Raw genomic sequence first — 128,929 nt, forward strand, 5'->3', positions numbered from 1 at the left:
GAAAAAGATGAAAGAGAGAAGAGATTAATATATTCTAGAGAGCAGAGAGAATCTAACTGAGCAAGGTCACAAAGAAGATCATCAGGAAGATTCATAATAGAATGAAAGGACTAGGTTAGTAGATGACCCTGAAAAAGAAGGGGCCTCTTTGCCACTGAGATGAGATGAAATAATAGATATATGTTAACTTGTAAATGGGAGGTAAAGTGGTGTAAATGAAAGCTGAGAATGATCCTATTTAATAATCTGTCTTTTCTCTCTGAAGTAAGAAGTAATACCATCCATGGCAAATAATATTAGGATGCAAAGCACAATAGAAGCTTCTAGATGTCTGCTCCATTATGGAGACCGCTCTAACTAAACCAGTTTCGGCATAGGGCTGTGCAAGTCATTTGTGATCAGGCATTGCTTTGTAACATTATGTCAGTTCATCACTTTCTAAATCACTAACACAGCTGTCACTGTCCTGCTTAAAAATCTCAGAGTTGGTGAGTCACTTTCATCATGTGGTGACAATTTGAACACTCTCTATTGTATGCTTTTACTGCTTTATTGACTGTATGTAAGCACTGGCTGGCAGGGGTGGAGTATACTTCTGTATAACTGGTGTTAAGCTTGACTCTCTAAACACCTCCTCAATAAGATACCTTGTGAAAAATTGAATTGTTTTAATAAAATTGACTAATTCCACATCTGCAGACATATCTTCCTTACTGTGCTTCACTTTATCATGCTTTGCAAGTTTTGCAATTTTTACAGATTGAAGGTTTGTGGCAAACCTGTGTTGAACAACTCTATCAGTGCCATTTTTCCAACAACATAAGTTCCCTTTGTGTCTCTGTGTCACATTTTGGTAATTCTCACAATATTTCAAAATTCTTCATTATTATCTGTTCTGGTAATCTGTCGTCAGTGCTCTTTGACATGACTGTTAAAATTTCTTCTGCAGTTTCCTCACCTCTCTTAGCCTTCAAAAAATTAAAGAGAGTTTGAGCCTTGCCCTGGGTTAGGCTTTGGCTTAAGGGAATGTTGTGGCTGGTTCCATCTTCTAGCTAGAACACTCAAACTGTCTCTGTATCATTAATAAGGCTGTTTTGCTTTCTTATCATTTGTGTGTTCACTGTAGTAGCACTTTTAATTTCTTTCAAAAGCTAATTCTTTTTGCATTGACAACTTGGCTGTTTGGTGCGGGAGGCTTAGCTTTCAGCCTATCTTCACTTTTTGACATGCCTTCTTCACTAAGCTCAAACATTTCTAGCTCTTGATTTAAAGTGAGAGATGTGTGACTCTTCTTTTCACTTGAACACATAGAGGCCATTGTAGGGTTATTAATTGGCCTATTTTCAATATTATTGTGTCTCAGGGAATAGAGAGACCCGAGGACAGGGAGATAGATGGGGGAACGCCCTGTCATGGAGCAGTCAGAACACACACAGTATTTGTTTATTGTTTGCCATCTTAGAGTTGTATGTTTCACATAAGGCAAAACAGCCTTATTAATGATATGGAGAAAGTTTGAGTGTGAAGGCTAAGAGAGGTGAGGAAACTGCAAAAGAAATGTTTGAAGGTCTTTGCCTAAACCAATGTCTAGAAGGTAACAGATATTGGTTATTGAGGTTTAAAGAAATAAGCCATCTTCCTACATAGAAGTGCAATACGAAGCAGCAAGTGCATAGAAGCTGCAGCAGGCTACTCAGAAGATCTAGCTTAGATCATTGATGAAGGTGCCTAAACTAAACAACAGATTTTCTTTTCTTTTTTTAACATCTAATAATTCATTTTTTTTATTTCAATAGGTTTTTTGGAATCAGGTGGTGTTTGGTTACATGAATAAGTTCCTTAGTAGTGATTTTGGAGATTTGGGTACATCCATCACCTGAGCAAACTACACTGTACCCAATGTGTAGTCTTTCATCCCTCACCCCTCTCCCACCCTTTCCCCCAGGTCTGCAAAGTCCATTGTATCATTCTTATGCCTTTGCGTCCTTATAGCTTAGTTCCCACCTATGAGTAAGAACATATAGTGTTTGGTTTTTCCATTCCTGAGTTACTTCACTTAGAACAATTGTCTCCAATTCCATTCAGGTTGCTGCAAATGCCATTATTTTGTTCCTTGTTATGGCTAAGTAGTATTCCATGGTATGTATATACCACAATTTCCTTATCCACTCATTGATTGATGGGCATTTGGGCTGGTTTCACAATTTTGCAACTGAGAACTGTGCTGCTATAAACATGCATGTACAACTATCTTTTTTGTACTATGACTTCTTTTCCTCTGGATAGATATCCAGTAATGGGATTGCTGGATCAAATAGTAGTTCTAATTTTGTTCTTTAATAAATATCTACACAGTTTTCCATAGTGATTGTACTAGTTTACCTTCCCACCAGCAGTGTAAAAGTGATCCCTTTTCACAATATCTATGCCAACATCTATTTTTTTTTATTTTTTGATTATGGCAATTCTCACCAGAGTAAGGTGAGTGTTATTTGCATTTCCCTGATTATGAATGATGTTGAGCATTTTTTCATATGCTTATTGGCCATTTGTATATCTTCTTTTGAGAATTGTCTATTCATGTCCTTAGCCTACTTTTTAATGTATTGTTTGTTTTTTCTTGCTGATTTGTTTGAGTTATTTGCAGCTTCTGGATATTATTCATTTGTCAAATGTATAGATGGCAAAAATTTTTCCCACTCTCTGGGTTGTCTGTTTCCTCTGCTGATTGTTTCTTTTGGTGTGCAGAAGCTTTTTAGTTTACTTAAATCCCATTTATTTATCTTTGTTATTGTTGCATTTGCTTTTGGGTTCTTGGCCATAAGGTCTTTGCCTAAGCCAATGTCTAGAAGGGTTTTTCCAATGTTATCTTCCAGAATTTTTATAGTTTCAGGTCTTAGATTTGAGTCCCTGATCCATTTGAGTTGATTTTTTTAGAGAGATGAGGATCCAGTTTCAGTCTTCTACATGTGGCTTGCCAATTATCTCAACACCATTTGTTGGATAGGTTGTTCTTTCCCCACTTTATGTTCCTGTTTGCTTTGTTGAAGATCAGTTGGCTGTAAGTATTTGGCTTTATGGGTTCTCTATTTTGTTTCATTGGTCTATGTGTCTATTTTTATATCAGTACCATGTTGTTTTGGTGACTATGGCCTTACAGTATAATTTGAAATCAGGTAATGGGATTCCTCCAGATTTGTTATTTTTGCTTAGTCTTGTTTTGGCTATGCAGGCTCTTTTTTGGTTCCATATGAATTTTAGGATTGTGTTTTCTAGTTATGTGAAGAATAATGGTGGTATTTTAATGGAAATTGCATTGGATTTGTAGATTGCTTTTGGCACTATGGTCATTTTCACAATATTGATTCTACCCATCCACGAGCACAGGATGTGTCTCCATTTGTTAGTGTCATACAGGACTTCTTTCAGCAGTGTTTTGTAGTTTTCCTTGGAGAGGTCTTTCACCTCCTTTGTTAGGTACACTCCTAAGTATTTTGGAGTTTTTTTTTTTTTTTACAGCTATTGCAAAAGGGGTTGAGTTCTTAATTTGATTCTCAGCTTGATTGCTATTGATATATAGCTGAGCTACTGATTTGTGAATATTTATTTTGTATCCTGAAAATTTGCTGTATTAATTTATCAGTTCTAGGAGCTTTATGGAGTAGTCTTTAGGATTTTCTATGCATACAATTGTGTCATCAGCAAACAATAATAGTTTGACTTCCTCTTTACCAATTTTTATGCCCTTTATTTCTTTCTCTTGCCTGATTGCTCTGGCTAGGATTTTCAGTACTATATTGAATAGAAGTGGTGAGAGTGGGCATCCTCATCGTGTTCCAGTTCTCAGGCGGAATGCTTTCAACTTTTCCCTATTCAATGTAATGTTGGCTGTGGGTCATAGCTGGCTTTTATTACATTAAGATAAACAACAGATTTTCAATGTAGACAAAACAGCCTTCTATTGAAAAAGATGTCATCTAATACTGTACTAGCTATAAAGAAGTCAATGCCTACCTTCAAAATTTCAAAGGGAAGGCTGACTCTCTTGTTAGAGGTAGCCAGCATCTTTAAATTGAAGCCAATGCTCATTTACCTTTCTGATTTTTCATAAAGAATTTCATAATTTCATGAATTTCATAATTCTTTAGGGTCCTAAAGAAGTATGCTACATCTACTCTGCTTGTGCTCTACAAATGGCACAACAAAGCCTGGATGACAACACATAAACAGAAAAAGCTCTTGGTTTACTGAATATTTTAAGTCCATTGTTGAGACCTACTGTTCAGATAGTTTCCTTTCAAAATGTTACTGCTCATTGACAATGCACCGAGTCACCCAAGGGCTCTAATGGAGTCACCCTCATGAATGATTTTGAGACATTCAAGATTTCAGTGAAGGAAGTAACTATAGATGTGGTAGAAACAGCAAAATAATTAGAATTAGAAATGGAGCCTGAAGATGTGACTGAATTTCTATAATCTCATGATTAAACTTGAAGGAATAGGAGCTGCTTCTTATGCACAAGCAAAGAAAGTGATTTCTTGAGATGGGTCTACTCCTGGTGAAGATGCTTTCAACATTGTTGAGATAACAAAGGATTTAGAATATTTCATAAATGTAGTTGGTAAAATAGCAGCAGCAGGGAGTCAGAGGATTGACTCTAATTTTGAAAGTAGTTCTACCATATGTCAAATGCTTATCAAACAGCATCACATGCTGCAGAGAAATCTTTCCTGAAACAGTCAATCATTGTAGCAAACTTGATTGTTGTCTTGTTTTATGAAACTGTCACAGCAACCCCCGCCTTCAGCAACCAACCACCACCTTAATTATTCAGCAGCCATCAACACTGAGGCAAGAACCTTGACTATCAAAAAGATTACAACTCCCTGAGGGCTCAGATGATTCTTAATATTATTTTAACAATAAACTATTTTTAATTAAGTTTACCCACTTTTAGAAATAATACTGCATATTTAGTAGACTACAGTGTAGTGTAAACATTAACTTTTATAGGCACTGGGAAACCAGAAACACTTGTGTGTCTTACTTTATCACAATATTTGCTTTGTTGCAGTGATCTGGAACCAGACCCACAGTATCTCTGAGGTATGCCTGTATTTACAGAAACCCATGGGCCTCTGAGAATAAATATTGACAGAGTACCTCTCTTTTTCTATCTCCCATTGCTCAATCATTTTTGGAGCTCACAATAGTTCTTTGCATTAAGTAAAGGGTCAATAAATGTTTCTGGAAGATGACTGTATTGTCTTTGACTTTTTGTTTAAATCTTGTATTGCTTTACTTTTAAACTTTTCATATATTTATGCTTTATTTCACCAGTTAGATTTTAAGTTCTTGAGGAGAGTAACTCTAGTTACAACATTGCATATTAAAGCCTGAATTGACTTTAAAAAAAACTTTGGAAGAGGCATTTTGCAAGAAAATCACATTACGTAATTCATCCCATGGCTAGCCAAAAATGGTTTGAGAATTATAAGCACAACTGAAATATTTTTAATCGAAATTATATAAAAAGTATGAGAACATATCAATTTTTTCAGATTTGATTTTTAAATTTTATTTTGAAGCAGTCTTACTGATATTCATGGGAGGAGATGCTAGTACTAATAGTAGAACATGTTAATATTTTTAGTATATACAGAATTCATGCTCATCAGTGAGAAGACAATCTTGTAAAAATTTTGAAGTTTTTTATTTTTTAGTACATTTTTCCAAATTCTTTTTATGGATGACAATATAAATAGCTATTCGGTATCTTAAAATAAACTATAGAATAGTACAAAAATTTGCTTTTGGTCAATATCTACAGTGAAACTTGTGAAATGAGAAACATGTGCTATTCTATTTCCAACCTAGAAAGGAAGTGAAAATAGTAAAAACTGCATCCACAAAGTAATTCTCATTCGTTACTAGTTTTTCTTTTAACTGGAAATCTTTTCCAATGATCTGCAATGAGAAAAGAATTCTTGCAAAATTAGTAGGAGTATGGGAACAAAGAAAATGAACAAATGTAAATGCAAATGCAATTTTTACTCCATCAAGGACAGAAAAAAGTTCAGCAAACAAAGCACCTTATTGTCTTAGTATTATAAAAGCAACACCACCACCTTCTGGTAAAAATAGAAATTGCAATCCCAGAAAAACAAAGGACATTTGACACATTTTTTTCTTTTTTTCTTTTTTCTTTTTTTATTTGTTGATGGTCCAAAACTTAGTGAACATTTTCTTTTCTTGAGAATATCACATTTTTATGTCTAGGGCCTCAAATTTGTTCAATTTCTTTATTAAATATGATTTTTAGGATTAAAAGAGATACTGTATAATACCCATGACTAAAAGTTGTGGGTTGTGTTCCTTTTAATCTATAAAGTGAACTTCAGCCTATACTAGTGAAAAGCGAAAGCCTGAACTTTGGAGCCACAGATACCTGGATTCAAATTCTATCTCTGATTCTACCTTTGTGGCCTTGACAAATTAATTTTCCTGGGTTTCAGTTGTTTCACTTGCAAAACAATAGTGGTGTCATGAGCATAAAATGCGTGATACATCTAGTACATTTTGTCACACCGAGTAGATAAGCAATAACTGATAACTATCTTATTTTCATTAGAATTACCTGATTTCTGCTATACTTTTTTTGAAAGTGTTTTCATGGATAATGTTATTCAACATGGTTTTACTCCTTTTAATTAATTTTCAGACCTTCAAATCACCTGTCAAAGATACCTGGTAGCTGGGCGTGGTGGAGCATACCTGTAGTCCTAGCTATTGGTGAGGCAGAGGCAGGTGGATTGCTTGAGCCCAGGAGTTCTAGTCTGCAGTGAACGATGAGGGTGCCACTGCACTCCAGACTGCTGTCAAAGTGAGACCATTTCTCAATAAATAAATAAAGACACATGGTAATTATCAATACATTATTTACTTATACAAAAGGAAAGCCAATAATAGATTTATTTGATCTTACCAGGCCCCAAACAGGATGTATATAGGACAAGGAAAAGAGAGGGAAGAAGGAAAAAATTTGAACATATCTGATATTGTGATTTATGTTCCCTTTCCTTGGGTAAGCTTTGCTGACAACAGTCAGAGACCAGTCAAAATATTGTGTCATTGTGCAGCCAGATGGATCAGTTGTTTCCGTATTACTAGCAAAGTATGTCCTAGGATGTCTTTTTTATGTCTGAGTAGAGTGTCTTTAGCACCTGTACCTAGTTATGCCAAATCTGCCCCATTTTCCTTATCATAATTTCTCATATTACTACCACCGTATGTTGCCTGTACTCTGCCAAACTACTTCTGGATCTATTCATGAAATATCCAGTAGTGTCATGTTCATACTATTACTGAAGTAGCTCACCAATGCAGAGAAAGAAGGAATTTACCAAGCGGTGTTCTCTAATTTGTTGTGGTTATTTCTGAAAAGAAGAGCCCTGGGCAAAATTTAAAAACAAAGAAATTTCTCTTTACTGTTTCCCAATTTTCGGACACCCTTTCGTCCCCAATTAACCTCATCCATCCCAGAGAGCACATGCTTCCATATTTTCAGATGAAGCCCGAGTAATGTCTTAACCTCAAAATTACCCCATTATTTTTCATGTCTCTTTTATTTTCAAAACTAAATGTTTATTCTCTGAGACTAAAGTTAGAAATAAGAAATCATCATTAAATCACTGACAACAAAAAGTGAGTCATGTCTGCCTCCTGCACTGCATCTTCTTCAATGCGATAGTTTATATTCAGCAGTTTGCAATCCTAACTTAACTTTAGAATCACCTGGGAAACTTTTAACAAGTTAATTTCATTTGTCCTGGATGGAGCTTGAGCATTGTTAATTTTAAATATTCCACGAGTGACTTCAATTGTAGCCATTGTTGCCAATCCTCAACCCAAACCCTAGTTAATAAATTTCACGAGGTAAGGAATAAGTTTTTTCATAGGTTTGGAAGGGAGAATTGTACTAAAATTATGTTTATTTTCTCTGTATAAGTAAAGCAAGAATACAAAGATAGTAAAGTAACTGGAAGAGGTGGGGCTGATAGGATTCAATCTATAAAGGGCCTTATTTTTATCCCATTGCTATCTTCAGGTATATTTTGTAGGATCTACCTTCCCCACTCCCTTGACAACAATCTAAAATTTCATAGCTATATGGCAATTTTAGGCATTAGAAAAGTCTCATTTCTCTTATAACCCCAAATTAGAACTCACTCATGAAAAAGGTACCAATAAGGGAAGAGAGGGTAGTTCTTCATTAGTCTGTTTTGTTTTCTGTGCTCTTAGCATCAGGAAAAGGATGAAAGAAATACAGGAAGAGGGACAAAATCCTTACCTGACCAAGGCCTACACCGTCTTCTCTTGGCAGACACTGGCTGACTTCCATGCGCTCCGTTATGGCATGGCTTCAAAGACTGCTTCATTTATGAGGTGCAATATTAGGTCCATGTTTACCTCTGACCTGATCAATTCCCAGAAAGATTGACGCTCTTACAGAACTATCCTCCTTTGTTCCTTAATTTAGTAGGAAGGACCTCACAGCAAGGAGCACCTGAGGCAGAGTTCCATCAAGTATAGTAATGCCTCATGGCATTATATTGTATGGGAAATTCTCATCCTCAGATGTTAGGAATGCAGCTATTCCTGTAAGACTCCCTCTCTTTGCAGTGGGGGCCCTAGGCTTAAGACGGTAACCCATTTCAAAGTTCCTTTACACTTCAACATATTGGGAATGAGATGCAGTCCATTCTGATTGGACTGCAATTCAACAAGCATCCAACTAGAAATATCTTATCAGCCTCCTCTCTTACACCTTCATCACTAGGGCTTTCTCATTCAACTTGGTGGAACCCATCAACAGCTGTTTTTTTGTTGTTGTTGTTGTTTGTTTTTTCTTAAAATAGCTTATTTTTAAAAATATCATTGTTTCTAATATTACGTTCTAAAATTTTCAAATCGGTGTTATTAGGAAAAAAATACATTATCACAAAATGCACCATTTTTAAGTACACAGTTCAATGATTTAAAAAAAGACACTAACATTGCCATCACTGTTGTGCCCTTCTCCAATAAAGCATTAGCCATATCGCCAGAGAGTGCTAGTTTTGTTTTTGTTTGTTTTTTTTTTTAATAAAGAATAGTTTTTGTTTGGAAAGCAACATCTGTCTGCTTACATGTGCTCACTACTGTTGGATTACCAGTATCTCTAACCTCTTCAACAAACAGAATCTATTCCATCTTATCATGCGTTTATTTGCCATATGTGTATCTTTTTTGGAGAAATGTCAATTCGGATGCTTTGCCTGTGTATTCATTGGCCCATTTATCTTTTTATTGTTGAGTTGTAACAGTTCTTTATATATTCTGGATGCAAATGAGTCCCTTATCACATATATAATTTGAAAATATTTTCTCCTGCTTTTGGGTTACCTTTTTATTTTTTATGGTATTGTTTACGGCATAAAGTGTTTAATGTTAAGTCAAATGTTTCCATTTTTTAATGTTGTCATTGTGCTTCTGGTGTCATATCTGAGAAACCATTGTCTAACCCAAGATCATCAAGATTTATCTTTTTTTTCCTTCTAAATGTTTTAGAAGAAATATTTACAAACTTTAGCCCTTACATTTAAACTTATGGTCTATTTCGAATTTAGTTTTATATAGACGTGAGGTAGGGGTCTAACTTCGTTTTTTTGCATATGGATAAATTATCATTTAAATCAGTTAAGATAAATATGAGAAAATATATGTTTATATAGTCTTTCATATTCACCCATGTACTTACCTTTTCTAGTGCTCTTTATTTGTTCATGTGAATTATTTACAATCTAGCGTCATTTCTTTTCAGCCTTTTCAGTACGTTATTTCATTTCTTTCAGAACTTACTTGAGTGTTTCTTGTAAGGCAGGTTTGATAGGAGGAAATTCTTTCAGTCTTAGTTTATCTAGGAATGTCATTTCACCATCACTTTTGAAGCATATAGTTGCTAAATATATATTTTATATTCGTTTTTTTCTTTCAATACTTTGATTCTGTCATTTCCCCCTACCTTGTAGCCTCGATTATTTTTGGAAAAAAGTCAGCCATTAGTTGCATTGTTTTCCTCCTGTGCATGTTGACCAGGTTTCCATTTGCTGTTTTCAAAATGTTCTCTTTCAATAGTTTCAATAAGATGTGTGTAGCTATGAATCTCTTTGTGTTCACCCTTCTTTGGACTTTGATGATGTTCTTGGCTATGCAATTTAAATTGTTCAGCAAATTGGGAAGTTTTTAGCCATTACTTCTTAAAATATTTTTTGTCCCTTTATTTCCTTCTATGATTCCTATTACCTTATATATTGGTATGTGTGATGGTTTCCCATGGTTGCTGAGGCTCTTATTTTTACTTATTCTTCTTATTTTCTAGTCCTCAGATAGAATAATTGGGAGATCTTCAAGGTTGCTGATTATTTCATCTGACATTTCTAATCTGATGTTGTTTCCCCAGTGAATTTCTCATTCATTACAGTTATCATACTTTTCAATTCCAAAACTCCCCTTTCTTTTCTATAATTACTCCTTATTAATATTCTCTGTGAGGTATTTTTATCATAATTTCATATAACTCTTTAAACATGGTTTCTTCAGTTATTTGGGCATATTTGTAATAGTTGTGTTGAAGTCATTGCATGCTAAGGCTAATATCTGCTCCCCTTCAAGACAGGTTTCATTGACTATTTTCCCTGGGTATGGGTGATGATTTCCTGCTTTAGACGCTTTGCAATTTGTTGTTGAACTCCAGATACTGAAGAAAATATACTATAGCAATCTTTGAATTCATTTTCCCTGCTGGGTGTGTCCAAAGATCCCTTCTTGCTAGTCTGCTACCACTGCATGTTTCAACCAGCATCTCAACCTCACACTAGCTGCAACACTGGCCACTGAGATTGCCAGTGACCGAGAAAATGCCCATGGGCCTTGAGTTTCACAGTATTCCACTCCAAATCAAGTCAGGCTCCTCTACCTGCAAAACTGCTGGTTTTCACAGGCTGACACCCTTATGGTACTACCACGATGATGAAGCTGGTGAAGGAACAAGAGCATCCCCAGGCTAAAATACATCAGAGACTCCTATCTTTTTTCTTTTTTTTTTTTTTGCCTCAAGACAGGGTCTCACTCTGTCATCCAGGCTAGAGTGCAGTGGTGATCACAGCTCACTGCAGCCTGGACTACCCAGGCTCAAGTGATCCTTCTACCTCAGCCTCCCAAGTAGCTGGGACTACAGACGTGGGCGATATCCCCGGCTAATTTTTCATATTATTTGTAGAGACAAGGTCTCCCTATGTTGCCTAGGCTGGTCTCAGACTCTTAGGCTCAAGTGATCCTCCCGTCTCGGCCACCCAAGCTAGTGGGATTACAGACATGAGCCACCATACAAGGTCCGCTTTTCTTATACAAGATTTAGTAGGGTTTTTTTGGTGAATAAATATTTCCCAGCCTGTCATATGCCTGTGTTTGATTCCCAGGGACCTGAAGTGATCGTTTTTGATAATTTTGTGTAGTTTTGTTGTATTGCTGCATTTTTGGAGAGGATTTGATGAACCCCTCATTCCATCATTCCAGTAGATCAGGTTTTTACAGTGTATGTGCAGAAATACTGAAACTAATTTATGTGTTTATAAGGTGTATTAGACAGAATTCTCAAGATGCTTCTTCCCCAATATTCCACACCCTGGGCTACTCAAAGAAGCTCTTAACTGGATACTGTGGTCAAGAGACTTTGTAGATGTAATTAAGATGATGGATCTTAAAGTAGAGAGTTTATCCTGAATTGTCCAGGTCGGCCCAATGTAATTACTTGAGCTCTTAAAAGCAGGTAATTTTATCCAGTTAGAGTCATAAAGAGGCAGCAAAAGAGGGAGCAGGAAAGATGAGACAGAGGGGAAGTCAGAGAGATTCAAATCTTGAGAAGGAGTCCACATGTCATTGCTGGTTTTGAAGATGGAGGAAGTGGGGAGAGGTGCATAAACCAGGAAATGTGGATGTTCTCTAGGGCCCAAGAACAACCTCCAGACATTGTTGTAAAAAAAACAAGGACCTTAGTCCTACATTGCTATGTGTATTAGTCTGTTTTCACACTGCTATAAAGCACTACCTGAGACTGAGTAACTTATGAAGAAAAAAGCTTTAATTGACACACAGTTCAACAGGCTTAACAGAAACCGTGACTGGGAAGTCTCAGAAAACTTACAGTCATGGCAGAAGGTGAAGGGAAAGCAAGCATGTTTTACCGTGGTGGAGCAGAAGGGTGGAAGGAAGTGTTAACACTTTTAAACTACCAGATCTCATGAGAATTCACTTATAAGACAGCACTAGGGGGATGATGCTAAACCATTAGAAACTGTCTCCATGAGCCAGTCACCTCCCATCAAGCCCCTCCTTCAACATGTGGGGATTACAATTTGACATGAGATTTCAGTGGGGACACAGCCAAACCATATCATCATGCAACTGAATTTGCCCAACAACCTGAATGAGCTTGGGAGTTAATTCATCCCCAGAGCCTCCAGAAATGAATACAGCCTTGGACAACAACTTGATTTCAACTTGTGAAACCTGGAACAGAGAACTACCTGAACCACACTATTCCTGGGCTTCTCAACTACAAAACTGAGAGATAAATGGATATTATTTTATGACATAAAATTTCTAGTAATCTTTCATGTCAGCAATAGAAACTAATACTCTATCTAGTATTGGACAAATAATGTGTTGTGCATAACAAAAGCCAGTTTTCTCACTCTTTAAGAAAGTATTTACAAATGAGGAAAAGGAAGATTAACATGAACTCTATGGTGTTGGATTGCAATTGGAGGTATCCATATTCATACACACATAAATTAACATAGAAATAGATGTTATGTATGTTAACATGCACATCTTGGTTTTCAATTGTTTGATCCTTAAATAATGGAAAGTATAAGAAGAGCCTGGAGTATCTTGTGGTGCTAAAAAGTAAGGATGTCGTCAAATAATGATGTAAAGATGTCCAAAAAACACAGAAGCCAACATAATGTGGCTCCAATGTCTACATAAAAACCATTTGACAAAAAAACACTAGTGGATAATAACCTAGTCAATTAATGTATATTTGTTCAAATAATAGAGTAACTTTAAATAAACAGAGAGAAAGAGACAGTTCTTTCTTAGATTACAATACCAATTAATACATGTTACAGAAGTGATGAATACAGAAAATCACTATTAGCAAAAACCATATTAAGCATGCAAGAATAAAAAATGGATGCTAAAATTAGTGGATGAAAGTTTGCTGAGAAACAGGATATTTGGATGGTCTCAAAGTATCCCTTCAAGAGCTAGTTATTAATAATACAGGAGAAAATAAAATTAGAGTGGTCATTGCTGGCAGATACATACCTTAACCAAGTGATCAAAGTTCTGTCATATTTAGACAACATGTACTCGCTAATATGTGCGCTGAGAAGAGTATATCATTTTTGCCAAAAAATATATGTTAATATAATCATGAGAAAACATCAGACTAATCCAAACTGATAGATATTCCACAAAGTAATTGGCCAATCCTTTTCAAAATTGTCAAGGTAATATATGGTAGACAGCCCCCAATATCATCCCAATGATAGTCACAATATGCATGCCTCTTGGTACTACCTTTTGTCTTTTCTTCCCACTCTATGCCAGGCATGGTAGGCAGATTTGTAAAGATGTCTTCTCCTCCCTGGTATATTCAACCAAATATGAATCAAGGTGTTCTAGTTTACTGCAAAGTTCTTTTAAATCCTTTTAAGGACTTTGCAGCTGGAATTAAGATTACTAAGGTCATCTGTATGACCAGTAGACTGTGGTAGAAAAGATGGTATGTCACTTCTAACATCAAATCATATAAGACACTGTGATTTCAGTTTTGGTTGCTCTCACTCTTTTGTGTCATTCACCCTGGGAGCAGTCAGCTGCCATGTCACAAGACCTATGAAGAGGCTCACATGTTGAGGAATGAAGTTCTTTTTCAAACAAACATGTGAGCACACTTTCTTACAAGCAGATTACTCAATCCCAGAGAACCCTTCAGATGATTACAGCCCCAGCCAATATCTTTACTGAGACCTCTTGAGAAACTTCAAACCAGAGCCACCCAGCACAGCTGCTCCTGAAATCCTGACACACAAAAATGGTAGGATAATAAATGTTTCCTGTTTTAAGCCACTGAAGTTTAGAGTTATTTGACACATAGACATAGAGAGGAAATATATCATGAAGAAAAAAGACTGGGTAACCATTCCAGATTGGAAAAGATTAAGAAGCAGTAATAAATAAATTTAACATGGGATCCTTGACTGGGTTCAGATCAGATAAAGACCACTGAAGCAGGAAATTACCCTGATCCCTTTGCAGGGGGGAACTGGAGTGTGGACACTGGAGCTAGCTGGTTGCTTTGGTGCCAGCAGGGGTAAACTCCACTCACTAGAACCTGTTATGCTCAACCCCTTGTGGAAGAGAGCACATAAGTGAGTGGATGCAGGAGCCAGGGTGAGTGCTTTGGGGCACCAACAGGAAACGCCGTGCAGGCCCCATGGAAGCATCTAATGGGGAGTACCCATGACTCCCGAAGCCCCAGGGGCATGCTTTACAGCGTTCTTTTAGCTTTGCTGTCTGCTGACGGCTTAAGTGTGAAACAGCTCAGTAGGCGCTCTGCCTTTTGACGTGAGGCAGTTGCTCTCCACCAGTGAGGGCAGAGGGTCAGAGTGATAGCCTTTAGCATTCGCACCCGTGGCACCTGAGCTGTTGTTCAACATCCAGGAAAAATCAGGTTGCATGAAAAAATTGAAGGGTAGTGAATGTGAAGGACTTGATTGCCTATGAAAGTGGCTCTCAGCCGCAAGGGGAGCTGGAAAAGGGATAGAGCAGGAAGATGATCTTTTCCTGAAGTCCAGTGGCCTGGAGAGCAGGAAGATGATCTTTTCCTGAAGTCCAGTGGCCTGGACTTCTTCTCTCCAGCCCCAAACCAGTTTCCAATGTCCAGCTGCTTTTCATCTTCTCCTCGCCTGCTCTGCTGGCAAAGCCTGGGATGGCACAGGATGGGGGGCAGAGTGGGCCATGGGTGGTTTTGGAAAAGGCAACATTTGAGCAGGAAAACAGGAATGCATGTTCTCACTTTGGGCTGTAGTTCCAGGCTTGAGGGTGGGGCCTTTACCAGGACTCGCTCTCTTCTGCCCAGAATTTCCCAGCCTCCTGTCCTTGTCACCACTAGTGTTATGATTGGCAAAATTATAATAAAATCTGTAGATTAGTTAATAGTATCATGCCAATGCTAGTTTCTTCGTAATTGTTTCTAGTTTTAGGTAATTGTTCTATGGATTTTTAAAATATTAACACTAGAGAAAGCTTATAGAGGAATTTTATGTGTACTATTTTACAAAGTCTAAAAGCACTACAAAATAAAATTTTAAATGGAAAGTCAGATGCACTAAATTTGAAAAGAAAAAAATGATCAATTCTTGATAATTTTTATAAGCTAAATTAATTTTAGCTGAAGCACTAAAATGTTATAATCCAACTTACCCATTGAGTTTTTCAAAGTGGATTATCTTTCATCTATTTTTGATTACTCATATGTGCTGTAAAAGTTAGTGTTTATTGGACTTTACTGAAAAAAAAAGCTGAAGGAGCCTGGGGGAAAAGAACATTACATTTCATATTAACATCTAATATTATTTCCTTAAAATATTTTACTATTACAATAAACTGAGATAAATTAAACACATCCCACACTTTTTTATCAGATATTTTACAAATAAACCATCTGTAAAATGTATCCTACTTATATAAATCTTATATATTAATCTGTCATATATAGAAACTTGTGTAAGAGAATTTCCCTAATATATATTTCATAATACATGTGGTTTGTATTGAATTAAAAACATCTGTTGAGATACGAGAAATCACTGGATTAAATTATTAATACATTCACCAAGTTCAAAAGCATACTAATTTCCCTTTCCCATCCATAAAATATGCTTATGTTCACAGAGATAAGGCAAGTTTCAAACCTGTGTCATTTAATAAGCTCAAACATGACAATTTTGTATAAACATTCTGATTTAATAAATGGTATGAATATATATTTTGCATACTTTACAATAAAGAAAATTTTGAAAGAAAATTGATCTAAAACTTTGTTTCCCTCCAATTTACATAGTAAAGTCAACTGCATACAGTTCTTTCCATGTGTAAGTTTTACATTTGTATTTTCTACAATTAAGTAAATCTAAATGTTAAATTTTAACACATATATCCAATTATGTACAAAATTACAATGTCAATTTATAAGTCAAGCTTACTTAACAATCATAAATTACAAAAAACGCACTATGAATAATTTTGTTCTAGAAGTATCACATCAACTCATATGATCTAGGTGAACCCAAAAGTAAGAAATAATGATTATAAATTATGGTAGTGTCTGTAAAACCCTGTTATAAAGGAGGTATTCTTTTAAAATATGTACCTTATATATAAAAGCTCCTGACTCCTTTTAAGGACCAAAATTATTTTCAGTCTAACCATTTTCATTAAAGCGCTTATTTAAAAAGTATCACCTTATAAAACTGAGTATATAAAATACAATGCAGCCCTTGATAACTAAGAATCTTTATAAATGCCAATGATTTAGTGACCTGTTTATCAAACTATTTCTATGGATGGGTTGATTTTTTTTCTTCCTCTAAATTAAGTGGCCCTAGACTAATATATTTGTTCAGTTATTCTGTTTTCTTCCTTACTGCCATTTCACATCTCCATCAGTGAGTTCCTCAGGATTTGCCTTTATGTTACAACTATGAAAGTCTTCAATCCAATTCCCTGCTTCCACACAAAGGACACAGAAAGCCTAAACTTTGCTTTTTTCTGGGCTCCAATAGGAAGCAGCATTTACAACGTGTCTGGCTTGGTGGGAGGAAGATTGTCAATTGAGGTATCATGTGTGTTCACCTGCCTCTCTTGCCCTATTTCTTTGGTTGCTATAAATTTCCTGCTTCTCAAATATCTGGATTTTTGGCTACCTATTTGGCTTCCGTCTTTGGTGTTTATATCTGTCTGGTTTTAGCAGGTCTCTCTGATTCCTGACCCGCAGCTCCTCTCCTTCTCTAATATTCAAGTGTGCTGCTTCCCTAACTCCTCATTCCTTCTCCTTGAATTTCACTTTACAATTGCGCTAGGTTCTATCATCGTTGGCCATAGATTACCACAAAACATAATTTCTTAAATTCTGCAAATTTCTAATGTTTCTAATCTTGGTTTCCTACAAGATCTAACACTAAGCTTGTGTTATCCTGATTACAGTGTATATAAAACAATGCTTGTGGAAAATTAACCTAGGAGAAAGCTTATAGGGGAAACCTGATGATGAATTTTATTAAATTAATAACCCTTATAACAATTTCAAATGTAATACTATCTGGATTTGAACTTCAATACTTTTCCTAAGTAAAATTCTTAACCATGGTAGAAGTTATGTTTGTTGATGTTCACTCATCTATACCCTCCATATTCTCAGCAAAGTTGGCATAAATCTGACCTGAATAAATAGGGTTATAACATTATCAGGCTTGTAAAATACTTTATCAAATCAATGCATCAGTTAAAGCAGGGGTCCCCAGCCCTGGGCTGTGTGTGGCCTGTTAGGAATCGGGCCACACAGTTGGTGAGCTGAGAGGCAGGTGAGTGAGCATTACTGCCTGAGCTCCACCTCTTGTTAGATCAGTAGTGGCATTAGATTCTCATAGGAGTGCACACTCCATTGGGAACTGCACATGCAAGGGATCTAGGTTGCACTCTCCTTACGAGAATCTAACTAATGCCTGATGGTCTGAGGTGGAGCAGTTTCATCTCAAAACCATACCTTCTTCCCCCATGGAAAAATTGTCTTCCACAAAAATGGTCCCTGATGCAAAAAAGGTTGGAGACTGCTGAGTTAAAGGGTAGGGTTTAATATTTTAATTAAACAATAATAATAGATGACTACACTATGCAAGGCACTGTCTTAGGTGCTATGAGTAATGTGTTAAGTGGTTGGCTTTTCAAATAAGAAAAATTAAAGGTATATAAGTATTGATCAATAGTTTCATGTTTAGTTGGCATTTTTCTTTACTGACTGGTACTTTCCTCTGAAATATATGTAATTGAATAATATTATCACAGAATCATAAATGTGTTAAAAATTGTAATATCAACAAATTACCTCCTGGAATTCTTGAGTTAAAGTGAAAATATGTGTATACAATGCTGATGTTTCTGTATTCACTATATACTAAGACACAAGGATGATAACTAACATATTCTAATAGTTCAATAATTTGCTTGGAGAAAGGCCAGGCTAGTATACATAAATTTAAAAACAAATTACACGGTAAACCTGGTTTTAAATTCATAGGCTTTCAATAATAATTCCCGGAAATCACCACACAACTTTGATTAGTTTAAATTTTTATACCATAAATGTTCTAAGCTCAAAATATTGGCAATGAAAATTAAAATTAAACAAGTTGTAATGGGGATAGAAACAACATTTTTTTAAAATGTAAATTTTTCTAATTGTGGGCCTTTTTTCTTGTTATTGCTTGAGGATTTCATACCTAGACAATAGGAATAGGAAATAAGTGTGTATGTGTGCGTGTGTGTGTGTGTTCGTGTGTGTGTGTGTGTTCGGGTGTGTGTGTGTGTGTGCTCGTGTGTGTGTGTGCTGTGTTTTGAGGCTTTACGTGGGCTTTGAAGGCACAGGTCTGTTTCTTGCATAAAACAAAAACTACATAAGTAAAAAAATACATTTGATTATAAAAACATCAATTTTGTAAATATGATTGTCCATATTGGATAGATAATGCTGCCATGGCAATGTGTGTTCTTAAAAATCGAGGTAAATTTTCCAGGTGTAAAACAGTCTTCTCTTTTCCCATTTCACCCTTCTTTTACTATTTTGTTGAGATCCTGTTCTGCTAAAACATTAGTCACAACTGCATTCTCTTTATGAAATGACACATCTGTGGCTGATGGAGGTGGTTTATACAAAAAGATTGCAAATCCATTGAAGAACATGGTGATAACTTTACAAGTAACACCTAAGTGAAAAAAAAAATTAATCATGTGTTTTTGTTTTTAATTATGATAAAAATTATCACTGAGAAAAATCTTCATGAATAGAACATTTTTAAAGAGAATAATTACATAACCATTATAGTTCTATGTTTAAAATTTTTGAAACATTAAGGGGAAAGAAAAAACATTTGTATACAATTCAAGTCACTAGTACTTATTTTCTTTCTAAGCTGTAATAGAGTACAATAATTAACTTATTCTTCGTTATGCTTGTGCATTCTTGTAAAATAAGTGTTGTATAGAACTAAATAGGAATTGGGCCACCATCTAGATTTGTTAACACAAGCCCATAATCCCAGTACTTTGGGAAGCTGAGAGAGGTGGATGTCTTGAGTCCAAGAGTTCGAGATCAGGCTGGGCACCATAGGAAACCCTGTCTCTACCAAAAAAAAAGTGCAAAATATATTCAGGTATGATGGATGGTACAGCCTGCAGTCCCAGCTACTTGGGAGGCTGACGTGAGAGGATTGCTTGACCCCTAGAGGTGGAGGTTGCAGTGAGCTGAGATCACTCCACTGCACTCCAGCCTGGGTGACAGACAGAAACACTGTCTCAAAAATAAATAAATAAATTTGTTAACACAATATCATATCTATAAAAAATTGCAAGCAACCAAAAGTCAATAATAAGGGAAAGTAGTTTGTAACATTCTTGAACATGAATAAATTGAAGAACATTCCCTTCCAGGACAGAAAATAATTCTAAAAATTAAAAAGGTTTTGGAGTTCTTAAAGCCTCTGTGGGAGGATATCATACTCAATACTTAACCAAATCTACTCTTCTTATCAGCTAAAAATATGAAACATTAAGATTCACTTCACAAACTTTGATTTATTTCCAAGTAAATCTGATTTTAAGTTCAGTTATATGAAGAGAAACTAGTTCCAACCACAGTATAAGCATTTAATAATTGCCAGCCTAATAAATTCAACGTGGTCTCACAGTACAGTTCTTGCAGTAGCTGGTTTCTTTTTGTTGATTATTAATATTTTATTTGAAAACATGTATTTGAAAAACAGGAATGCTCATTCATCTAGGCATTACTAGATTATAGAATGATTAGTTACATAGGTACAACTTTCAACTTTTTTTATTTGTTTCATTCTGAAAATTTTAAGGTTTTATATATTTTGTGGGGGGATTCCCATTCATCATTGACTAGGAAAATGAATGATTTGTTATCTATCTATATCTTTGACCAAAAAGTACAAACAAAATGAATTAAATAAATTTTAAACATAAAAACATTGTAGGTAGGCATGATTGTGGTAAAAATATATAATTTTAAAAATTGAATAAAAAATGGTTCTTAACAACAGGTAAAGTAATGGGATGATTAATTTTGCCTATACTTGTCAATACTTACTCCCCAAGTGCTATAAGAATTTATACATTATTTCTTCAGCAAATATTCTATTACTCTATCTCTATCAACTCAGAAAGTATACTCTGGATTTACATGCATGTAAGAGTAATAATAAGCCTATCTTGATCAACCTGTGTCAAAATAATCACAATGAAAATCACACATTATATTAGATACATATGTATACATACATTCAGGATTTCTCTAAGCTATTTTAGTTTCTTAGGTTATTTTTCAAATTTTAAATTTTTAAATTTCAACTTTTATTTTACTAGTGTAAACTAGATACATTGTTTTACTTAATCTTAATCTTGCCTTAAATTTCATTCATTGCTTAACCAAGACATTACAAACTGCAAAAGGCAAAAAGAATTAAACATCACAGCTAACCTTCTAAACTATAAAAATGTTCTTTACAATGTGCCTTGGAGACAAAGGATACTTCCCTGCCTGAGCCATATGTGTTTGCAACACCTAGATACCTAGACGACAATCATTCCAGGGAGTTTCTCAGAATTCTCTTTTAGCTTTCGAGTAGACTTTCCAAAAATGTTTGAGATAAGTTATTAAAAGAAAAGTATATACTGTATGATGTAATGAAAGCTAGAATTTTATTTTCTTGTATTTAGTACTGAGCCTTGCAAACTCCATCTGTTCAAAGCCTTTCATAACATGCTGTGATAAATGTTCTCTGCTTCAGGAAGACTACTGGATGGTTCAACAATGTGGACTGAACATTTCAAAATACCTGTGACCCTAAGTAACCTACAATGAGATTTTTTTTTTACATCCTTAGTTTACTCTAAAATTATCAAGAAGTCACCACTTACTTATGGCTACTAGCATATGGGCCATCTTGATATTATCATAAATCCAGCAAGCTCCTTTAATTCCACAATCATTTATATCCCAAAGAATACATGTGCTGTCTATCGTGAAACCAAATATAATTGGTCCAGGTATTGTTCCTAAAAGAATTATGGGTGAAATATACAACAGTAAAGATTACAGTTTAGAATTACAGATCTTTTTATACATGATCATACATATATTTTATAGAAATAAAAATAAGTATTCATCTGTCCACATGCAAATTAATTCATGTACAAGTCAAAGGAATATAAAGCACAGATACAATATTCTAAAATAATTATATGTAATTACTATGTATTTCTAATCAATTCAAAAAAGTATTTTAATAGAAATATCCAATATATATTGGGCTAAAAGTTAATATTTTAATTCACCACTTTTCTAATATAATGAATAAATATGCCTTTGAAATTAGCTATTATACTTGTTAAAAATCAAAATAAATTATTCATGATGCACAAATAAATCTGCTGAACTATAGTATATGTTGTATCTATGTGGGTGTGCATGTGTATATAAACTAACATGGGCCTCTGTATGTATTAGTGTATGTATATACAAATATATAGTCTTATAATACCATATCTAGGAATATCACTATCTTATATACCCGCCACCATTTCCAAGAGGCCATGAGGTACTCAACTTCCATATAGTTAAGGAACTTCCAATTATTTGAGGTTGTAATTTTTAGACAAAGATTTCAGCTACATCCAGTCTGTTCTTTCATGACCTGTAGCATGATACAAGTCAGAGTACTAGACTCAGAATTAGGAATCATTTTCCTAGTTTCATTTCTATCACTAGTTGTGTAACTATGGGCAAAACCCTGCACTTCTCAGGGACTTAATTTACTCATCTGAAAAAATTGGCAAGTTGGACGAGGTGATCTCTAATGTCCCAACTTTTTGTTTTTGCTTTAATAAATAATCTTAATATTATGTTTACTATGTCTGTCTTTCTTGTAATTTGTCCTGTATCTGGAACTTTATAAAATTCTCTGGTACAAATTCTTTATTCCAATAATTCTTAACCAGTCACAATATCCATACCACAGTTGCTGTTGAAACATTTTAACATCATTTTTAATTGCTAGTGTAACACAATAGTGTCACAAATAGAGACAAAAGCAGAGAGAAAAGAAATTGTGTTGATGATCATATTTTATATTTGAAATAGACATGATACACCTTTTAAGGTTTTATTAGCAACAGAGTTGGAAGAGGTAACCAGTCAGGTGGGTTAAAAGTATGCAATATGTAAATAATCCTATATCTGAAACATTGGAAAATGGCTTCCTTCAACAAGAATGATGTAGCCTTCCACTATAATTTTTTTTTGCCACAGGCCATAAATTAAAAAATAAATAACACTAATGAACCAAAATAGCCAAGAGTTAGCAATGAATAAAGAAAAATGGCATACCTAATAATCGAAGGACCATAAATTGTATTCCCAAGGCTAGGGACCGTTGTCTGTGATTAACACACCTGGAAATATTAAATATATATGAGACCAAAAAAGGTGGTATAGTATATTCACTCTTTGAGCAAGTTCACATTTATAAGAGTTTAGCATTCCTATATTAAAGTAAATGTTGTAAACGCAAAATAAACAATGTATTTGTAAGAGCTTATAAATGGTTTAATCTTCCTGGAATTATACAAGAAGAAAAATGTTATCTGACCTAAAATATTGCAAATAACACCAAAGAGTCACTAGTCTTTATTCATTGTAATAAATGTAAAGAGAAAGGGTATTCATTAACAAGACATATTTTCCATAAAAGTCATCAACAAATTATGTATAGAAGGAGTGTACCTCAATATAATAGAGCCCAAATATAACAAATCCACAGCTAACATCATACTCAATGGTGAATACCTGAAAGCCTTTCCTCTAAGATGAAGAACAGGACAAGGATGCCCACTCTCATGAATTCTATTTGGCATAGTACTAAAAGTCCTATCCAGAGTAAGTAGGCAAGAAAAATAAAAGGTATCCAAATGGAAAGTAAAAGGTAAGATTATCTCTGTGAAGATGACATGGTCATATATGTAGAAAACACTAAAGATCCTGCCAAAAAAGCACTACAACTAGCAGATGAATTTAGTAAAGTTTTAGCATACAAAATCATAATACAAAAATCAGCTGCACTTCTATACACCAACAATGAACAAAAGAAATCAAGTAAACAACAAAATTTACAATAGCATTGAAAAATAAAATACTTGGGAATAAAGTTAACCAAAGAGGTAAAATACTTGTACACTGAAAGCTATAAAACACTGATGAAAGAAATTGAAGAAGCCACAAATAAATGGAAAGATATCCCTTGTTTATGAATTGGAGGAATAAATATTTTAAAATAGTTATCCTACATCAAGTGATCTACAGAATTCAGTGTAATTTCCATCAAAATTCCAAGAGCATCTTTCACAGAAATTGAAAAAACAATCCTAAAATTCATATGGAATGACAAAAAATCCAGAATAGCTAAAACAGCCAGAGGGTGGAACAAGATGATAGACTGAAAAGCTCCAAGTTAATAATTATCTACACAGAAAAAAAACAACACTTTAACAAGAATCAAAAGTCAGGTGAGCACTTATAGTACCTGGTTTGAACTTTATATTCCTGAAAGAGGCACTGAAGAGATTAAAAAAAAACAGTCCTGAATCTCAGACACCACACCTCCCCAACCCAGGCAGTGGCAGTGTAATACAGAGAGAATCTCTGGGGGGTGGGGAGGGAGAATATAGCAATTGTGAGGCAATAAAATCACTGCTGTCCTGTTAGAGCAGAAAGGAAAACCAGACCAACTCACCTGACACCTGCCCACAGAGGGAGTATTTAAACCAGCCCTAGCCAGAGGTTAATCTCCTATGCAGCAGTCCAAACTTGAGTGCTTACAAAACAACTCACCACCAAGGGCTACAGCACTGTGTCTCCAAGTTAACTTGAAAGGCAGTCTAGGCCATAGGGACTGCAACTCTTGGGCAAGTCTTAGTGCTGAATTAGGCTCAAAGACAGTGGACTGGAGGCACACGTGACATACTGAGACAACAGCTGGGACAGACAATGGAGTCCTGGTATTACTCCTCCACTAATCCCCAGGCTGCACAGCTCCAGGTTCCAAAAGAACCCCTTCCTGCCACTTGAGGAGAAGAGAGGGAAGAGTGGGGAGGATTTTGTCTTGCATCTAGGATACCAACTCAGCTACAGGAGGACAGAGCACCAGTCAGAGTTGTGAGGCCCTCCCATTTCAGGCCTTAGGTCCCAGAAAACATTTCTAGACACATTTTGGGCCAGAAGGGAGCTTGCTGCCTTGAAGGAAATACACCAGTCCTGACAGCGTTCATATCCTTTTAAGTGAAGAGCCTTTGGGCCTGAATAACCAGCACCAATACCCAGATACTACATTGAGGGCATTGGGTAAGAACTCTGAGACTTGCTGGCTTCTGATAAGACTCAGCACATTACCAGCTTGGTGGCTACGGGGCAAAACTCGTTCTGCTTCAGAAAAGCAGAGGGAAAAGTAAAGGGGACTTTGTCTTACACTTTAGGTACCATCACTGCCACAGGGGGGTAGAGCACCAAGCAGGTTATTGGAGTCCCCAATTCCAGAACTTGACTCTTTGACATTTCTGGACCTGTCCTGGGCCAGCAGGGAGCTCTCTGCCCTGAAGGGTGAGTCCCAGCCCAGCCAGCATTCACGACAAGCTGACTTAAAGAGGCAGTGGGCCATAAAGGAACATTGGTGGTAGTCTGGCAGTACTCCTCGTGGCCTGGGTTGGAGGTGCCTATGGGGTGAAGCTTCTCTGCCTTTGCAAAGGGGAAAGAAGAGTGGAAAGGACTACACTGTGTGGTTTCCATGCCAGCTTAGCTGCAATACAATAGACCAGGTAGACTTCTAAGGTTTTTGACTCTAGTCCCTGACTTCTGGGTGGCACTTCTAGACCCACCAGTGCCTGTAGGACCTCCCCACCCAAGCGAAGGACACAAGCGTGGCTGGCTTTCCCACTTGCTGATTGTAGGGCCCCAGGTCCTTAAGCAAACAGAACTAGTAACCAGGGAGTAGTTACAAAAGGCCTTGGAAAAGACCCAAAACTGTGCTGGCTTCAGGTACGACCCAGTGCAATCACAGTGGTGGTGGCCACAGAGGTGTTTGCATCACTCCACCTTCAGCTTTAGGTGGCTCAGAACAGAGGGAGAGAGACTCTGCAAAAACCACAGGATTACTGGCCTTCGGGTGCCCCTTAAAGCAGATACAACTAAAATTAGAACACCCAAGTCCTTTCAAATATGTGGAAAGCCATCCCAAGAAGGATGGCTACAAATAAACCCAGACAATGAAGACTATAATAAATACTTAACTCTTAAATACCTAGATGCTGAAGATCATCTACTAGTATCAACACCATCTAGGAAAACATGAACTCACCAAATGAGCTCATGGCACCAGAGACCAATCTGAGAAACAGAAATATGTGATGTTTCAGACAGAGAATTTAAAATAGCTGTGCTGAGGAAACTCAAATAAATTCAAAAAACACAGAGAAGGAATTCAGAATTCTATCAGATATATTTTACAAAAAGACTGAAATAATATTGGCCAGGCATGGTGGTTCACACCTGCAATTCCCAGCACTTTGAGAGGCTGAGGCAGATGTATCACTTGAGGTCAGGAGTTTGAGACTCAGCCTGGCCAACATAGTGAAACCCTGTCTCTACCAAAAATACAAAAATTAGCTGGGCATGGTGGTGCACGTCTGTCATCCCAGCTACTCGGGAGGCTGAGGCAGGAGAATCACTTGAACTTGGGAGGCAGAGGTTGCAGTGAGCCAAGATCATGGCCACTGCTCTCCAGCCTGGGCAACAGAGCGAGACTCCATCTCAAACAAAAAAAGAATCAAGTGGAAATTCTGGAGCTGAAAAATGCAATTGGCATATTGAATAATGCATCAGAGTCCTTTAGTAGCAGAACTGATAAAACAGAATAAAGAATTAGTGAGACTGAAAACAAGCTTTTTGAAAATATACAGTCATAGGAGACAAAAGAAAAAAGAATAAAAAACAATGAAGCATGCCTACAGCGTCTAGAAAATAGCCTCAAAACGGAAAATCTAAGAGTTATTGGTCATAAAGAAGAGGTAGAGAAAAAGATGGGTAAGAAAGTCTATTCAAAAAGATAATAACAGAGAACTTCCCAAACCTAGAGAAAGATATCAATATCCAAGTACGAGAAGGTTATAGAAGACTAAGCAGATTTAACCCAAAGAAGACTACCTCAAGGCATTTAATAATCAAACTCTCAAACATCAAGGATAAAGAAAAGATCATAAAACTAGCAAGAGAAAAGAAACACATAACATACAGTGGAGCCTCAATACATCTGGCAGCAGACTTTTCAGTGGAAACCTCATAGGCCAGGAGAGAGTGGCAAGTCATATTTAAAATGCTGAAGGAACAAAACTCTTACCTTAGAATAGTATATCTGGTTAAAATATCCTTCAAACATGAAGGAGAAGTAAAGACTTTCCCAAACAAAAGCTGAGGGATTTCATCAATGCCAGGCCTGTCCTATAAGAAATGCTAAAGGGTGTACTTCAATCAGAAAAAGAAGATTAATGAGCAGTAAGTAATCACCTGAAGGTACAAAACTCACTGGTAATGGTAAGTACAAAGAAAAACACAGACTATTCTAACACTGGAACTGTGGTGTGTAAACTACCCTTATCCTAAGTAGAAAGGTTAAATGATGAACCAATAAAAAATAGTAACTACAACAACTTTTCAAGACATAGTACAATATGATATACATAGAAACAACAAAAGGATAAAAAGCCAGGGGACAAAGTTAAGGTGTAGAGTTTTTATTAGTTTTCTTTTTACTTGTTTGTTTTATCAATAACACTGAATCTAAAAGAACTAAACTCTCTAATCAGAAAACACAGCCTGGTTGAATGGATGATAAAACAAGATCCATTGACCTGTTGCCAACAAGCAAGACACTTCACCTATAAAGACACACATAGACTGAAAATAAAGAAATGGAAAAACACATTCCATGCCAATGGAAACTGAAAGAGAATAGGAGTCACTATACCTAGAAAAAATAGATTTCAAGACAAAAGCTATAAGAAGAGACAAAGAAAGTCACTATATAATGATAAAGGGGTGAATTCAGCAAGAGGATATAACAATTTTAAATATATATGTAGCCAACACTGAATCACCCAGATATACAAAGCAAATATTAGTAGAGCTAAAGAGAGAGACAGGCCTTGATACAATAATAGCTGGAGACTTCAACACCCCATGCTTTGCATTGGACAGATCTTCCAGATAGAATATCAAGAAAGAAACATCAGACTTAATCTGTACTACAGACCAAATGGATTTAATAGATATTTACAGAACATTGCATCCAATAGCTGCAGAATACACACTCTTTTTGTCAGCACATGGATCATTCTCAATGACTGACCATATGTTAGGTTACAAAACAAGTTTTAAAACATTCAAAGTAACTGAAATAAAACAGTCATCTTCCCTGACCACAATGGACTAAAACAAGAAATTAATAACAAGAGGAATTTTGGAAACTATACAAATATATAGAAATTAAACAATATACTCCTGAATGACTAGTGGGTCAATAAAGAAATTAAGAAGAAAATTGAAAAATTTATTGAAACAAATGATAAAACAACATGCCAAAATCTATGGGATATAGCAAAAGAAGTACTAATAGGGAAGTTTATAGCTACACATCAAAAAAAAGGAAAAATTTCAAATAAATAATCTAATGATACATCTTAAAGAATTAGAAAAACAAGAAGAAACCAAACCTAAAATTAGTAGAAGAAAGGAAATAATGATCTGAGGAGAAATAAATGAAACTGAAATGAAGAAAACAATACCAATGATCAATGAAAAATTAAACAAAATTGACAAACCTTTAGCCTGACTAAGAAAAAAAGGAGAAGATGCAAAGTAATAAAATCAGAAATAAAAAAAGACACATTACAAGTGATACTGTAGAAATTCAAAGGATCATGAGTGGCTACTATGAGCAACAATATGCCAATAATTGGAAAATCTAGAAGAAATGGACAAATTCCTAGATACATACAACCTACCAAGATGGAATCAAGAAAAATCCAAAGCCTGAACAGACCAATAACAAGTAGCAAGATTGAAGCTGTAAGGAAATGTCTCCCAGTAAAGAAAAGCCCAGGACCTAATGGCTTCAGTGCAGAAAAGCCAAAGCTACTCTAAGCAAAAAGAACAAAACTGCACACGTACCCCTGAGCTTAAAATAAAAATTAAATAAACAGTAAAAAAAGCAAATGTAGTGAGTAAATATTAAGGAACAAAAAAAGAAAAAAGCTAGAATTCATTAGGAAAGATATACAAAGACTGATGACTCTATGGAAGGACAGGTATGAAATGTACAGGTATGAAATGTGTTTGTGCAGTGGGATACAAGGAGGAAGAGCAACTGGAAACATAAAACACAGGTGAACAACACAGGTAATAGCCAGTTTCTTATTGATTAGCACTGCTTAAGGAAGATTTAATGTCACAGTGCCTAATGCATAAGGTAGAATGCATGCCATTCTGATTCTGGCATATTGGAATGCATTTTATTTCTATGATACTCAAAACTGAACATTTCTCCAGCTCACAGCTGAAGCTTCATGAAAGAAGCAGAGAAAACACCAAGCACAAGCCAGGCAGGCAATGTGAAGACACTTTCACCTGCATATCATTTAAATCTCCTACATCTGGGGTTCTACAGAGGAGCTTATCCAGTGCCACAGAACTAATGATCTTGTAAGGGCTGATTGGTATTGAACCAATGGTCAATATGAACCCCAAATGAACCCCGAGTCCATTTGCTTTCCATCAACATGTTGCCTTAGGGAATGAAAATTTCTCAACGTGCTACGTACCTTAGGATAGACACAGTTATAGGAGTACCAGCCATAAAGGTAAAAATAATTACAATAAAGAAAATGCAAAGGAATATGGGCAGTTTCGCACAATGAGTTTCACATTTTCCAGCTTTAGCTTCAAAACCAAAAGTTTCTGCAGCGGATGTTATTTCTGTTTTCCTTTCAATACAGGAACAGTTGTAATATACCTAAAAATATTAGACATAAAAACAATGAAAGTGATCATTTAGAAAATAAATTATTGTAAATTAGGTATTCTCTAGACATGGAGAATACTGTCTCCATGTAAGACAGTATCATACTGTCTTAATCCATATACAACAAATTATGCTGAGAGAATATTTAACCCTTAAGAAATTAAGCAAGTGGAAACAAACCATATTTATGATGTGGAATTATCTGTATTTGACTTTTGTGGCCATTACTTCAGTTTGTAACCTGCTACAGTAATTATTGACTTACAAAACAATTTAATGGGAATATAAGTTACGTGACCTTGCACATTCTACACTTCTTTCAACAGTAATTATTTCTTAAAGTCATTTTACATCTCAACTCCATCCTTCCATATCCTTTATCCTTACTATAAATCTTTTTTAGACATTAAGGCCTCAACGAATCAGAGCAGAGCCAGAGAAATCAAAGAGAAGCAGTGCTTTCATTGTTCCAAAGGCCAGAAACTTTTTTTTTTTTTTTTTTTGGTGCTAAAGCCATTCTAAGACCACTGGTACCAATTCAGGAAAACCAAATATGCAGATGACACCTCCAAAATTGACTATTACATATTCAGCAATCAGATATATCAAATAATGAGGTAATTCAGCCTTTAAAAATTTTAAGGAGAGAAACTGAGAACAGTATTTTCTATCCTAATGAAACTTTACCACTCTAATTTGCCTGCAATATAGCAGTTAGTCAAGGTCAGATTTTGTAGTTTGGGCCACTGGTGTGAAATATAAGATTAAAACTGTATTGCTGTGAACAAATGTATATGGGTGCTTATTAAAAGTATTATAAATGTATATTGCCTATCTGAAATATTTCGTAAGAAAAATATTGTGGATCAATTGATTATTTCATGGACTGATCGGACATAAAAAAGTCAGGACAAATAGAAAATTTGCAAGTCAAAATCATTTGCTCTTCCTAAAAAATTCTAGAAGACAACTTGCTGTGTAAGATAGTAATTATCTTAGCATTTGGTGAAAAATATAAATATTAAATTAACCATATCGAAATAACAAGAACTATTTTAATTATGCTCTGGGTATTAGATTTTCTGTGTTGTTCCCTTGTGCAGGATGGTATTTGTGTCTATATATATTTAGTTATGTGACTAAAACCCTTCCTAATAACTCCTTGTCATAATCTGCTTCTAATCAAAGTTAGTCAATAGCATTTATTGGTCATATATACAGAAAAAAATTCAAATATTCAAAATTGTCATATAACTCTTACACATCTTATTCATTGTTTTCTTTTATACCACAGTATATATTTCCCTTAGATCCTTTTAAAGTTATCACATTATCTACCAATGAATAATATACTGCGTACTACTCATAATCTGAATATTATTTATTTCCAAGGCTCTTAAGTTTAGCTAAGATGAAATATTTAGTTTCTAAGATATAGTACAGTAAAACTGCACTGAGTTCTTTTAAACTATTTAACTGTACAGAAAAGAAATAACATCTAGGCACACTGATTAGTATTCAGATCCAGAATTAAATATGAATTTGTATTTAAAAATAAATTGATTTGAATATTTTAAATGTATTCATGGTACATCAAATAAAACAAATACTAAGTTTCTATTATATAAACTGTACCTAGTGAAAATAGGAAAACTCTCTTGCCTTCAAAGATCTTAAATAGTTAAGGAAAAATAAAATTGACCCTTGAACAACACAGGTTTGAACTGCACTGCTCCACTTACATGCGGATTTTTTTTTTCAGCTAAACATGGATCAAAAATACAGTATTCACAGGATGCAAAACCCATATATACTGAGGTGCTGACTTAAAGCGAGTTCTTCAAGGCCATCGGCGGGACTTAAGTATGGCATATTTGGGTATATGCAGGGGTCCTGGAACCCATCCCCCATGTATTGTGAGGGATGACTATAAAACAATTTGAAAAGGTAAAAGATATTTCATAGCTGCAACAAAGTGATGTTACTAAAATGTTTGTAACTTCCAAATTGATTTTTCAACAATAACTGCAAGAGGCATGAAGGAAAAAGAATCTATTTCAGCTGGAGACATCATGGGCTGCTTAATGGAGGCAGTGGAGCAGGAAGGCAAGAATAGGCATTGCATAACCCCATTAGAGAAGTCAAGATAATCCACAAACATATTGCCTCATTAAGGGAAAAGTAGGAGACATAAGCTACCTTTGGCTTCCTGTGTGCAACTGGGTTTGAACAGCCTGCAAAGCAGGGAGAAAAATATTGGACTCCATCTCCACAGACAGGATAATAATATGATCGCGAACAGTTACAATTGGCATTACAAGGGGCTATCAAGTTTCCCAATTCTCCAGTCCTGTAAATAAGAAATGAAAGAAGGGTAAATGATCTGTCATAACTTTTAACTAACAATTTCGAAGGACTGTTATATCTTACCATTAGGTCATTTATTCACTCACTCAACACATAATTACTAAACAAATAAAACGTCTTCCTTTGCACATAAAGTTTTAACTTCTTGTTGGAGAGAGGCAATAAAAACAATAGTCATATAGTATAGTATCTGTCAGTAATTTAAAATAAAAGGCAGAATAAGTGAAGAAGACAAGAGTTTCCCATCTGGCACCAGGTAATTCTCTTGTGGGGTTGGTTCTATGGACTGTAGAATGTTTAGCAGCTTCTCTGACCTCCACCAGATACCACTAGCACTCTCCTTCATTACAGCAACCAAAATATCTCCATACAGTGCCAAATATGTCCAGGATGCAGACAATATTTTAAACTTGGAAGGATGAACAAAATCATGCTGTTGAACATAATCATCTCATCAATGGGAAAACTGAGGTCCAGGGAAATTAAGTTACTTTTCTTTCCTTACCAAATATAATTTTCCCAGTCCCCAGGCTCAGTGTCATTTCAAGCTGCCTCTTAGAGAAAACATCTTCCCTAATATAAAGGGTTACACTAATCAAAAATGCATCCCTTATACCTCATTTATTTATTCATTCAAACAACATATATTGAGCAACTGCTAGACCCTATGCTGGGTAACGGGAATACAAAGCCGAATAAGACAGTCTCTGCCCTCAAGGATTTCACAGTTTAGAAGTAGAGAAGGACTTAGATAATTATTCAGTAATATGCTAAGTGTGGTTACAGATATCAGCAAAGTGCCTTTTAGAAGCACCAAGGAAGGACACCTAACACAAGCCAAAGTTTAGAGAAAAGGGGCTGGAGGAGCTACTGCCTGAGATGCGATTTAAAAAATGAGTAAGAGGCTGGTGCGGTGGCTCACACCTGTAATCCCAGCACTTTGGGATGCCAAAGCGGGTGGATCACTTGAGGTCAGGAATTCGAGACCAGCCTGGCCAACATGATGAAACTCATCTCTACTAAAAATACAAAAATTAGCTGGGCATGGTGGCAGGCACCTGTAGTCCCAGTTCTCGGGAGGCTGAGGCAGGAGAATCTCTTGAACCCACGAGGCAGACGTTTCAGTGAGCCAAGATTGCGCCACTGCACTCCAGCCTGGGCAACAGAGTGAGACTCCATAAAAAAAATAATTGTAAAAAATATATAAAGAATGAGTACAAGTAAGCCAGTCAAATGGGGAAGGGGAAACGTACTTCAGAAAAAGCTGGTACAAAGGCATAGAGTAGAGAAACAGCATCCTCTGTGGAGAAATATGAATGATGTCTGAGGCACAGAGTGATGGGAAATGTAGCTGGAGAGGAGTAAAGGACCAGTTTAATTGAGAGCCACATGGGCCTGACAAAAGGTAATCGTTAAGGTATTTTTAGACTGGAAAGTGACACTGTCAAAAGTTCATTTTAAAGAAGTAATTCTAGGAGTTGTACAGAGTATGAATTTGAAGAAAGGGGACCAGTTACAATACCCTAGACAGTAGGTGATGACAATATAAAGGAGAGCTAAGATAGAACATATGATGATAGGAAGCAGATTAGAGAAAACTTTTGGATGTAGAATCAGTAAGATTTGGTGATGGATTGGTTGAAGATGACTCTTCCTGTTAAAAATGGAAGAGGCTACTCAAGAGGCTTAGGCAGAAAACTCACTTGAGCCCAGGAGTTTGAGGCTGCAGTGAGTTATGATTGTGCCACTGCACTCTAGCCTGGGCAACAGAGTGAGATCCCATTTCCAAAACAAAAAGAATGGAAGAGTCAAAGGTGACTCCTAATATCTAACCTGGTGTTTAGGTACAGGAGAACAATGATGAGTATGGTATTGTACATAATAAGATTAAGAGTATCTCCAATTTGGTGGAGAAGAAATCTTGAATGGAGCTAGATTTCTTAATAACCATTTGGACATAGATGTAGCTGAAACCACGAACATTTATAAGATCAGTCATATAGTGTACGGAATGAGAAGAGTACTGAAGTCTTGGGAGTCCACTTATTTAATAAAGACACAATGAACACCAATTATGTGCTAGACTACTCAAGGTGGTAGAATTATATTTAAAAGAAAGAAGGAGCTAGAGTTAGAACTAGAAATGACAGATTGAGGGAGAGAGAGAAATGGATAGAAGGAAGGGAATGAGGGAGTGAAGGAGAAAAGGAGAAAGAGGGAGGGAGAGGGAAGAAGGAAGGGAGAAAAGCGAGAAGGAAGGGAAACGGGGAAAGAAGGAAGGGAAGAAGGGAGGAAGGGAAGGGAAAGAGATAAGGAAAGGGAAAGAAGGAAAAGGAAGGGAAGAAGGGAGGGAGGAAGAGAAGCAAACCTCTGCCACCATGAAGCTAACTTCCTTGCATCAGGGGTCAAACACAGTAAATGAGTGATTTCTGTAAGTATTAGAAGATAATCGACACTGTGTTGGAAAATCATGACATACAAAGTAGGCGGAGAACAAGAAAGTCATGAAGAAAACAAATTAAAGAGAAAAAAACGACTAAATCAGTAGGGAGTCTGAAGGAAAGAGTGATCAAGATAGTAATCTGCCACTCTGCCTGCAGTCTCATCTTATTCAAATCTATTCCACAGATGCTGCCAGATTTATCTTTATCAAGTATGATGATATATCAAGGGTTGATCACATTCACAAAAGCCATCACCAGAGTGTCCGCTCACAGAGCTCATAACATAGATGCAGAAATAAGACAACCAGAGAAAAACCATCCCTGCAACTCTAGAAATAGCCTTTACACAGCAATTTTTAAAGTTCCCAATATATAATTCTCATGTTATTGATAAATAATTACTGAGATCATACAAAGTATAAGATAGCATGATGCAAATTATAGTAGAAACAAAGAAATATAGCTTATATTCCTTAATATCAAGGGGTGGTCACATTAGTCTACATATTTTACAAAGGTTTACTTCTTGAGGTAACTAGAAAATGATTAGTAGAAAAACAGCAGATGCTTGTGAAGTTTATTAAATTTTCTTAGTGTATACATAATATTTAAAAATATTAAAATATCCTATTTTGAAATGTTTAATAGATTTAAAATATAATAAAATAAATGTGCATATATAAACATCTTTATGTTTGCCACAAGTAGAATTCAAACATTAATTTCTTAAATACAAAGTATTATTCTATAATTATACCTCTATAACAGGCTAAAATTTCCCTAAAACTATTGCAAAATATTGATATGCCTCTTTAAGATGCTATTTCATATAATCAATAAAATTCTAGCTAAAGGTCAGATACAGAAAAAAATACTGTGTGTATACACTATGGTATTTCTATATTCTATGAGGTTTTAAGTATTAAGTAAAACATGAATCATCATTACCACCACTGATCACCAAAATAAGACTCAAAGTTCCTATAGATTGTCAAGGCAACAAAAGAGCAGTGGGGAACAGTGGGAAAATAAACAGTATTCATGCAATCGAATTTAGTATTGTGCCCAATTAAAGATTTAATAATAAATTACTTTAAAATATTATTGAAAAATATCCTGACCATTATCTCAAGCAAATTAACACAGGCACAGAAAACCAAATACCACATGCTCTCACTTAAAAGTGGGAGCTAATCACTGAGTACTTATGGAATAAAGATGGCAACAATAGACACTGCAGATACAAGAGGGAGAAGAGAAGAAGTGGGGCAAGGGTTGAAAAACTATTAGCCAGGCACAGTGGCTCGCACCTGTAATCCCAGCACTTTGGGAGGCCGAGGCGGGTGGATCACCTGAGGTCAGGAGTTCAAGATCAGCCTGGTCAACATGGTGAAACCCTGTCTCTACCAAAAATACAAAATTTTGCTGGGTGTGATGGCACGCCTATAATCCCAGCTACTCGGGAGGCTGAGGCAGGAGAATCGTTTGAACCCAGGAGGCAGAGGTTGCAGTGAGCTGAGATCGTGCCACTACACTCCAGCCTGGGCGACCAAAGGAGACTCTGTCTCAAAAAAAAAAAAAAAGAAAAGAAAAACTATTCAGTACTGTGCTTGGTACCTGAGTAACAGAATCAATCGTACCCCCAAACCTCAGCATCATATAATATACCCAGGTAACAAATCTGCACATGTACCCCCTGAATCTAAAAGTTGAAATTATTTATATATATATATCCCCTGATCTTACATTTTTTGGAAATGCTGTTATATTAAATAGGGACTTTCAAAGAACATATCAATGAACCTAATTCATTAATTCATGGATGCAAAATCTCTTTTTACCCATCTGTGCTTACCATGGCAAAAGTCAAAGATTCTTTGCACCCCTCTACTAGAAACCCTACATCCTCAGAACCTCTTCTGTCTCTCACTCCCTGAAAGGGTATTTCTTGAGCTTCTTAGTCTGTTCTTTCCATAGACAGGCTTACCTAGCTTTACTTTACTTTGTTTTATTGTACTTTGCAAATCTTGTGTTTTTTACAAACTGAAGGTTAGTGGCAACCTAGTGATAGTGATAGTATTCAGTAAGTCTATCAAGTGCCATTTTTCCCAGAGTACATGATCAGTTTATGTCTATTTCATATTTTGGTAACCTTGCAAAATTTCAAACTTTTTCATTATCATTTCTGTTATGGTGATCAGTGATTTTTGATGTACTATAATAATTGTTTCAGGACACCATGAACCATGCCCCTTTAAGAAGTAAAATTTAATCAATGAATGATGTGTGTGTTCTGACTGCTCATTATTGTCTTATTTTAAGAAGCTGCCACAACTACCCCAACCTTTGGCAACCACCACCCTGGTCAGTCAGCAGCCATCAACACTGAGGCAAGACTCTCTACCAGCAAAAAAATTACAACTTGCTGAAGGCTCAGATGATTGTCAGCATGTTTCAGCAATAAATAATTTTTAAATTAAGGTATATACATTTTACATTGCTTTTCTAGAAATAAGGTTATTGTATATGTAATAGACTACAGTATAGGGTAAATATAACCTTTATATGCACTGGAAAACCAAAATATCCACTTGTGTTGCTTATTGCAACATATGCTTTATTTTGGTGGTCTGGAAGCAAACCCACAATATCCTCAACATATGCCTGTACCTTTTCTTTTATACATGTTTCTTAGATGAGACTAGTTTGACTGACCTGTTTGTAATATACACATTTTAATACTCAGTGTATAGAAGCTAAAACTAAGAATTTGGGGCCATGAGAAAAAAATGATCTGAAAATGTCACACCTACTTTGTGACATTAAATTCTGTCCCTATTTCTATTTATATCTATATACACACACATACATAAATGAGTAAAAACATATATGTTTAGTGATATTTATGTGTATTCACTTTCAGTTTTTCTCATCACTAAGAAACATGTATGTGTATTAAACACTATATCCCAGATCTTAATATATCTTAATGGCCAACCCCTACGTGAACCTCAGAATTACCCCATCACACATGCCTTCCTTTCTGATTACACACCTGGACAGCACACCTGGTAGTAACTATTATTTAAGGTAGACAATATTAAATGGATTCACATGTACTTTGTTACTCAAGGTGATAAACTATGTGTTAAACTATCCAGAACTTCCTTTTTTTTCTAAAAGGAACATACAAAAAATGTTTACTGGGATAAGTTTGGGTGAAGTTTATAGGGGTGAAAGTCAGGTCTACACAACTTAACCTCTACCTACCTTTCAACATTCCAAAATATATTTCTACTATTTCTAGACACATAATCTAAGTTCCATTCAACCTGGTCTCTGAAACTAGCCTTCACATTTTATAGCATTTATAACCTTGGTTTAGCATATTCCCTCTCCCTTTCTCTCTTCTCAAATCTTTATTTCTCAAAACTCTTTGTATCCTTGAAGGATTTTTAAACCCCATTTCACTATTATGCTATGAAGCCCTTCTGGATTCTAATCAAATAAAATTGAAAAGCTCACCTTCTTTTCAATTCCATAGCAATTTTTTTTATCTCCCATTACCTAATTGACTATTTGTTCACTGTTTTCTTTTGCAATCTCTCCTTTAGAACAGGTATTTTGCCAAGAAGATCTGCCAGAGGAAGCATTCAACAAATGTTGAACAAATGTAATGGAGCTTGGCCGGGCGCGGTGGCTCACACCTGTAATCCCAGCACTTTGGGTGGCCGAGCCAGGCAGATCACTTGAGGTCAGAAGTTTGAGACCAACCTGGCCAACAGGGCGAAACCCCACGTCTACTAAAAATACAAAAATTAGCTGGTCATGGTGGCATGCGCCTGTAGTCCCAGCTACTCCAGAGGCTGAGACAAGAATCATTTGAATTCAGGAGGCAGATGTTGCCGTGAGCCAAGATTGTGCCACTGCACTCCAGCCTGGGTGACAGAGCAAGACTCTCTGTCTAAAAAAAAAAAAAGAAAAGAAAAAAATGTGATGGAGCTTAACTAAACACTGCTTTAGAACACTCAGCATTAATATAAAAGAATCACAGATATATTAGCAGCAACTACAAATCACGATGATTGTCATTGGCAAACTTTTCTGAACAAAGTAGATTATATTTATACCATCTATATGTCATATTATACAAAATTATGGAGTCCTTGACCTAACGTACCACCTTCCTTGACAGCCTCAAACACATGTAATGAAACAATTAAAGCAGCACTGTGAAGTATAAAATGCACTGCTGTGCAACACCCTCCTGCCTGACCACCTACTTATGGCTTAAAATTTCAAAGCAAAACAAAAAAGGAAAACAAAGAAATATAAATGGTCAAATCAGTTATAGCTAGAAACATGTCTACAGGTGAGAACAAGTTATTTATTTATTTACAATAAACATAAACTTCTAAGTAGATACAATAATGATAAGTATTAGCAAGGACTAGCTTTATTCTAATTTCTCTTCTTGTCTGTTTGCAACCAACCTAATAAGATAATTTTTATCATAATTATGGAGTTATTTCCATTTTTAAAAATTTAAATCAATAAAAGCATATAATGTGAAATTCTACCTAGGATGTGAATCGCTTAGAGGCAAAAATCCTACAGTATTAATCTTTGTATCACTGAGGAAGTATAGTGCCCAGTATATGAAAGTTGCTCCTTAAATGTTCTTTGTATAAATATCCCCAACTTTTAAGAAGACATCAATTATCTAAACTAATAACAAAACCACATGTTCTTACATAGGAAAAAAGGTCTTCCAAATTTTTAAAAAGCCAATTTCTCACCATTTAAGAAAACATATGCTTGGAAATGCTTAGTCTATTATTCTGGTATTAATATCAAAAAGCACTGAAATGTATTTACCCATTATATGATTCAGATACACCAGCAAACGGCTCATTTTCACATTTGGCATAAATAAATACAAAACTCAGCGTAAGTGCAACTCCAGATGTGAACAGTGCAAACTTCATTGTGTTTTTACATGTCATTTTGAATTTTGAAACAAGGAAGCCACCTAAAATTTGACCGAGAGCAGCTCCAGGAATTAAAACAGCCCCTAATAAGAAAAAAGAATGTAGATTGTGAGAAACCATACACATATACTCACTCATACTGACAACTGGAAAACATCAAAAACAAGTGTCAATATGGTTTTAACTTATATTTATTCACCTGATATAGAAATACATGTACAAATGACTTAAAGGTCCATCAAGTAGGAAATTAGTCAAATTAATGTATTGAACATTAAGATTAATACATATTCTCTTTAGGAATTTTAGCCTTTGTCTTTCTCTAGTTCATACAAAAGATTGCCTAATGTCAGAAAATCATAAATTTTTACCAAAATTAAGTTTAAATGTCTTTTTTTTTTTTTTTTTTAAAGACAAGATCTCATTCTGTCACCCAGGCTGGAGTACAATGGCGCAATCTCGGCTCGCTGCAGTCTCCACCTCCCAGGTTCAAGTGATTCTCCCACCTCAGCCTCTGAAGGACCTGGGACTACAGGTGCGTGCCACTATGCTCGGCTAATTTTTATGTTTTTTGGTAGAGACAGGGTTTCACCATGTTGGCCGGGCTGGTTTTAGTTTAAATTTCAAGGAGGGCTACCTCAAATTATACACTATCCTCATAAAAATTTAATATAGTAAAGTAAAATTTTTAGATTAAGTTAAGATAAAGAAAATGTTTTACCTCCAAGAGTAGCTGCGAAGCTGGATGTCAATCCGAATTGATTTTCTATAAATTTAGGTAAAAATGTAGCAAATCCAGTAGTAATTAAGGCTTCTGAAGAAGTTGATAGAACTAAACACATAAAGACAGCATTCTTCATCAAATTCTAAAGAAAAAAATACAGTTCCTCAAATGAATAGCTATGATTGTATTGCAAAGTACAGAATTAGAAGGTTAGCATGATGAAATAACAAAATTTTACAATCATCTGTAAAATTTCAGCATTTCCTCCAAAACAAAAATATAACTATGGATAATTAATAGAATTACACATACATGATGAGAAAATTTATATGTGGAAAACCTAGAAAATTGATAGATAATTCCTCAACATGGTGGTTATGCATTTATTGCATTCCAAGGGCTACGGAAAGAAGGTAAAAGCCTTCTTGGAAAAGTTCCCTTCCCCAGTGTTACTGTAAATCTCCACACTATAAATCTACCACCTATTTGATATTTTATTGTGTTCTGAATTCCTATGTACAGTAACGAAAGAGTTTGAGACTATGAGCACAGATGAGAATGGTCTCTAAGTATCAAATTCATAGTATGGTTCCATGATTACACTCAGCAATTAAGAACTTTAGAAACACAGTTAAGCAACTTTAAACAGGTGTCTATATGGCTAGACCTCTCATAATCTTATTTATTGACAGAGGGGAGTATGGAGGTTAATTGTGTTAATACATTTAACCACAAAATGAAAACCAAATTATAGTTCTCAAATATTAAATGCCAAAAAAATTTTCATAAAGCCAAGCAAAACACAAACACACACACACACACACACACACACAGAGTCACAAAGGAGCAAGATGGGAGCTTTAGAAGTCAGAGCCACATAGACTGACAAAAGGAGGAAAAAGTACCTAAAAACATGCAATAATTTAAAATAATTAATAATAATAAAAATAACAATATTTTTAAAAATTGTCTTCAGATTGAAAATAATCAAATCTTGAGAAGAATTAATGAAAAAAGACATATACTTCAGCATAACTGAGTAAATTTCCTGTAATCAAAGATAAATGAAAAAACTTACCAACATAAAGATGAAAAGAATAAGTCAGAATCACACTAACATAAAACTTCTCAAATACAACACAATTAAGTAGAAAAGAGCAAACAATATCCACAGACTACTGGGATTAAAGAGGAATGATCCAAAAGTATTCACCTAGTAAAATATATTATTCAGACATTCAAGGATATCTAGGTGGTATCCTATCTCAGGAAAACCAACAAGAAAATGTTGAATTCACAGAGATTGAAATCAGAATAGAGAGATCTCTAAGCAGGAGGACACAAGGACAAAAAAAAAGTAATGGTCAGTAATGACTCTATATGGTAATGTAAATTAAAATTTATAAGATAAACTAAACAGGAATAATGAAATAGAACAGAACTACTGTAAGAGAAAATAACAGTAGTTGCAATTAAAGCATGAACAATATCAGCAAAACACAAGAATGTGCATGTATGGTGTGGAGAGTTGAAAGATGGGCTGAGTGGAGAAGTAAAAACATTTTAAGGCTTTTATTTGACAAGAAACCAAAAACAATGAAAAGGAAACAATCTCACATCTTGAAAAGGTAAAATTATAAAGTCCTTTATGAATAAAACTTTTATAACACTAAATAGAAAGAATACTTTTCTGCTGAGTACAACTTAATGGACCATAACACTTTTGTTCTTTAGCCTCAAATTCAAAAGAAGTTACACTAACCACCTCTTTCACAAAAGAAAAATATTGTTTCAGAACTCTCAAATATATTTACAATTCAGTGATAATTGACTAATCAATTTCATAAGGAAAATGTCATGGAATAATGGGCTATTAGTGTTAACAAGGAACCACTGAATATGATATTGCCAATAAGACAACTCATGCTCTTTCAACCATTCCACCCTGCAATAGTTTTCATTTACTCAAAAGACAATAAAACTGAATCCAAAGAGTTGTTTATAAGAGCTCAAATTGTAGTAAACAAGCAAACAAAATGGTACTATGAAAAGATGGCGTGTGTGTGTGCACGTGTGGGTATGTGTTGGTGTGTGTGGGTTTATGTGGGTGTTTATATGTATGTATACATGTGTGGTTGTATTTGTATATATATGTGTGTATATATAACATATAAACACATCTACACATATGTACATGTGAGATGTGTGTGTGTATATGTGTGTGTGTATGAGACTGAGAGAGAGAGACAGAGAAGAATTTTATTTTACCTTTAAAGCAGCTGGAAAATCTTTAATACTTTTTCCAAATTTCACATCTGCATTACTATTACTCTGATGAGCCTGGGAAGTTTTTCCAGCTTGAATTTCTGCTGTACCTAAAAAAAAAAAAAAAAAAAAAAATATATATATATATATATATAGTAAGTAAATGTGCTCTATCATTTTATTCTTCATGTAAAAAAAGTGCTTACTTTTTAACTGACACATACTTCCACTAGTATATAAATTCTATAAGAGGCTAGTTCTTCTGTTAATAAAATTGTTCAAATATGTAAATATCTATGTCTGTAATCAGGATGCCCCCAAGAACTAGTATTCATTACTACTAGCTAAGGAAGTTCCAACCAGTCTAAACATTAAAATGAGACAATTTTGCTCCAATCACATATCTATGCTTTTCATTTAAAATCTCTTAACATTTTTTTCTTCCTTTCAAATGGTTCTCTTTTTGATCTTTTATATTAAAGTACTTTTGTGGCTTTTTTCCTCTGCTCTCTTAACCTTAACATGCTTGACAAATGAAATATTTGCCATCTTATTACCATGTCCCTTTGATTTTTAATAATGGTACTGCCAACAAATTTGAGAAAACAGTTAACATATGGAACTATAAATGAATGGCTCGGGGTAGAAAGAAATTAACGCGTCTACCTACTCACAGTCTGTCAGATTTTCTCTTGCCCATTTCCAAAAGTTAATAATCTATCCTGCTGCAAATAACAATGTAAACAACTAAATACCTTCAACCTAAAGAAAAATACTTCTACAGATATGTATTTTAACTACATGATTATACAGAAGCAAGAGCTCATAGAGAAAAATGAATATTCTTTCTTATTAACCTTTTCTTTTTATATAGAATGTTTAGTATTCAAGCCGGATGTGGTGGCTCATGCCTGTAATCACAGCACTTTGAGAGGCTGAGGCAGACAGATCACCTGAGGTCAGGAGTTCGAGACCAGCCTGGCCAACATGGCAAAACCCCATCTCTAATAAAAATACAAAAATTAGCCAAGAGTGGTGGCACATGCCTGTAGTCCCAGCTACTCAGGAGGCTAAGTCAGGAGAATTGCTTGAACTCGGGAGGCAGAGGTTGCAGTGAGCGGAGATCGTGCCACTGCACTCCAGTCTTGGCAACAGAGGGAGACTCTGTCTCAAAAAACATAAAAGAAAGAAAGAAAATAATGTTTAATATTCACATACTGTAAAAAAAAAAAAGTACGCTACAGAATGACTTCAGTGATAACTGAAAAAAAAAAGTACTTGCACTTTTAACTACAAATAATTAACGCGAATGATTTAAGACAGATTGAAATTAATGACTAACTGAATACAAACTAACAGTTTAAAAGATGTTGTACCTTGCATACACATAAAGCAGAATTGCAGATAAAACATAAGAAACAAATTTATTAAGTACTAAAGAGGTAAATATTCAGAGTTTTATTATTAATTGGAAATTGAAAAAAACATGAATATTAAGATTGTTACCCAATATTTTCTAGAATGAAGAATATTCAAAAGTTTACATAGGCAGACAATTGAGATTCTATAAAACAGGGTGAATCTATAGTTCTTATTAATCATATAGAAAATAACAACTGGCCTACAATTAAAATAAACCTCTCTGGTTTTAAAGAAAGCATGTTTACCTGGTAAATGTTTTGGAAAGCAAGAAAAAGGTATTACTAAAGACCAAGCAAAGATCCATGATAGAAGAAACCCAATCCACCAAGCTCCCAACCATCGCGGATCATCCTCAGTGACATCAGTGCTATATGATAGAAAAACAAGAGGTAAAAGTCAACTCTACCTTATTAATTAAAACTCAGTTAGGATAATCATAACTTTATACTTCAAGCGCATATAGTAGAATATGATTATAATATCCAACAGTTTAATGGTGCCATTGCAAAGAATCAGAAAACAGGTAGCAGACATAATTGAGAGTTATAAGAACAATGGTTTACAAAATGTTTAAAAATGGCAAATATGACACAAAAGTTTAAAATATCTAATAGTAAATATGACAAATATTTGAAAAGATATGTAGAATTTCTCAACATTCTTTTAACTTTGGCTGAATTTTCTTCTCTACTGTATTAAATTAAATATATATCACAGCAAATCACTGATCTGTGTTAAAAGTCCAGAGTGTGCTTCAATTAGAGCATTTCTTTAATGTAAAATTATTCTTAAAGTGACTATTTATTTGTCTATTTATTTCTTTGAAACAGGGTCGCAGTCTGTCACCCAGGCTGGAGTGCAATTGCATGATCATAGTTCACTGCAGCCTTGAACCCCTGGGTTCAAGTGATTCTCCCATTTTAGCCTCCCAAGTAGCTGGGACTTCAGGCACAAGCCACTCCTGGCCTCAAGTGATCCTTACACTTTGATATCCCAAAGTGCTAGGATTACAGGTATGAGCCACTGTGCCAAGCCAGGAGTCTCATATTTTAATACACTTTGGCCCTTTCCGAAATACACTACTCCTACAACTCCTGTAATTTTCCACTGAAATTAAAATGTCCTTTCTTAAATCTCTGGGTCACTAATTCAAGAGTTCTTCTGCATGCCTTTTTATAGGCTGTGAAAGATTAACCTAGGACTAACAGTTTAGAGAACAAATCACATACCTATGACCACATTTTTGTATTCACTGCTCATGGTCATGTAGAGGATTGTGCAGTTATTATTCCCAGTGGCAAAATGAAAAAAAATATGACCTCAGTAAAGGCACAAATTTCTCTAATCAGGAAATGGAGAAGGTAACTAACTCACTGTTGAATTTTGGAGTCAAAGAGATCTACTTTAATTCATGTCTTAGCCACTTACCAACCTGTGCGTATCAACTACTTTGCAGAATACTTGAGAGGATTAAATAAGATAGCACATAAAATAAGTTAACACTCAAAACATATGGTGTCTGGTATATAGTATAGGACAAATAAATATTATCTATTACTATCTTTCATTGTCATCATTGTTAAAATGGCATAATTGTAATCTCTGACATTATCAGAGTTACTATGGAACATTTTCTGAGAATCACAGACTCTTGAGACTCTTCAGACTATCTAGTCCCAACTAAATCTATGGAAAATACTGCTAATTTTTATTGAATTCTTATTTTTGAACAACGCATGGGGTCCTACATACTTATTTTTAAAAATTTCACCAGATGACTTTATTAAATAGTTATTTATGAAAATATGTTATTATAATAAAAGATGGTATAGCACTGACCCAAAAGGTAATGCAGCCAAGTAAGATATTATATAAGAATTCTTTGTATTCAATTTTGTTTCCTGAATAATTCCTCATGCTATACTGAGGGAAGTACTGTGAAAATGTTCTGTCTATGATGCTGGCATAATTAAAATAAAATGACTTTAAATAAAAGAAAAATAGATACTGCCTTGCCTTTCTCCCATAGCAACATCAATGTATATGGTTAGCAGTTGTCCTCCCAATACATAGCCAATAGCAGGACCTAAGATTGACATAGCATAACCAGTTCCTAGAAGAAGAACAGAGACATTGAATACAGTCATATGTACAACTTCACTTTGCATATCTAACAGTGAAAACAAATGTTTTACTACAGAAAAATCTAAACAATAAAACATATCAAAATCACGCATATTTTCACTAAAACAATACCATTTGAATTGATAGTCAAGTCAAAAATCCTAAAACACATAACTCAATGTAAAAGCTATTTGTAGTAATACTTAGAACAAAACCAAAAATTATAAATCCATGGAAAGTGTTGTTAACTGGCAGTAGAGGTAGTATATCTACCATTTATCCTTTACTGATAGTGATCATAGTTACACTTTACAATATCATGAAGAAAACAATGCGAGCAATGTGAAACAAGAAGCCTTTTCTACTCTGCACAACTCAGACAGAATTTTGTATTTTGCACTACAGCAGCTGACTTCAAATCTGGATGTGCTGATCAGTCTATTTCTTAAAAGTAAGCCATTAGATTTCTTGCTCTTAGGGTAGGGACTCTCCCATTTTTACTTGCAGTAGAATTAAATTGAGCTTATGTCTATCTGTGAGATATTTAAAATGTTGCCATATATAACTCTGAATTTTCATAAAACAAAAGTTATTTGACCACTCCTGTCTTTTTATTGTGGTTGTTGTTGCTGTTTATTTAAGCTCCCAAGTATTTTGGGGGGTCAGTTGAATATAGTTTCACTTTTTTTCCCTTTTTTTAGTTGACACATAACCATTGTACAGATTTAGAGCATACATGGTTATGTGTCAATACATCTGTACAATGTGTAATGATCAAATCATAGTAATTAGCACACCCATCACCTCATACATTTACGACTTGTTTATGTTGGGAACATTCAACATCCCCTCTTCTAGCTTTTTGAACATACACAATGAGTAATGGTTAACTATATTCAATCTACAGTGCTATATAGAACACCAGAATTTATTTCTCCTAACTGTAGTTTTCTATCCATTAACAAATCTCTCCATACCCTCCCCTTCCCATATCTTCCCCAGCCTTTAATAACCGTAATTCTATTCTCGAATTCTATGAGCTGATATTTTTTCTTTTTACCTCCCACATACCAGTAAGAACATGCAATATTTATCTTCTGTGCCTGACTTGTTTCATTTAACAGGATGTCCTCTAGGCTCACCCATGTTACTATGAATGACAGGATTCTTTTTTTTTATGGCTGAATAGTATCCTGTTGTATATACATTTCGCATTTTCTTTATTCATCTGTTGACGAATATTTAGCTTGATTCCATCTCTTAGCTATTGTGGGAAGCGCTACAATAACATGGGGACACATGGTGGTCATCTGTATATCTTATTTTGAAAAATGGCTATACAGATTCTTTGCTTATTTTATAATTAGATTATTTGGACTTTTTGCTGTTGAGTTGTTAAAGTTCTTTATATATTCTGGAAATTAGTCCTTTGTTGGACGAACAGTCTGCAAATAATTCCTCCTGTTTTATAGGTTGTCTCTACAATCTGATGATTGTTTCGTGTGCTGTGCAGCAACTTTTTAGCTTGATATAGCCCCATTTGTCTAATTTTGTTTTCGTTGCCTATGCTTTTGCAGTCTTAGCCATATAATCTTTGCCTGGACCAATGTACTAAAGTGTTTCCCCTATGTTTTCCTCTGGTAATTTTATAGTTTTGAGTCTTACATTTAAGTCTCTAATCCATTTTGAGTTGATTTTTGTATATGGTGTGAGATAGGGGTCTAGTTGTATTCTTCTGCATATCAATATCCAGTTATTACAGCACCATTTATTAAACAGTCCCCAGTGTATATCCTTGGTATCTTTAGCAAAAATCAGTTGGCCATAAATACATAGATTTATTTCTGAGTTCTCTATTCTGTTCCATTGGTCAATGTGTCTGTCTTGATACCAACACCATCCTTTTTTGATTACTAAAGCTTTGTTGTATAATTTGAAATCAGATAGTGTGATGCTTTCGGTTTTGTTCTTTGTGCTCAGGATTGTTTTGGCTATTTGGCATCTTTTCTAGTTCCATATGAATTTTAGGACTGTTTTTCCATGTCTGTGAAAAGTGACATTGGAATTTTGATAGGGATTGCATTGAATCTGTACATTGCTTTGGGTAGTATAGACAGTCATTTCAACAATACTCACTCTTTGAATCCATGAGCATGGGATGCCTTTCCAATTTTTTTCTGTTTTCAGTTTCTGTCATCAGTGTTTTGTAGTTTTCCTTTAAAGATTCTCGCCTCCTGGGTTAAATTTGTTCCTATGTATTTCTTTGTAACCATTATAAATGATATTACTTTCTTGATATATTTTTCAACTAGTTCATCATTGGTGTAAAGAAATACTACTGATTTTTTTAATGTGACTTTGTACCCTGAAACTTCACTGAATTTATTTAATAGTTCTAAGAGTTTTTTGGTGGAGTCTTTAGATGTTTTTATGTAAGACTATGTCATCTGTGGAGAGAGACAATTTGGCTTCCTCTTCTCCAATTTTGATGTCCCTTATTTCTTTCTCTTACCTAAGTGCTCTGAATAGGACTTCCAGTACCATGTTGAATAAGAGTGATAAAAGTGGGCCTTCAGCCAGGCCTGGTGTCTCACACCTGTAATCCTAGCACTTTGGGAGGCTGAGGCGGGTGGATTATCTGAGGTCAGGAGTTCGAGACCAGTATGGCCAACGTGGTGAAACTCTGTCTCTACTAAAAATACAAAAATTAGCCAGGTGTGGTGGCAGGTGCCTGTAATCCCAGCTACTTGGGAGGCTGAGGCAGGAGAATCACTTAAACCCAGGAGGCAGAGGTTGCAATGAGCAGAGATCGCACCACTGCACTCCAGCCTGGGCGACAAGAGCGAGACTCCATCTCAAAAAAAAAAAAAAAAAAGAAAAGAAAAAAACAGAAAGTGGGCTTTCTTGTGCTTCAGTTCTTAGAGTAAAGGCTTTCAGCTTTTTCTCATTCAGTATAACGTTAGCTGTGGGTTTGCCGTATACGGCCTTTACTGTGTTGATGTACGTTCCTTTTATACCTAATTTCTTAGAAGTTTTTATCATGAAGGGATATTGAGTTTCATCAAATACATTTCTACATCTACAGAGATGATCATGTGATATTTGTCCTTCATTCTGTTTATGTGATGTATCATATTTATTGATTTCCATATGACAAACTAATTCTTGCATCACTGAGATCAATTCCACTTGAACATGGTGTATTATTTTTTGATGTGCCATTGAATTCGGCTAGCTATAATTTTGTTGAGGAATTTGTATCTATGTTCATTAGGGATATTGGCTTGTAGCTCCTCTTTACATTCTGTTTTTCTCTGGTTTTGGCATCAGGGTAATACTGGTCTCAGAATAAGTTAGGAAGAATTCTCTCCTCTTCAACTATTTGGAATAGTTTGAAAAGAACTGGTGCTAAGTTCTTCTTTACAAGTTTTATAGACTTCAGCAGTGAAGCCATCCAGCCCTAGGCTTTTGTTTCATAGGAGACTTTTTATTATTGATTCAATCTCATTACATGTTATTTGTCTGACCAAGTTTTCTATTTCTTCCTGGTTCAATCTTGGTAGGTTGTATGTGCCTAGGAATTTATCCATTTTCTCCAGGTTTTTCAATTTGTTGGATGTATTTGTTAGTAAGACTAACAATCCTTTGTTTTTCTGTGGTATCAGCTGTGATGCCTTCTATTTTGTTTCTGATTTCACTTATTTAGGTCTTCTCTCTTTTTTTAAGTCTAGCAAATGGCTTTATTTTATCTTTTCCAAAAAACCAATTTTCATTTCATTGATCTTCTGTAGTTTTTTTTTTTAACTCTTGTTTAGTTCTGTTATAGTCTTTATTATTTCTTTCCTTCTACTAATTTTGGGTTTGTTTGTTCTTGCTTTTCCATTTCCTTGAGGTACATCATTAGGTGGTTTATTTGAAATCTATTTTTATGATGTAGGTGTTTATTGGTATAAAATTCCCTGTAAGCATTGCTTTTGCTGTACCTCATAAGATTTGGTTTATTGTATTTCTATTTTCATGTAATTCCTTCTTAATTTCTTCATTGGCATATTGGTTGCTCAGGAGCATGATGATTAATTTTCATCTATTTGTACAGTTCCGAAAGTTCCTCATTATTGATTTCTAGTTTTATTTCACTGTAGTCAGAGAATATACCTGATATATTATTAATATTTAAAAGTTTTTTGAGACTTACTATGTGGCTTCATATGGTCTACCCTGGAGAATGTTCCATGTGCTGAAAAGAAGAACATGTATCCTGTAGCTGCTGGATAAAACGTTCCGTATATACCTGTTAGGTCAATTTGGTCTATACTGAAGTTTAAGTGCAATATTATTCACTGATTTTCTGCCTAGATGATCTTCCCAGTGCTGGAAGTGGGGCATTAAAGTTCCCAACTGCTTTTATATTGGGGTCCATTTCTTTAACTCTAATAATATTTGATTTATATATGTGCATGCTCTGGTGTTGGGTGCATATTCGATTATAATTGCTATATCTTCTTAGTGAATTTATTTTTGTATTCTTGGTGAATTTGTAATTGTAAAATGATATTCTTTGTCTCTTTCTTGTATTTTTTGACTTAGACTATTTTGTCTAATTTAAATACAGCTACTGCCACACCCTTTTGGTTTACAATTACAACTAAATATCTTTTTTATCCCTTCATTTTCAGTCTAAGTGTGTCTTTACAGTTGAAATGAGTTTCTTCTAGGCAGCATATGGTTAGATATACTTTCTTAATCCATTCAGCCTATCTATATTTTTAATTAGGGAATTTAAACTATTTACATTCTAGGTTGTTATCATTGATAATTGTTTTCTGATTGTTTTATATATCCTTTGTTCATTTCTTCCTCTCTCGTTCATCTTAGTAGTTTGGCAGTTTTCTGTAGTGATAACATTTGATTCCTTTCTTTTTCTTAAGTATCTTCTCTGCCATTGAGTTTTATGCTTTCACTTGTGTTCAGGGTGGTAATTATTGTCCTTTTGCTTCCAGATGTAGGACTCCTTTAAGCATTTTTTGTAGGGCTGGTCTAGTGATGATGCACTCCCTCAGTTTTTGCTTGCCTGGTAAATACTTTATTTCACCTTTATTTCTGAAGAATAGCTTTGCTGGATATAGTATTCTTGACAGACAGCTGTGTCCCTCCCACCCCCAGACCCCTGCTTTTGAGCATTCTTAAATATATCATCCAATTCTCTCCTGACCTGTAAGGTTTCTGCTGAGAAATCTTTCTAATGGGAATTCCTCCATATGTGACTTGACGCTCTTCTTTTGTTATTTTTAGAATTATCTTTGTCTTTGATTTTTGCCAGTTTGAATATAATACACCTTGAAGAGGAGGACCCTTTTGGGTGGAATCTATTTGGGAATCACTGAGCTTCCTGTATCTGGATGTCTAATTTCTCACCCACAATTTGAGATGTTTTCAGCATTATTTCATTATATGGATTTTCTATACCTTTTCCCATTTCTTCTCCTTCTGAAATTCCTAAAATTCAAATATTTGTATACATAATAGTGCCCATACGTCACATAAGCTTTCTTTATTTTTTTTTCATTTTGTTTGCTGTGTTGTTTGACTGGGTTATTTCAAAAGACCGCTCTTCGTGGTCAGAAATTCTTTCTGTTTAATCTAGTCTATTGTTAAAGCTCTCAACTGTAATTTTTCATTCAACTACACTTGTAATTTCATTCATTTAATTCATCAGTTGCATGATTTCTATTTGGTTATTTTTAATGACATCTATCTCTCTTGAATTTCTCATTCAGATCATGAATTGTTTCCTTGATTTCCTTGTGTTGTTTATCTGAGTTCCCTTGATATCGTACTGAGTTTCTTTAAGACCATTAGCTCAAATTCCTTTTTAGGCATTTCACAGATTTTTATTTTATTTTGGTTCTGTTACTGTATAATTATTGTATTTCTTTCAAAGTGCCATGTTTCCTTGCTTTTTCATGTTTTTGCTTTTGCTTGTTACTATATTGATAACTGCACAGTTGGAGTAACAGTCACTCTTCCAATTTTACTGAGTAGTTTTCACAGGATAAGACATATTCCTATAGATATATCTATGGTGTTGGTTGGGTAGGTACCCTTTGGGTTTGATTCTGGGTGGGTGCAGCAGTGTACTCTCCATTTGAATACTCTGGCTGTAATCAAAGCCAATGGTATCTGTGAGATCCTCAGTGGCTTAGGCTACACTGAACATACTGTCTTCCAAATGCTGTGGTAATGAATCTCCTATGTTAGATTGACAGACTGATAAAGAGAAAACTCATATGCAAATAAAGTATTCAATAATTAGATGTAGGGCTGTGCATTGTCTAGTTAGCTTTACCTTGCAGGAACATAAGAGAAGGAATTTAAGAGAAACTTATGCTACCAGGAATTAGATCACAAAGGAGAAACAATGGTTTCTTTTGTGGACTGTAAGTCAATATAGGATGTCATAAATCACACAGAATGGCAGAGCTCAATCTCTACACCTTGTAGAGATTTGCCTCTATGTCACTTGTGAAAGTTACCCTAAGATTCAAGCAATCTAAAGAGAATGCTGCTTAAATGGCTATTCCTGTCCTGCAAAGCTGGCATGCCTAGAGCAAGAAATACAGCAGAGGATCAACAAAAATCATTATAATTTATATTTACTGACATTATATGGCAGGAAATAAAACAAAAGTAATACTGCATTTATTTACTGGGAAAACCTATGGCATTACAACTAACTTTTTAGTAAGCCTATATTATACTTTACTTCTAAAGTGAACATATAATAAGATAAAGTGATACTGAGACAGTTTAGAGAGTAAACTTACCTATATAGAGAGAAGACTTGTGTGTGGGCACAGAATCATCAAGAAAGGCTGTTCCCAGAGTATAAAGAGGAGTTCCTCCTGCCCCCAGCAATAGTTGTCCCAAGATGAAGACATACAAGTAGTTAGAAAGTGAAGAAGTTGAAGATGTACAACTGGTGCTATTCCTTGTTGTTACACAAGTGTCTTTGTGGAAAAAAAAAATTGTGAATTTATAGAAATTCAGCTAATAATTTAAATTTCTATCATATAAATTACACTTGCCTAATATAATATAACCTTATTTATTTCTTCCAATCATTTTACTTTGATTTAAACTATTTAAAAATACATCAAAAGAAAAATACACTTTCTTACCCCAGCCTGCCCTCACTTTATGAAGGTAACTCCTATTCACCTCTGTCACTTAGATGGGGGTAACCACTATCAACAGTTCTTTTCAGTTTTTCAGACATTTACTCACACATTTACGTGTTGTATACCCCATTTAATTTTTTTACACAATTATAGTCATAATAAAACATACTATCTTTATATTCAACAATGTCCAGTTTTCACTTATTATGTCCCGGACGTCTCTGATATTAGCACTTAAAGCTATATTTAAATTTATTTATTGTCACTGTCATAATATTCTACAGCATAAATGTCCTGTAATTTTATTGCCTAGTCCAGCACATGTACTTAATAATAAATATTATTAATATTACATTGTATTATACATAGGTTTAGATCATTTTCTTATTTCCATCAGAATGTTATGATGTACATATTTTTTTAAGTTTACCCTGGCACATTTTGGGCAAGCCTATCTATAGGACAGGTTACAAAGAGTGAAACTGCTAGGTCAAAGTGAATAAATATTTATATTTTGATACTGCCAAACCACTTTATCAAAAAGTCATACAAATATTCAATCCCACCAACAATTCATTAACACTTTACATAATAAAACTTAAATGACTACCAATCTCATTGGTTAAAAAAATATATATATATAATTTTTTAATTTCATTTTTAAAATCAGTGACATTAAGCATTTTTCCATACATTTATTGTCACTTGCATTTTTTTCTGTGAACTAATTTTTCAATTAGTTCAATTTTCCTAGGTTCTGAGTTTGGTACATGACTGTTCCTTATTCCATAATTACACAAACAATGGTTTTATCTTAGCATTTTTACTACTTTATTTAGATATAAGATAGGTGGATAAACATATACACACAGAATGGATCACATGGCTATGTCTATGTAATATGTGTGTATATGTTGCAAAAAAGGCCTCAGAAGAAAGGTAGGTCAGAGGTCATCTTCTGCAACTCGGGTAAATACATTAAGCCAATTAGCTCAGCCCAGGTGATTGCAATAAGCCAATTAGATCAGCTCTGGTGAATATAATCAGTCAATTAGCTAACTTGAGAAAGCAGAGGCATCCAGGCAGGCCCCAAGTAGAAAATGTGAATAATACAGGCATACATTGAGAAAGGAAGCAGGGCTGTGAAGTGCTAAGTTAATTCATATGTAATATCTTTTAGTGGGAGAAGACAGAGATCCAGCATTCTATTGCATTAACCAAAAAGCACATCTTTTACTAACTTGACTATCTGGGGTTTATTTATGGCGGCTTGATCTTGTGTCACTAATCTGTGCAATCCCACTCCAGCACAAATCTCTTGTTATTACTTCAGCTTTCTAAGGTTTAAAGGCATCAATATGTCAACCCAGCTATAACCCATTATGCAGTGCTTCATGAAAAGCTCTATTTAATTGATCCATTTTCATAATACAGATGGTCCTGTATTATGAAATCTAATACAAACATCCCACAAAAAGCTGACAAGGAATAATTCACCTCATTCAAAGTTGAATAATAATCAAAAAAGAAAAACAAATGGCTAGTAGGGGAGAACAGTCTCCAGAAAAATACTGTCATTAATGTAGATTTTAAAATTACTATATTGCCATACTTAAAAAAGGAATGGAAACAATTGCCTCTTAAAATCCAGAGCTCAAAACAAGGATTTAATAAGCTCATAGAAATGTGTTGAGGCAGGGCGTGATGGCTTACACCTGTAATTCCAGTACTTTGGAAGGACAAGGTGGGTGGACCACTTGAGGTCAGGAGTTTGAGACTAGCATTGCCAACATGGTAAAACCCCGTCTCTACTGAAAATACAAAAATTAGCCAAGTGTGGTGGCACACCCCTGTAGTCCCAGCTACTCGGGAGGCTGAGGGCAGGAGAATTGCTGGAACCCGGGAGGAGGAGGTTGCAGTGAGCCACTGCACTCCAGCCTGGGCAGAAAAGCAAGACTTCATCTCAAAAAAAAAAAAAAAAAAAAAAAAAGAAAGAAAGAAATGCAGTGAAATAGAGAAAGAAAAGAAAAAAACACAAACATGGGCTAAAATAACTCAGTATCATGTTTTGTTCTATAAAACATAAAAGAACAAAACTATCAGAAATGGAGGTCACCCTGGAATGGTCAAAAAAGAATAGAGACTGTGAGAATTACGACAGAGAGAATAGACTTGAGAAATATGAACAAAATTAAATAAAGGAAAAATAAGACACCAAGATTTAAAAGGTTACAGAGAAAATTACAGATATAGAATTCAGACAAAGGCAATCAAACATACGTATAATCAACCAAAATAGAAAAATAAATATGTTTAAAGGTAAAATTAAGGAAAATTTTCTATAATTAAAATTGATCTATGATTTAAAAAGATATGGAGAATCCCAGGAAAATCTGATGCAGGAGTTTCAACACCAAAATATTCCCTTGTAAAGTCTGTGAATTTTAAAGATGAAAAGACTTTTTTGAACAGCTAGACAAGAAGATAAAGTCACTTATGCAGAAGGAAATAAAAAACATAAGCTTACATTCAGACTTCCCTAAAGCAACATTAATCCCATAGAGGCAGTAAAGGGATGCCAAAAAAGTAACCAGTGCAAGATAATGTGACCCTCATATTTTATGCTTAGCCAAATTGTCATTCAAATATAAAGACAAAGAAAAATATTTAAACCTATATTATTTAAACCTATTAAATCTCATAAAATGAACTTGCCCTGAAAAACACTACTAAAGGGTACATTTTAGCCTATAGAGAAATACTTCATTCAGAGATGCCATGTGTACCTTAAGATAATCAGCAGCAAATTGTACTTTTATAATACAGTTTATAAAATAGCTAGATTTACCTATTCAATGAATTTTGTGAGATTATTAGTTGAGGAAACCATTCGAACCTAGAATTTCAACTTCTAATGAAAAATCAAACAATTTCTGACCAAATACAGTTAGCCCTCCATATCCACAGGTTCCATATCTGTGGATTCAACCAACCACAGATCAAAAATATTCAGGGAAGAAAAATAACAATACATCAATAAAAGAAATATAAATAAAAATATACTATAATTATTTACATAGCATTTACACTATATTAGCTATTATTTGTAATCTAGAGATGATTTAAAGTTTATAGGAGGATGTAGGTAGATTGTATACAAATAACACACCATTTTATAGAAGGGACTTGAGCATGCAGATTTTGTTATCCATGGGGGTCCTGGAACCAATCCCCCATGGATACTGTAATTTCAACATTAATGAAAAGGCATGTGATTTGACGATACACCACAAGTGGAAGCTCCTATGTTGTTTATAAATTTAGAGGAACATTGCCAATAAAATTAAGGATTAGAACTGTACCTAATGAATAAAGAAGTGGCCAGTCTTACCCACTAATATTGGCAGGTCTGTGACAAAAAGACAAAAGGAAATCCACATACCATATGTCAAAACATTCAGAAGATAAATACCAAGCTCAGCCAAATGCTTAACCCCAGTCAAAGACCCGCAGCCTGCTGCTCTCCAAGCATTTGCCCTAAAGACCTAGAGGCTAAAGGTACCTCTTTTCCCCTGGGCCTATCCTGCTGCCAGGGGTAGGGCAGAATGGACTCTGCTGTGATGTGATTCCACTTCCCCAGCCACACATTTGATAAGATTCCCAGGAGATGTGTATCTATGCATCCTGGAGAGGGGAGTAAAGAAGCTTAGTTTTGAGGGAACCCAGTCTCCCCAGTTACCTGCATCAGGTGCTTTGACGTGGCTAACTTTAAACAAACACAGTCTCTCTTTCTCCTTTCCCAGGGGGTAGCTGTACTTTTCTTCCCTCAGCCTCACTCCTCATCTCCTAACCTCCTAACCACTGCCCTGAGGAAGGAGAAAGAGCTGCTGCTTTTGTTTATAGTTGACCACCCCGAGTCTAAACAGCATCTTCTGGCGTGGGGAATTTAGCTCAATCCTACATTCCTCTCCTGTCATCTCTGGTACCACATCTCTGGTTACCACGGCATTTACAGAAAGATGTCATAAGAAAAAAAAGGCAGCATAATTTTATTAAAATTAAGATTAGGGCACTGACCACAAAAATATTTTCATGGAGCAAATGAGAAATGTGAACACATAGTTCATCATGAGATGAGGCAATGATTTACATAAATAAATAGAGTAAAAGAAAAGAAATGATGAAGGAAAGAAAGAGGAGATCAAATCCTGACAGAAAAAAGTAAAAGGAAAAAACTAAAACCCCATAGAAAAGAAGATACAACGGAAAGGGGCACATGGGTAAACTGACTGAGAAAACATAGTTATGGGCATATAGAGTACAAATGAGGAAAGTGAGCAAAATTCATGATAAAAAAGAAGAAATGTTAACATAAGGAGGCCAAATAAGATCATATATACACATAGTTGAAGTAGTTGATGTACCTAAGAAAGAAAACTAAAATCATAGAACAAAATACTTAAATATATAATTTAAAGAAATATCACTATACTGTAAAAGTATGTATGTAAATCTCTATAGGTCAACCTGCATAATTGGAGGCCAGGAAACTATGACATGAATGGTCATCACCAGGACATAGTTTAGAGTAGACTTTGAAGAGAGACTCCAAGTCACAAATACACTTGGACTATTGAGAATCTTCTTTGTAGAGAGCACCAGCAGTATACTGTATATCACGTGTCACAAGCACTTCTAAATAATTTCAGAATGCACAGGCAAACAAAGGCTTTGTGTGCTTCGTAAATCTTCTTGGTTCTCGAATAACAAGTGGAATAATCACTTATTTATATGTAACATGATAAAGAATATTAACTCTAAAAATCATCTATCATATATTCAAGTTAGTTTTTTTCTTCATTAATGTCTAACATCTCCCAGAACTAGCGCTCTATAAATCACTTTTGAAAAAGACTGGTTAGAAGTATAACAAAAGTGTCAAAAGAAACAAAACAGTCCTAGGTCATTAAAAATATTTAAATTTAGCCCTTATACAAACAGACTTAAATCCTAGAAGGTTACAGTGGCACACAGCCACTCCAAACCACACCAGTGGGGAGGACACCAGGAAAATGCACACCTGCGACCTCTTTCTTCCCAACATGCAAACTCCTGTTAGCTAACCCAACTACAATCCAGGGTAGAGAAAAGTGCCAGATTGACATAGTCTGTTGGATTTCTCTACTAAAGCACAAAGCAAAAGTCATAAATAGTCAATATTGGCCCTGGAAGGACACAGAATATCCAACACAGCTCCCCCTCCTTCTTTAGCATCCACTTTTATCTTTGTCTGAATTTAAAAATCTGTATGTCTCCCACATAAGAAACCCACAAAAAGCTATCTGCAAAATATCATCATGAGATAACATGCATTCAGTTATTCTCCCACCTGAAAGCAACACTGAAGTGTTAGCCCCAGCGGGGGTCTGCATCGAAGGTGGCAGACGAAAACAAGAGCAGGGCGACAATTAACCAGCTCCATAGTTCTCTTTCTATAGTTGGTCAGAGGGCCCGACTGACAAGCATAGCTTCCTTCTATCATGCAGTTCTTGTTCCCTTTACCACTGCCTATACCTTAACTAGTCAGGTATTTTACTGTCTTTTACAAGTCTCCAGCTCTTCTTTCCCTATTGAGTTACTGAAGTTTTCTTTTAACAAGTACTATTGGGTATAGGAGTGTTAAGAGGCACCTAAGTGAATCTTGCAGTCCAAAAATATACTGTTCCTTGCAACTGGAAAGGAACAACTCAATTTTCCCTTGGTAACTAGGATCCATTAGCTCTGTCAATTTAGTGAACTCTCCCTGTTGAATATTTACTATGAAGAGATCAAAAAGGATTAGCGAACAGTTATTGTTAAGCTTTGGATTTAAGGGAATAATGACTGTGTGCCTTGATGGAAACTTAAATCCCTTGGGTACTAGAATTCAACAAGGCAGGGTGTAAGAATTCCATTAAGTGGATTATTAGCTATAGTAGTGAGAGGCACCAATCCATTGCTGCTCCTTAGTTCCCTAGACAGTACCCAACGAACATAGTGGTGAGTTTCCTGGGTTTTATTTTTGCTTAATCTATCCCAGATTTGCAGCTGAATAAGTTAGCAACCCACAAATGCCAAAGGCTGCATACAAAACAAAAAAAAGAGGCACAAGAAAATTATCATCATTCTAGCCAAAAGATCAAGAAAGAAGCAGCTTGGCAAGGCAGAAAAATTATACAGTAACCATGCTACTCTAGTCAAATACCACAGAGAAAAACTGCAATCTCACCCACACTCACCCATGCAATATATCGTGTAACAAGGTGCCCCATCCCCCTTCCAGGGTGGTGTCAGAGAAGGATGAGAAGGGATCCGGGACTTCTACCTCCATCAAGAGGTAATGATCCTCACCCCTCGTGCCAGTGAAATCTACACTGGTAGCCTGGGTTTCCAGCTCTATGTAGCAACAGAAGCACCCCCACTCCCTCTCTGCTAGTACAAGAGGAAGCCTAGTGAAGAGTCAGAACTTACACTGTAGTCTAGTTGGAATCAGGCCATACTTCTTCTCTGTGGGGTCAGTAGAAGAGTAGCAAGTCACTCCTACCATTCCCAGAGAGAATGATATCAGTGGAGTTCTAGTGGAGATCCAGGACTGCCACCACCACCCAACAGTAACAAGGAGCCTGTCTTCCTACTAGGTGTCAATTGAGGCCAAGAGGTGAACTTGGACTTCGATGCCACTCGGCAAATAAGGCATCACCCACCCCCACCTCAAAGCCATCAGAGCAGCGTCAAGTAGTTAAGACAGAAGATTTAAATAAGAACCAGAGTCCAATAATATAATACAAAGACTATACTTATATACATGTAATGCAATATCTAGAAAAAAACACTCAAAAAGCTATACAAAGAAATATACTCAAAACACTATAGATAAATCAAAATGGAATTCTAAAAATGTTCAAGCAACTCACATTTAGGAAAGCAAGAAGCAGATAATAGAGAAACAAAAAACAAAGAACAAACACAAAACAAAATATTAAAAGTACAGGTTTAAACTTTAACATACTAGTATTTACATTACATGTAAATGGTCTGAATATGACAATTAAAGGATATTGACATAGTGAATAAAAAAAAAAGCCCAACTATGCCATCTACAAGAAATTCACTTCAAATGCAGTAATGTGGGCAGGCTGAAATTTAAAGATTGGGGGAAAAAACATATCATCCAAGCATTAATCAAAATAATGTAGGAGTAGCCATATTAATATCAGTTGAAACTGACTTTAGAGCAAAAAAATTTACTTGACACAGAGAGACATTACATAATGAAAAAATAGTCAATTTACCAAGAAGAGTAACATGTTTTCACCATCATAGAGCTGTAAAACATGAAGCAGAAATTTATAGAATGAAAGGAGGAACAGACAAACCCACAATTACAGTAAAAGATTTCAAAACCCCTCTCTGAGCAACTGATAGAACAGAAAATTAGCAAGGATATAAACTAACTTATCAACCACATCTACCAACAGGATCTAACCAACATTTTTTAAGCACTCTGCCAAACAATAGCAAAATACATTTTCTTTTCAAATGCCCACAGAACATATGCCAAGGCAGATCACATCCTGCGCCATAGAGTAAACCTTAATAAATTTTTAAAAATTCAAATCGTACATAGTATGTTTTCTGACTACAATGGAATCTAACGAAACAGCATTAACAAAATGATAACAAAAATATCTCCAAATATTGGAAACTAAACAACATGCTCTCACACTTTCAAATAATCTATGGGTCAAAAAGGAAGTCTCTAAGGAAATAAAAAAATTCACTGAATTAAGTAAAAATGAAAACACAATATATAACAATAGTGAAATGCAACTCAAGCAGTACTGAAAGAAAATTTTATAGCACTAAAATGCATACATTAGAAAAAATAAAAATAAAATCAATAATCTAAGGTTCCATGTCAGCCACCTAGAGAAAAATAATAATAAAATAAATTTAAAATAAGTAGAAGGAAGAAAATAAAGAGCAGAAATCAATAAATTGGAAAATAGAAAACTACAGAGAAAAATCAATGAAACTAAAAGTTCATTTTCTGAAAAGATGAATTTAATTGGCTACATCTAGCAAGACTGACAAAGAATAAGAAAAAGTAGACAAATACTATCAATACCAGGAATCAAGCAAAGGATTTCACAACAGATCCAGCAGACAAAGAAAATATAATAAATAAATACTAGGAACAGTTAGCTTTATATACATAAATTTGACAACTTAGATGAAATGGGTCAATTCCATAAAAAGCATAAATTATATCTACTCACCCAAAATGAAGTATAAGGTTGGTGCAGAAGTAACTGCAGTTTTTGCCATTAAAAGTAATGACAAAAATCACAATTACTCTTGCACCAACCTAATAGATTTGAATTACTATTAAAGATAACTATTAAGAGTATTAACTTTTTTAATTAAGAAACTCCCCAAACAGAAATCTATAGGCTCAAATAGTTTCACTTGCAGAATTCTAACAAACATATAAAGAAAAATTAAAATCAATTTCAGAAAATAGTAGAGGAGGAACATTTCTCAATTTATTGTATGAAGTTTATAATCCCCTAAAATCCACAAAAACTACAAAGCCAAATAGAGACAGTACATAAAAGAAAATAAAAACTAATATCCCTTATGAATATAGACACAAAAATGCTTAACAAAATAGTACCAAACAGAATTCACAAATATATCCAAAGAATTGTACACCATTGCCAGGTGAGGTTTATTCTGGGATGCAAGGCTGGCATCAAAAAAATCAAAAAATGTTAACTACTGTATTAACAGATTGAAGAAGAAAAAAATTGCATGATCATGATCACATGATCAGAAATCACATGAACAATTGATGCAGAACAAGTGTTTGGCAACATTCAACAATGATTCCTGATAAAAATTCTCAGAAAAAGAGGAATAGAGTAGAACTTTCCCAACTTGATAAAGAGTATTTATAAAAACATGCAGCAGTAGTGAAAGACTGAAAGCTTTTTTGCCTAATATAGGGAAGAAGGTAAGAACAATCACTATCACCATTCTTACTCAAAATAGTACTGGAAGTTCTAACCAGTGCAATAAGGCAAAAAAAAAAAAAAAAAAAAAAAAGAAAGAAAATTAGTGCCATACAGAAGGTAAAGGAAGTAATAAAACTGTTCCTATGTGCAGAAAACATGACTGTCTACATAGAAAACACCAAGGAATCCACAAAATAATATCAAGAACCAATTAATTCAGTAACGTTGCAGAATACACAATAAAACATACAAAAATCTACCGTATTTCCATATACTGGCAATGAACATATGGAAACTGAAATTTAAAATACAGTACTATTTACAAACATTCAAAAAAAGCAAAAAGAAATACTTAGATGTTAATCTAACAAAATATATATACATAACTTGCATGCTAGAAATATAAAATATTGATGAAAAAATTAAAGAAAATCTAAATAAATGGAGTATAAATCCATATATATTCATGGATTGGAAGACCCAACATAGTAACTATATCAGTTTAATCCCAATTAATATACAGGTTGTATTAGTTCATTTTCACACTGCTATAAAGATACTACCTGAAACTGGGTAATTTATAAAGAAAAAAATTTAGGCCTCAGGAAACTTACAATCAGGGCTGAAGGGGAAGCAGGTACATCTTATATGGTCGCAGGCGAGAGAGCATGTGAAGGAAGAACTGTCAAACACTTATAAAACCATCAGCTCTCATGAGAACTCACTCACTATCAGGAGAACAGCATGGGGGAAACCACCCCCATGATCAAATAACCTCCCACCAGGTCCCTCCCTTGACATGTGGGGATTATGGGGATTAGAATTTGAGATGAGATTTGAGTGGGGACACAAAACCAAACCATATCAAGGTTTAATACAATTCCTCTCAAAATCCTATTAAGATATTTTGTAGATATAGACAAGATTATTCTAAAATTTATATAGAAATAAAAAGGAATGAGGCAAACCAATATGGAAAAATAACAATGAAGTGAGAGCAATGTCTATAGGATTTCAAGACTTATATAAGTATAATAGTCAAGAATGTGATATTGGTGAAGAGATACATATATCAATGGAGCAGAGTAGAGATCCCAGAAATATAGCTATACAAATATGCCCAACTGATTTTTGAAAAGCTACAAAAGTAATTCAATGGTTGAAGGACAGACTTTTCAAATGGAGCTAGAGCAAATGGACACTTATAAACAAAAATCAAACTTTAAACCTCACATCTTTTATACAAATTAACTCAAAATATATCACAGACTTAAATGTAAAATAGAAAACTATAAAACTTTTTTTAAAAATAGAAGAAAATCTTAGGGATCAGAGCTAGGCAAAGGGTTTTTAGTCTTCACAATAAAAGCATAATCTATAAAAGGAAAAAACTGATAAATTCGACTTTATTTAAATTGAAAATTTTCACTCTCTGAAAGACCCTGTTAAGAGGATGAAAAGACATGCTACAGACTGGATGAAAATATTTGCAAACTAGCTTGTGACAAGACCTAGTACTTGGAAAACATAAATGTCTCTCAAAACTCAACAGTAAAGAAACAAATATCCAAAGACATGAAAAGACATTTCACCAAAGATGATATGCAGATAGCAAATTCACACAAGCAAAGATGCTCAATGTTATCAGCCATTAAAGAAATACAAATTAAAACACAACGAGATTTCACTGTACACCTATTAGAATGGCTACACCAAATGCTGGCAAGGATTCAAATAAACTGAGTCACTCATACATTGCTGATGGGAATATAAAGTGATACAGTGAATCTGGAAAACAGTTTGGCAGTTTCTCAAAAAACTAAACATAGAATTTTCATATGACCCAGCAGTTTTACTCCTGGGCATCTATTCCAGAAAAATGAAAACTATGTTCACACAAAAATCTGCACACTAATGTTTGTAGCTTTATTTGTAATAACCAAAATCTGGGAACAAACCAGATGTTCTTTAATAGGCAAATGGTTAAACAAACTATGGTACATCCATACCACGGATTACTAATCAGCAGTAGAAAGAACAGAACAATTGATATGTACAACAACATGATGAGTATTCAGAAAATTACTCAGACTAAAAAAAGTCAATTCCAAAATATTATATACTGTATAATTACTGAAATATAGTAAAACCTTTAAACATAGAAATGTTCATCATGAGTTAATTTATAATAAAAAACTTTTTATATGTAAAAATTCAGTTCTATGAGAATGTTTAAAATGTAAAACAGAATGCTATGCAAGAAAATGCTCACAGGTTGCAACATATTTTATTAACTGTATTAAAAATAGGCACAGAAAAACAGACAATTCCGAAGCTGTTTTCCTTGAGAAAAGAAAAACAGTGAATTGAGTTTTTTTCTCTTTCCACTTCTTAGTATTACCCAAATTGTCTGCATGACCCATAGAACCTCTCTAACCAGAAAAATTAAATGTATTAATAAAAAATATAACAAAGGAGGGTTGGTTAAATAAGTCATTTATAAAATGAAATAATAGAAAAGCAAAAAGATTCTGCAGCTCCATCTTTACTAATATAAAATGTGTCCAACACATCTTCCAAGTAAAAAGAAGTCAACGTTCATAGATTAAAAATCTTGTTTCCTTCAAACAAGGATTTTGAATGTGTTTGTGCGAATGTGATGTAAAGATGTGTGAATGTTAATAAAATTATGTGAGTGTGAATGTGTGCATGAATGTGTGTTAATGACTATGTAGTGTAGTTTATGTGTGACAATATACGTATGAATGCGTATATACATTTTTAAAAGACTGAACAGTGTTAACGGTGAATAACCAAGGTGTGTTACCATGAAAACTCTTTCTTTCTTTCTTTATTCCATTTTTGTTTGTGTGTTCCTATTTTCTGAACATTTTACAAAGTACATATCATGTTCAAAGTCAAAAAATTCAAGATATTTTCAAATGGCAACTTGGCTATTTAAAAGGCAATATTTTAATGTGTTATTCTAAGTGGACCCAATTAAGCTGAGCTACACCAAATGAATTATTTTCTTATCTCGTAACAATATGATCTTAGAAATATATCTAATTAAAACCCTTTCTAATGTACTAGTTCAAAAGTGTTTGGTCAGACTTTGGGGATATGTCAACACCAAGTGACATCCACAAAAAAAAAAAGACTTTATTATTCATTGCTACTATTTAATGAGCACTCACAACACACCAGGCACTGCCTTATCACCACATATGTATACTCTTCTATGTGGTATTGATTATTATCAACATAATTTATAGTCAAAGAAATTTATCTCCAGGATCACTGTAGTTCTATCACAGTGTGTGAGCAAAAACTTAAACTCACTTATTTCTGACTCTCATCTCTGCTAAAGTGCTGAATACTTTCATTAAATAGGATGAACTAATAGCATTAAAATGAAACAGAAAAAATATATTAAAACACACATTGGCAAATTTGTGCGTTTTTAAGAATAGTGACTAAGAAAATAGAATTTCCTCATTTATTTCCTGCCACAAACCACCAACCTTTCTAAGGAAGCTACAAAAAAAAAAAAAAAAAAAAAAAAAAAGACATTGCTTAATCATTACCTTCCACACAATATATCTGGTTAGACACAACTACGCCTATGGCCACTTGAATGCCCTATCAGAGCATTTCATTTTATATATTAAGATTTTTAAAAGTCCATGAAAAGAGAATTGCTAACATTTTAACATTAAGAGCCTAATGCCTTGTCCTTCCACAGAAGATAGTAAGAGTAGGTAATGGCAGATAAAGGCAATTTGGGATTCTTTGTCCACATTTTCCATAAACTTGGGCTAGAAAAATGGAACATTAAAAGAGAATTTTCTTAGAAGCACTGAAGTGAAATCAACATCTTAGCAAGTCATTAAGACAAAAACCAAAAGTAGAATATCAAAGCATTCTGCTACTATTTCTGAATATGCTTCTCATTTTAGCTTCCTTTTCACACTGCAAATTTTTCAGATCTCAAATCTTACTCAAAAAGATTACGGAAAATAATTTTTGCCTCTAACAACATAATTTGTCCTAATTCGGTCACCAGAAAAAAAAATGATGAAGAAGAGAGAGAAAGAGAAAATTCTCTTTAAATGTTACACTATTTTATTAGCCCAAGTTTATGGAAAATGTGGAAAGAGAATCCCAAATTGCCTTTATCTGCCATTACCTACTCTTACTGTCTTCTGTGGAAGGACAAGGCATTAGGCTCTTAATATACCTCATCAAAGGACTCCATTCATTAATATATGTGACAACTCAACAAATAGTTCTTAAGGACCTAGTCTATATCACATGCTGTTGTAGGTGCTGATCATAATAAAGTTTCTAAACTCAACAAGGGCTTTCAAATTCACATAGTTAAACCTAAAGCAGATAGAGCAGATTTTACCAAAGTGTGTTCACTGCCTCACTTACCTAGAGGAAGACAAAGTAAGGGGCAAAAGCAGGATGAAGGGGACAAGTATAACAATGGAGCCTCTTCATCAACTCTACATATCATACCCCTAACTAAAGATTCACAGAATGCATTTGCTTTATAGTGCTGCAATAAAGACAACTGCTTAGCGTTCTTCTTTTTTTTTTTTCCAAACTCATTCAACCATTGAACACATTTTTAACATATTCCTAATACCTCTAGAAACTGTTCTCTGCAGATAATACTTTCAGAAATGTTTGGACATGTTTTTCTCTTGCTAAAGGCCATGGATTTTTTAAACCTCTACCTACCAGCAAACTATAGCTTGTAATGAGAATGAGTTTGTGCTAAAATTTCATTGACATATTTTTTTCCTACTTATTTTTCTCTGTAAGTTTCCTCTATTTCAGAAGTTTGGTCATTTGCATTTCAACAAAACTGGCTGCATTAGAGCACCTAGCATTTCATGATGATTGTGAAACTCCTATTTTAAAGGAAGACATAAAGCAATAATCTGGAAAGGAAAAGAAACCTTTCTCTCTATATCCACAGTTAGAAGCTTTACAAAGTAATCAGACACTAAAATGGACATGTATGTCCTAAATTAGACTAAGATAACCTGGGTAATTTTTTAAAAATATTGATTGAGTCCTACTCCAAACTTACTGAATCAGGATCTCCAAGAGGCAGTATTAAACAGGAATAGCAACCATCCAGGATAATTCATATATATACATACACACACACACACACACACACACACAAATATATACACACATATATATACACACACACACATATATTTTGTTTGTTTGTTTGTTTGTTTTTGAGACAAAGTCTCACACTGTTGCCCAGGCTGGAGTGCAGTGTCCCGATCTCAGCTCACTGCAACCTCCGCCTCCTGGGTTCAAGTGATTCTCCTGCCTCAGCCTCCCAAGTATCTGGGATTACAGGTGCCTGCCACCATGCCCGGCTAATTTTTGTGTTTTTAGTAGGGACAGGGTTTCACCATGTTGGCCAGGCTGGTCTCAAACTCCTGGCCTCAAGTAATCCACCCACCTCAGCCTCCCAAAGTGCTGGGATTACAGGTGTGCGCCATTGAGCCTGGCTCAGGGTAATTCATACTATCTAGGAAGTACGAGAAAGACTGAAAAGCCTCTGATATAAAAAATTGTGATAGTTTTATCTAGAGCATTAATTATTGCTAAAAGGTAGCTCTAGGCCTTTTACTGTATGTATTAAATTTAAAATTGAATCATTTGTTTTATTACACCATTATAGCTTCTAATCTAAAAAAATCACCTCTTCTCATTACTCCTTTATTCATTTCAGTTACAAAGAAGTAAAATTTAAGAAAAATAAGTGACTTCCGTAAAGTAAAAAATAATATCAAAAAAGGAAAAACACTCAGAGGCCAAGCAAAATTAAAGCTTCCTGTATTGAATTTGTGCTTGAAAACCTCTAAAATTCTTTGCCCTAGGTCTTCTCAAATCTAGGCAAGCATTCCATTAAAGAAAAAAGTATTCTAAGAAAAAAAGATAAAATAGTAACCAGAAGTAAAGTCCACTTTGAGTCCTACTGTAATCAGTTTCCTAGCACAGCTTTTGTAAGTAGTTACCAAGCATAACCAAAGTCCTTTGATGAAGCATTCTCTCTGAAATGCCAATAAAAAAAAAATTAGAAATTTAGTGCTACAGCTAATGTGAATTTTTATCATTTAAGGTTTCTTTGAGGGAAAGGGGATGGAAAAGAGAAACAAAGATATAGTGCAACATAGGAAAAATTATCTAATTATTGGTCAATAAATAAAAAGAGCTTTACTAGGCTAAGTAACTACTTTTCTACAATTCCTCAGTATTTAATAATGCCTCTCTCCCAAAGTCTCAAAGAGACATAAAGATTATTTTGCATGGTAACATTAAAATAACACTCATCTAAAAGAAATTAAGATTGCTTAGATGAAAAAAATGTTACGTGGTAAAGATTTACTTATCGCATTTTAAATATTTTAAAGTCATACTGCAATATGTTGTGTCATATTAATATTATGTTGAAGTAAGTCAAAATGAATGTCAAATATGACTTATTTAAAAGTGTTTTGACACTGTTCTATGTTTGGGTTAACTTGTACAAAAAATTAGCCCTTAATAGCATGTATTTGTTCCTCTTAATTTTAATACTACCTCTTTTTTTAGTCCAATAACAACCACAACTTCCCTTTGATCATCTCCATTCAAAGTTAATCACCTCTAATGCTTATGTCTTTCTAAAAGCTTCCCTTAAAAAAACACTTTCTCTCCAACCTACTTAAATTTATTGTTTACAACACAATAGAAAGTCCAAGCTGTTTCAAAATATATCTTCTTAACTTTTGTTCTTAACGTTCTTTTGTGTTATTCTCACACCTGTAGAAATCATACATGCTTATCATATTTTATGTTTTTTTCTACTTACTAGCTATATTACTTTAGTCTCCTCTTACAGAGATTATCCCATCCAAAGTGAGCCCTGATTTTGATTTCCCTTAAGAACAACACAAAAAGCACAGAAGGGTATGTTAATTTCCTCACTGTCCATTTTAAATTAAATTACATGTATAATTTCAATTAATAAAATCATTTATTAATATTATGCTCTATGTTATGTTAAGTTACTTAAGAAGATTACACATCCCCTTGCCTCTAATTAATTTACAGGAAGCTTTCAACTAATCTGTTTTCCTTTTGCAGTTTCCTTTTCCTAAGTTTTCTTCTCTACTCTCCCTAAAGTTTGACAAATAATTCAGATTTTTCGTTACAGATTCCCATACTTGCAAAAGTAGATTAATACAGACCACTGTACCTGACTACTAGAAATTGGGGAAGAAATGCTTGAAATTCATAAAAAATATTAAAATCATTCAATATAGTTAATAACTTAGTATGAGTAATAAGTATACACTTTTGAAAAACAATAAACAAACCATAAAAATTAGGATTAGTTTTAGTTGTTGTTAACCATCTGTGAAATCAATTCACCTCTTGCCCTAAGGCTTACACTGTAAAAAGAAGAGGTTGTTTCACTTCTTTTTTTTTTTTTTTTTTTTGAGATGGAGTCTCTGCTCTGTCACCCAGGCTGGAGTGCAATGGTACGGTTTCAGCTCACTGCAACCTCGGCCTCCCTGCTTCAAGCATTTCTCCTGCCTCAGGCTCCCAAGTAGCTGGGACTACAGGCATATGCCACCACACATGGCTAATTTTTTCTTTTTTTTTTTTTGTATTTTTAGTAGAGATGGGGTTTCACTGTGTTGGCCAGGCTGGTTTCGAACTCCTGACCTTGTGATCCGCCCACCTTGGCCTCCAAAAGTGCTGGGATTACAGGCATGAGTCATTGCACCTGGCCGGCTTTTATCATTTCTAACATCCCTTCCGTTTCTAAATGTCTGAATTCCTTTAAATGTGTAATGCAATTTCAATCCTGAATTTTGTGTCTGTCATATTATAAACACCTACACATACCACAATGACACTTCTGTTAAGAAAAATCACAGGGGAAAAAAATGCAAAAATTCAACACAACAGTGATGCATTTTCATTCACCAACAATGGGAGAGTAACTAATATATCCCTTCCTGAAAGTCAGTGTGACATTATCTATCAAAAACTAGAATGAGGAAGGCCTTCAAATCCAGTATTTGCACTTCTAGGAATCAAACCAAGTGAATGACTTGCACATTTATGTAAACACGTATTTTGGGGATATACACTGCAACACTGGATATATAATATGCAGTTCATACTAAAAAACTCCAAACCCGAATTCTTAATTTCATTCTAATTCTGTTCTACCTAGTCTTCCACCTTCTAGTAAAAACGGCCCCAGCTGATCAAGCCAAATACCAAGGACTCCTTCATTCCTCCTTCACAATATATCCAACAGAGTCCTATTTCTTTTTCCTATAAAACACACTGAGAATCATTCATCTTCTGGATCTCTGCTGCTACCACCCCAGTCTCAGCCACATTTATCTCCCACCTGGACTACAATAAAAATTTCCAGAGTGATTGGCTCCCATTTACTCTTGTCTCTTAAACTCCAGTAAGATCATGCACTTCCCTGTATAAAACTCTTCCACAACTTTGCATTGCATTTCAAGCACAATCTAAATGCCTCCCTAGTGTCTACCTGCCTCTCCAAAACAGCCTCCCTTGCTTTGACAATGCTGACCAAAACGGACAATTCCTAAAACCTACCAAGCCCTCCTCTGCTCCAAAGCCCTTAACCATATTTTTCTCCAGCCTGGAAATTATCTTTCAAGGTTAGCTCTTCACTATCCAGATATTATCACTGTAGCCTTTCCTGGCAAACATACTTAACCTTTAACACAGTGTTACTTCATTCTATTTGTCTCTTTACCCACTCACCTCAATTTTCAATTATCTTGTTCATTTGTTTATTAATTGCATATTTCTTCCCACTAGTACATAAAATCCAGATGGCATGGAACTGTTTTACTGGTGTTATCTCAACACCATGTGTAGTCCATATCAATAAATATATATTGTATGAATGGCAGAATAACAGGAGGGCAAGCTGAGTTTTTGTTTCACTTGCCACATTTAAGCTATTATTTAAATAATGAGTCAATTTACAGTAAAAATATTAGATCAGCCAATTCCTCTATCTAACCTATTTCAATAATCTACTAAAATAATGAAAAATGTTAATTAGATCAGTAAGAACTTGGTGAAAACCTGCACAGTACACTACTAAAAGTTTATGATCTGGCTTCAGCAATCTTAGCTTCACCTCTGGTCACACACAAACACCTTAATTTGTGGCAATTTTCCTTTAGGAAAATAAGTTCTTCACAATGGCTATAACTCCAGGTATAAATGGCAAGAGAGGAAGCTGAGAAGATCGTGGAAGCCAGATCAGGCTTTGTACTGGAAGAAGTATTTACGTTTCAGTTTAGAGAGTCATAGATTTTCGAGCAAGGTTTGTTTACTTAAGAACAAGAAAGGCATCTGAGCAACTGAAAGGTTGAGGGCCCAGAAACAGCACAAAGATTACCACCTAAATGCTATGAACAAATAACTATCATAGAATCAGTATTATGTTTTCTTGTGTGGCAGATTAAAATTTAGATATTCCCTTACGATTTAGATTTCAATAGTGTTATACTAAAGCCTACGCTGCAATATGTGGCTTGTTCCTAAAACTATTCCCAGTGAAATTATGTCAAGTTGCCTTGTGCAGTCTTGTCCAATCTCAGATAATGTGCTAGAATCTATGTAAGTGCTCTTTCTGCTGATAACTTATTCTCCTTATCTTATTCATTCCAAACTCTACCACATTTTAAAAATACTCTCCATTCACCCGCTTACATATTCTATTTTTACTTCTAAAATGAAGCCTACTTACCTAATAAGTGCACTTCTAAAACCACGCTGTGTAATATATAATTTGTTATTGAGAATATTTTCCTGTTTGTTATCACTCTAGAATTGGAAAATTGATCTTGGGAAAGATTAATACTTTAATATTGTCTTAGTCCATTTGCATTGCTAAAAAGGAACACCTGAGGTATTTATATAGAAAAGAAATTGATTTGGCTCACAGTTCTACTGTACAAGAACATACTGCCAGCACCTGCTTCTAGTGAGGGCCTCTAGCTGCTTCCACTCAGGGCAGAAGGCAAAGGGCAGCTAGCCAGAGATCACAGAGATCACATGGGGAGAGAGGAAGCAAGAGAGCTACAGGGGAGGGGCCAGAATCTTTTTTTGTTTGTAGAAAGTCTCACTATATTGCCCAGGCTGGTCTCTAACTCCTGAGCTCAAGGGATTCTTCTGCCTCAGCCTTCCAAAATGCTGTGATTTTAGGCGTGAGCCCCCACGCCTAGCTCAAACTCTCTTTAACAAACAGTTTTGTTGGGAACAAACAGAACTCACTGACCCCATTCCCAGGGCATTAATGTATTCATGAATGATCCATCTCCATGACCCAAACACCTCCCTCCAATATGAGGTTTAGGGGGACAAACATCCACACTATAGCAAATACTAATTTTCAATATTAACAAACAAATCTAACAATCTTAACTTTTAAAAAATAATTCCTATAGCATAACAGGCTCCAATTATCCTTTGTCTTTTATTTGCAGGGGTTAAGTAAGTGAATAAAGCCTCTGAATTTATAACCATCTGATTTTATTTCTAATTATTTCAATATTTGCTATTAGAAGTCCCAGGAAGGACATTAAAATGTTAAGGTCTACTTTCATTTGTCCACCGTTCTGGCTCTACTATATTTGTTTTTTTATTAAAAATGTCTTTGGGAAAAAATATGTATATAATTAAATTTCCTTTCTGAGCCTTTGAATAATATATTTCTCCATCTAACGAGAGCAACTGTAGGTTGCTCTGAAGTTCTATGTTTCTTATCTAGGTCCAAAAGTAGAGCTAGTTTCATTTCTTAGGAAAATTTCCACTTTTCTAAATGTCACCTCTCTTTGTCTCAAATCAGGAATCAACATGTCCAGGGTGCAGAGCTGTAAACACAGCAAATAAAAGTACAAAGGGAAAAACTAAAGATCTCAGAACTCCAATCAGGTCACAACCTGCAAAGGAAAACAAGTCATCTCTTCTTGAGGAGGACTGTGTATAATATGGGGAATAAGAATTAGAGGCTTAAAAACTTGGAGAACCACTGAAACGATGAATAATGTACAGTCTCTCTAATCTCCTATCTCATACAGTTCACACAATGAACAAACCAGTGAGGTGTGGAAGAGATGTAAACCCTTACCATACTGTATAAGTGAATTGCAATATAAAGTTAATGACCTAGTTTTATCCACTTCTTCGGATTAAAACAAACATAAACACAATAGAAACTTACCTTCAAAAAGAGACCCCAATTTATATTCTCCACTGAAAAATTGTGGCAATGAGAATACAAGTGCTCCCAGTCCAATCATAAAGGCTGCAAATGCAAGCCATCTCGGCTTATGTCCTCTTTCACCAAAGAATGATACAAATAAAGACAACAAACAGAATGAAATATCGTAGCTTGATGAAATCAGGCCAGTCAGGGAACTCTTCATTTCATAACGCTTCTCAACAGTGGAAATGCTAATATTTACTAGGCCATTAACTACAATACCTAAAAAACAGAAAAGTTGATGTGCATCATTAATATTTTACCATACGATTAAGATTATTAACACAATGAAGTAGAGTTTGATTATTCATTTCTTTTTTTTTTTTAAATGTACCAGTTTTCAAAGCCTCAAAGTTTCAAAGTTAGGCAACCTAAACATATTTCCTTGAAAATCAGTTTGCTTTTTATTTTTGTTTATTTATTTTTTATTTTTATTTTATTTATTTATTTTTTTGAGACAGAGTTTCACTTTCATTGCCCAGGCTGGACTGCAATGGTGCGATCTCGGCTCACCGCCAACTCCACCTCCGGGGTTCAAGTGATTCTCCTGCCTCAGGCTCTGGAGTAGATGGGATTACAGGCATGCACCACCACACCTGGCTAATTTTTTTGTATCTTGTTAGTAGAGATGGGGTTTCACCATGTTGGCCAGGCTGGTCTTGAAATCCTGACCTCAGGTGATCCACCCGCCTTGGACTCCCAAAGTGCTGGGATTACAGGTGTGAGCCAACGCGCCTGGCCCAGTTTGCTTTTTAAATTGTACACTTGTGAATTTTCAGGTGTCCAACAAGACTGATGCTTGCTACGTACTAAATTATAGTTAACTAGCCTTAATTCATTTTTCTTTAAATGATGAAGTCAAACTGGTAAAGTCCCGTGAAGCCAGTTTGATAGAGTTTCCAAGTATTAATATATCATACTCCCATGGACCTCACTCAGAAGACTACAAAAGGCACAAGAGACCCCATAGGCCACTACAGTTAGGCTCAATTGCTTCCCAAATTATTCAATCCTTAAACATATTTATCTATGACAAGAGATAACTTTGACTATTACTTTATCTCTTCCCTCCTCTCCCCAACTCCAAAAAAAGAGATAACCTTGATTTAGTCTTAGGAAGAAGAAATTGAGCTCTCAAACCCCTATATTTTTCTAACATTCTTACATATATTAAAGTTACCATGTAAAGGATTCTAGAGCAAAAGTAAACATAAGTCTTTCAACCACTTGCATTCTAAATTGTATGCAAAGTAAAAGAAAAAAACATACATTTATTATAACTATAGTGAAGGAATAGAAGGTAAACAAGGTAAGACTGAAAATCTGAAAATTTTGACTTACTTAAAAATGTCCTGTCCAGATATAGATTAAACTTACAGGAGTTTTAAACATAACTCTAAATTGAAAATTTTAAAAATCTGATTGAATTAACTAGAGATTCCTTTTACTTAGGTATGATAAATTGTTTTCATTCATTAACAGTCTAGATACAGATTAAACTTACAGGAGTTTAAACATTACTATAAATTGAAAATAAAAAACATCTGATTGCATTAACTAGGTATCCTTTTTACTTAGGTATGATAAATTGTTTTCATTCAATACCAGAATGAGTATATACATACAAGTCATGATCTCCACAAATCTCTTTAAATTTTGATTAAGACCATAGCTGAAAATATATTTAAAAAAAATAAATTCAACAAATTTAATAAGTTTCAAAACTCATGACATATTTTTTACTTTTATACCAGTTTCATAAGACTATAAGCCAATTTACAATTCTTAGGATTTCAAAATAAAGTACCTAAAGTATCTTAGGATGACATTTTTATACGTTATCTAATAATACAAAATTTTCCGCATCCAATAAAATCAACTTCCCTATCACTTGCCATACTGATTAAAAATTAGTTAATAGAAAGCATTGTCTTTATGGTAAATCTTCTCTTTGAAAAAAAAATTTGTAAACTCCTCAGGAAGGATAGCACATTAATCCAATGACTCTTAAAGTGAATTCTATGCTATACAAGTTCCAAGAACACTACTTAAAAAAACAAAAACAAAAAAATCAGGAAACGCTCAGTACTACATCTCTCTGTTGTAAATGAATGACAATAGGAAGCACATTAGAAAATTAAGTACTTAGAGAATCCCTGTTTGTCTTTGAGAAATGCTGGGTTAAATAAACTCATTCGACAAATTTTGTTTTTCTTTCCAATTAAATGTATATTTAAATATACCATGGAAATGATCTTAAGGATCATGTTTGAGAAACACGGTAATAAAGTTTTCAGGCATTCAAACTTAAACTGAAACGTAAACTAATAATTTATTGGGTCACACTTTTTATTATTATACTTTTTTTTGAGACCTTGCCTCGCTCTGTCACCAGGCTGGAGTGCAGTGGCGCCATCTCGGTTCACTGCAACCTCCACCTCCAGGGTTCGAGCCATTCTCGTGCCTCAGCCTCCTGAATAGCTGGGACTACAGGCGTGTGCCACCGCACCCGGCTAATTTTTGTGGTGTTTTGTTTTGTTTTGAGACAGAGTTTCGCTCTGTTGCCTAGGCTGGAGTGCAATGACAGGATCTCGGTCCACTTCAAACTCCGCCTCCTGGGTTCAAGTGTTTTTCCCACCTCAGCCTTCCAAGTAGCTGGGATTGCAGGCATGCGCCACAATGCCCAACTAGTTTTTGTATTTTTGGTAGAGACGGGGTTTCACCGTGTTAGCCAGGCTGGTCTCGAACTCCTGACCTCAGTTGATCTGCCTGCCTCAGCCTCCCAAAGTGCGGCAATTACAGGCGTGAGCCACGGCGCCCGGCCATAATTTTTTGTATTTTTAGTAGAGACGGGGTTTCACCATGTTGGCCAGGCTGGTATCCAAGTTCTGACCTCAAGTGATCCGCCCGCCTAGGCCTCCCAAAGTGCTGGGATTACAGGCGTGAGCCACCATGCCCAGCCTATTGGGTCACTTTTATCTCAGATTAAACTTCTTAAATTGGGGACCTCTGGGTAGATGCTGCTCCAGACTAAACCTGACAAATTTTCTAGGAGTGACAATTATATTTGATAACAATTTTAGGCAATATTTTATATTAAATATAAAATGTTATATTCTGGAATAATATAGAAATTTCAGAGAAATTTTAAGATAATACACAAGATAAGACATTTTTTACTTGTGTCCAACTTTTTTATCTTCGCATTCCTTTGACACTGAGATGCTTCACAATTGCCAATTTTGTAAAACTATGATCAAGACATTAATGGAGGGGAACTTTGGTAGGGACAAGAAAAGTGGACAGGGAAATAATTCTTCAACACAAATCTACCTTCAGTAGAAGAGCTGCAGCGGACTTGCAATCAATAAATGGTTACTTAGCATCTAATGCGCAAAGCAAGGGGCCCTGGGTTCCTTGAAGAGGAAGAATAAGAACAAAAAGTATACTTAGGCTTTGACTTAGTTTTCTATTAACTTAAAAAATGAGCTGTTTCCAACCCTCTAAAATCTATATTTCTAAGGTTGTATTTCTTCCAATTAATCCTTGACTGATTATACAGAAAATATTCTCGGACTATGACTCAAGTGACCAAAAAATATCTACATGCCAATTCAGCTGAGCTTCGGCATGTCCTTCTTGACTCCTCTCCACCTCTTCTCCACCCTTCCTCAAAGTCAACTCAGGTTAACTTCCTATTTTCCTTCAACCTCTGTATTGAACACACCAGAAGCAGCTTTAACCTTCCCTGTGCCTTCTTTCAAGGGAGCTGTTCTCCCTCCAGGATATCACTCCTCCAAACTGAGCTTAGATTGCAAATCCCTGAGGGTATAAATCTGAACTGAATCTGTAACTCCCAAGAGAACCTAAAAGAGATCCTAGAACAAAACAGATGCTGGATAACTAATGTAACACAATGAAGATTAAGGCTCAACAACGTCGGGAGCCTTTGCTAGTTTACTCACTGGGCTCCTCTGGTGCCCACATACTCTCAAACTAAATACACTCACGAAACATGAATGTCTGTATCTAATTTATACGATAGATTTTACATAGCTTTCTTCCTTGTAAGGCATCCCACTCCCACCTGCAAACGTATTACTCCTTCCCCTGAGGCAATGAAACAAATGTAAAAGTAAAATACCTTTAAAGAGGGCCTAGGTAAATTTTTGTCTTTATAATGTAAAATAAACTCCCCAGGGTATACCTTTCCCAAAGGAAGGTTCTTGTAATCTTCCCTGTAAGTCTTGAATCCGCTAAACTGAGGTAAAACACAAAAGAGAAAAAGGCTTGTATTGCAAGTTTGAACTGTAGTGATAAAGGAGAAGCTGAACTTTGGAAGGCTGGCTGGGGCCGGTAGGTTGACCTTGGTGAGAGCGCAAGCAAGTTCCAAACCCGGGGCCACCTTGCAGGGCGCGTCCACCGTCCCACGGACCCCGCGCACCTGCTCTCTCCCCCGGCTGGCTCGCCGTGCCCAACTCGCTCTCCACTGGCCCGAGCCTCGAGCGGGCGCTGGACTTTACCTTGTGTGACGGCCAAGAGGCAGTAGTGAAGCAGAAAGCCTCCAGGTGTGTTGCAGCGCTGGAGACATTGAGGATGGAAGTTCCTCCAGCCGTAAGGCCCCTCCTCAAACTCGGACAGCGACAGTGACCGGAGCTTCTCTTCGGAGACATTGGGAGGGGCTGAAGGCAGAGATGGCTCTGGTGACTTCTGGGGCTCCTGGGGCTTCTGAAGCTCCTGTGGCTGAGAATTCTCTCTCTGGGGGTCAGAGGACAAGGCAGAGACTTCGATTTGGGAGGGCGACGCAGACAAGCGGCGCAGGATGTCTGGGCTGGAGGGGACGAAAGCCAAGTTCTCAATACCTTTGGCGCTCTTCATGTCTGGATGGGTTCTCCCGACTCCGGTGCTTCAGAGCAGCAGAGCCAGGTCCCTCTCTGGCTCCTCCCACAGGCAGGTAACAGCGCCCCCGTGCGGGAAGCTTCCCGCCTCCTGGCCTTCCAGCCTCCAGCGCACTCTCCGCCACCGCCTGAACCTTCCTACTCCAGCTCGCAGCTGTCTGGAGCGCAGAGCGCTGAGCGGGGGCGTTAGCGCCCCAGCCTGTGGCTTTGGCGCTCAGCTGTGCCTCACCCGTCGCCTCAGGGACCAACCGGAAGGCGCGGCGTGGGCGTGCCACCCGGCGGCAGCCGAGTAGAGGGGGCGAGAGTTCTCACCCCACAGCCTTCGACCGGAGTCCGCCTCCATCCGAGCCCCTGCGGTTCTGACCTGAGCCTTCAGCCCGCAGCGCGCCTCCCTTGAGCCCAAGCACTGGGAACACACAGAAACTGTGGGAGTCTCTGGCCATAAGCTCCCCTTGGGTGCTGACATGAAACCTGTAAACAGTTGCATCAGGAGATTGTTCAAGAAACTATCTTGCGTTTTTCTTCCTTTGCTGCTTACCAAACCAGGCTAGGCTTGGACTCCAAGAATCAAGACGTCAGAGGTATACTTTGGTTCATGAGCATCTTGATAAGACTTTTGCCTGTCATCCTGTTACTGGTAGAAGGTGTCCAGGTTCTTGGCATCTTGAAGAAAGAATTGAAGAAAACGCACAAACAAAGCAAGGAAGGAATGAAGGGGTTTATTGAAAATGAAAGTACACTCCACAGTGTGGGAACAGGCGAGCATAGGGGCTCAAGGGCCCGGTTACAGAATTTTGGGGAGTTTAAATACCCCCTAGAGGATTCCATTGGTTACTTTGGGTATGCCCTATGTAAAGGGAGAAGATGAAGTAAAGTTACAAAGTCATTTATGGCCTACGCCCTATGGAGAGGATATTTCCTGTTACAGCTGAAGTGTGAATAGGCCTTATGTTTCCTGCCTCCAGACCCTATTTTCCTGCCTCAATCCTCCTTAGAAAAAGAAATCCACCCCACCCCACCCCCATCACCACCAGGATGAACATCACAGCATAACCACCGCTTTGCTTTTCCTTCTCCGAAACTGAAGGACCAGAAATTGTCTCTCTGCTGTATATTGCATATGTAAGATATACAGTGATGACAATCACGTAAATAATTTCCACCGGGCCAGGCGCGGTGGCTCACGCCTGTAATCCTAGCACTTTGGGAGGCTGAGGCGGGTGGATCACCTGAGGTCAGGAGTTCAAGATTAGCCTGGCCAACATGGTGAAACACTGTCTCTACTAAAAATACAAAAATTAGCCAGGTGTGGTGGTGCAGGCCTGTAATCCCAGCTACTTGGGAGGCTGAGGCAGGAGAATCACTTGAACTCGGGAAGTGGAGGGTACAGTGAACCGAGATTGTGCCACTTCACTCCAGTCTGGGCGAAAGAGTGAAACTCTGTCTCTTAATAATAATAATAATAATAATAATAATACATTTCTACCTGTGGAATAAATAAGAAAAACACTTCGAAGAGCTTAACACCATTGTGTCATGGTAGGTACAATTTAGTCATTCATTCATTCTTTCACTTAACACAGACACAAAAAATTCTTGTGTCCTAGGTGCCAAACATTGTTCTAAGTTCCAGGGGTACACAAGTGAACAAAGACTGGCAAATAACCCTACCCTTATGGTGCTTATGTTTTAATAGGAAACAGACAGTAATAATACATAGTACATGGCACATAATATGATAAATACTATTTTGTGAAACTTTTGTTTCAATTATATATGCTGTGTTTACTGGGTTGAGAGACAGATACAAAATATGTATCTTACTTTGGACAGAGGTACATTCTGTTACCTGTTTCCTCACAATCGAGAAAACTCTAGACTGGCCAGCCGGGCGCGGAGGTGGAGGCCTGTAATCCCAGCACTTTGGGAGGCCAAGGTGGGTGCCTTGAGTCCAGGAGTTTGAGACCAGCCTGGGCAACACGACAAAACCCTGTCTCTACCAAAAATGCAAAACTTAGCCTGGCATGCTGGTGCACGCCTGTAGTTCCAGATACTTGGGAGGCTGAGGTGGGAGGGTCGCTTACAACCTGGGAGGGTGAGGTTGCAATGAGTACTCCAGCTGTGCCATAAAGCCAGACCTTGTCTCAAAAAAATAAGAATTAAAAATAAAAATAAATTCTAGATTGGCCTAAAACATGGGGAAAGAGTAGAAGTAGGAGCTAACATTTAAAATGTCTGCTATATGCCCCATTATTAAAATCTTTACAAAAGCAGCTGCACTGTTATATATAGTTTACATACTGAGGAAACCATATCCCATAAAGAATTAGTAACTGTCCCAAAGTCACATAGCTAATAAGTGAACTGCCACTTAAGGATCTGAACTCAGCTCTCTTAGCCAGAAGTCTTCCCTAAACTTTGCATTTTCTGTCTTTTAATAACTACAGTGTATCTCCATCAGGTTAAATTATTGCATAGCAATTTTAAGAGATCAAAATTCAAAATTCTGTGATATTTGTGAGGCTTAGAAGATTAATGCTGCTCTGAAAACCTAGATTTTGGAGGTATTCAAATTAAGCATGGTATGTAATCTTCCTGGGCTTGCTTTCTACAAAAATGGACTCAAAGTAGGAACTATTTTGATCACCATTTTATCTATGGAATACGAAGTAATTTACACAACCAGAAAATTTTGTTTTGATGAGATGTGATTACATACAATCATGGCTTAAGACTATTTTGCAGCTGTGACTTAATAAATCCATGCTATGCTATCAAAATCAGAGTAGCGTAATCATCGTGCACTTAAATTCATACTAAGGAGAAATCTCCACTCTCACAGTGTTAGAGAGAGAATTTTGGTTAAAGATTAGCAAAATTACTATTGCTTCATCTTAAATACATCTTGCTCTTACTGAAAGTTTCAATTTCCTGTTCCCTTACATTCTTTATGCTGCAGTGATGGAAGGGGCTCAGGTTTGCAACAAAAACCAAAAAACAAAAATAGAAAAGAAAACTTGTTAGTTTTCATCCCTGATAATTCTATGGGAAAATGTCCGTTTTAAAATTAATTGTTTGGTCAATCTAGGTTAAATCTGCCCCTAATGAACACAGTCAAAATATACCATCTTAAATTTCAGAAGGTAATTGATAGTTTACTCTTCTTATAGTACATTTTATTTGCTATGTTTTTAAAGGGTGGAGAATGGGAGAAAGAGAATGTCCAAAATTTATGGTAAGGCTCCCACACTGTAAACAGAAGCAGTCCCTGCCTCTGGATATCATTCTCTGGGATGTGCAGTAGGTCTTTCCTTTCAGGAATTGGATGAAACAAGGTGAAGTGGCTTAATGACAGAAGTTATCAAGATTGTCCTACTAACTCCCCTTGCTCTGATTCCATGCTTAAGAGCGATCTTATGATTTGGGCCTTCCATGTAGATATGTATACTGGATGAAAATGTATTGATATGCCTATCTTGAGTACTTTATCATTTTCCCCTCTGTGTTGTTAATGCTTTATTAGTTCCCTTCTGGTTTTAGACTAAATGTGAACCCTTTAGCAGTATAACACTATGAGCTCATAGAATATTAAAATTAGAGGGATCTTGACAGTGGCTGATTACAAACATGGTCAAATGTGAATATCGTTGAGGTTAATTACAAATCCTAGTAGTAACGGTTTATTAATATCACAGCATCTTATATTAACTGAATAAAAGCAACCAGACAATCTAAGTGACCATCTTAGTATTATTGATTTATCTTTTCAGTTTTAAATGTTTCACAAAACATATAGTTAAAAATAATGTTAAATCTAAGAAAAAAATTAACACTGAACTGTATTGTTTTTAATACTGTTTTAAATTGCAATTACACATAAATATATAATCATATTGAGAAGAAATGCAACTGTACTTTTTCTTTTCATCTTATGCATCATAAATCATTAAGAAATACATACATAAGCCAGGCACGGTGGCCCACGCCTGTAATCCCAGCATTTTGGGAGGCCAAGGCAGGAGGATTGCCTGAGCTCAGGAGTTCGAGACCAGCTGGGGCAACACGGTGAAAACCTGTATCTACTAAAATACAAGAAATTAGTGGTGGCATGTGCCTGTAGTCCCAGCTACTCAGGAGGCTGAGGCAGCAGAATTGCTAGAACCTGGGAGAGGGAGGTTGCAGTGAGCCAAGATCACGCCACTGCACCACTGCACTCCAGCCTGGGTGACACAGCAAGACTTGATCGCTAAAAAAAGAAAGAAAGAAAGAAAAAGAAATACATACATAAACATGGCTGATAATAATTATTTGAAACAAAAACATGTCAACATTTAAAACAGTAATCCTATAAGAAAGCAAACAAAGTAGATAGTAAAACACTAGTGTAAAAATTACAGAAGGCCCAGAAGACTCTCCGAGTTGACGAGACAGAGCTGAAAGTCCAACAACACTAAGACAACTGGAATTTGCAAAGCAGAGTACCAAAAAGGAGAAAGCTGTATAGAGGGATGTGCAGTGTCCCCTCCTGTATTCAGCATATATGGATAGCGTGTGGGTGTGAAGAAACTGTTCTAGTCCAAGGAAAGAATCATCTTAAGGGATTAGAGGAATAGTGGCTAGTGCTTGCTCACACAGGGCCTTAGGAAGGTGGAATAAAGAAGTTTTCAGACATTGAAAAAAAAAACTGAAATAACCAAAAGCACCTACAACCAAGAAATGTTAAAAAGAAGTCCTTCAGGCAGAAGGAAAATTATACCAGGTAGAAATACTTTTCTATATGAAGGAATGAAGAGCACCAGAAGTGAGGAGATGGAGCTTAAGATGCATAGATAAATATGTGAGATTTTTTTCTTATTATTTCCATCTCTTTAAAAGATAATTCACTGTTTAAAAATAATAATAAACTATTACAGGGTTTATAAGATATGTAAAGGTAAAATGTGTGACAACAATAGTGCAAAGGCCAGGAAAAGAGAAATAGAAGTATGCTATTGTAAATGTCTTTTACAGAAAGTGATATATGTGTCTCAGAAGTGAAGTGATGTAATATCAAAGGTAGAATATGATAATGATTGATACTATAAGCCTTAGAGCAATCTCTAAAATGGCTACAATAAAAAACAGTCAGAAAAGGAGATAAAGTGGAGTCATGGAAAATATTCAGGTAATCCAAAAGAAGGCAGCGAAAGAGGACAAAGGAAACAAAAACTGTATTGGAAAAAAAAGAAAATCAGCAAGACAATAAGTTGGGCCTAACCATATTAATAATCACACTAAATGTAAACAGTGTAAACATTTTATTTAAACAGAAAGGATTGCCAGATCTGATATAACGTGCAAGAACCAGTTAAATACTACCAATAAGAAACACATTTTAGGCCAGGCACAGTGGCTCACACCTGCAATTCCAGCACTTTGGGAGGCCGAGGAGGGTGGATTGCTTGAGGTCAGGAGTTTGAGACCAGCCTGGCCAACATGGTGAAACCTTGTCTCTACTAAAAATACAAAAATTAGCCAGGGTGGTGGCACATGCCCATAATCCCGGGTACTCAGGAGTCTGAGGCAGGAAAATTGCATGAACCCCGGAGGCTGAGGTTGCAATGAGCCAAAATGGCACCACTGCACCCCAGCTGGATGACAGAGCAAGACTCCATTACAAAACAACAACAACAACAACAACAACAACACATTTTACATATAAAGGCTAATAGACTAAAAGTAAAAGAAAGTGGGAAATCATGCTTACACTAAAAATGGCCTAGAAATTTGATAGTTAGATGAAATGGACAAATTTCTTATAAGAAAAATCACAAAGATCTCTCGAGGTAATATAGAATCTAAACAAGACTTTATCTACTAAAGAAATTGAACTTTCTGTTTAAAACCTTCCCATAAAGAAAAAGTGGTGAATTCTACCAAGCATATAAGAACTAATACCAATTCTAAACAAATTATTTCAGAAAATCAGAAGTGATTCCAACTCATTCTATGGTGCCAGAATTACTCATCATTTATCTGGACTTCATCATAGAATCCACCCCAAATTACCTTTTATCCTTGTGATTATGATAAATAAATGTGTGTTAATTGACGGTAACTATTAGTATAGTTGAGACAGATAATTCTTTTTGATTGAATGACTATAACAAAACAATGACTGAATAACACATTAGTGTCAACATAGAGAAAGAACTTTAATAAATGCTGAGAACGTGTATTAGGATAAGCTATCAAGAATGTGAGGGCCATCTGGCTGCAACATCTTTCACCCCATTGATCATCAGGGTTGATTCGGCTGATGTGGCTGGCTAGGGGGGTGTCCCCTTCCCCCCTCACCGCTCCGTGTGCGTTGCTCTGGAAGCTGTGTCCTGGGTCTAAGAGGACAACCATCTCTAGCAGAAGAGGGCGGGTCTTCCCTCAAGAATATACGAGTAGCTGTGCTTCCCTGCTAGGACCTCCAAACAAGCTCTCAAGGACAGGCTATCAAACAATCCCATGTGGTAAAAACAATAAATAATGGCTCTCCTGGAACGTTTTCCTTCAAATTATGAATTCATGGATCCATCTTCCTCCCGTTTTCTGATTCTCTCATTTCAGAGTTATTTTCTCCCTGCAAGTAAATTGGGGACAGGGTGAAGATCTTCATGCTAGATGTTTCTGCCCAGCACTGAAATATATCATATGGTATTTTTGCCCATCTGCCACTGACCAAAACTTAGTCCCTTGCCCTACCAAAATATTAGAGGGGTTGGTTATGTAGTTGTCCTGTATGCCAGGAAAAATAAAATAACTTGGTCAACACATAGCAATGTATCTGCTATAAATATTATAAATACTTTGTATAACAGCATCAGGACCAAACAAGCTAAAACCATGATTCATATCTAACAAGCTGATATAGGTTAAAAAAATTTTTACAAATCAACTTAAATCAAAACTGTAAGATAAGAGAGATTTATCTAAACATCAGCAAATTAAAACATAGGTCAAAAATAAATAAATGTGAAGGACATTAATTAAAGTATTGAATCCAGGTTAATATTTTTCTCTCTATCTGTGCCATTCAGACTATCCCAAAATATTACATTGAATTATAAATGTTGCACTAAAAGAACCATTGACTAATGGGAGCAAGTCCAATAATAACGTAGTAAAAATGAAAAAAAATTGAAATTTGTCATATGAAAATTAGTTGAAATAACTTGAAATTTTATCCTAAAGAAAATATGTAGTGGTTAACATGACAGTTGTTGTAAAATATTTGAGTAGGGGCATCATTTACTACAGTTATCAGACTTATTTTTTATGAATCTTAAGATTAGTACAAGTGCCTTGTATATAGAAGGAAAATATGGGCTCAATATAAAGAAAATTACTTTATAAATAGAGCAATTGTTCTCAAAATGTGATCCAGGAACCCCCAAGGCAACTAAGACCTTCAAGGGGTCTGCAAGTTCATAACTATATTAAAAATAATACTAGGATGTTATTTGCCTTTTAGACTCTCATTTTGTTACATGAGTCACTGTAGTATCTGCAATAAAAAAAATTTTAAGAAACAACAAAACAATCATTTTCTTACAAGTGTGCAGTGGAGTTTTCCAGAGGCTACCTGACATGTTGTGTCACAAAAAAGAAAACATAAGAACCCTTTATTAAGACAGAAATTAAAAAGATTTTTAAAGAGGTAAACCATTCCATTCTTCTCACTATAATTTTTGAAAATATAATTTTTTAATTTAAAAAGTGTTCATATATAATGGGTTTATTATTGGTAATTAATTAATTTAGTATTAAAACAACTCATTTAATTTCTAATATAATAAGTATCAATGGCTATACTCCATTAAATAAAAGTTCTTTGGGATCTTCAATAAGTTTTTATTTTGTTTTGTTTTGTTTTTTCCTTACAAAACATGAGCTAGGAAAGACTCAGTAAGTTCTAAGAGTAAAAAGGGGTATGGAGACCAAAAAGTCTAAGATCCAGTGAAGTAGAGCTATACAAAATAGGATTGACTGCCTTAATACATAATGAGTTGTCTATCACTAGAGTAGCTAGCTGGTCAGTTATTAGAGGTATTGTGTGAGGCATGCAAACCACAGGAATTGGGTTGGAAAGTCACTGAAGCCTACTCCAAAACTAAAATTTAATGATGCTTAAATTCTGTAATCATTGATTAATTTTATAAAATACTGATAAGAACATAAAGTTAGTTAAAATTTTTGTCAAAAATCTACTGTGTCAGAGCCATAATCAGAATTCTCTTGTCTTTCCACTACACCACTTTTATTCCTTCCCCAAATCTTATTCCTTTAGTTATCAACCTCACATCTACCTCTAGGCCTTGGACAGGCAAACAAATAGACTGTGTTCTGTCCTAACTGGAACCATTCACGAGCTCAGCATCTAAGATGTTTGTTGGTTTCCATCACCTTCCTTTCTCAGCACTCCTTGACTGAATCAAACATAGACCTCTCAGTCTTCTGATGTGCTGTTTGTTTACCTTGACTCTTGCTCTCTATGTATGTCCAAGGCATTCGGAGTATATATTAGCAAAGAAAGACAAAGATTCAGTCCTGGGATGTGGGTGGGAAGTAAGAAAACAAGAATGAAGCAAATGAAAACAATACCTAATTTTGAGATCATCTATGGCAGCGGTCCCCAAGTCCCCAACCTTTTTGGCACCAGGGACCAGTTTTGTGGAAGACAATTTTTCCATGAACGTGGGCGGGGATGGGGGTGCAGATGATGGTTTGAGGATGAAACTGTTCCACCTCAGATCATCAGGCATTAGGTTCTCATAAGGAGCGCACAATCTCACATGCAGTTCACAACAGGGTTCAGGGTTCCCGCTGTTATGAGAATCTAATGCCCCACTGATCTGACAGGAGGTGGAGCTCAGGCAGTAATGCTAGGTCTCCCACCACTACCACCTCCTGTGCAGTCCTGTTCCTAATAGGCCATGGCCCAGTACTAGTCCCTGGCCTGGAGTTGGGGACCCCGAACTATTGGATGAGATGTCATAAAACACTAAGGCACATACAATTGGACACCAACAAATACTTTCCCAAATAACAGGCCTGAATATAAAAGGTATACTAAATGGATGTCCTGCAAGACTTCCTAAAGAAATCAGTGAGTATAGAATTTTACGAGCACAAAAAATGTTGTAAGCATGGACATTAATTAGTTGCTGTGATGTATTTGTCATAATATTCAAGCATGATTGTTGTGTCAATGTTTTGGAATCAATTACATATTGTTTTAAGATTTTCATGGTTTTCATGGTTCGGAAGTTTATACCTGTATTTCTTTGGGAAAAAAAAAAATCAAGGCTATAGCCGAAATTCTGAAGTGAAATTAAGGCAGCAAAATAAAACTGCCTACTGGATACTTGGGATGATAGCAGCCAGGAGAGGCTGATCTGGAAGTTGGTTTCCTACTGCCAGTAGGTACCCTGGAGAAAATTTCAATAATCTCCAAACATTTTTGCAATTAGTATCTGGATATTTAGAAAGAAAAGGACCCATTTATTCTGATCCCTGCTTCTTATGTAGTAGACACAGAAATGTTGTGGGGTTTTTTGAGTCCTAAAACAGTAAAGACCAGAATACCAGTTTGGATATTTTTAAGAGAACGGATTGAACAAAGAGAATAACACAAACTTGGCATTGTCATATAATTTGAACCTCACATAAAAATGTCAAGATTTTTAAAATATGGCTGTTTTGATAGAAGGCAAAACACAAATACTTAAAAACCTTAATAAATAAAATTTTCTTTTAATCTCAGGTCTACTTGCCCAAGGAACATAAAATATACCACTCAAATAGCAATTTCACTGATTTTCAACTTAAAATAAATAAAATTAAACAATAAAGAAAGAAGGAGAGAGGAAAGAAATGTCATGTCTTTGTACCCAGCTATTCAATAACACACACTTATTTAGCAGTTATACACTTATCGGTACTCACCAATACACTTAGGTGTTGGAAATGTTCTGTGTCATAATTGTGGTTACATGACTATACAGTAAATCCTCACTTAGGGTTGTCCATGGGCCCTTGGAAACCGTGACTGTAAGCCAAACGTGGTATAAGGAAACCAGTTTTGCCTTAGGCTAGTTGACATAAACAAGTGATAAGTTCCTGCCCATGTTTCTGATTACAGAAACATCAACAAACTTCTAAATAAAGACCAAAATAGTTCTAATGTTAAATACTGAAAAAAAAGTGAGTTATACATATGTATAAGAAAGATTAATAAAAACAAAAGATAATTATTTATAGCTTATTCCAGTTCAGGGTAGTGAGTGGGCAGAGCCTGTCCTGGCAGCACAGGGGCAAAGCAGGAAGCAGCCCTGGACAGGATCCCATACTCCCGCAGAATGCGCTTGCAGGTTCATTCACACTCACTCAGACAGGCACCACTGAGACACTGCAGTTCACCTAACCAGCATGGCTTTCTGATGTGGAAGAAAACCGAGGTATCCAGAGAAAACTCAAACAGACATGGAGAGAAAGTGCAAACTCCACACAGGGGCTCCAGCAGGGAGTTATTTTTTTCTTTTTTTCTCATCAATATCATAACAAAATGATGGTGAACAAAGTGACATTATTCAAAGATCTGCTGTATTCTTGCAAATTTCATGAAATTATACCCATAAAATTGGTGAGCTTTGTGTGTAAATTACACCTAAATAAAACAGATTTTTAAAAATCTGTTTGAATTTAGTAAAAAGGCAAACTAGGCACCATATATTTCAAAAGGTCTTAATGCATTATCTCAATATCTACAATATTGATGCCTTGCCATTTGCTGGCTTTGTGACATCGGGCAAATTATTCCACTTCTCTTAATTTCCTTTTCTGTAAAATGGAGAAAATAGCAGCTGTGGTATAGGACCGTGGTGTGACAATTAAGTGAGTTAATTCATTAATATGCCTGGCAGAATGTCTGGCACATAAGAAGGACTCCATTCAGTTATTCATACACTCTTAAATTCATGATCTACTACATGGAAATTGTTTTACCAAGGCCTTGGTATACAGTGGAGGATAAAATAGATACTTCCTTGCACTTATGGAGCTCTATATCCTAGCTTGGGGGAAAACTATTCATAATAAAAATGAAAGTACCTGAAGATAACTGTATTTGCTAGGCAAGCAATCAAAATAGGTGCACATGGTAGAGAGAGACCAGATGGTTTCTTTAGTTGGAGTGGTAAGGAAAGGTCTGTCTAGGAACTAACATTGAAACTGAGATCTGAATGGGGAAAATTTAAAGATAGGCTGCACAAACCTGAAGGGATTTGTTAGCCAAGGCAAACTGTGCTTTTGTCCATTAGGGTCACAGGAACATTTGGAAGCTTTTAAGCAGAAAAATGACTGTTTAATTCATGCTTTAAAATACTAACATGGCTCCTGCGTGGCACTGGATTTGGGAAGCCCAAGAACCTATCAGGAAATTGTATTAGGTTCAGCTGTGAGTTACAGAAAAGAAACAAAATCATATTATTTTGAAACACAATATAAGTTTATTTTCTTTTCAAGAGGTCCAGATGTAATCAGTTCATGGTGGTGTGGTAGTCCAAGGAGTCAGAGATTCATGCTCCTTCTACTCTATTGTTCTACCATATGGGGTTTCCACTTGCCAAATTAATTTTTGGCGCAAAATGACTCCTGAAGCTCCTGCTATTAAATTACATCTGAATTTCATCCAATAGGAAGAAGGAAAAGAATGAAAAAGGATACTATCTGGAAGTTGCACACGCCACATTTGTTTACATCGCTTAAGCCAGAAATCAGTCACACCTGGCTAAAGGAAAGCCTGTAAGGTAGTGTTTATTATAAGCAGCCATGTGGCTCAGTAATAATCTAGATTTGAATTACAAAGGAAGAAAGGATAAATTATATTTGGAAGATGGTGGTAAATAACAATAACTTAGACTAAAAGAGGAGGATTCACAGTGGTGGTGAAAGAAAGATTGCTGGGTGGGCCTCTTCTTTCTAATGGAACTATGCTGTAATGTGCAGATTTCTCCTTTGGGATTGTATAGTGTTATACAGCAGATTGCTCCCACCCCCCCACACTTTTCCTTTTTTTTTTTTTTTTTTTTTTTTTTTGAGACAGGGTCTCATTCTGTGCCCAGGCTGGAGTGTAGTGGCATAATCTCTGCCCACTGTGGCCTCATCCACCCCAGGCTCAGGTGATCCTACCACCTCAGCCTCCCGAGTAGCTGAGACTACAAGTCTGTACCACCATGCCCAGCTAATTTTTAATTTTTTTTTTGTAGAAATGGGGTTTCACCATGTTGCCCAGGCAAATCTCGAATTCCTGGGCTCAAGTGATCTGCCTGTCTCAGTCTTTCAAAGTGTTGGGACAGCCGTAAGCCACCGTGCTGGGCCAGCCTTTTCTTTAAATAGTGGTTTTGACAATGATTGCTTTCATGAAAAATAAATTTTTAGAGAGGATAGCAAGGTCAGTTTCCTCCCTGCCACAACAAGGACTGGGATTCATTTCTCTACCCAAGGATGCAGTTCCTATTGCTAGCCCTTCTGACAGCTAAATGCTCTAGCAGGTTTCTACCACTACTGCCTCTATTACCCTTCAGGCTTCCTAGTGGAGAGGCCCTCCTGCTGACCCTAGCTCCAAGGCCTTCCACCTTCTTTTGATGGACTCATGTAACCAAGGTACATAGAGGCATTCAAGAAGTCTGGGAAATACCTGAAGTCACATAAAAAACTTAGTATTTATGTGAATTTCTTCAAAACAGGTTTGTACCTATCATCAAAACTTTTAAGTTTTGAAATCCAGAATGAGATACAGAAAAGTTTGATTATATCTCTACCCCCCAAAAGTTAATATTTACTGGTTTAGAACCAGTTTTGAGATATAATCAAACTTTTCTGTATCTCATTCTGGATTTCTGAGATTTCTCAAGAGGAAGATACTTCAAAACCCCAAAGGCTTTTTGCTAAATGTTCTCATCCAAAACATCATTTCGAAGAAGGAAAGAAAGAACAAAGAAGGGAAAAGTTGCCTCCAGGTGAAAGAACTCCTTTGGATACTTGCCTTTTTCTATCAGGTTCTTAAGGTTTTACAGTATGCCCCAACCAAAATAGTGTGAAACCAGGGGTACAGATGTGCAAATGATTTGGGCCCATGAACTAAAACTCTTAGAAAAGGACACTCAGTATTTAGCTTTTAAATACATGAATAAAGGTCAGGCCTAAAGAGCCATAAATTCAGTCTCATAAAAATCAAGAAAATTTAACTAATATTTATTAGGCACTTTATTTTAAAATCACATCTTCTTTACATTTCCCATTTCAATAAGAAAAGAGCTTCAGCTGAACAGTCACTTTGGTGAAGTCTTCCCTCAGTAGCCTCATCTCAGTAAATGGCCTCACTAAAGCCAGAATGCTGATTAAAAAAAAAAAACAAACCCTTGACTATTCGTGTTTCCTCATATCTCATATGTGATGGTTAATTTTATGAGGCTCCATGTCCTAATTTGACTGGGCCAAGGAGTGCCAAAATATTTGGAAAAACATATTCTAGTGTGTCTGTGAAACTGTTTCTGGATGAGATTAACATTTGAATCAGTAGACTGAGTAAAGCGGATTGTCATTCCCAATGTGGGTGGGCCTCGTCCAATCAGATGAAGGCCTGAATAGAACAGAAAGACTGTCCTATCTTCAAGCAACAGAGAATTCTCCAGTAGACTGCCTTTGGATTTGAACTGGACATCAGCTCTCCTGGGTCTCCAGCCTGCTGAACCCACCCTGCAGATGTGGGACGTGCCAGTCTCCATAATGTGTGAGCCAGTTCCTGTTAATAAACTTCTTTCTACACACACGCACACACACACACACACACACAGAGAAAGAGAGAGAGAGAAAGAGAGAGAGAGAGATCCTATTGGTTTTGTTTGTCTAGAGAACCCTAATGTATTAATCCATCAACAAGCACTTTTTATACTAGCTCCAAGGTATGTCCTGTATCCATATACTTTGTTCCCTCTTTACTGCCATTAAACTCTTTAAGTTACCTGTCTTCTGTTTAAACTACTCTAATAGCCTTTTATGGCTCCTTAAATTCTACAGGTTTTTTTTGTTTTTTTGTGTTTTGTTTTTTGTTTTTGCACATAGAACCATAGTGAGTCCTTTAAAACATGAGAAACATTTAAATATCAATATAAAAATTCTAACAATAGGTTATAATTCAATAAAAAATAAAATATGTGAATATATACCAATATAAATAAGTAAATAATAAATGAAGGAAAAGGGAAAGCCCTTCTGCACAATAAAATGCCAATTAATAATACAGAAAAAAAATGGACTTAGAAGATGCTAAAACTAGTGGGTGAAAGATTGATGAACAGGATATTAAGTAATCTCAAAATATCCCTCCACAAATTATATACTAATTATAAAAAAAAGTGGAAGAATACTATAGTGATTATCTTAATCAAGTTATCAAAACTAATATCACAGTATTGGAACAAACTGATATTGATGAGTCTTAATATGCACTGAGAAGGATACCATGCCTCTGTGTGGCATTCTTGACAAAAACGCATAGCCTGAATCAAATAATAAGAAATTATCAAACTCAAATTAAGAGGCATTCTACAAAATAACTGTCCTGTATTCTTCAAAATTGTTTAGGTCAAGGAAAGGCAAAGAAAGACTGAAAAACTGTTCAGATTGAAGGCAGCTAAAGAAACATCACAGCTAAATCCAAAACCAGAATTCTATTATGAATGCTGAACCAGGAAAAACAGATATAAAATATATTAGTGGGAAAATTGACAAAATTTGAATATAGACAGTGGATTAAGTAATAGAATTATAATATTAAATTTTCTGATTTTGATAATTATATTGTGATAATGTAAGAGAATGTTTATATTATTAGGAAACACATACTGAAGTTTTTTAAGTAAAGAGATGTGATATCTCAAATTTACTTTTAATATATTGATAAAGAATAGGAAACTGTAAATGTGACAAAATATAAATAATTGGAAAGACCAAGTAAATGATATGTGAAATTTCCTTGTACTATTCTTGTAACTTTTCTGTAATTTTTCAATTAGACCAAAATTTGAAAATATAAAATTTGAAAAAAATAGGACCTTTCATAAAACCATCCAGTTCTTTCCATCATACACAGAATAAAATGAAATGCCATTCCCATGGCCCACAAAGCCCTATATATTTAGCCCTTGCCTACCTCTCCAACCTTATCTCATACTACTTTACCCTTTTCTCAATATACTTTATTGTAAGGATGTTCTGTTCCTTCCTTCAACATGACAAACTCTTTGCTATCTTTAGCCTTTGAATTTGCTATTCTCTCAGGATCTTGTAAAACTGATGTTTTCTCAAATCCAACCTCAGGATAAATGTTATCTCACAGAGGCTTTCTCTGACTTGATTGAAATGGTCATACCCATACAGACACACACACACACACACACACACACACACACACACACACACACACATTCTCTGTCATCTTGTCCTGCTTACTTTTCTTGTATCTTTTAAAATAATTTAGATAATTTTTTACTTATTTATTATTATCTCTTTCCTAAACCAGAATAGCTTTATACTTCCAGTTCTAGCACAGTTAGGGTGCGATAAACATGTGTTAAATAAAATGAATCAGTGTGAAAGTGATCCACAAAATAGGTATGATTGTATGAATCATTATGATAGCTACCGTTTATTTCAACAGTAACATGCTAAGTCCTTTATCTTAGCATGTTATTGTGTCCTAACCTTCACCCCACACCTTCCATGATGTGGCAAACAGCTTCTAAAATGGCTGTCAATGAAACATGCCTCCTGGCACTCATGCCCTGTGTCATCCTCTCCCCTTGTGTGTGATGACTGGACCTAGTAACTTATTTGTAACAAACAGAATATGTCAAAAGTGGTGAGATGACCAAAAAAAATAGTAACTTTATTGAAGTGAAAATGGGTAGATATGACCTTGACCATCATCAAAGTCAACAGCACTAGTAATACATACTGACATCATGTACTCCATGATATGATACAAAGGGCAAACCACTTCTGTGTTATCCTTCCTGTAATGCAAAATTTCAGCCTAACTCTGAAAAAATATAAAGCAAACCTAAATTGAGAGGCATTTTACAAAGTAACTACCAGTCCTTCTCAAAATTATCAAGATTTTGAAACACAAAAAAACCTTAGGAATGGTCATAGATCAAAAAGACTAGGAAGACATGACAACTAAATGCAATGTGATGTGGGGGATTAGATCCTTGGAACAGAAAAAATGTTTCCACTGGTAGAGAAAATGGTGAAACCTGAGTAAAGTTGTAATCTAGTTTTATAAAAAAAAGTTACAGGAAGTCAATTTCCTTTTTTTTGAGACAAGGTCTCACTCTGTCATCCAGGCTGGAGTACAGTTGTGTGATCTTGGCTCTCCTGGGCTCAAGCGATCTTCCTACCTTGATATTCCAAAGTGCTAGGATTACAGGCATGAGCCACTGCTCCTGGCCTCTGGCTCTTCTTGCTTACTGCTCTGATGAAGCAACTTCCATATGAGCTGTCCTGTGGAGAGGCCCACATGGCAAAGAACCAAAGGATTCAGTGACTGAGGAACTGAATCCTTCCAACAACCTTATTAGTGGGCGAGGAAGAAGATTCTTCCCTACTTAAACATTAAGATGACTACATTTATAGCTGACACATTGATTCCATTCCTGGGACACTCTGAGCCACAGAACTCAGATAGACTGCATCCAGATTCCTAATCCACAGAATCTGGGATGATAAATGTTGTTTTAAGCCACTAAATTTTGGGTTAACTTGTTACACATTAATAGTTGTTGTTTTAAGCTACTAAGTTTTAGATTAATTTGTTATACAGTAATAGATAACTAACACACATGGTTCTGTATAATTATTATCTCTATTTTTACAATGAGGCAAGTGGTTTAAAGAAGTTAGATAACTAGTCCAAAGTTACATAATTAAGCGACAAACTGGAATTTAAACCTGGGCTCTCAGAGACCGTTTATGGTCCGAGTCACTGCATTATAATGCACTCACAAGGCCCTGTACAATAGTAGTTATATTTTTACTAATGAAATTGTTCTAAGCCAGGATAAACTTTTACAAAGCATCTGAACCTATTGCCAAATAAATTTAAGAAAAAAATGCAGCTGGGCACAATGGCTCACACCTGTAATCCCAACCCTTTGGAATACCAACAAGGAAGGATCTCTTGAAGCCAAGAGTTTGAGACCAGCCTGGGCAACTAATCAAGACCCCACTCTACATAAGTAAAAATAAAAATAAATTAGCCAGGTGCAGTGGCTCACGCCTGTGGTCCCAGCTACTCAAAAGGCTGAGGCAGGAGGATTGTTTGCATCCAGGAGTTTGAGGCTGCAGTGAGCTACGATCATGCCATTGCGCTTCAGCCTAGGGGACAGGGACCCCATCTTTAAAAAAGAATAAAAATAAAATAATAAAGAAAAAATACTTCTTAACATCTGTGTCAAAGTAATACTATGTTTTGGGGAGTGGTTATTCACCATAATCCAAATAATAATATTAAGTAATCTTATTTAACTAGTAAATTCTTTCAGCTACTTTAAGGTACTTTTGAAAATAGCATTTAGTGGGCCTAATAATGATAGATAAAATCATTCTATAAGAGTCGGTAGTGATTTAGAGGAATTTCAGGGCTGATCAAGGCAAATGATATGACATGAGCTTTATTTAGGCAACATTTTGACAGGAATGCATGTGGGCAAAGTCCCCCACAGCATGATACCATCCAAAGGCTATATAGCACTTGCGAGGGTAAGGGATGAGGGCAAGGGAACTCAGAGGGGAGAGGGGATCATAGAGAGGTATTGTGTGTAGGTAATGTTACGCAGCACTCCAGCAGTGAGTCTGGGTCAGAGAGCTACAAAAGGCAGAAGCAGCTTGGGATATTTTATAGCTACAGGGTTGATCTTATCTATGGCTAGCAGATGTTGGGCACAGTTTCCTGTGATATACAAAGCAGGCAGGCTCTAATTGGCTAAACATTTATTTGGGCTATGTTGAAAACAACTGGATATGTAAAAATTTGAGTTTGCCACTGGTAGGCTTTTGAGCTCACAGATTGTAGACTGCTGTGAAGAAATAAACCAGCTAAGGGTCATCTTTTACTCATTCATGTAACAGATTCACACTAAAGTTCATCTACAATTGACTTGGTCAAATGACAACAACTTACCTTTAAAAGCTAGCCTGATATACAAGAATAACTTTTAGTTCTCTGGCAGGTAACTCTGAATTGTCAAATAAGTATTTGTTTAGGCATGAGAGGCTCAAAACAGAAAATTATTGGCCTATTGCCAGGCATTGTTGTAGACTGCCCTGGGAACTTCCAAGAGGAGGTGGGATTACCTCTAGACAAAAATAAACAACCTTTTTAATACATATAGTTGCATCATGTATACATATGTAACAAACCTGCACGTTGTGCACATGTACCCGAGAACTTAAAGTATAATTAAAAAAATGCATACAGTTGCATCTTCTATTTTTTAAAAAACTCTTTTATTATAAATCAGATACACATTTTTAACTTCAGGTACGAGCCAGAAAACACAATTTAGAATTATTAATCTGTGTGCTATAAATGCAGATGAAATATAGCAGTTTAAAGGGAATGATCGCCATGAAGTATTCTAAATTTTTTAAGCCCTGTCTCCAAGCCAGAACTCTAGAAATGAGAGAAATCAGCTCCTGAGTAAAATATCTTTACTAAGCTATAATTTAGCATCTGTATTTTTTAGGACATGCTATATTATGTCACATTACGGTAACACATTACTCCTCAAATTGTGGTGCCTTAACATAATAACGAAAAAAAAAAAACCTATTTCTAGCTCCAGTGCATGTTCAATAAGGATTTAAGGGTGTTTGGTATGCTATATATTTTCACTTAGAAGCTCAGGTTGAGTAAGGATCTATCTGAGCTGTACTATCTGAGACATTACAGATGTAGTATCTGATGTACATTACAGATGTACTATCTGAGACATTACAGATGTAGTAGCAGAAAAAGTGAATCTGAAGAGTGACCCATTTCACTTCTGCTCACATTTCATTGGCCAGAATTAGTAATACCTTACTTCAAAAGGACTGGAAAATGTTACGTGGAGGATGCGAATAGAGTATTTGATGAATACTATCTCTGTGACAGTGCCATTTCCCTAAATTTTGTAAAACAAATATGACAATTGTATTGGTTTCTTATTGCTGCGTTAGCAAATGACCACAAACTAGTGACTTTAAAAAAATAAATAAATAAATTTATTATCTTACAGTTCTGAAGGTCAGAAATCCAAATGTGTCTCACTGTACTAAAATCAAGGTGTCACCATTACTTGGCTCCTAGACCTCTTCTATCTTCAAAGGCAGAAATGTTTTTTGCCATTTAACATAACATATTCATTGGTTCTGGGAATTAAGGCACAGACACATTTGGGGGGCCATTTTTTTTTTGCCAACTACAATATTGTATGAAAAACATTTGTACAGCTTCTGCATACCTGCTATTAAGGATAATGCTTATTATGTTTTGCAATTACTTTCCTATAAAATTCACATTTAAAAAACTGTAAGAACTGATAAGCTTCCTTTCATCAGTTCATGGGAAAGAAGTAACACAATCTGTTTTCCTTTTGTCTTAGAGACAAGGAAGAAGAAAAACAAATTCAATAATGCAATAGGCAATTCAGTATCAGCTTCTGGAACAAGTAAATCCTGTTTCCCTAGGTCATCCAATTTCTTTCTCCATTTAAAAAAAAAACAGTTCCCTGCTATTTCCAATGCTGTTAGAAACAAAAGGTATTGTAAAATACATTCATAAAAAAATAGAATATTAATATTGGCACTATGGAATCAGACAAAATCATAGAATACTGGATGCAAAGTGAAAGGAAAAATAAATATTGAACATTATTCTGCAGAATAAACTTGATCTTTTATTTACAACAGAGAGAAAGGCACATATGTAGTTGAAGGAGAGAATATTCAGAGGAATAAAATAGTGTTCCCTCCCTCAAGGAGCATAATATTTATTTCAGGTGACAAAAACATATAATAAAGGCATAACTAGATACATCTAGCAGGAAATAAGCAGAAAAGTGTCTTATAAATAAATGCTATAAGAGTTGAGTAGCTGGCAAATATTTTCTCCCATTTGTGGGTTGTCTCTTCACTTTGTTGATTGTATCTTTTGCTGTGCAAAAGCTTTTTAACTTGATGTGATCCCATTTGTACATGTTTGCTTTGGTTGCCTGTGCTGGTGGGGTATTGCTCGAGAAATCTTTGCCCATACCAGTGTCTTGGAGATTTTTCCCAATGCTTTCCTATAGTAGTTTCATAGTTTGAGGTCTTAGATTTAAGTCTTTAATCCATCTTGATTTGATTTTTGTGTATGGTGAAAGGTACGGATCTAGTTTTATTCTTCTGCATATGGATATCCAGTATTCCCAGTACCGTTTATTGAACAGACTGTCTTTTCCCCAGCTTATGTTCTTGTCACCTTTGTTAAAAATGAGTTTGCTGGAGATGTATGAATTTGTTTCTGGGTTCTCTAGTCTGTTCCATCGGTCTATGTGTCTGTTTTTATTCCAGTACGATGCTGTTTTGGTTACTACAGCTCTGTAGTGTAATTTGATGTCAGGTAATGTGATTCCTCCAGTTTTGTTCTTTTTTCAAGTTTGTCAATTTTGTTTAACTGTTAAAAAAAACCTTTTTGTTTCATTCACCTGTTGCATTTTTAAATTTCAATTTCACTTATTTCTGCTCTGATCTTTATTATTTCTTTTCTTCTACTAAATTTGGATTTGGTTTGCTCTTGTTTTTCTAGTTCTTTAAGATGCATCATTGGATTGTTCATTTGAAGGTTTTTCACCTTTTTGATGTAGGCACTTATAGCTATAAACTTCCCACTTACGCTGTATCCCATAGGTTTGAGTATGTAGTGTTTCTATTATTATTTGTTTCAAGAAATTTTTCAATTTTCTTCTTAATTTCTTCAGTGACCCCACTGGTCATTCAGAAGCATATTGATTAATTTCCATTTATTTGTATAGTTTCCAAAATTCCTCTTAGTATTAATTTTCAGTTTTATTTTATTGTGATCAGGGAAGATGCTTGATATTATTTCAATTTTTCTGAATGTTTTAAAACTTGTTTTGTAAACTAACATATGATCTATACTTGAGAAAGATCCATATACTGAATAAAAGAATGTGTATTCAGCAGCTCTTGGATGAAATGTTGTGTAAATATCTGTTAGATCCATATGGTCTATAGTGCAGATTAAGTCTGGCATTTCTTTCTTGATATTCTGTTTGGAGGATCTGTCCAATGCTGAATGTAGGGTGTTGAAGTCTCCAGCTATTATGGTATCAGGGTCTATCTCTCTCCATAGCTCTAATAATACTTGCTTTATATATCTGGGTGCTCCAGTTTTTGGTACATATATATTTAAAATTGTTGTATCTTCTTTCTGAATTGATCACTTTATTGTTATATAGTGACCTTCTTTGTCTCCTCTTAGAGCTTTTGTCTTGAAATCTGTTTTGTCTAGGTATAATGACTCCTACTCTTTTTCAGTTTCCATTGGCATGGGATATGTCTTACCATCCTTTTATTTTCAGTCTATGTGTTTCTTTATAGATGAAGTGTGTTTCTTGTAGACAACAGATCTACGAGTCTTGTTTTTTTATACAATCAGCCAGGGTATGTTTTTTGACTGGAGAGTTTAGTCCATTTAGATTCAATGTTATTATTGATAAGTAAGGACTTACTCCTGCCATTTTATTATTTGTTTTCCAGTTGTTTTATGGTTTTACCCTTCTTCTTTCTTTCCTTCCTGTCTTCCTCTAGATAAGGTGATTTTTCTCTGGTGGTATGATTTAGTTTCTTGCTTTTTGTTTGTCGTATATCCATTGTATTTTTATTTTTTATATATCCACTGTGTTTTTTGGTTTGAAGTTACCATGAGGCTTGCAAATATTATTTTATAACCCATTATTTTAACCTGATAACAACTTACACAATTTGTATCAAAAAACAAGCAAAAGGAAAACTAATGAAAAATCTTTGCTCACCTTCATCCCTCCACTTTTTAACTTTTTGTTGTTTCCATTTATTTCTTACTGTACTGTTTTTAAAAAGCTGTCGTAGTTATTATTTTTGATTTATTCATCATTTAGTCTTTCTACTTAGAATAAGAGTAGTTGATGCATCACAATTACAGTGTTATAATAGTCTTTGTTTTTCTGTGTACTTTCTATTACCAGTGAGTTTTGTACCTTCAGGTGAGTACTTACTGCGCATTAATGTCTTTTGCTTTTCCACTGAAATACTTACTCCCTTTAGCATTTCTTGTAGGACAGGCCTGGCATTGATGAAATCCCTTAGCTTTGGTTTGTCTGGAAAAGTCTTTATTTCTTTCTCACGTATAAAGGATATTTTAATCAGATATGCTATTCCTTCAGTACTTTAAATATGCCATGCCATTCTGTAAGGTTTCCACTTAAAAAGTCTGCAGCCAGACTTTGGAGCTCCATTGTATGTTATTTGTTTCTACTTTTAGGATTTTATTTTTTTTTTTTTTTGAGTTTGTAGGTGTGTTATTTTGAGTTTGCTGAGCCCCCAAGGAAACTTTTTTCTTTTGCCAGGGAAGATGTTGAGTTTGTATTCTTGCCATTGTGAAATGACTTGTGAAATGACTTTGTGCAAGGGGTTTTTTTCCTTCTTCTTTTTTTTTTTTTTTTTTTTTTTTTTTTTGGAGACAAAGTCTTGCTCTGTCACCCAAGCTGGAGTGCAGTGATGCGATCTTAGCTCACTGCAGCCTCAGCCTCCCGGGTTTAAGCAATCCTGTTGCCTCAGTCTCCTGAGTAGCTGGGGTTACAGGTGCCTGCCACCACACCCAGCTAATTTTTGTGTTTTTAGTAGAGATAGGGTTTCACCATGTTGGCCAGGCTGGTCTTGAACTCCTGACCTCAGGTGATCTCCCCCCTCAGCCTCCCAAAGTGCTAGGATTACCGGCATGAGCCACCATGCCTGGCCTAGGATCCTTTTTTTATCCTTGACCTTAGGGAGTTTCTTTCTCTAGGTTTGGGAAGTTTTCTGTAATTATCCCTTTGAGGGAAACTTCTACCCCTATCTCTCTTTCTACTACCTTTTTAAGGCCAATAACTCTTAGATTTGCCCCTTTGAGGCTATTTTGTAGATCCGGTAGGTGGGCTTCATTTTTTTTTTTTTTTTTTTTTTACTCTTTTGTCTTTTCTAACTGTATATTTTCCAGTAGCCTGTTTTCAAGCTCAATATTTCTTTCTTCTCGTTGATTTATTCTGCTATTAAAGGACTCTGATACATTAATTGGTATGCCAATTGCATTTTTCAGCTAGAGAATTTCTGCTTCGTTCTTTTTAATTATTTCAATCTTTTTGTTAAATACATCTGATAGAATTCTGAATTTCTTCTCTGGTTTCTTGAATTTCTTTGAGTTTGCTCAACAGAGCTATTTTGAATTCTCTGTCTGAAAATTTGCACATCTCTGTTTCTCTAGAATTGGTTCATTTTTTCAGTTCATGTTTTCCTGGATGGTGTTGATGCTAGTAGATGTTCTTCAATGTCTGGACATTGAAGTGTTAGAGATTCTAGTCTTCACTGTCTGGTCTTTTTTGCATCCGTCTTTCTTGGGAAGGCTTTCAAGATATTTGGAAAGTCTTGGGTGTTGTGATCTAAACTGTATCTACTTTAGAGGGCACTCCAACCCCAGTTAACACTGTGGTTCTTGTTAACTCGTAAGTATACTGGCTTGATGGTCTTTACTAGATCTGGGAGAATTTTCTGGATTACCAGGAAGAGCCTCTTGTTCTCTTCTCTTACTTTCTCCCAAACATAACAGAGTCTCTCTCTCTCTGTTCTGAGCAACCTAAAGCTAGTGGCAGAGTGACACAAGGACCCTTGTGGCTACCACTGCTAAGACTGAACTGGGTCAGACCTGCAGCCAGCACAGCACTGAGTCTCATTCAAGGTCTGTTGTAAGCACTCCCTGGCTACTGCCTGTTTTTGTTCAAGGGTCTGGGGTACTGCAATCACCAGATGGCAAAGTCAGCCAGGCCTGCATTCTACCCTTCAGGGCAGTGAGGTCCCTCAGGCCCTGGGTGAGTTCAGAAGTGCCATCCAGGATTCAGGGACTAGAGTCAAATTGTGTTTCAGCTGAGCTGGCCCTGAAACTGCAGGACACAGTCTTTACCATTCTTCCCTCCTTTTTCCAAAGGCAGAGGAGCCTCACTCTGTAGACACCACTATCCCAGGCCATGAGGAATATTGACAGACTACCACTAATGTTCCCTTAAGGCCCAAGGTCTCTTAAGTCAGCTTGTCATGAATGCTGCCTGGCCTGGGACTCAAGCTGCAGGGTAGTCGACTCCCATCTGACCCAGGGTAGTTCCAGAAATGCTGTCCAAGAGTCAAGTTTTGGAACTGGGGACCCCAAAAGCCTGCTTGGTGATTTGCCCCCTGTGGCAGTGCTGGTACCTAAGGCGCAAGACAAAGTCCCCTTTACTTTTCCCTCTGCTTTTCTGAAGCAGAGTGAGTTTTGCCCTGTAGCCACCACAGCTAGTAATGTGCTGAGTCTTTTCTGAAGCCAGCAAATCTCACAGTCTCAACCAAGGCCCTCAGTGTAGTACCTGGGTATTGGTGCTGGTTATTCAGGCCCAAGGGGTCTTCAGTTAACAGGTGATGAATGCTGCCAGGACTGGATTCTTTCCTTCAAGATAGTGGGCTCCTTACTGGCCCAGTGTGTCTGGAAATGTTGCCTAGGTCCTTGGGCCTGGAATGGGAAGGCCTCAAAAGTCTGACTGGTGCTCTATCCTCCTGTAGCTGAGTTGTTATCCTAGATGCAAGACAAAATCCTCCCCACTCTTCCCTCTCCTCTCAAGTGGCAAGAATGAGTCTCTTTGGAACCTGGAGCTGTGCAGCCTGGGATTGGTGGAGGGGTGATGCCAGCACTTCCTTGTCTGCCCCAGCTGGTGTCTCAGTATGTCCTGTGCCCACTCAGTCCACTGTCTTTGGGCTTAGTTCAGCCCTAGGACGGGCCTAACAGTTGCAGTTCTTATGGCCTAGACTGCCTTTAAAGTTTACTTTGAGACACAGAATGCTGTAGGCCTTGCAGGCAATCAAGTTTGGACAGGTGGGATTGATGATTCCCCTCTGGCTAGTGCTGGTTTAAATGACCCTTCCCTGGGTGAGTGTCAGATGAGTTTGGTCTGGTTTCTTGTGTTCTCCCTCCCCCAGCACTGAGATGCTCTCTGCATAATGTGGCCACTGCCCGAGGTTGGCGAGGGGTGGTGTCCAGGATTCAGGATTGTTTTTTCTATCTGTTCAGTGACTCCTTTGGTGAATGTGAAGTTAAAACAAGGTACTATGAGTGCTGACCTGATTTTTGGTTCTTATCAGCACGTTTTCTTCTGTGTAGATAGTTAACTTGGTGTACTTGCAGGAGGAACAATTGGTGGAGTTTTCTATTTCCTCATCTTGATATTCCTCCCCTGATAATTCAATTTTCAAGAGCATTTTGGAAATAGTTTATAATATTGAAGAGATGCATATCTTATTACACAGCAACTCTTATATGAATATATGTATGCATGTAGTATGTATGTATTTGTGCATGGATGTATGACTGGATGTGTTTTCTCTCAAAGCATTCACTCATGAATTTCAAAAGAGTTGTAGGAGAAAATTCATAACAGAATTGTTTGTTACAGCAAGATATTTTTTAAAATGGCCAGGCGTGGTGGCTCATGCTTGTAATCCCAGCACTTTTGGAGGCCGAGGCGGGTGGATCACAAGGTCAGGAGATCGAGACCATCCTGGCTAACACGGTGAAACCCCGTCTCTACTAAAAATACAAAAAATTAGCCGGGCGTGGTGGCAGGTGCCTGTAGTCCTAGCTACTCAGGAGGCTGAGGCAGGAGAATGGCGTGAACCCGGGAGGCGGAGCTTGCAGTGAGCCGAGATGGCGCCACTGCACTCCAGCCTGGGGGACAGAGCGAGACTCCATTTCAAAAAAAAAAAAAAAAGAATTTAAATGTGCATCAACAGAAAATACATAAGTAATTTTTAATTTATAAAGTGGAAATACAACAATCAAAATTAATAAACTAGAGCTACACATATCAAAATGGATGTATGTCAAAGAAATGTTTACTGACAAATTCCAAAACATGATTCATCTGATATCACTTATGTAATATTTAAGAACATGCAACATTTCATCTGTTACCTAAAGATACAAACATATATGGTAAAAGTTTAAAGTAATAGACAATATACTCAACAAATTCAGAACAGTGAGTATCTCTGAGCTAAGAGGAATGGGTATCAGTAAAATGTAATTTCTTTAAGTGGTGAACAAATGGTTACTTATTTTATATATAAAGATTAATATTTTTAAAAAAATTTATATGTCTCAAATTCTGAGAAATAAAACAATTTGCTTATTGTCCTGACTATATAGGGATACTCTAAGATGTCAACTTGATTGAAATCTAGATGTTAATATCAGTAGTTCCTTATCTTTTTAAATATAAAAACTAATATCATCAACTTTGTTGACAACTTTCATTGGGAAAATTTATCATTATTAAGAACCTGCTGTTAATTCAACATTTTAAAATATTTTTATTTTATTAATTAAAATAGTATCCACATGAGTTTTTTATGCTTCAATATTAGGGGATCTAAATTTAAAAGTCAAATGAAAATGCTTAGTAAGTACATGGATTTCTCAAACCTCAGGGAACATCTGTGCCTCACATCTCAGTTCATCAGGGGTCTCCCAGCTGCCAGGTTGTCGACCACTCATCTACATCATGCTTCATTAGCCTAGAAAGCTAACAAAGGATATGAATCTATACTTAATCGGCAACATAGGCAGAACAGGAATATTTCTGAAGGTATGTCTTCAAAATCACTGTGCATCAATATTTACTTGAAACTTGTTTGAAAGAATTGTGTATCTGGCATGCTTGCCAGATATGGATTCATTTATTCCTTTAAAGACTTTAAAGTGCATTAGGCCAGACCATCAGAAACTGTGGACCCGAAGACATTGCTTTCACATGATATAGAATTGGTTTTATCGAACTACTCTCTAGAGGTATGTTATCAGTATACATTGGGGAATGAAACTCCTATTTATTATAAGACTGTTGCTGCTGAAGTGTTTCTTTAAATTGCATGGTTTCTAGCTTGGTGACCTTGATGTGTGCATCATTACTTATTTGTACAAATGAAAGAAATGAGAGTATTTATGTAATATGATTGATGTTAAAATTAATTGTGCTAATTCATATGAAATGCATAAAACAATTTTTAACAGTCAGCAAGCACTCAGTATTATTATTAATATTATTTTCTTTAATAATAAATGGGAATTTCTTTTCTCAAGTCTAAGTATCAGAAATAGTTGTGCATTTTCACATATAGTAGTTGTTCTATAATCACCTGATTAGCTATAATACTTTTGCACTAGCTTCTATCTAGAAAGGATATATGATGTCAAAGATAAAATCATTTGAATTTCTTCCTTTTATTACTTCTTGTTGAAGTTTGGAATTTTGATAACAAATTATTTTGTAGTAAGATGATGTTATAAATTGAGTAAATAAACAAATATTTTTTCCTACTACTCCAAGGGCTACTCTATTACAAGTAAACACTTCCTTTTGAACTTGCCAATTTTTTTTTTTTTTTTTTTGAGATGGAGTCTCACTCTGTTGCCCAGGCTGGAGCGCAGTAGCACAATCACAGCTCACTGTAGCCTCGACCTTCCAGGCTCAAGTGATCCTCCCATCTCAGCCTCCCAAGCAGCTAGGACTACAGGCAGGAGCCACGATTCCCAGTTAATTTTTGTAGTTTTTTGGTACAGTCTGGGTTTTGCCATATTGCCCTTGAATCCTGGATTCAAACATCTGCCTTGGCCTCACAAAGTGCTAGGATTGATCCTTAATTCTTTGGTAACTAAGCATTTTGAAATTAAGTGTTCCTTCTCTCTGTACCACACATTTTCTTTCAAGCAAAAATTTTTTCTTCTGTCCCTGAAACTTACAAACTTTTAAAATGCCTGTCATGTGACCAATATGCCTATTTCTAACCAACTTTTAGAAAACAAAATTTCTATAATTGTGGCAGATAATTGTTTGTTGGTTATCCACCATGTATTCCCTTTTCTTTTAAAAGTAACCCCAGTGTTTTTGTTGTTGTTGCTGTTGTTGTTTTACAATGATGACACATGCACTTCAAAATTACATTTCTAGTTTAATTGTCACTAGGGAACTTCAAGTGACAGTTTAGGACAATGTGTTTAAGTATGTAAACAAAGCCACTGGATGGGACTTTTAACATGTGACTTTTTTCATGCTTGTCTTTGCTCTTCTCCTTTCTCCCTTTCTTTATGCCTATAATAAGGAGAAAAAGCCTGGAGCATCCATGACTATGACAAGGGAAGTCAAATGTTGAGGATGGCAGAGGAGAAAGACAGAAAAAAACTGGGTCCTTATTTTCTTGAGCCTCTGAACCAACTCCAAACTCTCTACTCAAAACTTTCTGCTTTGTGAGAAAAGTCAGCCCCTAATTGGTGCCATTTTGTCGTCATCACCATTCTCTGTCTGACCTTTTCATTTTAGGATCATATACATCCTATGTTCTCTTTAATAAAATTTCATTTACAGAAAGCGGGCTCCTGGCTTTGCTCCCAGCTGGACCAGATGTTTTCAGTTAGTTCATAGAATCACCAATATGTAATTAGTAGTTGTCCTAAAGAAAATAGCCACTTTTCCCAAATTCTTGTTTGAGACTGATACCCCAAAGACATTCATACGCCTAAACAGGTGTTAAATGTTTTAGGAATCCTCTACTACACTATTGCCTTGGTTTTCTCATGGGCTCTTTTCCAATAAGAAATTAGTTTTAATTTCTAAACTAGGCTTTAAAAATATATCTCTCTCTTTACTCACACTTCCGAAACAAAAAGCAATGATTCTTCTCATAGTCACTGCTCCAATGTACATTTTCTGTGCTTTATACTAGGAGAGACACACTTTTCATGTGTATAAAAGAGGTATTTATATGTTTATGGGGGCAGGGAGGAAGGTAATTTTTTAGATCTGTTGTACACTATCTGGGATCTTCATAGACAGTAATGGAGATACCAAAGCTATGTACAATATGCCAGAAAGACTAATAAAAACAGCATATTTGGCCCCAACGAAACTATGTAAGATTTTCTTTAATAACTGCAGTCTAGTTTTTGAACAAAAAATCTTTCCAAATTACAGACCACACGAGAAAAAAGAAAATAAAATCAACATTATTGGTTAGTTAGCACTTGAATATTCTAGGAAGAAGACTATTGAAAGCTCTGCTCATGTAAGCAGTTACTAAACTCAGTCTGTCTCATCAAAGATACTGCTAGTTCATAAATTACATTTCTAGATGGTCTTGAGATGGATTTTTATTACAATGTAGGAAAACATTATATATTTCTTCTAAGAGTGAAAATCTTGTTTAAATTCCAATAAGTTGCTTCCTAAGCATGCATGTTTTGAATTTGCACTAATTTTTTATTTCAAGAGTGTTTTTTTTTTTTTTTTTTTTTTTTTGAGACGGAGTCTTGCTGTCTCCCAGGCTGGGGTGCAGTGGCGCGATCTCGGCTCACTGCAAGCTCCGCCTCCCAGGTTCACACCATTCTCCTGCCTCAGCCTCCCGAGTAGCTGGGACTACAGGAATCCGCCACCACGCCCGGCTAACGTTTTGTATTTTTAGTAGAGACGGGGTTTCACCGTGTTAGCCAGGATGGTCTCGATCTCCTGACCTCGTGATCCACCCGCCTTGACCTCTCAAAGTGTTGGGATTACAGGCGCGAGCCACCGCGCCCAGCCTAATTTTGTATTTTTAGTAGAGACGGGGTTTCATCATGTTGGCCAGGCTGGTCTCGAACTCCTGACCTCGTGATCCACCTGCCTCGGCCTCCCTAAGTGCTGGGATTACAGGTGTGAGCCACTGCGCCCAGACTGTTGTCTCATTTCTTTATGAATGCTGAATTGTTTAGCTACTGAGAAAGTATATTAGTTTTCTTACTTTCATGTTTAACCTTATGATAAATTGCATCAGTGGAATTAACAGTGTCTGTTCCTTTTAATCTGAAAGAGCTTAAACACAAAAATTATCTAGTGCAGTGATTCTGTGGCAATGGACGAAATCTTTTCTCTTTACTACAGCGAATTTATCTCCCTGTGTTTTGGACTCCACCTTATCCCCTCTGTCTTCTGAGAAATCTAGCTCTATTAGTTATATTTTTTCTCATAAACAACAACCTCCTATTTGCTCCCTGACACCAACCTCTGAACATGCTCAAGCTCATCACAACAGTAATAGCAACAGCCCTCATATCTACCACCCTTTACAAACATCAGTACTCCAGCCAGTTAGTCTTATATTTTCTGTTGACAGCCATATTTATAGAAGTTGTTTACACTTGATATCTCCAATTGCTCTTCTCAAATGCATTCCTTGATCCACTGATCCACTGCCATTTGGCTTCTGCAACTACAATTCCTCGAAAATTGCTTTTATCCTGTTTTTACAACAACCATTTTGTTCATAAATCTAGTAGATCACTTACTTCCCCCTGATGCTCAGCAACATGTGGCAATTTTGACTACTCTCACTTTCTTCATATACTGTTTTGCCTTGGCTTTTAGTGTTTCCATTTTAATCCTTCCTTTCTTCCTTTTTCTTTCTTTCTTTCTTTTTCTTTCTTTCTTTCTTTCTTTCTCTTTCTTTCTTTCTCTCTCTCTCTCTCTGTCTTTCTTTCTTTCTTCACGTTCTTACTTTTTCCCTCTGACCATTTGTTATACGCTATGCTCCTCAAAATCACTTTATACTAGGCCCTTTTCTCTTCTTAGGCAAATGTATCTTTTTCCATGTCTCAAATTATCATTTTTATACATATGATTCCTAATTACTGCTCCATTGAGTTCTCTCTTGAACTTCGTATATGCCTTTTTTTTTTTTTTTTTTTGAGATGGAGTCTTGCTCTGTTGCCCAGGCTGGAGTGCAGTGGCATGATCTCGGCTCACTGCAAGCTCCACCTCCCAGGTTCACGCCATTCTCCTGCCTCAGCCTCCCGAGTAGCTGGGACTATAGGTGCCCACCACCATGCCTGGCTAATTTTTTGTAATTTTAGTAGAGACGGGGTTTCACTGTGTTATCCAGGATCGTCTGAATCTCCTGATCTCGTGATCCGCTTGCCTAGGCCTCCTAAAGTGCTAGGATTACAGGCATGAGCCACCACGCCCTCATGTATGTATTTTTAACTGCCAAATGCTACTTGGCTGCTCATTGCTACCACAAACTTAGTATGTGCAAAACTGAACTCATCTTCTTTAAATCTGTTAAGAAATAAATAAATAAATCTGTTAAGTCAATCTGGTTATTACATCCATAATTATTATTGTTATGGAGTGGGCAGGTAACCAAAATTTGTCCAACCAGACTGAGGCAAAAACAAATTTCGTTTTCAGAGTTAGGAAGAAAATTATTTATCTCCCACTGTAAGCAACGCAGCATGTTGCTTCTGTTGCAAATAGATGTTTTATTATTCTCTTAAGCTTCTTTATAATTTTTATTATATAGATCATATTTACATACATTTGTACTAGAATGCCTATAAATGATATTTAGAGTTTTATTAGATGTTACATATGTTTATATATATGATCTGCAATTTGACATTTTTTCTCAAAATTTTATTTAAAGATTTATTCATTTTAATAGCTACACTTCAGTATCATTCATTTTCATATTGGTATTGTTTCCATTGCAAAAAATAGAAACAATGTATTTATGTATTATCTTATTTATTATTATGTGTATTGTTTCCCTTACTTGCCAATACAAACCAAATGCTTTTATAAACATTTCTGAACATGTCTCTTCTTGGACTTATGTGAGAATTTTCCAAGACATAAATTCCCATGAATGGAATTGCTGGATTATGAGAAAGACTCTTTCAACTTAGAAGATAAAACTGAATGGCTGTTCAAAATGCCTGCTTCATTTTACACTTCCACTAGAAGTCTAAGAGAAGTCTTGTTCTGCCAAATTCTAAATGATAAATTTTGTCATGCCATTTTACTTTTTGTCGTTTTAATGAATATGAAATCATATCTTTGTGGTATATTTAGATTTGCGTATCTTCATAATTGCTAATTAGCTTGAACATCTTTTCATATTATTCTTAGACAATTATGTTTCCTTTCCTATAAAATGCCCCCCTTTTTTTTCTTTTGGGGTTTGTCTTTTGCTTAGTAAAGTTAAAAGTTTTATTATTTTATTTATATTAATATATTTGGTATTGCCCTAGACTCAGGGAAGGAGCACCATTGTCTCCATATTCGTGCTTTATAAGGCCCAACTTACTCTAGCGATACTCCAGCTTCACCCTTTACCACTGGATGAGGAGCCCATTAGGCCAGGAGGCTACACCAACACCTCCAGGAACTCGGAGTTTTCTGACCAAGCAGCTCCAAGCCTGCTTCATTAACCCACACTGGCCTTTTCCTCTTCCCTAGATTCATCGGCTGGAGGTTATGCCACATCTCTAGTGTGCACACTCTTAATCCCACGGGGTGGCCAAGGGACAACCTAGAGAAGGTGGGGCTACACAAGAGACAGTTGACATGAGGACTGATGTGCCCATAACTACACACAGTGCAGAAAACACTTAAGCCAACATTTTACTTTAAAAAAGTAGAAAATTCCAGCAATGGGGAAAGGATTCCCTATTTAATAAATGGTGCTGGGAAAACTGGCTAGCCATATGTAGAAAGCTGAAACTGGACCCCTTCCTTACACCTTACACAAAAATCAATTCAAGATGGATTAGAAACTTAAACATTAGACCTAAAACCATAAAAACCCTAGAAGAAAACCTAGGCATTACCATTCAGGACATAGGCACGGGCAAGGACTTCATGTCTAAAACACCAAAAGCAATGGCAACAAAAGCCAAAATTGACAAATGGGATCTAATGAAACTAAAGAGCTTCTGCACAGCAAAAGAAACTACCATCAGAGTGAACAGGCAACCTACAAAATGGGAGAAAATTTTTGCAACCTACTCATCTGACAAAGGGCTAATATCCAGAATCTACAATGAACTCCAACAAATTTACAAGAAAAAAACCAAACAAACCCATCAAAAAGTGGGCGAAGGACATGAACAGACACTTCTCAAAAGAAGACATTTATACAGCCAAAAAACACATGAAAAAATGCTCACCATCACTGGCCATCAGAGAAATGCAAATCAAAACCACAGTGAGATACCATCTCACACCACTTAGAATGGCAATCGTTAAAAAGTCAGGAAACAACAGGTGCTGGAGAGGATGTGGAGAAATAGGAACACTTTTACACTGTTGGTGGGACTGTAAACTAGTTCAACCCTTGTGGAAGTCAGTGTGGCAATTCCTCAGGGATCTAGAACTAGAAATACCATTTGACCCAGCCATCCCATTACTGGGTATATACCCAAAGGATTATAAATCATGCTGCTATAAAGACACATGCACACGTATGTTTATTGCGGCACTATTCACAATAGCAAAAACTTGGAACCAACCCAAATGTCCAACAATGATAGACTGGATTAAGAAAATGTGGCATATATACACCATGGAATACTATGCAGCCATAAAAAATGATGAGTTCATGTCCTTTGTAGGGACATGGATGAAATTGGAAATCATCATTCTCAGTAAACTATCACAAGAACAAAAAACCAAACACCGCATATTCTCACTCATAGGTGGGAATTGAACAATGAGAACACATGGACACAGGAAGGGGAACATCACACTCTGGGGACTGCTGTGGGGTGGGGGGACGAGGGAGGGATAGCTTTACGAGATATACCTAATGCTAAATGACGAGTTAATGGGTGCAGCATACCAGCATGGCACATGTATACATACGTAACGAACCTGCACATTGTGCACATGTACCCCAAAACTGAAAGTATATTAATAATAAAATAAAATTTTAAAAAAGTAGAAAATTCGGAATACATAAAGAACAACATCAAGGTAGTAAAAATTATTAAAAATATATCAATAATTATGTTGAAAGTATTTGGGTTAAATTTGTACAGTACAGACATTAATTACATGGTATAGACAAATATATTTAGAATATTAAGACAGAAAATATTGAAATTAAAATATGGAAAAAGTTATAGCAGGCAAATATTTAAAAAAGCTCTGTTAATTATAAAATATTGCAAGACAAAAGATAATTGAAAGCAAAGAATACTATATGTGATGTAAAAATGTAAGGTTTTATAATTTTTTCCTCCACTATTATTATTGTTGTATTACTGCTACTAATGACAGCACTGCAATTACTGTAACTATTACTACTACTCTTCAATCAGCCAGGTTTTCTGAGATCGAGCCAGGTTTTCCTTTGTTCGTAATTTGTTCTTGCCTCTTATACTGTCCTGGAATTATTTTCCTATTCCGGAAGTACATTTTCAGAAGTTAAGTGACAGTCATTTTTAAGTAAAATCTCTCAATTTTTGTTTGTCTGAAAAAGAATTTTTTTATCCTCATACCCGAAAGGTATTTTTTGCTTAGTATGTAATTTCAGGTTGACAGTTTTTTTTTTTTCGAAGCCAAATAGTTTTGAAGACAGTTATTTTTTAACCATAAATTTGAAGATCACATTCCACCATTTTTTGGCTTTCACTTTGAAAAGCCTATTGTAATCAAATTTGTCATTCATTTGTATCTAATCTGTCTTTCTATCTCTCATACTTAAAGAACATTTTTATTTTTATATTATGCAATTCTTTTTTATGGTATGTAGGCATAAATTTGAATTCTGGGATTCATGTCTTTTATGATTAAATGAAAAATTTCAATCATTAACTGTCTTAATATTTTATCTCATTCTTTATATTATTTAATTCTGAAACTAAAATTTTTCCTATGTTTGTTCTTTTACTTCAAGCTTCTGCATTTTTTTACTCTGTTTAATATTTGTCCCTTTTTTTCTTTTCTATGATTCTTGGGTAATTTCTTTCAATCTCTTCTCCTGTTCATCGATTCTCTCATTAACTGTGTCTTGGCAGTTCTTTAATCCATGCACTGAATTTTTTATTTTAATTATACTATTCTTCCTTTCTACTGCAAATTTGTTTTTAGTTACTTTCAAATCTTCCTAGATATTTTGATACTTTTATTCTTTACTCATTTATTTAGTTATCTTTTTGTTTCTTTAAAATTTTACATAGTTCTAATATTTAATGATGTTAGATGTTAGAAGGAGGTATTATACAATTCTGCTGTTAATTGTTTCTGCTGACTCTCACTTATGATGGCTTATCTCATCATGTGTTTTGTAATTTTTTATTGTACATGAATGTTTATTTGGTTCAAATCTGTGGGGATCTAAGAAGCCTGGATTGAAGGCCCATGAGGATTTGTTTTGCTTATGACTGGCAGCTTAGTTTGATATCTGCAAATACTTTAAATTAATGGGTTGGCTTAGAATTTCTGGAACATATAGGTAATGTAAATTCTGATCACAATTCCGCGTGATAGAAGGACTATGAGGACCACATCTAAAGGGGATATTTTATTCTTCACAAGAATGTAAGGCCAAAAAGGCAAGTTACTGTGCCCTCTCCCTTTGCTAGAAGACAGGATTAAAAAATGCTGACCAGCTTTTCACTGATGTTATTGCCCTTCAGTGATTCTGGCTTTACAGAGATAAGGAAATTTCCATTCTATCTACAAATATTGTGCTAGTCCAAAGCCTTGTCATGGATTCCTTTATATTATTGTAAGCCCATTTATACACTTAATGGAATATTTGTTGTATTTAAACCAAAATATTGAGATGCTTTTTCATATTTTTCAGATTATTTAGCCTAGAAGTTTTATTTGAAGTCACCCCTTCTTCTCACTCTAACTCAAAAATAAAGAATATCTTTTAAAAGCATATATATACAATTGCTTACAGAGTTCAGAGTTTGGCAAACAGTTCAATTTTATTACCACTTTAAGTAATTTTCCTGTGGCTTTGTTATACACATTCCCCTAGAAACAGAGCCTGGGATAAGGAATTGAGTGCAAGCAGTTTATTTTGGAAGATGTACTAAAGGAGGAATGGAAAGTGAAATAGGGAATGGAACGAAGCCCATAGATAGTGTGCTAATGAATAGATTATTACTAAAGGTACATGGGGCCTAATTCTTCTGAAAACCTATGGGAGACCATGTGAAGCATGCCTCAAAGTTTTCTCATCTGAATGACAAAGAATATTTTGTGTTTATTCTCCAATTCCCCAAAACTAAAGTACGCTCATGGAGTCACATCAAATAACGAATTTTCTGATATTTTTGGCCTACCTTCATTCACAGGTTGAAAGAAACCTCTCAGATGGAGAATCATAGGAGCTTGTGCTAGGATGCTTTCAACATGCAGTAGAACAGTGAACATCGAGAATATATATCACAGACATGTGATAAAGTTTACCCCTTGCACAGCTCAGATTCCCTTGTGTTCTATGTTAAGGTTATTTAAGTTAAATTCCAATATTTTATTTATTGTGTTGCTTCCCTGTATGAGAAGATGAACAATTAATTGGGGGCTATGCCACCAAAAATAAGGAATTGAATAAAAGGTTATTAAGTAGGCTTGGGCGAAGACTTGGACAGTACATTGCAGTTGATTTTGTTCAATTTCATCTCTTAGCATAGTAGCAGCAACTCATCCCTCACTTCCAACCCTAGGTCAGGCACCTGTGCATGTGTTCCTGGAAAAATGTGCACACAGTTACCAGGAACCATGGTGAGAAAAAAACCCACCAATTCCTATAAATATGTGGGACCTGTGCTCTTACCCCTCATTACTGCTTCTAATCACAGAGGTGTAGACAAAGAGGCAGGTAACTGTGGTTGTTACACCTCCTGCCATATTGTTTCAAGCTCCTCTTTTTCTAGCTGAAGTGTCTTTTATAAAATTTAAATGTTTGGAACTCTTTTTCCTCTTCAGTTTTCTCTTCTTACTCCCTTTTGGTAGCAAGGCATTAGAGAGTAAAACATTCAAAAGCAACTGCATAAACAGAGAAAATTAGAAAGTGGCTGCATATGTCCAGGGAATGATGCAGGCTCAGAAAAGACCTGAGGAGGCCTTAAGTTTATACCTCAGGCAGGTTCTTTGCACAGAGAGCCTAAAACAATTTTTACAACAATAAATAAAAATGACAATCAATAAAAATAAAGCTTAGGGTAAGGTGCAGAACCTGATCTCCAGGGTTACAACATTATTAAATTGTCCAGTTTTCAACTAAAAAATTACAAATCATACAAAAGAATAGGACATCAAGACCCATTCCAAGGAAAAAAGTAGATTGGTAGAAATTTTCCCTGAAAAAAAACATGTGATGGCAGAGCTACTAAAAAAAAAAAACTTTAAAGCAAATCTCATAGAGATGCTTAAAGAGAAAAAAAAAGATGTAAAGAAAGCAAAACAAAAAAAGGCAATATGTGAAAAAAATGAAAATATCAATAAAAAGATAGAAAACCTATAAGAAACCAAAAAGAAATTCTAGAGCTGAAAATTATAACTAAAATAAAAATTTACTAGAAGAATTCCAAAACAGATTTGAGCAGGCAGAATAAAGTATCAGTAAACTTGAAAATAGGACACTAAAAATATGGATTCTAAAGAATAGAAAGATAAAAAGATTGAAGAAAAGTGAACAGAGCCAAAGGGACCTATGGGAAACCATCAAGTGGACCAATGTACAGATGGTGAGACTCTCAGAAGGAGAAGACAGGGAGAAAGGAGCAGAGAGAATATTTGAAAAAACATTGGCTGAAAAGTTTTCAAATTTGATGAAAGGCATAAATATAAGCATTCAAGAAGCCTGATGAACTCCAAGAAAGATGAGCTCTGAAACAGATGCACATTGAGACACATTTTTATCAAGCTTTAAAAAGACAAAGATGACGAGAGAATCTTGACATCAGGAAGACAGAAACAACTCGTTACATATGAGGGCTTCTCAATATGCTTATAAATCCTTTTTTTTTTTTAAACAGAAACTTTAAAAGCCAGAAGGCAATGGGCTGATATATTCAAAATACTAGAAGAAAAAAGTCAACTCCAAGAAAGATGAACTCTGAAAAAGATGCACATTGAGATACATTTTTATCAAACTTTAAAAAGACAAAGATGAAGAGAGAATCTTGACATCAGGAAGAGAGAAACAACTCATTACATACGAGGGCTTCTCAATATGCTTATAAATTGATTTTTTTTTAAATCAGAAACTTTAAAAGCCTGAAGGCAATGGGCTGATATACTGAAAATGCTAAAAGAAAAAAGTCAACTATGAATTCTATATCCAGCAAAATTGACCTTCACAAGTGAGGGAGAAATTAAGGCATTCCCAAATAAACAAAAGCAGAGAGAGCTCATTCATTACCAGTAGTCGTGCTCTGCAAGAAAGTCCTGCAGAATGAAATGAAAACACACTAAACTGTAACTAAAAACTGTAGTAAGAAATAAATGTCAATAAAGCAAAATAAATGAAAAAATTTTAAATCTAGTGTTATTGTAACAACAGTTTAAACCTCCTCCTTTTGTTTTCTACTAGATGTAACAGACATACATTTTTAAAAACAACTATTAATCTAAAAATTATTATTATTGTAACTTTGATTTGTAACTTTACATTTTGTTTTCTACATAATTTTAGAGACTAATAAATTTAGAAAGAATTATTAGTTTATGTTTTGGAGTACACAATGTAGAAAGATGTAATTTTGTGACACCAACAACCACAAAGGTAGGAGATGAATTCATTAAAGGAGCAAAGTTTTTGTATATTATTGATGTTAAGCTGGTATAACTTCAAATTAGAGTGTTGTAACTTTAGGATTTTAAGTGCTATTTCCATGGTAAACACAAAGGAAACAGCAATAGATAGATGATACATAGATAAATAGATAAATAAAGGAATTTAAATGTTTCACTACAAAAAAAGCTAAACACAAAAGAGAATAATAATGCAGGAAATGAGAGACAAAAAAGCTATAACACATATGGAAAAGAAATCATAAAATGACAGAAGTTAATCCTTCCTTAATTACTTTAACTGTAAAAGTAACAAACTCTTTAATCAAAAGATAGAGATTGGGAAAGTGGATAAAAATCATGATCCAGTTACAGACAGCCCCTGGTTTAAAATGGTTCAATTTATGATTTTTGAACTTTACGACAGTGTGAAAGTGACATGCATTAAGTGGCAATTGTACTTTGAATTTTGATTTTTTTTTTCCTAGGCTAGCAATATGTGGTACAATACTCTCTCATATTCTCCTGCGATGTTTCCAGTAATCCACAAAATCATGAGAGTAAACAACAATAATGCACTGTGTTCAAAAAATTATATAAGATATTTAACACTATTATAAAATAGGCTTTGTATTAGAATATTTTGCCCAACTGGAGGCTAACGTAAGTGTTCTCAGCACCTTTAAGGTAGGCTAAGCTAAACTATGATGTCAGATAAATTAGGTGTATTAAATGTATTTTTTCATTTGCATTATTTTTATCTTACTATGGGTTTATTGGAATGTAGCTTCAGTGTAAGTCAAGCATTCATATATGCTGTCTACAAGAGATTTACTTTAGATCCAGATCCAGATTAAAAGCAAAATGATAGAAAAATATATTCCATGCAAATAATAACCAAATGAGTAGGAGTGGCTATGCTAATATTAGACAAAATAGACTTTAAAAAGTTGACAAGAGACAAAAGGGACATTATATATTAATAAAAGTTTCAATACTGCAAAAAGATATCACAATTATAAAAATTTATGTATCTAATAACAGACTATCAAAATATATAAAGCAAAAACTACAGAATTGAGGGAGAAACATAAAGTTTTACAATAATAGATGGAGAATTTAATATGCCATTCTCAATAACAAGTAGAACAACCAGGCAGAGACAAATGAGAAATAGAGAACTTAACACAACAAACCAACTAGATCTAACAGACAAATACAGAACACAATGACAGCATACACATTTTTTTCAAATCCATATGGACATTTTCCAGGATAGACCATCTATTAGACCACAAGTTAAGTCTTAATAAATTTAAAAATATAGATATCATACAATCTTTTTCTCTCTAATGGCAACAGAATAAAGTTAGAAATTAAAAACAGAAGCAAAACTGGAAAATGCACAAAATTATAGAAACAAAACAGCACAGCCTTAAAGAACCAATGAATTTTTTTTAAATTACAAGAGAAATTAGAAAATACTTAGAGATGAATGAAATTAAAAACATAACTTACCAAAACTTATGGGGCAAAGCAAAAGCAGTGCTTAGAGGGGAAATTTATAACTATAATTTTTTTATTAAAAAAGAACTCAAATCAGCAACCTAACTTTACAACATAAGCAAGTAAAAAAAGAACAAACTAAATTCAAAGCTAGCCAAAGAAAGGAAATTATAAAAACTGGAACAGAGATAAACAAAATAGAGAATAGAAAAGTAATACAGAAGATCAACTAAACCAAAAGTTGTTTCTTTGAAAAGATCAACAAAACTGACAAAACTTTAGCTAGATAACCTAATAAAAACTAAAATCAGAAATGAAAAGAGACCTTACTACCAGTTCTACAGGGAAAAAGGGTTATAAGACAGTACTATGAACAATTATATGCTAACAAATTGGATAATGTGAATGAAATAAATTGTTAGAAACACAAAACCTGCTAAGTTTAATCACAAATAACTAGAAAATCTTAGTAGATTTGTAATTAGTAAGGAGATTGAATTAGTAATCAATACTCTCTCAACTCAGAAAAGCTCTGGACCTGGTGCCTTCAATCGTAATTTATATCAAACATTTAAAGAATGATTAACACCAATGCTTCTGAAATTTTCCAAAAAAATTGAAGAGGAAGGAACACTTTCTCACTCATTCTATGAGACCAGCAGGACTCTGATACTAAGTCAAAAAACTACAAGAAGATGAAACTACAGACCAATATCCCTCATAAATATTGAGGCAAAAATCCTCAAGAAAATACTAGCAAATAAAACTCAACAGCATATTAAAAATACCATCGGCACTGGAAAGGGGTCCTGATCCAGACTCTAAGAGAGGGTTCTTGGATCTTATGCAAGAAAGAATTCAGGGTGAGTCCGTAGTGAAAAGCAAAAGCAAGTTTATTAAGAAAGTAAAGTGGTGGAAGAACAGCTACTCCATAGACAGAGTAGGGTGTTCCCAAAAGTAAGAGGAGGAACATGCCCACCCTAGGTATGATACTTGTTTATATATAGGATTAAAAAAAGATCATGGAGAGATGTGCTCTACTACAAGGGTTTGTGATAAAAAACTGATTTTCCTTATTTTTTATATGTGAAGAAAAATACAGAATTTTAAAAATTAAGTCAGTTTGTTGCATAGGTAGTTTGTGTTCATGGTACAAAATACAAATGGTATGAGACACTATGAGTCATCCTACTATTTCATAGGAATTAATAAAAGAGAAAAGAACAATTTAAAAATTAATTTTCTTAATTACTATATTTCGTAAGAATTGATATTGTTATCTTTAAAGCAAAATTAGGAATGCTTCTATTCTCAGGATATCAAGATATCAGGACACTCCTAAGTCTGGGTCTGTTTAGTAAATGTTATCTGTCTGTTCCCTTAGCCATAAACATCTAGAGACTAGGAATGCCTAACTTTCTAGGAATGCAGCCCAGAAGTGGGTAGAGAGGAGCACAGTCAGAAAGTGTCAGTATGGTGAGGGTTGTTTAGAACTCTGAGTTTCAACAAAAGGTGATATCTGGAAAATTAATGTGTCCAATTTAAGAAAACATTGAGTAAGGTTGTCTTGCATTCCTCCACAGAGTACAACCACAATATACTCCACAATAGCAAAGCAAAATAAGTAAAATCATTCCATAAACTAAACAGGAAGGCTTTCCAAGAACTGGTCAGTTGTTGGAACCAAGCAGATACAGGGTCTATTGACAGTAAATCAATGGCAGAAATATGAGTGTCTAAAGCTTTCATAGCCTGGGTAATATTATGTGAATAATCTGGAACATACACACAACATTTGGGTTTGATCAAACACATGTTCCTCCTTGGGCTGCTGTTAAAATGTCCAAAGCCATATGATTTTGTAAGGCTACTGAGAAATTTCCTCAGTTAGGAGGGTAAGGGCATGGCATTATTATTGAAAGCTGCAGCCATGTGCTTGGCTAAGGCTTCAACTTGTAACTCAATACTGATTGTAGCTGCCTGTGGGGAAAATATAGCCATTGGGTAGAACCACCAAAATGCCCATTTTTGTCACCTATGGAGAGCCTTTACAATTTCCCAGTTAGATGGGAGAGTCCTATTTAGTGAGGTCGAAGTTTCATCCCAGGAGATAAGGACAACCCCACGTACACCTTCCAGTCCAGTTATAAGGTGAGTATGGCCAGCCATGAGTTCCACAAGCCCATAACCACTCCCAGCGAGAAGGGTAGACACCCATTTTTGGCAAATTATGTTGCCATCCCATCCACATCTGCCTTGTTGAAAGAAGGTTCTAATTACATTGTTGAGGTGATAACCATCCCATATCATGAGTTCTAGTCTGGTGGTGACTACTATTGTGACTTTGTAAACAGAGACTCTTTTCTTGGTACCTGTACTTGAACAGCTGTCATCTGCCCAAGTCCATCGTGAACAGTAGAACCTAAAGTTGGGGTGAAGTTTAGCTGTTTCCTAATTAGATGAAAAGGTGCCTTCTTGTATCACAGTAGGAGAGGAATAGGCTAAGGCCTGTGTGGCTATGATACATGGGAAAAGAGGGGCTATTTTTACAATGTTCAGTTTCTCAATCATAATAAAATCCCCACAAACTTAGGTTGGCCAGTTGAATATGCCAGAGCAATCCGGAAGTGGAGGAAAGTGGCAGTTCTCCACATACTCAACAGTTTGTCTGATTATGTAGAGAGGCTAAAGTCTGTGCCCATTCAGCAAATAAGTTACTTTCTGTGTGATTTCAACTTATACCCAAAAGTAGAATGTTAATCTATATCTCTATGTTACCTATCCCTTTCATTTCTTCTGAACCGGAGCTGGAGGTCCCTGCTTGGCTCACAGCAATACGTGGGATCAGTCTCTTTTGTTCTGTCGGCTTGTGAGAACTCCTCAGAGACAGGTTTAACTCGAGATAAGTGGACCCAGTTGTTTATTCCCGGAAGTTTAACGGCAGTTGGGGTACCATGGACAACTTGATAGGGTACCTTCCATTTGAGGGAAAGTTGGCCTGCTGGGGATATTTCCAAGTTTTTAATAGGAGCCAATTTCCCTGCTGGGTTATAAAAAGATTATCTTCCTTATTAGAGGAAGGGAGTCTTTGATTTCCATATTCAAGGAGTGCCTTTTGTACTTGTCCTATGTTGATTACAGAATTTGGTAGCTTGAAAGTATCTATGTCTATTAGGAAGTTTGTGGTTAAGAAAAGCCTTCCATACATTATTTTGAAAGGGCTGGGCTGGAGATTGCTCTGGAAGCCACTCAAACATGCAACAAGGCTACAAGCGATAAAGACAGCCAGGTTTCTGACGACTCCTGGCATAGTTTAGCACGAGTCCTTTTTAGAGTTTCATGGGCTCTTTCTACTTTCCCTGAAGACGGTGGCCTCCATGCCAAGTGAAGACAGCACTGAATTTCTAGGGGTGAAGATATGTTTTGGGTAATTGTTGCTGTGAAAGATGAGCCATTATTACTCTTCAAGCTCTTAGGCAGCCCAAATCTAGGAATTATTTCCTTTAATAGGAGGTTAGAAATTCAATTTCCTTTTCACACCTGGTAGGAAAAGCCTAGATCCAACAGGTAAAGGTGTTGAGAATACTAATAAATAATTAAACTCTTTACGCTGGGGCATCTGAGTATAATCTACTTGCCAATCTTCACCAGGAAACACCCCCCTATGCTGAACAGGACCTACTAAAGGAAGAGGTAAAGATTGGTTATTTGGGTTATTCTGGGCACAGAGTTCACAGGCCTGACTTACCTGCTTTACTGTTGTAAGCCTTTTCCTATAAAAAGCCAAGACATCAATTGAAACAGGAAATCTCTTCCCAAGTGAGTGGAGTCATGCAAATGCTTCACTATTTCCCACTGATTAGCACCTGGTATCAACAGTTTGTTGTCATTCATAAGCCATCCAGAAGACTCTTGAATTAAACCCTGACCTTTAGCCCATTCTTGTTCCTCTTTAGTATATCTTGGTTCTATCATTACTGGGGCAGACGACACTAATATGCCTACAAGTCCAACTGGCTCCTTTAATGCAGCTGCCTTAGCTGCCACATCTGCAAAGAAGTTTCCCTTTTGCCACACTACAGTCTCCTTTTTGATGCCCTCTGCAATGAATTACAGCTGCTTCCTTGGACAGCAAAACAGCATCCAATAGATTCAGAATTTCCAAATAATGTTTTACTGGGGAACCCTTAGCAGTTAGGAGTTCCCATTCTTTCCAGATAGCAGCATGAACATGAAGTATCAGAAAGGCATACTCAGAATCAGTGTAAATGTTGATTCTCAAGTCCTTTCCCTATTCCAGGGCTCTACTAAGAGCTATTAATTCAGCCTTTTAAACCAAGGTTGAAGCTGGTAAGGCCTGAGATTCAAATACCTTGTGTTAACTGACAACAGCATGCCCAGCTTTCCTGTTTCCCTGGTGAACAAAGCTACTTCTATCGTAAACCATTCTACCTCAGGATTATCTAGAGGCTCATCCTTTAAATCTGGCTGGCTGCAGTAAACTTGCTCCATGACTTGTATACAAGAATGATCTAGGGTACCTGTGTGTTCAGGCTAAAAGGCAGCTGGATTCAAAGTCTGGCATACTTTAAGAGTTACATCAGGAGTGTCTAGCAGCAAAGCCTGATATTTCAGTAAGCATCCCCCTGTCATCCACTGGTGTCCTTTAGCTTCTGTTTGGAAATGCATTGGATAGAGAATTAAGAATGTTACAGTTAAATAAGGCACTCTTATCCAATATGTGGATGACTTAAACTTGGACCCTTGTACTTGGTGTGGGGTTAAAACCTCCAGATGTTGTCCTAAAGCCAGTTTATTAGTTTCATTTACTAAAAGAGCAGTTGCTGCAACTACCCTGACGCATCCAGGCCATCCTGAAATGACGTGGTCTAATTGTTTAGAAAAATATGCCACTGCTTGGGGGATATCTCCCAGCTTCTGGACAAGGACACCTAGGGCTGTTCCTTGTTTTTCAGCTGCATAAAGTAAAAATGACTAGTCAAGATTAGGAATTCCTAGGGCAGGAGCTAATCCTAATTATCTTTTGAGAGCATTAAAAGCTTGTTTACAATTACTATCTGATTCAAAAGGATCTACATCTGCTCCTTTCAGGGCCTCCTATAAAGGCTTGGCTATAAGCCCAAATCCAGGCACTCAAATTGCAAAAGCTTGCCATCCCTAGGAAAACCCACAGCTGCTTTCTAGTTTGGTATTCTGGAATGCCCAAGGTAGCTTTCCTTTCTGGTGCTATTGCCTGGGTGCCAAGGGTTAGGACATATCCTAAGTATTTAACCCTTTGAGTTGAAATCTGGGCCTTATGCAGCAAGAGCCTATACTTATTAGTTCCCAGAAAATTTAGCATCTTAATGGTATTTTCATCTGAATCTCTTTTGGTGGAGCTAGTTACCAATAAGTCATCCATGTGTTGGATAATAGTGTCTTATTTAATTGTAACATTCTTAATTCTCTAGCCAACGCATTTCCAGACAAATGAGGGCTATCCCTAAACCCTTGGGGAAGAACCGTCCAAGTTAATGACTACCAGAATCAGTCTATTCAAAAGCAAAGATGAATTGTGAATCAGGGTGTACTGGAATGCAAAAAAAACGGCATCCTTGGCCGGGCTCAGTCGCTCACGCCTGTAATCCCAGCACTTTGGGAGGCCGAGGCAGGCAGATCACGAGGTCAGGAGATCGAGACCATCCTGGCTAACACGGTGAAACCCCGTCTCTACTAAAAATACAAAAAATTAGCCTGGCATGGTGGCAGGCGCCTGTAGTTCCAGCTACTCAGGAGGCTGAGGCAGGAGAATGGCATGAACCCTGGAGGCGCAGCTTGCAGTGAGCTGAGATCGCGCCACTGCACTCCAGCCTGGGTGACAGAGTGAGACTCCATCTCAAAACAAACAAACAAACAAAAAACAAAAAAAAAAAACCAAAAAAACGGCATCCTTAAGATCTAAGACCATAAACCAATCGGCATCCCTAGGGACCTGGACTAACAGCATGTAGGGATTGGGGACTATAAAATGTAAGGAAACAACAGCCTCTTTGACAGCTTGAAGATCTTGAACAAATCTAAAGTCTCCATCTGGCTTTTTAACTAGCAAGATTGGCATATTATGAGGAGATTCATGGGGACTTAACAACCCAAATTGCAAAAACTTAGCTATTAATGGTTTGATCCCTCTTTGTGCCTCTGGCTTTAAGGGGTAGTGTCTCTTACCAGGGGTATGGGACACTAGGCCTAAGTTAGATGCAAACTGGGGGAATGTTTAGCACATTGCCTGGAATCTCAGTATCTCATACTATAGGATTTACTTGGGACGTTACTTCAATAGGTAAACTAGATAAATCCCATATTGACTTACCTCCCTTATCACAGAAAAGGAAAAGGAGCAATCCCTCATCTGCTTTATGATTTCCAAAATATAGCACTGTTAGCAGCTGAATCAACAAATCCCTTTCCAACAAAGGCGTTGTGCATTCAGGCATAATAAGGAAGGCATATGAGTAAACCGAGGACCCTGAAGACCAGCTTAAAGAATAGGCAAAATGGCTTCCATGAACTTGTCCATCTAACCCTGTGACCATTCAGTTTTTGGGTGAGAGAGGCCCATTATAATGGATCAAAACAGAGTAAACAGCTCCTATATCCAGAAGGAAGTTAATATTCTTACTTGCCATGTCAAGGGTTACCTAAGGCTCCTCCCGAGATATGACTAGTTGTCCAATGGGAGCTGTGGCAGAAGGTTCCAGGCCCTGTCACTCTTGGGCTTGACTGGCTATTTCAGCCATTATTGGTTTGGGTGCTGATGGCTCTCTTAAGAGTACTAGGCAGTCTCTCTTCCAATGGCCAGTTTATTTACAGTATGCACATTGATTTATACCCAAGGCACGGTGACTTGGATGCCCAGCTTTGGGCTTTCCACCTTTCTGCATCCCTTATTTAGGCCAAGACTCAGGAGGGCAACTCCATGTGGGAGGTGAGCTTAAGGCTGAAGCCAAGAGCTGCACCTTGTTGGAGGTCCTTCTTGCTCTTTCTGCTCTGTCCCTGTTATTAAAAACTAAAAACGCCATATCCAAAAGCTGTTCCATAGGGGTCTGGGAACTGATCATTGCTTTTTGCAGTTTCCTACTGACATAAGGGGCACACTGGCTTATAAGAGGTACTCCCAAAAGGGTCTTTCCTTCCTCTGAGGCAGGATCGTGTTAGTATATTTCCTAATTGCCTCAACTAACCACTCTTGAAACAAAGCTGGATTCTCATATTTACCCTGAGAAACTTCCTTAACCTCTTCATAGTTAACAGGTTTTTTCATACATTTCTTCATCCCTTCCAACAAACAAGCAATGATATGATCTCTCCTCCCCAAGTCCCCTGTACCTTTGATAGTTTCATTCTAGATCTTGATCTGGAACTGCTATACCTCCTGCCTAATATATATTATGATTAGGGTTGTGAGCCAATACTTGATCTGCATGGGTCTTAGCCGTCCCCAAAATGTGTTGTTTCTCTTCCACTGTACAACACAGAGGCAACAAAACATGCGGATCCTGCCAAGTTAAACTATAGGTCAGAGTTAATTTCTCAAATTCATCTACAAATTTTCCTGGATTTTCAGAGAAATGACCAAACTTCTCTTTACATATAACAACATCAGACATAGAAAAGGGGACATGTATTCTTACAGTGCCTTTTCCCTCATTTACCACCTCTCTAAGTGGACAAAGATCTCCTCCTGGAGGTTGATAAGAGGCTCTACTATAAGTAGTACTCACAAGGCTAGGTTTCTCAGGGAGTGGTGGGTATAGAGCGGAATTAGACAAGTGAGGAGGGGATAAAAGTTTCTCAATAGAACTTTCAGGTGGACTAGAGGGAGAAAGGACCAACACATCTGAACCTTCAAAGCTGACAGAAGGAGGTTCTGCTCCACTGAAAAATGCACATTGAACGGCGGGTGATTGCACCAAGGGATCATCTAATATGTCTAGTTTTTTTTCTTCCTTTCCTTTCATCAAACATGCACATGTCTGCTGCCAGGTTTTATCCTGATTGAGCAATAAAAATGCTTGAACATATGGTATTTTATCCCATTTTCTCTCCCACTTACAAAACAAATCAAGTTTAAGAATAGTATTAAAGGCTGTAGTTCCAGTAGGTCATTTCTCTTGTTTTTCCAAATAACACTGAGACTAAACAGTATTACATAGAAACACCAGTTTTCTATTCTTAAGCCTATTTATTTTAAACTGTTCCAAATATTCAAGAATACATCCTAGCTGTGAGTCCTTTGGGATCAATGCTGTGTTTCCCATGAAGGAGGCAGGTGATGTTAAAAAAAATAGTTCCAAACCTATGAGATTGTATTGCCACTGGCCAAGTTCCACCAAAAACGATAAAAGAGGTTTTAAAGGCCAGCTACAGTAATGAGGGGATCCCTGACGAAAATTGAATTCTCTTATTCACACTATCTGAATAATATAAATGAGCTGAGCCATGAATCTCATAAACCACAACATGGAATCCAACAAAAGAAATGTTGAATGAAGTAAAGGAAATGAAGAGGATTTAGATGGGAATGACCAGAACAAACAGGTTCTGCGCAATAGCGGCAGCATGGATTGGATAAGCAAAGCTGATTTGCCTGAATCGAAGACAGGAAAGAAGTGCTTTAAAAATTATTTATTTATTTATTTATAGCGTATAAATGAAATGAAATAGCAAAAAGAAAAGTTCCCTGATTTCCATCCTAATGCCTCTTGAGCACACATAGTGGGCATAGCTGCAACAAAACATAACCACATCTATCTAATCTTATTGCTCATAGCTGTTAAATACCAAATCTCAGTCAGTAATTTTAGAGACAGAGACTTCAATGCTTTTTGTTCCCAATGTTTCACAAGCAAATGGACAGAAATTAGGAGGCACATAGGGAAATAGTAATTTAAAGTTCCTAAGACCAGCTAAATGAAGTCTTCTGAAAATGACAGTGAAACTGAGACGGCAACCAAGGAATCGACTCATGCAACAGAGGACAAGGCAGATTAATACAAAGAGCATAACAGTTAACACCCCATGGTGCCAAACCCTTTCTTAGGTGAAAGGGACTTTACTGAGCGGGGCCTCTATCCCCCTAAATCTTAGTAAGGACTCTAACCTTCCCAAATTGGGCCTCAAACCCAAGGTCAGTCCAGTGTCCTTGCCTTAAATGAGAAGAGTCTTTTTAACCCTCTCTGTCTTAGGAGAGGGTCTAACTCCTCTAAGTTGGGTCTCTAACCCAATCCCATCCTTTACCCAGTTACCCTGACACTTATCCAAAGTCAGCAAATCAGTGTCACAGTCCATTTCCTTTGAGTTAGAGGGGTTTCTTCAGTATCATCCCTTCCAAGGTTCACCAGAAAGATGTGGCCAGAAAGGGGTTAGAATCCGGAGTATGCACCTTCTGTGGGGCTGCACTCACTCTGGATTGTTCTAGAAAGGCTGTCTACAGGTGCCTCCACACTAAATTCCTATGGGGGAAGCCCCAGCTGTGTCTGCTCTGGAGTGCCAGGGGAAACAAGAACCCCCTCTCCAAGAGCCTTCATGATCAGAGACGCTGCCTGCCTGTTGGGGTATAAGTGTGGACTTTCCCTACTGCACCCAACACTGCAATTGTGTCTATGCTGTGAAAAACTACTCAAAATTGGAAAGGTCTGAAACTCATGGCCTGCTGTTCAGATTCTTTTATCCCATGGTGTGATCCCTTGATGTGGTACTCTCCACCTTCCCTAGGGATTAAGCTTCCTAAGAGCCAGACTGCAGTGATTGTTTATTACTCTTCTAGGTCTAACCACCCAGCGGGGCTACCAGGCTCTGGGCTGGGGAAAAAGAGAAATCTAAATGTTTGGAAAACTTAGTTGAGGGAAAAATTGAAGAAAACTTCCCAGCCTTGCTAGAGATCTAGACATCCAAATACAAGAAGCTCAAAAATTCCTGAAAATTTTTCAC

The 128,929-nt window shown here is 36.0% G+C and overlaps 1 protein-coding gene across 1 annotated transcript; it reads right to left on the reverse strand.

Moving 5' to 3' along the window:
- Positions 1–16,119: 16,119 nt before the first annotated feature.
- On the reverse strand, positions 16,120–78,595 carry SLCO4C1 (solute carrier organic anion transporter family member 4C1). Its single transcript, XM_034960296.3, has 13 exons — positions 78,045–78,595; positions 73,480–73,743; positions 52,753–52,935; positions 45,821–45,917; positions 44,050–44,171; positions 42,386–42,492; positions 40,115–40,259; positions 39,281–39,476; positions 31,791–31,941; positions 29,392–29,582; positions 22,856–22,920; positions 21,388–21,525; positions 16,120–19,154 (listed from the first exon to the last, which is right to left on the reverse strand). The coding sequence occupies exons 1-13, from the start codon at positions 78,397–78,399 to the stop codon at positions 18,994–18,996; spliced, it is 2,175 nt and encodes a 724-aa protein (XP_034816187.1). The 5' UTR covers positions 78,400–78,595; the 3' UTR covers positions 16,120–18,993.
- Between the last annotated feature and the right edge of the window lie 50,334 nt (positions 78,596–128,929).

The sequence above is a fragment of the Pan paniscus genome, chromosome 4 (genome assembly GCF_029289425.2).
Source record: "Pan paniscus chromosome 4, NHGRI_mPanPan1-v2.0_pri, whole genome shotgun sequence".
In the NCBI taxonomy this organism is placed as follows: domain Eukaryota; kingdom Metazoa; phylum Chordata; class Mammalia; order Primates; family Hominidae; genus Pan; species Pan paniscus.

What these genes read in the sequence shown, in the direction of transcription:
- SLCO4C1 (XM_034960296.3), bottom strand. Translation starts at nt 78,399, where the DNA reads ATGAAGAGCGCCAAAGGTATTGAGAACTTGGCTTTCGTCCCCTCCAGC. An exon ending in CAAGTCTTCTCTCTATATAG is followed by an intron (nt 45,918 to 52,752) that starts GTAAGTTTACTC and finishes TTCTTCTTCTAG; the next exon opens with GAACTGGTTATGCTATGTCA. An exon ending in GATGTTGCTATGGGAGAAAG is followed by an intron (nt 44,172 to 45,820) that starts GCAAGGCAGTAT and finishes TCTATCATATAG; the next exon opens with CACTGATGTCACTGAGGATG.